Below are 121,896 nucleotides of genomic sequence, written 5' to 3'. Positions count from 1 at the left end.
GTGGCGGGTTTTCTTTATGCAGTGGATTTTCTAGGGCCCCCAAAACTCTTCCTGCATCCTGGGAATTACTAGCTCAGACCACCATATCATTTTTCCCGGTACCTATTGTTATATTCTTTTTTTTACTCCCTCATGAGGATGATTGATGCTAGCAGCTGAATTCAGAGGAGCGTTTGATTTGCCTGCCATCCTCTGGGAATACCCCTGCTAAATGCAGGAAAAGTCACTCAACATCAAAGATCATTCAGCCACGGATGTGAGAGCTACTGTCACCTTATAAAGCTTACAATAGCCAGCGTCCTCTTACAATTTTCCCCAGCGCAAGCTACAGAGGTGGGGAGGGTTGGAGGGAGCACGGGTTAATACAGTGGAATTTCCTTTGGCACCAGCTCCAAGCAGTCTTTTAACAGAGATGTTTAATTGATCTTTATTGAGCAGAACCTTCCCTTCTGCTTAGAAAAGAAATGATCACTTTTCCCTCGGGTTCTATCTGGAGAAGTTAATAGCCCCAGTTTTCTCTTACAGCAGAGATACTTAATGACTGGGAGACTATCGTAAGTAGAGTTTATTGTCCAAAATACAAACCCAGTTCTAATCAACCTGCACAGTGAGATTGCCTTGCTTGTATCTGTTGATACCTGGAGGAGCTTCTCCCAACTGACGAGCGCATTGTTCTTTCCACTCAGGCTCTGCTGTCCAGTTAACAAATTGGATAGCGAGGTAATCTATAGGCCTTTGCCAAAGACCGCTGAGGATGCCCTAATGTGTATCAATTTGATCCTCACATGCAGTAGCTCCCAGGTGAGGCCCGAGAGCGGAGCCATAATCATTGGCGTACACGGTGCAGGAATATTTCGCAGGTGTGAAGACGATCATTGCAATACTTCCAGGATACAGAGACACTTCCGGGATTCAGTACAAAGACAGCTGTTACTGCTTGGCAGCTTGTTAACATAGTTAAGTCTCTCTCTCTCAGAACTAGCCCATTTAGCTCCAGGGTCCTTAGCGCACCCGACGCACTTACACAGCATTTAAGAGCTTTACACAACTGGAAGGTCACATCTTTATTTCTTATCGCAGGAACACGACTTCTGTAAACTTTATTTCTGTCACAACCTTCCGCGTTGCCCCAGACCACCATGCCCGGGCACAGCCGCCGCCTCCGGCCTCGCTGGCCCCGCCGCCGCCGCCACACGGTGCCCTCGCCTGGGGCGGGGAGAAGGGCCGGGAAAAGAATCGCACCGCCGCGCCGCGGTCCACGCTCGCCCCACGCTCCCAGCGGCCAACCTCGAAGGTGCTATTATTAATTCCATGTGGTACCATGTTTGGATTGATGATACCACTAAGGAGTATGATTGCATTACTTTTCTATTGCTGTGTAACAAACTACCACAAATTTAGTAGCTTAAAACAACACACACATTTATTATCATCTCCCAATTGCTGTGTATCGAGAGTCTTGGCACAGATAAGCTGGGTTCTGTGCTTCAGAGTCTCGCCAGTCTGCACTACAGGTGCTGGGCTTCTTCAGACCCAGCAAGGGCAGTCTCTCTGACTCCAGTCTTCTAAGATGGGGTCATGTATAACGTAATGTCAACACAAGAGTGACAACCCATCCCCTTTGCCATGTCCTATTGGTTAGAAGCAAGATACAAGTTCTGTCTGCACGCATGCACGGACATCAGGAAGTGGGATTCTTTGGGGGTCATCCTAGGGTCTTATCTGCCAAAATGATTGAGTAAATCAATCCAACTCTGGGACCCAGAGAGCCAGAATTTAAAACAATTTTAAAGGATTTTAAAAATTGAAAATTTTTAAAGAAAAGAAAAATTCCCCAGAAGAGATCCATCTTCAACTTGGTGGCTGGAGGACTCTGTAGGCCTCTTGCTTCCTTAACCAGTTTTGACACTTGCTCTGGCTTTGGCTTTGCATTTCCTCCCAAGATGACCATACCAGGTAGTCCTTTAAGGACTTCACGACCTCTGTTCCACTTCTTCCTGGCAATTGTTAAGAGATTGTTTCAGACTGAGGCTCCTACTTCATTGCCTAAAAACCTCACAGTTGTTGTTTTTTGGGCTATCCAGTTTCATACTTTCCACTGTGTGTAGTCTAGGCAGGAGGGGAATTCCCAACACCTGCTTCCCACTGCTGGCTCCTATTACAAAAGCCAATGGGACCAGATCCTTTTTTTTACCTCCCCTCTGTTATAGACACTGTGTGGGCATTTGACCCAAATTTGGCTCTCTTTTAGGACTTTGAATCCTGAGTGAATGATGCAATGATGCAGGAAACTTAGGAAATGAGAGTGTTAGCTGCAATTCCAATGATGTCACAAATCTTTTTTTCTTCCTACTCTTCAGGATCAATAATCAAAGAAACTTGTGCTCTGCATACTAATGTGGGACTTATAGAACTGAGGGTTCCCTAGATATCAGTTTTGTTCCCCCGTGAGGGTGAGTATATTATACGAGACCCTCTACCTATGGTGTACTTCTGGTTATCAGAGAAAAGTCATAAATTAATTTATGCAACAAAAATTTCTTCAGCATCTGCTTCAGCATGGGCCAGCACTGCTCTAAATGCTGGCGATACAATGAAGTACAAGGCAGACATGGGCTTGGCTCTCATAAGCAAATCATAAATAAACAAGGTAAGTTCAGATAGTAAAAGTTATATAAAGAAAATAAAACAGGAAAATGTAATCAAGTGGGACCTGGGGTTGGAGTGGAGAGGTCTTTGTCAGATAAGCTCGTCAGGGAAAGCCTCTTTAAGGATATGACATTTGAACTGAGACCTGAAGGATGGGAAGTCAACGATATGGATAGCTGGACGAAAAGAATTCCAGGCAGAGGGAAAAGCAAGTACAAAGACCCTGAGATGAGATGGGTTTGGTATGTTTAAGAAACAGAAAGACATCTAGTGTGGCTAGGATAGAGTGGTTGATGGGGAGAGAGGTAAGAGTTAAGATTATAGGGGTATTGGGAAGCCAGATCATGCAGGGCCTTGTAGGCTACTACAAGGACTTTGGTTTTCACTCTGAGTGAAGTGAGAGCCATAGGAGGATTTTGAACAGAGGAGGGATGTCATTGACTTAGGTTTTCACAGGACCCTTTTGGCTGCTGCGAGGATATGGAGATGGAGGCAAGGATGGAAGCAAGAACAAGGTTGCTGTTTAGGTGTTATTTGCCTATCATTGTGTGACTTCAAAAAAAGTGCCTCCTCCAGGTGGACATAGCCCCATGGCACTTGGCTTGGAGAAAAGGGCCTTTATCTAAAGAGAAAGATGCCTCTTCCTGCACATGCAGCCCCACACCCGGGTGCAAGACTTAGCACCAGAATACAAACTGGACTTCAGCCCCTACTGGGCCCCTAGCCAGATATCCTTGTGCAGTGCACAAACCACACAACTGTCTATAGCCCTGATCAAAGAGACTGGTGGAGGCTGTTGCAGTAATCCAGAAGAGAGATGATGATGGCTTGGATCTAGGTGGCAACAGGGTGGAGGGAGGAAAATGCACAAGGCATATGCCGAGGAAGTCCTTTGTCCTGGGTCCAGCCCTAGCGCTGAGAAGAATGGACTGTTATTGCTTCTCTAAGAGCAGCTCTAATGTCCACCAAACCTGTCGGCTCAGACTCATTCCAGCCCTGAACAATTCCCTCAAGGGAGAAGTGGGGGTTGGTTACAAGGGAGGTGGAAGCAGTGGTGGCGGGGGAGGTTTCTCTCCCCATGGAGAGAATCCATAGTCCCCAGGAAGCTTTGGCCTCCCACAAAGGATGACAGCCAATAGGCTGCCCTCCCAAGGGAGTCCAGGAGCAGTTGTGCATCTATGCAAATTGTGAGAAATAAGGATATTAATCCCTATTTAATGTTACAAGGTAGTTGTGAGGATCTAATATATGTTCTAAGCAACTAGACTGGGCCTGGCACTTAGTAGGCATTCAGAAGACCTTGGTCCTAGTCCTAGTTCCTCCACAGACTCACTGAGGGATCTTAGACAAGTCGCTTTTCCTTTCTGAGGCTTAGCTTCTTCATTTTTACAATGGATATGATATTCCCTGCAAAGAAAAAGTTAATGGAGCAGATAGACTGAAACCCTGAATGTGAACATGACAGAAATGAGATTGCCCTAAGAAAGCTTAGTGGAATGGTACCCAGAAAATGGTGATAATTCCCCCAGAGGGGCTTAGAGGAGCCGGTCCACCACTTTTCTTTATGCTTTCTGGTCTTCCTGTATTTCTGTCTTTCTTTCCCTTTGTCTTTCTGAGAAATTTTCTGCTTCCTGGCCTCCCTCTGTGTTGCCCCTTTCTCTTTTCTGTGATTCAAATTCTGCTTTTCTGTTTTTCTGTCTCACTCTTCTCCTTCCCTTCAATGGTCTCCATGCCCCCTTCACCACTTACCCCAGCTCTCTCTGTCTCTTGTGTCTGCCCGACTCCCACCCTACCCTTCCTCCCTCCTCCCAGGTTTAAGGATGAGTAATGTCTGAGAGTCTGGAGCTACTGCAGCTGTTCTGAGCCACTGGGGCCTCTCACCTCCCAGACCTGAATAAGGCTGACCCTCGGGAGGGGCAGAGGGGAAAGGGTAGCAGGAAAAAAGGGGTGTTGTTACACTTGTAGTCCCCTTTTTTTGCCATTCATTTTGGAGGGAAAAAATGAAACAAATGAGGAATTTAAAACTTCCTCTTTTGGCTTGCTCCAGATGCAATCAATGATGCCCTAAGAGCTAGGTTTGACTTTCTAGGAAAGAAAACTCCTCTAAGAAACCACACTGTTTAAACACTAGGTTTGCCTGGACCACAGCATCTGATAAGACAATGAAAACAGAAAAGGCTTTTAAAACCAATTTAATCCACAAGCAAATGTAATTCTAATGAAGGATCAATAGTCTGGTGGATCATTTTTCCTGTGACTCCTTGGAGAAGCTTAAAGAGCCTTTCAATCAATGGAGTGGATAGTGAATAAAATGTTCTTTTTGAGATAAATTGAGTTGATTTAAAGATGAAGATTAAATAAATAATAGACAAGATGGTACTTGGTCTTGGCGAACTTTCTGAGGTGGTTCTCCAGTGGCTGCTGTTTAGGAAACAATGATCTAATGAAATCAATATATAATGGGAGGCGGCCAAATGCCTACACATATTAATCAGGGCTATGACCACATCTGAAGAAAGAACGGTTCCACAAACAAGTGTGCCCAGCCTTAAAAAGGAGAGATGCAGAATTGGAAGAGCGTGGCTAGTCCTGTCCAGGGGAGAGAGATTTGGGGATATTGCTTGTTGATTTATGGTTGCCTAGACCCACTTCTCCCCCTTCCTTTGTTGTCTGTGAAGAATTCTCTCTGACCCATTGTAACAGGACCTGTCAGTTGCCCCCTTCTTCCAGGCTGTCAGAGCCCTGCCTTGGTTCCAGGGCCCACTCTTCTCCTATATGATTCAGGACTAAAGTCCTGATTGATTTGAGCCAGTGGTTCTCAAAGTGTGGTCTAAGATTCTCAGGGGATCCCCAAGACCCCTTCAGACTACAAGATCAAAACTCTTTTTGTGATGTTATTTTCCTTTTTCACCCTCATTATTTCACAGGTATACGATGGAGTTTTCCAGAGATTACATGACATCATGATGTCATCACCCTGACAGTTAACAGAATGTGTTTGTGTATTCTTGTATTTTTTAGAATTTTCTAAGGTTTAGCATATAAATATATGTGTTTTTACAGATTAACTTAGTTTAATCTCAATGTGCTGTTATTAACTATCTTCAGTGGTACCTGCTATAATCTCTGTAACCATATTATCATTTCAATATATTATTACTTTTAAATCACAAAGTTTTCCTTGCATCTACATGGAAACACACAAGAAGTTAGTATATTTTGTTGTTCTGTCTTACAATCATGTTTTTAAAATTTCTCAGTCTTAATTTCTAATATTATATAAACTGGCAGCTATCACTCATATAAACCAAAGCTCTTTGAGATCCTCAATAATTTTTAAGAGTATAAAGATGTCCTCAGGCCAAGAAGTTTGAGAACTATTGGCTGAAGCCAATCATAAGGGGTCCCATTCCTTTTTCCAGCAATTGGTTAAAGAAGGAGACTGTGTCACTGTCCTTACTCATGAAACAGAAAAGGAGGTCTGCTGTGGGGTAGAACTGTGAAAAAGGTTTTCTTGACCTGAAAAGGAAACACACAAAGAAGCAACCATTCCTTGGCTTGTCTTTTGATATTGTCCTGTCTGGAAGTGATGCTGAGACTCAGCAGCCAGCAAGGCAAGGTTGCCTAAGAACAAAGTCAATGCACTGAAGGAAATCCAAAAAAGAGGGGATATATGTATACATATGGCTGATTCACTTCGCTGTACAGTAGAAACTAACACAACATTGTAAAACAGCTGTACCCCAATTTTTAAAGAAAGCATAAAAAACAAAACAAAACAAAAAAACAAAGTCAATGAACTGAGTTTCACAGAATGGCAAGGTAGGAAGGACTGGGTGCTAGAGGTACTGAAGTAACCAACCCAGAAGCCTCCCTACCTGAGGACTTCCTTTTTTGTGAAATAATACACTTTTTTGTTTTTTAACCCAGTCGAGTAGGGTTTGAAGTTACTTGCATCTTAATTAATTAATTGATATACTCATTGTATGTAATCTTGGTGGGATGGTAAAACCCACTGTGAAAACCTGAATAGGCTATATATTACCTCTTTGCTCCCTAGTGTGTTGAGGGAAGTGAGCCTATAACCTAAGCTTAGTCAGCTACATGCTCTTTTTGAATTATGAGCAAAGAATACAAGGATGGAGGGAAGAGGATGAAGTTGTTCACTCCCCAGAGCCCTCCTACAGCTCTCTTATTCCCTGCCCTGTTCTCAACCTGGTCCTCCAGTCATGTATAGATTCTACAAGCACAGAGTTGATTTATGTTGTTCATAACCAACAACCTTAACGGAGATGCAGGGAGGGTCAGAGACAGGAATATACTAATCACTAAGAGATGCTCTCTATTTCATTTTGTTTCATCGGACAAATAGTCACTCAAGACTCTCCATCTCTGGGGGAATTTCCTGTCAGTCCAGTGGTTAGGAGTCTGCGCTTCCACTGCAGGCGGCAGGAGTTCGATCCCTGGTCAGGGAACTAAGAAAAAAGGGGGGAGTTCGCTCAGGTTCCCGCCTGTGACCTAAGATCTCCTCTCCCTCCCCCGCTAAGTTCTGAGACCCCGGAGTCCCCTCCACCGGCCTCCAGGCGAAAGCCACACGCAAGTTCGGCTTCCAGACACTTGGCTGGGATCGGTCCAGGGACCCGGTCCCTCGGGGCAGCCTGAACCAAAAGGAAGCAAAGGGTCCTAGAGTGAGAGAGCGCGGCACTGTAACGACCCCCAGACGCACAGTTTGAATCTAGTCCTCAGTTGCATGGCGGGTCAGCTGTCCCCCTTCTCGTCCTCTCCCCGAAAGGGTGAGAATTATCTGGCACCCAGCCCCGGGTGCGGTTGCAGAGAGCTCCGGCAATCTGGGGTTTGGAGGCGACCCCACTCCAAGGAGATTCTCTGGGGCTGCACAGGGGAGTCAGCCCCACAGCCGGGAAGGCAGAAAGGGAGCCCGCAGCCGAGACAGGAAAGCGCCCGAGTCCTTCAGACACATCCCCGCCTCCATACTTCCATCAGCCCGGGCCAAGGGGACGCGGTTCCTAGTCCCGAATTTGGGCAGCCGCCCCCGCTCCACATCCCGGCAGATGTGGAGCGAGTCTTCTGGGTCAGGTAGGACCCCCAGCCGCCCCGCACTCGTGGCAACTTTGCCCCCGCCCCTCCGGGCGCTTACCTCCTGCTGGAGCTGCCGCGGGACTTCCCATCACAGACCCTCCTACTTTCCATTCTCTAGGGATTAATCCCTGGAGCTGAGAGGCTTTCTTTTTTAAGCCCCTGAAATTCCCTTTCTTGGGCAAAATAACTTCATTGCCTCCAAGGAGGGCCCAGATCTAATGAATACACAAAGTTTTGTTAACCCTTCCTAGGAGAAAACACCTTCCAAACCTCACCCTCCCAAAGAACAAGGGTGAAATGGATATTTAATTGGTTCTTAGCCACCCAGCATTCATTCCCCACTCCTTTGGTAACAGCACCCTGATTTGGGAGATTTGAATGATTACTCTTCTATTGGATATAGTCTGGCAGGACTGTCAACCACAGTATCATGCTTTCCTCTAGTCAAGGGAGTGGCACGGGACCCGAACCAGACCAGCTGGATCTTGAAGAGGTCAGCGCTTCTCTGAACTCTAGCGTGCATATGAGTCACCTGAGAGCCTTGTTACAATGCAGATTCTGAGTCAGTGGGGCCTGAAATCCTGAATTTCTAAAAAAACCCCAGATGATGCCAGTGCTGTTGGCCCACAGACCACCTTTTGAGTAGAAAGGGAGTGGAGTGAGCAAACAGTACTTTCATCCAGAACTGGGTGGAATAGCTTCATCCAGATGGAGCAACCTTGAAAGATCATCAGTCTAGAGTTGCTAGACTGGATCCAGATCCTGTCCCCTCTGACCTGAATCTTCAGCCTTTCCTTCCGTTTCTACAAGCTCCCTATATCCTTACAGTAAATTATATTTCATATTCAAGGTGACAGAATTTATTTCTGATATTTGCAGCCAGAGGAAGGAAGGAGGAGAGCGAGGAAGGGAGGGAGAGAGAGAGCAATTTCCCTCCAGCATGTAACTGGGTCAAAGTACCATTGTCTCTCTGTACAGCCAGCACCTAGTTTTCAGCCTTTATGTGCTGCTGATGTCATCAAAGACATTCTATTTTGTGAACCCCTTTGGGAGACTATTAAGGCTCTTGGGCATCATCAAAGTAGTAGAAAGTTTCTTTGTCCAGTAACAACTGGAGGAAAACTTTGGGGAACTATGTGCAGAGATGCTTGACTGTTCATCTAGTTTTCCTGCTTTGATAAAGAAAAAAGGTCTGCACATCACTGTGATTCTTTGCATCGACGTCAAAAATCTCCATTAATAATTGTTCTGGTTCATCAAGTTGCTGGAAGGCCATGTTTGAAGGAATTGGCATTACAAATGCTATAGCTTATTGAAGGCTATGTGGTGGGAAGGAGACATGGTTAAGGGGTGATCTGAGCTTGATATCCCAAACTCACTGTTCTCACAACTCAGGTACAAAGCTGCAAGACAAAATATGAGTTTCTCAGTGTGTACCTGAGAGATTGTTACCAGCTGATAAGAACAATTCAGAAAGTTCCTCCTTAAAAATAAAAATAAAACCAGACTTAACATCTCTGTGAGGGTTAATCTTTGAGTAAAGCCCTCATATGAAAGCCCTGGTTCCCAGAGATGGAATGAATGTCTGAGGACATAAGCATTATTGTGGATGAGGCCCAGCAGCTGGGAATTCCAGGAACTGTTCAGCTCTGGTTTCTCCCAGGCAAGTAATGGAACACTCTTATGGGATTTCCATCTAGGGCCATATTTGGAATGGAGCAGATTCCATAGTGGATGAAGCAAAAAAACGGATGAGTTTTGCTTCTCCACGCTGTTTTCACAATCAGTGGTTCCTGCCTGCCCAACATTTTGCCCAAATGACTCTGTTTCCAAGGCTCCAGAAATTTTCTGAGAGCAAATAATATGAGGTATTACATCCACTTGAACTTTTGTTTATAACAGGCTTATTATCCCATATCACATAGTAATTTATTAGAGTTCACTCATAGTGAGCAAAACTTGAATCTGTAAGACTTCATTCATTAGTATTCAGAATGATATATGTAAGGGTTTCCTCTCAAAATCATTCTTGTAAGGTTGGCAGAAGTCCAGCCCAACCTCATCTCCTCTCTTATAACTGTGAGTTTTGATCAGAAGTCTTTGCTTGCAAGTAACAGAAAGTGGCCCTGGCTACCTTAAGCAAAAAGGGAATTATTTCAAGGCTGGGGGAGAACTCACTGGATTGAAAGGAAGGCTAGATAGACAGAAGCCATTCAGCTACCAAGGGAACCTGATAATAGCAAAAAAATTATTAACAGTTTCCCCCAGATACCATTCCTAGAGTGAATGAATAAGCACCAATCATGTCTTCTTTCTTTGCATCACTGGGTACAAAACCCTGACATTCCAGTAGAAGAATAAGCAAGGGATATGAACAGACCATTTGCAGAAAAGGAAGTACAGTGGAGGAATGAGTGTTAGACTATATGAACAGAGGTGGTCCCTGCCCACAAGGGGTCATATACACTATTAAACTGAGTGCTCCCTAGGGCAGGGCCCAGGTCCCACAGCCCTCTCCAGGACTCCTCATCAGATGATTTGAATAAATTAGCTCCTTTAATCCTCACAACAACCCTGTAAAATAGGTATGATTGTGTCCCATTTGTCCAACAAGGAAACATGCTCAGACAATGGAGGTGGCTGGCCCTAGGTTGCCTAGCTAGGAGGTGGCAGAGCTGAGGTTGACCTTACACTGGTCATTTCCCCTACACATGCTGCCTTGGCTGCTGTATATTGTTGTGCATTTTATGCATTGTACAAAGGTGCCCAGTCCAGAGGATTGGGGCTGAGCTGAAATCTAGCCTGTGATCCACTCAACAAGCCTACTGCCCCTTTGTAAACCTGTGCCTATCTGGAAGAAGGGGCTCATGTTTCTAATTTGTCCACCCAGGGGAGTGTCTTTTTCACTCTATTCAGAGAACAGCACTGTATGGGCTAGTAGCAGCCTTATCTGCTGCATCTCCCTGGAGCAGGTGTGCAGAGGGGGTGAGTAGGGGTGGCTGGATAAGGATGAGACAGCATAGGATGAGAGGCTGTTAGCTTGACAGAGGTGGAGGGAAACAGATAAAACATTGCGTGAAACCTAGGCGGGTACTCAGGGCAGGAGCTTTTACATAGGGAAAAGGACAAACAAAGGGCATTGCCTCTCCCTGGGAATTTACTCAGGCCTATGTGAGCTTCTCAGTATAATCTGGGGGCTTTATCTGAGGGGCATGGAATCTGTGGGACTCTAGGATCTCAGTTTGAGGGCTCCATTTGTGGGACAGGGCTCAGTTTATAAGGCTCTTATGGCAGGCTAGGTCTTAGGTGTAGATGACCCATCCACCATCCTGGCCTCTCAGTGTTCTGACCTCCTCATTTCTAACCTTGTCCTTCAGCCACCTCAGCCTCATACTTCCATGGTCACAGCCTAGCCCTTGTCCTCAGTAAAAAAGGAAACTCCTCCCCAAATCTCATTTTCAAACATACCACTCTAATCATCATTTCCTGGTCCTCTAGCTGATTTACTCTTGTACCTGCCCTGCATAAGAATTCTTCAATCTCATTTCAACCTCTGATTCTTTCACTCCATCACCTTTTCACTGCCCCTCACTCTTCTCATGTCCTCGCTTACTTCCTTAACTAGTGTGATAGACAGAATTTTGAGATGACCCCCATGATCTCTACCCCCTGCTATTTTGCCCTATATAATCCCCTCCCTAAAGTATGAGCAGGACTTGTGACTTGCTTCTAACCAATAGAGTATGGCAAATGTGATGGGAGAATATCTATCTATCTATCTATCTATCTATCTATCTGTATGTATATTATGGCTCCATCTTGTTACCATGCAAGGAACTCAGCTGCTGGCCTTGAAGAGATAAGTTGCTAGGCTGTGAACTTCCTGTTGAGAGGGCTGCATGGCAGGTAATTTCAGGCAGACCCAAGGATCTGAGGTCCTCCGTTTTACAACCACAAAAAAACTAAATTCTAACAACAACCATGTGAGCTTGGAAGAGAATATGAAATAATACGTGGCCTCATATGAGACCATGGCCTTGGCCAATATCTTGAGTGCAACTTGTGAGACCCTGAACAAAGAATCCCGATAAGCTGTGTCTGGACTTCTAACACATGGAAACTGTGAGATAATAAACATGTGTTGTTTTAAGTTGCTAAGTTTGTGGCAATATGTTCTGTAGCAATAGAAAACGAATACACTCAGCTTAGGTTTCATTATCCATCATTATAATCACTCCCTTGCAAACATCCTTACTATTCTAGCCCTTGTGGCTGACAGACCCTAAAGTGACTCCTAGTAATCCCCACCACCTGGTGTTCATGCCGTGTGCAATTCCTTCCCTTTGAGCAGAACCTGTGACTTGCTTCTAGCCAATAGAGTATGACAAAAGTGATAGGATGTCACTCCCCTAAGACTCCATCTTATCAGACTGGAGTTAGAGAGACTCTCTCTTGCTAGCTTTGCAGGAGTAAGCTGTCATGTTGTGAGAGGGCCAATGGAAAGGACCAAATGGCGAGGAACTTGGCTTCTAGCAGCTGAGAGAGCCATCCCTGCCTGAAAGCTAGCAAGAAAATGAGGACCTCAAAAGCCAAAAAACAAACAAAAAATAATAAAAATAGAACAAACAAAAAACAAAAAAAGGAAAAGAGAAATTAAAAACAGAAAAAAATAGAAAAAAATTAAAAAGAAATAAAAAAAGAACAACAACAAAAAAAACAAAAAAAAAAGAAAAAGAAAATGAAGACTTCAGTCCTACAGCTTCAAGGAGATGAATTCTTCCAACAACCTGAGGGAGCATGGAAGTGGATATTTTACCTAGTCAAGCCTCTGATGGGACTGCAGCTCCAGTTGACATCTGTACTGGAGCCTAAGGAGACCCTGAAGGAGAAGACCCAGCTAATTTGTTCCCAGACTCCTGACACATAGAAACTGTGAGATGATAAATGCATGTTGTTTTAAGCCTCTAAGTTTGTGGTAATTTGTTATGCAGTGAAGAAAACTAATACAGCTCCCCTATCCCATCTTTATACTGACTTGGCCAAACATAACCCAGGTTAGTCACAATGCCCCACCTACTCTGCATCTGTATCAGAGCAGCTGAATGTTATTAGAGAAAACCAAAAACCACACAACAAGTCAATTGATTTCACTCTAAATTATTGTGGTTTTTTAAAATTTATTTATTTTAATTTATTTATTTTTGGCTGTGTTGGGTCTTCCTTGCTGTGTGCGGGCTTTCTTAGTTGCGGAGAGCGGGGGCTACTCTTTGTTGCTGTGCATGGGCTTCTCATTGCAGTGGCTTCTCTTGTTGCAGAGCACAGGCTCTAGGCACGTGGGCTTCAGTAGTTGTGGTGCATGGGCTCAGTAGTTGTGGCTCATGGACTCTAGAGCACAGGCTCAGTAGTTGTGGTGCACGGGCTTAGTTGCTCCGTGGCATGTGGGATCTTCTGTGGCAAGTGGGATCTTCCCAGAGCAGGGCTCGAACCTGTGTCCCCTGCATTAGCAGGCGGATTCTTAACAACTGTGCCACCAGGGAAGTCCTAAATTATTGGTTGTGGACCTCAAATGGGCATTAATAGCATAGCAATCCTGCTCTGCTCACTTCCCCACTCTCAGAACTATTTCATACTTTATCCTCTCCTCCCAAACCTCCCACATCCCAGCCTCTGTCCTCACCTTTAGCTGATGGCCTCACATCACCCTTCATTAAGAAGATAGATGTATTCAAATGGGAATTTCCTTATCTCACCACCAGATCTACAATCCTCTGGATATACAACTTCCTCTTCTGTCTTGTCACATGGAGAAACTGTCCCTCCTCAAGTCAAAGACCAGTCCCTCTACCTCTGCTTTAGACCCCTCCCACCCACTCAAGGACTTCACTCTTTCAGTCACTCCCATCTCTCTTGCATCACCAGTTTCTCCTCTTTTGGGCTATTCCCATCAGTGCATGCACATGCTCTATCATCTACCATTTTAAGAGTCCGCCTTGAATTCCACAAGCTCTTCCTGCTATGCATAGTTCTCTGTTTCTTTCACAGCAAAACTTCCCAAGACATGCATTACACACTGATTTCTCCACTTCACCTCCCTTTCACTCTTCAACCAACTCCAGTCTAGTTTTGTACCGCTCCGTGAAACCTGCTCTTGTCAAAGTCATGAAAGACTTTGTGTTGTCAAATCTGACAGATACTTTCCTTTTCTCATACTACTTGTCTCCCAGTGGCATCTGACACTGTCAACCAATTCCTCCTTCTTGAAACATGTCTATTTCTTCTCATTCTCCTTTGCTGGCTTCTAAATGTTGACATTCTCTGAGCTTGTAGACCCAATTGCCCCCTTATCATCTGCACTTGAATATCTCACAGGCAGCTCAAATTGACTGTGTCTAAAACAGAAATCTTGATATTTCCCCCAAGTCTGTTCTTCCTGCTTCCTTTCCCTATCTCAGTACAACTGAGACAGGACAGAAGGGGGGCAGAACACAACTTTTAAAGGAATGACATAGCCATTGAGGATATGATATAAACTGGTTAGAACTAACTAGGCTCAAGATGGTGGAAGATTTGACTTCCAGTGGACCTTGAGCCTCACTGCATTCTCATTGTAATACATCAGCATATGTTAAATGACACATCCAGTGGTGCCACGACAGTTATGAGGCCAACCATAAAAGGCCAAAAAGTGGGTGGTACCCTAACTCCTGGAAATCCCCACCCCTTCTCCAAGATAGTTAGAATATTCCTCCCACTTGTTAGCCTATGAAATTACCCAGCCCATAAAAACTAACCACCCCCCACACTTCAGGTCGCTCTTGTCTTCTGAGATGGCCCACACTCTCTAAATAGACCTGCTTTCACTTTGCTATGGCTTGCTCTTGTATTCTTTCCTACACGAAGCCAAGGACCCTCACTTGGCAGCCGGTCCCAGGGACTCACCAGAGACCTGGGACATGACCGTCCTCTTGTGCCCCATTTTCCCTACAACACAATAACCAGCTACTCAGAAAGCCGAGAATCAGGAATTCCCTGGTGGTCCAGTGGTTAGGACTTGTGCTTTCACTGCTGAGTGCGTGGGTTCAAAATCCTCCAAGCTGCAGGGCGTGGCCAAAAAAAAAAAAGCTGAGAATCATCCCTTTCCTTCACCTCCTCCACACTCAATAGTACTTATTATGGAGTACTATTGGTTTTATCTCTAAAATTTATCTTGAATTTGTCCACATCTCTCTGTCTCCACTATCACTAACCTACACCAAACCACCATTGTGTCTTGTCTGAATTATTATAATTCCCAATTATATATTTCCCATTATATATTTCCCAATCGTCTCTCTGCTTCCACTTTTGCCCCTTTATAATTCCTTCTCCACACAAGTAGGTAGAGTCGTCTTTCAAAAAAAGTAAATCACATCATTTTATCACCCTGCATAGAACATTTTCCACTGCATTTCAAATAAAATTCAAACTTCTTGCCATGACTAACAAGGCCCTTGCCGGTGTCACCCACCTCATCTCCTGTAGCTCTTTCCATCTCATACTAAGTTCTGTTTCCCTGGCCTTTATGCCTGTTGTTCCTTTTCTTGGAACCATTTTCCTTGTCCTCCATCTCCTCCTTAAGAGCACAGCTTAAGGGGCTTCCCTGGTGGTGCAGTGGTTGGGAATCTGCCCGCTGATGCGGGGGACACGGGTTCGAGCCCTGGTCTGGGAGGATCCCACATGCCACGGAGCGACTACGCCCGTGAGCCACAATTACTGAGCCTGCGCGTCTGGAGCCTGTGCTCCGCAACAAGAGAGGCCGCGATAGTAAGAGGCCCGCGCACCGCGATGAAGAGTGGCCCCCACTTGCCGCAACTAGGGAAAGCCCTCGCACACAAATGAAGACCCAACACAGCCATAAAATAAAATTTAAAAAAAACCAAAAAACATGTTTAAAAAAAAAAAAGAGCACAGCTTAAATGTTATATCCACAGAGGTGCTTTCCATGACCATCCTATTAAAAACTCTTCCTCCCTCCCCTGTTATCCTCATTCACATTGTAAGCCCTGTGAAAGCAGAACCTTTGTCTGTCACGTTAGCTCCCCAGTGCTTAGTGCAGTGCCTGGCACACATTCAGCACTCAATCAATATTTGGTTAATGAATGAATGAATGAGTGAGGCAGTTTCTCTGAGGATCTGAGTACCTCAATGTGGGGACTGAGATTGGTGTGAAGGACAAAATGCACTGGATAATTAAGGAGATGATTTTATTCAGGATAGTACAATAGAGAAACTGTACACTATGGAGAAATGTCTCAAAGAATATGAAGGGAGACTGGGATTCTATGGAGGTAAGTAGACAAGGGTAGATGGTCTGGGAGCCTTATGAAGTGATGAGGAATGAGAGAGACAGGTCTTATCTGAGTCACTGAAGAAAGGTGGAGCTGAGCCTTATCTTGGACTACACGGGAGCAGGGAAGTCCTTTGCCCTTTCTCAGAGCACAAAAGAGAGCGAGAATTTTTGGACCATGCTGCTTTCCAGGAACATAGGGCTCAGATAAGTTTCAATATTGTCACTGGTTATCTCAGTTTCAGTATAGGGGTTTCGTCTGAAGATTTCAATCTGAAAAAATCAGTTCAGGGGTCTAGTCCAGGCAGTCACTCTGCACACCTATATTTGGGTTCAATCTGAACAACCCGAGTGGGCCACCTAGGGCTATCATTGCAAATAAGTCAATCTGAAGTCTTAGCCAGAGGGACTCAAAGTTGGGACCTCAGTTTGGCAGATCAGTTTCGGGGAGCTCTATCTGGGAATTATACTCTGGAGAACTCAATTTGTATGCATCAACTGGGGTACTCTGGCTACCAGGCACAGTCAAGGGGCTCACTCTGGATGTGAGAGACTGGTGCTCCATCTAGCAGTTTATTCTGATGTTACTCTGATGTACTCTGAGATTCATTTTGGTGGGGGGCTCAGTGTGGCCTCAGTATGGGGATCTGAAACTTCATTCTGCAAACTAAATCTCTTGTACACAACCTGGGGAACTTCTTCAGGGAGCTCAGGCAGGGTATTTGTTCTGGGGACATCATTTTGGGGGTTTGACCTAGAAACTGTTTGGTCACCTACCTTATGGTTGCTGTCTAGGGGCTCAGGCACTACTAACTTAGTATCAGGGATCAGTCTCACGGTACTGGTCACTCAGGAGCTCTATCTGGATCATTCACTGTTGGGTGCTCAGCATGAGGATTTGGGTTTAGAGTGCTGACTCACTGTGGCTCAGACATCACCCTCCCACCCCCGCCCGGGAGGGCTCAGCATCTCATCAAAGATGTGATTGCAAGCAACAGAAAACCACCATATAAGGATGGCTTGAACAAGATAAAAGCCTTTATTTCTCTCAGGTAAAAACAGTCCCAAGGAACTGCCCCTCTATTCCATTTAAATCTCATTGGCCAAAGCGTGTATCACATGGCTGTACCCAGTTGCAAGGAAGACTAGGAAATGTAGTCTTTTAGCTGGACTTTTGCCCACTCAGCTAAAAACATGGATTCTGTTCCAAAGGAGGAAAGGGAGAATGTAAATTGGAGTGTTAAGCTAGCAGTCTTGCTACACAGGTGTCTCAACCTGGGTTTCTCAGTCTGAGCCCCTGGTTCTGTGGATACAGTTTTGGGTACTAATTCTGGGGGTATGAATTTAGAGTCTAAGAGACTGGAAGTTCATTCTGGGGAATCAGTTTCATGATCACAGTTGGGGGACCTTAGTCTAGAAACTTACTCTAAAGGCTTCAGTTTAATTTCTGAGTCTGTAGACAATATGGTAGATTCAGTCTATAGAATCCCATTCTTGGTTTTCATTTTATAAGGGGCTTAGTCTGGGGGTGCTCAGACTGGGGGTCATTCTAGTATTTCAATATGAGAGTTCAGGGTCTTCCCTGGTGGTCCAGTGGTTAAGATTCCATACTTCCACTGCAGTGGGCGCGGGTTTGATCCCTGGTTGGGGAACTAAGATCTTGCATGCCGCGCTGTGAGGACAAAAGAAAAAGAAAAAAGAAAAAAAAGAGTTCAGTCTAGGAGTCTGATTCTTGGGGTTCTACCTGGGAACTCAGTCCAGGGTCTGTCTGAGCTTCTGTATCACCAGTCTGATGCTTCATTCTGGGCTTTGGGTTTGTTTTGTGGGCCCAGAGGTTGGAGGTTCAAGCTAAGGAAACCAGCTCAGTTTTGGGGATTAGCCTTCAGTCATCACTTTTCAGATTCAGGGTAGGGTCCTCAGTCTGGATTGTTAGGACCCCCTCTCTGGTCACTTGTCTGAGGATTCATTTTTTGGCATATGTCTTGAAAGCTCAGACATTGGTAGCGCAGTCTGGGGGCTGTGTGGGAGCTTTCTCGGGGGTTCAGTTAAGAGGAGCTCATTCTGGGGCACTTAGACTGGGCGCTCAGTCTTGGCAGCTAATTCTGTGAACATAAGCCTAAAGTTTTCAGAGTGGGAGTTCCATCTGGCAGCCTTTGGGGTCCACCTGGGTTGCTCCCTCTTCCATACAAACCTGAGGACTCAGAGTGGGTTATTAGTTTGAGGCTGAGACCTTGGAAGCTCATCTGGGAGCATGCTGGCTTCTGATCTCAATCTGTAGACTTATTCTGAAAATGGGAGTTGTGGGTCTCAGACATTGGCAGCTCAGTCTGGAGCAATTAACCTCACAGTCTCATGCCTGGGAGCTTGTGTTAGTTCTGAGAAGCAGACACTAAGATGGGATTAGTGTCACAAAAGTGAGCAACAATTTTATCAGGGGAAATGCCAATGAGAGAAAATGGGGTGGGTGCCATGGAAGGCTGGGAGAGCCATTGGAACATAATGCAATCTGACCCAGACTAAGGAGAGAAAGAGGGAAGGTTGAGTGAAAGTGTCCTAGACTGCTGTGCAGTGCAAGGGAGGTTTGGCAAGACTGTGTGGGATTCCTTGAACCAAAGTCACCCAAGTATCCCTGCCACACTCAGTCATTGGCTGGGAGTAGCTCGTGGGAAGTATGGTCTCTGCACAAATGAGGGGAATTCAGAACACAGCAGCTGGGGCTCTTGATCAATTATGCATCCTGAAGTTTAAAGTCTATGAGATGCATTCTCATGGCTACCATGGGATGCATACTGGTTGTTCCCTCTGGGGATTCCCTCTAGGGCTCATTCTGGGTGTGTTATTTGGGACCTCAGACATTAGGTTTTCAGTCTGAGGGAATCTGTTTCAGAACGTGGGCTCAGTCTGTATTTTCAGTGGGGGCATATCTGTGGCCTCAGTGTGTGAGGGGTCCTTCTGGGAACTCAGTTTGGTCTCACTTCCAAGATGCCACCCCCATTCTCCTTCAAGGAGTTAAGCTTGAGGTCTTAGTCCTGTGGCTCTGCCTAGAGGTTCATTATGGGGAACCTGACTTTGAGGGTTTAAATGTTGACGGTTCACTCTTGAGACATCTGAGAATTCAATATGGGAGCCTGATTTTTGGTCTAAGATATGACTGAGTCTCTCACCAAGTGAGTGCTAGGCTCAAGGCTCCGTCTGGGTGGCGGGTCTGGCCAACTTCGGGAGGCTCAGATACTGGGGGCTCAGTCTGGGGTATTTTAGCCTGAGGAGTCATGCCTAGGGTATCTCAATGTGATGACCTTACATGGGGATTTCTGTCTGGTGGGCTCTGTCTTGCAATCCTAAGAGGGGTCCTAGTCTGAAAAGTTTCATCTGGAAGCACCCTCTGCATTTACACCCTAGCAGTTCAGTTTGGCAGTTCAACCTGCATTTCAATCTTGGAGCTCTGCCTGAGGTCTCATGCTGGGGATTGAATTTTGGTTTAGGTTTTGGGAGTTCAGTCTTCGACACATCAATCTGATCATCTTCATCTGAAGGCCTAAGCTAGCCTGAAATGTTCCCTCTAGAGTAGGGTCTAGGAGTATTTAACCTGGGATTCATGGGTTTATTAAGTGTCATGCATAGAATTTGGAGTGTCTGTGTATTTGGATGCTAGAAAAATACATCTTATTTTCACCAACCTCCACTGAAACTTGACATTTCTTTCAATAATGAAAGTAGGCAACCAACCACAGTAGTATTAGCAGTACATATGACTTTGTCACCAATACACAGATATTTCTCATAGCAGATCTCTTAAAGTATTGTTTACATTCATCATTAATTTGAAATCACAGTAGTCATTTAACCTGTTAGTGAAACTGTGCAACTCAGGTTGGGACTTGAACCCTCGTGCCAGGACTCGAACCCAGACAAAACCTACAGTTTTTTTGTTTTTTTTTAAAATACTAATTGTAAAGTCTGCAGTGGGTATATAGGTGTTCAACTTTTTTCCAGATTTTATGTTTTTGGTTTTGTTTTAAATTTTTTAATTTATTATTTATTTATTATTATTATTATTTTTATTTTTATTCTTGGCTGTGTTGGGTCTTCGTTTCTGTGTGAGGGCTTTCTCCAGTTGCGGCGAGTGGGGGCCACTCCTCATCGCGGTGCGCGGGCCTCTCACCATCGCGGCCTCTCCCGTTGCAGAGCAGAGGCTCCAGACGCTCAGGCTCAGCAGTTGTGGCTCACGGGCCCAGGTGCTCCACGGCATGTGGTTTCCTCCCAGACCAGGGCCCGAACCCGTGTCCCCTGCACCGGCAGGCAGATTCTCAACCACTGTGCCACCAGGGAAGCCCCTAGTTTTTTTAAAAAATTTATTTATTTATTTATTTATTTTTTTAATGCTATTCTTGTCTGCTTACATTCTTTTAATTTATGTATGTATGTATGTATGTATGGCTTTGTTGGGTCTTCATTTCTGTGCGAGGGCCTTCTCTAGTTGTGGCAAGCGGGGGCCACTCTTCATCGGGTGCGGGGTCCACTCTTCATCGCGGTGCGCGGGCCTCTCACTATCGCGGCCTCTCATTGCCGAGCACAGGCTACAGACGCGCAGGCTCAGTAATTGTGGCTCACGGGCCGAGTTGCTCCGCGGCATGTGGGATCTTCCCAGGCCAGGGCTCGAACCCGCATTCCTTGCATTGGCAGGCAGACTCTCAACCACTGCGCCACCAGGGAAGCCCCAGCCCCTAGTTTTTTAATTGAGATCACACACCTGGTCTCAGGACTTATTGAAGCTCAGGTTCTTTATGTCTCATTGCAGAAAGAATTCAGTGAGAGACAAAGTGATAGGTAAGAAGTAGATTTATTTAGAGAGGTACACATTCCATAGACAGAATGCAGTCTGTCTCAAAAGGGGGAATAGCCTTGGGAGAACCACACTCCACAGACAGAGTGTAGGCCATCTCAGAAGGCGAGAGGCCCTGAAATATGGAGTGGTTAGTTGTTTTTTCTTTTAATATTTATCTATTTATTGATTTATTTATTTTATTTTGGCTGCCCCAGGTCTTAGTTGCGGCACGTGGGATCTTTGCTGCAGAATGCGGGCTCTTAGTTGCAGCATGCGTGCGGGATCTAGTTCCCTGACCAGGGATCAAACCCAGGCCCCCTGCACTGGGAGCACAGAATCTTACCCACTGGACCACCGGGGAAGTCCCCTGCGTGGTTAGTTCTTATGGGCTGGGTAATTTCATAGGCTAATGAGCAGGAGGATTATTCTAACTATTTTGGGGGGAAGGGGGCACAGATTTCCAGGAATTGGGCCACCACCCACTTTTTGGCCTTTTATGGTTGGCCTCAGAACTGTCATGGCACTGTATTACAATGAGTGTATAATGAGGCTCAAGGTCTACTGGAAGTCGAATATTCTGCCATCTTGGACCTAATTGGTTATAACCAGTTTATGTTATGTCCTCAACTGCTGTCATTCTTTTAAAGGTTGTGCCCTTCCCTCTTCCCTCCTGTTTCATTAGTAGATCATGGTATTTAATGCATTAATAAAGAAATATGTATACTGGGAATTCCCTGACAGTCCAGTGGTTAGGACTCAGTGCTTTCAATGCCAGGTCCTGGGTTTGATCCCTAGTTGGGGAACTAGGATCCCACAAGACGCACGGCATGGCCAAAAAAAAATGTATATTACAATTAATTTTTATATTATTTTGCTATTTTAATATAATTGGTTTCCTTTGTAATTCTATATTTTAGTTTATGCACTTAAAAACATTATTCTGGCAAGAGGTATATTGTCTTCACCAGACTGCTAGATGGGTTCAAGGCACAGAAAAGGTGAAATCTTAGTACACTCAGCTTTGCACTTCAGTCTCAAGATGAAATCTCAGGGTTCATTCAGCGGCCTTGGATTGTTGGAGCCCAGAATTGGGCTCCCTGTGTGGGAATTTCCAGCAGGTCTACTGTGATATTGTGATTTATAATAAGAAATACAAATTGGGTCTTCAACCCGTTCCTGACACAGAGCTCCTACAACCTTTGGAATTTCCTCTGAGAGTGATAAAAAGTGTCTTTTGTTACATTAATGAAGAGACGTTTGGAAAGCCCCTAGGTAACTAAGGATGGGGGCTGGTTGTCTGTGGCACCAACCACAGGATTAGAGGGTTGACACTTTCAGTCCCTCCCCTCCACCTCTAGGAGGGGAGAGGTGCTGGAGTTTGAGTTCAATCACCAATGACCAATAATCTAATCAATCCTGCCTCTGTACCGAAGCCTCCATAAAACCCCAAAAGAACAGGTTCTGAGAGCTTCAGAGTTGATGAACACGCAGAGGTGCCAGGAGAGTGGCATGCTCAGAGAGCTTGGAAGCTCCTTGACCCTTCCCACATAGCTTGTCCTATGAATCTCTTCCATCTGGCTGTTCCTGAGTTATATCCTTTTATAATAAACTGATAATCTAGTAAGTAAAATGTTTCTTTGAGCTCTGTGACCCACTCTAGTGAGAGGGGGGGCGTTGGAACTCTGACCAGTGGGCCTGTGGGTCAGAAGCACAGGTGACAACCTGGACTTGGTGATTGGCGTCTGTGGTGGGGGCAGTCTTGTGTGACTGAGCCCTTAACCTGTGGAATCTGACACTATCTCCAGGTAGATAGTATCAGAACTGAGTTGAATTGTAGGACACCCAGCTGATATTGAAGAATCGCTTGGTGGTGTGGGAAAACTCAAGACACACACACTGCAACTGGTAACCGGAATCTTACCTACTCTCTCCACGTACGTAACTTTGAGGCTCTGGGAACTCACGTGCAAATGCTTAATCTCAGTTTCTTCGTCTGGGTTTCTTTGAACTCAATTTAAATTGCTGAGTCTGCAGGAATGAGTCTCTAGAGCCCCGTAGGAGTTTATGCCTCCTGAGATTATCAGTCTGGGAATGCTCATGATTATCATCACACACCATGTTGTTCCCTGCTTCTGTTTCTTTGTATAGATTGTTTCCTCAGCGTGAAAGGCTCTTTCTTTCTTTAGAAACACACCCTCACCCTCATCTACACAAACTCCCCATCACCTGGCAAAATTCCTTTCAAACTTTAAGTCTGAGGCATTATCTCTCAGAGGCTTGCCATAATCCCCAAGGCTGGATCAGGAACACCCTATGCTGGACTCCCATGGGCTCCTGTGGTCCTTTTTCCTCTAGCATTGCACAGAGATGGATTTATCATAGAACTAATAAAGTTTAAGCTTCCGCACCTCACACTTACACAGACCATTTCCAAGTCCCTGGTTGTTGAGCACTGTCAATTTGAGAAGTACTTAAGATTTGTCACTGCACAAGAACAGTCAAAATATCATGAAATTTTACAGCTCACATGTAAAAGAAACTAAATAGAAATTTTCCCAAATTTAACAACAGTCTTAAATTTTGTGTTACTAATAACAAGCTGTGAAGTTGAAATTTTTCTAAACTACCAATAACAAAATATTTTGATCAACCGAATGGAATTGAATTCAATTGAATTCTTTTTATTCTCTCTTGAAAATGTTATTATAAAATAATTGTCATTTACTTACAGGAGGACATCAAAGTGTTTGCAGCCAAAAAAAAAAAAAAGGAAAAATTAGTAGAGAGATTAGTCAGGCAATTAATAAAAATATTTTATTTCTCTATTTTTGAGGATGTTTGTGGCATTTGTCAGTTTTTTTTAAATTGGAATTTGTAAATTTTAAAATTTCTTTTATAATCTAAAGCAATACTCACTTTCATTCCTAAGTTTGTACTGTTTTTCTTAAAAACAGCTTGCAAAATTCTAGCTGCCTCAGGGCTTTCAAAAATCTGCATTCACCCTGAGCACTGATCATATTCTATGGTCCTTGGAAAATCTTGCATGCCAGACTGTAAGCTCCTTGAGCATCTGACCAAACCCCATGACCCAGCAGCACTAAGCACAGGGCCAGACACAGAAGTATCAGTACTGTTTGTTAACATGGACTTGTCCAAAGTTTGCAACCTTTGCTGTGAGAGGGAATCACCTATAATACTTTTCTAAAAACAGCTTTATTGAGATATTATTTATATACCATAAACTTCACCCATTTAAAATGTACAATTAAATGGTTTTTAGTATATTTTCAGAGTTGTGCAACTATATTAGTTTGCTAGGGCTGTCATAACTAAATACTACAGACTGGTGGCTTTAACAACAGAACTTTATTTTCTCAAAGCTCTAGAAGCTAGAAGTTTGAGATCAAGGTGTTGGCAGGTTTGGTTTCTTCTGAGGCCTTTTTCCTCGTCTTGCAGATGTGTGTTCACATGGTCATCTCTCTGTGGATGCGTCTGGTTTCTCTGTCCTACTCTCCTCTTTTTTTTTGGCCATGCCATGCGTCTTGTGGGATCTTAGTTCCCTGACCAGGGATTGAACCCCCTGTGTCCTCTGCAGTGGAAGCACGGAGTCCTAACCACTGGGCTGTAATCTCCTCTTCTTATAGGGACACCAATCATATTGGACTAGGGTGCACCCACATGGCCTCATTTTACCTTAATTACCTCTTTAAAGGCTCTGCCTCCAAATACAACCACATTCTGGGGGGTAGGGTTTCAACGTATGAATGGGGGTTGGGGGCAGGACACAACTCAGGCCCTAACAGCAGATGTCACCACATCTAATTTTAGAACATTTTCATTGCCCCTAAAAGAAACCCTATACTCATTAGGAGTCAGGCCACATTTTCCCCCTTCCTCTATCATTAGGCAACCATTAACCTATTTTCTGTCTCCATAGATTTACTTGTTCTGTACATTTCATATAAATGATACCATGCAATATATGGGCTTTTTTGACTAGTTGGTAGTGATGTCACCTCTTTCATTCCTGATTTCAGTAATTTGAATCTTCTCTATTTTTTACTTAGTTAATCTAGCAAAAAGTTTGTCAATTTTGTTGATCTTTCTTAAAAAGACTGATTTTTGGTTTTACTGATTTTCTCTGTTGTTTTTCTATTTTCTGTTACATTTATTTCCTCTCCAATTTTTATTATTTCCTTCCTTCTGCTTGCTTTAGGATTACTCTGTTCTTCTTTTTCTAGTTTCCTAAGGTGGAAGGTCAGGTTATTCATTTGAGATCTTTCTTCTTTTTTAATAGGGACGTTTACAACTATAAAATTCCATTTAAGCATTGCTTTGGCTGCAACTCATAAATTTTGGTGTTCTGTGCTTTAGCTTTCAAGTCATTTCAAGATGTTTTCTTATTTCTCTTGTGATTTTTTTCTTTGACCCATTTGTTATTTAGAAGTGTGTTAATATCCACATATTTGTGAATTTCACAAATGTCTTTCCGTTATTGACTTCTAATTTCATTCCATTGTGGTCAGAGAACGTACTTTGTACGATTTCAATCCTTTTAAATCTATTGAGGCCTGCTTTAGACTTAACATATGGTCTGTCCTGGAAAATGCTCCACGTGCACTTCAGAAAAATGTGTATTCTGCTGTTATTGGGTGGAGTGTTCTATAGATGTTAGGATGCATTATTAAATGCAGATTTTTAGGCAATGCTACGTGAGGTTGCTTCTTCTGTCCTAGGGCCCGAAATGTGCATCTTTAATAAGTTCCCCACATCTTTTCCGCGCAGTACCCATGGGTCCGGAACTCATGGCCTCAGCCGCCCTCCCCTCCTGGCTTCCTTAGATTTAATTATTACATGTGAGTGACGGCGGTGGTGTCATCGATTGCTCGACAGACTTTTCTATTGCTCTAGTCTTGCTGCCAGGTCTGCGGAAAGGCGAATCTGCGTTCTCAGGCTCGGCTTCCGACTCCTTCTGCCTGGGCGGTGCTGCGCAGGTATTGGCCCGCCTGGATGTCACGTGCTCCGCGGCCGGATGATGGCGGGCGCTGCTGAAGATTCGCGAGCGCTCTTCGGGGTTGCTGTCCGCGCGGCGCTGGAGGCCTGGCCCGCTTTGCAGGTGAGGGGGGCCGCGGCTGGGACAAAGGTTAAAGACCGGGGCAGAACAGGAGTTGGCCCGGCGAGCCGCCCGAGGCTTGGTTGGGCGGTGTAAGCAGCGGCCTCCTGCGCCCCTTAGGCCGGTTCCCGGGCTGACGTGGTGGGCTTGGGCCTGTGTTCGCAGATCGCTGTGGAGAACGGCTTCGGGGGTGTGCACAGCCAGGAGAAGGCTGAGTGGCTGGGGGGTGCAGTGGAGGAGTACTTCTTCCGCAATGGTGAGTGAATGTGAGGCGCTAGGATGTGTCTCTGTGGGGGCATGGGAAGGAGGAGGCCGATCCTAGTGAGTCCGCACTTCTTCTTGCGCAATTGTCGGTTGGTACCTGAGGGCGAGGTGGAATGAATGCAGGCTTTGGAGTTAGAATCCTGAGTTCGAATGCCTTACGGGCCGTGCCATTGACTCAGGATATCAGGCTGGACAAGTCGGTTTACTCCCCTGAGACTCAGTTTCATAATTTGTAAAATGGATATAAAAGTATCCACCAGCGCAGTCCAATAGAAATACAATGCTAGTCGCATCACGTAATTTAAAATTTTTCAGCAGCCACTTTAATAAAGTAAAAAGCAGATGAAATTAATATTATTCAACTCAACATATCCAAAATACTTCAACATGTAGTCAGTATAAAACACTATTAATGAGATGTTTTACATTTTTTTTTAGCATTACGTTTTCAAACTCTGGTGGGTGTTTTTCAGTTTTAGCACATCTCATTTTTTTGGCCTAGCCACACTTTAAGTGCTCAGTAACCACATTTGACTATTTGGACAGCAGAGATCTACATCTTTGGTGTGTCTTGAGGGTCGTATAAGAATAAGGGGCCCTGCAGGGAGTCTTTTGCGAAATATGATTTTTACAAAATTTTTCATATAGTTTTTTAGTCTTGGAGATGACATTAGGCAGTGTCTTTTTTCTCAAGGAAGTTTACCATCTAGTGAGGGATCCAGATAAGTAAATAGGCGTTTACACATAGGGTGATAGGTGTTCTAATAAAGAGGAGCTCGGTGCTTGGGTAATGTGAGACTGGGAAGGAGGCGTCTTTTGGAGATCGTTAGGGGGTGGTGGTGATTGGGCTGAATCTTAAGGGATGAGAAGGAGTTAACTAGCTGGGGGAGGCAGAGAGCAGCACTCAAAAATAAGTCCTGTGGTATGAGGAGATTATGCGTTATATTTGGAAAGTGGCGGGGAGCTCAGTGTTAGAGTAACGGTGTGTGTGTGCTTGTGGGTGTGTGGAAGGGAGGAGTGGTGGAGAATGGGGGTTGGAGGGGACCCTGGAAAGGGGTGAGACATGGAAGGCCTTTGATTTTTGTCCTTTAAGCTAGTGTTTGCCAAAATACATGCTTTGGAAGACTAGTTCTGTTAGATGTTCAGCGAAGAAAAAGCTGCTCCAGTCAAATTATATAAGAAAAGCTCTTTTTTTCAGTTCTTACTTAAGAGTCACAGTAATCATTAACATATTAGAGGCCTGGATAAGGTTAATCACCAAAAAGAAACCTGTTTACCTTTGGTTCCCATTAGTTTTCTATGAATAGCTTCCCTTAAAACCCAGCAGGACAGTTATTTCTCAGAAGCAGAACATGAAACACTGCAGTAGGTGATGAAAAATTCATGAGCAGGATCTAAAACGATGGGGTTTTCTGGCTAGAAAGTAGTCAGTGTGGAGCATGGACTGGAGAGGGAAAGACTGATGAGAAAGCTGTTTCTGTCTAGAAAATGATGAGGCCTGAACTAGGGCAGTGGCAATAGTCATGGAAAAGAAGGGGTGGTCCTAAGGAAATTGTTTGGCTGTAGAGGGGGAGGGGAAGGGAGACAGGTTTCAGGTTTGAGTCGCTGGGTGGCTTAGGTGCCTTTCATGGAATAGAAGAACGCTGGGGAATGAGAAGTAGGTTTGCAGGGTAAGGTGATGAATCTGGCTTTGGATATGGAGGGTCTGAGGCACCTGTGAAACAGGTGGAGAGTAGTCTGGGTTGGAGACAGATTTGGGGGATATTAGAGTGTTAGGGAAAGCCAAGGGGGTGAATGAGCTCTCCCAGAGGGAAGAGAGCAAGGAGCTTTGTGGAAGACTTTCTTGAGTTACTCTCTAATTCAGAAAAAGTAGAGCATGGGCCTATAAGGTAAGTGAAGCCAAGAGTCTTAGCCAAAGTAACACAATAGGATATTAGGTCAAGGCTGTGATGATTTCATCGTGGCAAGTACTTATATCCATTTCTTCTTACCTGTGCCATTGGTCTGTGGCCTCCTGTGTCGGTGGAACCACAGTTGGAAAGAGTCTACATTTCAAAAACTTCAGCCCTTGAGTGATGGAAGTGAACATGGATTATGGGTCTCCCCTATGCTAGGCATTGTTTGGGTGACTTCTCATAACAGACCTTCAAGGAGGTTACTATTAACATCACTTTGCAGATGAGAAAACTGAGGCTTGGAGGTGAGTTAAGTCACATGCTCAAGGTCACACAGAGAGGAGGCCGGTTAAAATAGGCCAGATGAAAGAGGTCGAGTGTGGATGGAATGCTGCAGGAATAGAGGGCTTAGTAGAATGCAGGAGATTGGAAAGTAGGTATTTTATTTAGTGTTTGGTTTTTTTCTTTTTAAAAATCATGTTAAAACCTGGAAAGTAGAGCACTTTAGCAAATAAAAGGCTCACTGAACCTTTACCCACCAACCAGATGTGGATCCACTAAGTAGGTATTGAAGAGTAGTGGGCAGGGGTGATAAAGTTGGCTGGTCTTTGATGAGAGGACCCTATCCTTTCCTACTCAGCTGACTTGGAGCTAGATGAGGTGGAGGACTTCCTCGGGGAGCTAATGACAAACGAGTTTGATACGGTTGTGGAGGATGGGAGTCTGCCCCAGGTGAGCATATCGTGGATACAACTGCTCTCTCCCTGCCTGCAGCCTTTCTTCTCCCTAGCTGTCTGTTTTAGACCAATACTTTTGGCTGTAACCATTCTTTTCTTGAGTCCTGTGCAAGAACTTTCTATGACTCCCTATTGCCTGAGTCTAGTCTTCCCAGGCTTTTCAAATCTTGCCTCTTTTATTTCTTTCTATACGTCATTCTCAGCTAGGTCTGTTCGTCACCCCCATCTCAAGAGCACATCAGGCCAGGTACATTTCCACCCCTGCTCTGGTTAACATTACTGCCCCCGCTGGGATTGCCTTCCCTTTTTACATCTTCCATCTTTCAAACCCAGTTCTAGTGCCTTCCCTGCTAGGAGGCCCTCCTTCAATGCTTCAGACCCTTACTGAGCCCTTCATATGTGATTGCTTCATTAGTGAACTCCTTGGGGAGGAAAGAGCCCCATTCTCTTCTGGAAAATTCCAGACCCCTTCCCACTCTTGCTGCAAACACGGGCTGGTTGTATTGTAGGTTCTCTAGAAAATCCAAGCTGGTTGAATGTTTTCTTGGTAGGTGAGCCAGCAGCTACAGACCATGTTCCACCACTTCGAGAGGGGTGATAGGGCTGCTCTGAAGGAGATGGCCTCTCTCATCACCCAAAGAAAGTGCAAGGTCAGAGCCACCGCACTGACGACAGCCAGAGAGACTGATGAGGATGATGATGCAAACAGCGTGGAGGAGATGGAGGTGAAGGGGGTGCCTCTTGGGTGTGGAGATGCAGATATTTTCAATCTTCTGGAAGATCACCTAGTTTCACAGGGAAGTGATGGGGGTGGTGGTGATGGTGGTGGTGGTTGTATTATCCAGAGAGGGCAGGAAACTTTCCTAAGGTCACACAGCCAGTCCTGGCAAAGCTGGGAGAGCCTGGGTCTCCACTGGCCACAGTTGGGAGGTGTTGTATTTAGCTCTCTCTTGTATTTCTCCTCCAGGTCGCAGCTACGAATGATGGGGCAGCTACAGATGGGGTCTGCCCCCAGCCTGGTCCAGACTCCCAGACTATTAAGGAAGAGGATATAGTGGAGGATGGCTGGACCATTGTCCGGAGAAAGAAATGAGTGGGGCTGGAAATAGTCTGGGTCCTTGTTTGCTAGTTGTTTGGGGCTTGTTTGTAGGGGTTTTTTGGAGGGTCATGGACCTCTGGACTGGTTACCCCATCTCCACCCTCTCCCATTCCCCTGTCCAGCTCCTTCCAGGGGAAGAAGAGCCCAAGGGTCTTTGGTCTTGGGGTGGTCTGAGTGATGAGGCCTGGTTTCCCAGCAAAGTGCCACTTGGGTGCAGTCAGCGTGAAGAGGGAGGGATGAGTGGGTATGGGAGTGACTAGAGGAAAAGCTAAACGCTGGCTGGTAGTAGGCAGGTGGATGTGTGAAGGGAGAGGACCAACAGGAGAACCAGTATTCCCGCTGGGTAAGGAATGTTGAGATGAGCTTGCTCATGGAAGAGAGGTTAGTTGATGATGTGAATGGAAGTAGCTGTGGTACCTCTCCCTCGCTTCCCCCCGCCCCCACACAGAGCAGCTCTATGCCCCTGCCCAGAAATTGGAACCTCCCAGGAACGCTTCCTTCCTGCAGCCCAGTTTCTAGCCCTGGGTTCCTTCAGGATGTCTAAGACCTTGTCTAGGCAGTGAGCTCGGGGGACCTGGGCTTTGTTTTCCGTCTCCTTCAACCTCTTTTCAAACTCGTCATCCCATTGAAGTCCAGGGATGAGGCTTAAGACCTCAATAAATAATACCTTATTGTTTAATTTGTGGCTTGACCTGTGAGTAGTCTTGGAATCAGCCTTCTGGGAGCTGAGCTTCAGAGCTCAGCAAGGGAGCAGTTTCTGGGCCCACCCCAGCAGCCTGGTACTTTGGACAAACAAACAGATGGACGAATGGAGCACAGCAGCGCTCTGAATGTTTCCGTAAGCCTGAAATAAACTGTATTTTTCTTTAAAAAACAAAACAAAGAGTATTCATTGTCCTCCCCCCCCCCCCCGTTCCCCTGTCCTGCCCGGTGGCCCTGCCATGGGTCTGGACGATAAAATACTGGGTAGCCTGGGGCCAGGTAGAAGCTGTAAGCCGTGGGAGAGGCAGGAGGTCACCACCCCATGTAGCATCATACATGTGAAGACACTGGTTGAGGGGGCAGGGGTGGGCCAGGACCATGGGGTCAGTGGCAGAGCTGGCACTTGAATCCAGATCTCCTGCCTCTGGTGCTTTGTGGGGAATTGGGTGGAGGCAGGATCTGTAGAGTATTGAGGGGTTGGGGGAAATGGCCTAATTCAGGCAGGTCTAGCAACAGCTCCCACCCTCCCTGGAGGACAGGGTTTAAAAAAAATTAACATCACTGTAGGAATATTTTTTTTAAAAGCCCAGGTTTTGTGAAAAGATGAATTAAAAAACCCAAGACCCAGCATTCAGGATTGAAAGTGCCCATGATGGGAGTTCAAGTATTGACTGAGCTGGGAGAGAGCGGGCTGGGGCCCTCAATTGGACATGGGCAGCTAGAGTGTGGGGCAGGGGGCCCCAGTTACCCACAAACCCTCTAGGTCTTGTCTCGGGTCTGGGGGGCTTCGGAGGGTTCCGCCGTGGCTCCTGAAGCTGCCACTGGTGCCTCCTCCATCTCTCTGTCCTCAGACAGTGTGGGCCCTGGGCAGAACGTGTCCCCACGGCCTGCCCGGCCGAGCACAGCCATCCAGCGCCGCTGCAGCTCCTCTGTCTCAGGGCTGAAGTACCAGCTCAGGTGGCTCTGGGTGATCTTGAAGACATGCCGTCTGTCAGGCCGTTCCCCAGCCTCAGGAGGCCCCACCTCAAAGCCAATGAGGGGCAGGCTGCGCTGGGCTTTCACATCCTGGGGAACAGGGACAAAGCCAGGGGTCACCTAGGGGTTGGGCTTCTCACTGGTTTTGTATCTGCTAAACCCCTCTTTTTCTTCCCCTGCTCAAGAACCTTACGTGACTTCACTGAGCAACAGGACAATGTCTGAACTGGGGCTAGAATGCAGGCTGGTTCAAATACCTCTTTCCTTCCACACCCCAAACCAGGTGGGCTAGTCTCTTTAGCATATAATGTTTTCTGGCCTTTGGGCTGTTGCCCCCCATCTGCATCTTCCCCACTCCAAATTGGATTAAGCAGTGCCTTGTCTCCACTACAGCTTCCTCCAAGAAGCTAGCCCCCTCACAAGTCACCGACTTTTCTCTACATAAGTTGACCCACAGTCACTCCTTGTCTCTAGCCAGTCTTTGTCTCACAAGGGTGGGGGCTTCTGATTTCTCCTTAGGTTCACCCTATCCTCCAAGGTCAAGGAGAGGTGAAGGACTCAGGTGAAAGGAGGGCAGCCTGGTTTTGCCAGGTGGCTGAAAGGACCCAAAGGAGTAGGATGCACACCTGAGGGGCTCCGTAGATGTACAGCACCAAGGGTTCGTTCTCAGGGACCACAAACCATGCCTTGTGCCAGCCTTTCCCGCCCTTCTCCATGTAGTGCAGGAAGCTGCAGATGACGCTGTTCTCCGCAGCCACTGAGGCCTGTTTCTGTGGCCAGAGACATGGGGGGCATCAATGTTGATAGGAGGCCTAGCCTGGCTCCTCTTGGCTTCAACACCCCCTCAGTATAGGGATTGCTATTTCCATGTCTCAGAGGAGGATGCTGAAGCTCAGGTGGCGGGAGTGATTTGCCCATTGTCACTCAGTGAGTCAGAGTTGAGATTCAAAGCCAGGCTTGTCTGCCGGATTTGGGCCATGGCTGCTGCCTCTAAGAGTTGGTGGGAGGGGTGTGTAGCTCTCAGTGGGGGCACCTAAATGCCAGTCAGGCATTCTTCCATCAGTCCATTTATTCCTCAAGTCATTTATGCATTTACACTTCATCTTTTTTTTCATCTTTCATCACGTGCATTCCCTACACTCAGCGAGAAGCAACCTAGCGTTGTGGTTAAGGGGTTGGGTTGGGTGGGTAAGGCAGTCAGTCCCAGAATCCCAGCCCTAGATGGAAATATATTGACTTGGAAGGAGAGCATATAGGGCTGTTGTAAGGATTAAATGAATTAATACATGCAAAGCGCTTAGAAGAGTGCCTGGCACAGATTAGCTTTCTTTAAGCGTTAAATAAAATAAATACCTCAATTTAAAAAACAAAAGCAAAAGTGTGTGTATGTGCATGCATCTAGAAAGATAGGAAGCATAAGCATTAATGGTGGTAATCTCTGGGTCAAAGGAATACGTTGTTTTTGTTTTTGTTTATATTGTCTAACTTTCTTCAGTGCATATATCCTACTTTGTAATAAGAAAGCTGTCACTCACTGTGTAACATGGGCAAATAACCTCCCAGGGCCTCAGTTTCCTCATTTGTAAAACAGGAATAGGAATAGCATTGATAGGTAAGCTACTGTGAAGAATAAAGCACTTAAATAAAAATTACTCTTTCATTCACTCATACTCATTTTACTCACTCCAAGCCTGGGTCACTTGTTCAGTGGATACACACGGTACTACGATTTCAGAGGTGCCCAGGCCTCAGCCACCACTGCGTCGGTGGCTGGGATCCATGTGGTCAGTGTGGGTGGGTTAGTTGGGAGGCTTGGCTCTTACCTCCAGGATGGACCTCCGGCGCTGGGGTGTATGCTGGCTGCAGGCTGGGCTGCTCCCGGGCACCCCATGCAAGGCCACGTAGCAGTCAGTGCACACACGGTTGGAGCGGTTGTTGTCATAGACAAGGCGGGCCCGGAACTCGGAGCACTTCCCACAAACCACCTGGGTGGCAAGTGGGTAAGAACAGCCTGATTCCAGCGGGCCTTCCCCTTCAATGTACCAACTCCCACAGCAGACTCACAGCCTCCCCCCACTTAGAGAGTGCCCATTTAGAAATGGGCCTTTGGGCTGCCAGCCTGTCCCCTCCCTAGCTCTGCCCCTGCCTCCCAACACTCACATGCCCGCAGGCCTTGCAGTGGTGCCTGCGTTTGGTGATGGAATTGAAGGGCTCCTGGCAGCGCATGCACATGGTGACTTCCTTTTCCCGGATGGGCGTAGGTGCCCGCTTCCCAAGATCCACATTCTGGAGAGAGGGCCAGGTCTCAGGTCAGAGACAGCTACTCCCCAGTCCAGTCCATCCAGCCCTTGCCCCTGCCCCTGCCCCAAGGCTTGGATCATCACTGGGAGGCAGCAGATACATTCAGAAGACCTGCCTTTGAGTCCTGGCTCTGCTCTACCTCACTGTGCAACTGACGACCAGTCACGTCTACTTTCTGAGCATTGTTTGCCCAATGATTTCTCTGTGGCCCTACCAAAAGAAGACTGTGCTTCTGAGGTCATGCACTGCCTCTCTGGTCTTTACCCTCTGGGAAGGGGAGAGGAGCATCACAAGGTAAGGTGGGCACCTGGAGGCCCGGAGGGGGTCCCGGTGCAGGAGGAGGGGGTGGGGACTCTTACCGGAGAGTTGGGGGGTGTATCTTCATCTTCCCTGTTTGTGGAGTTCAACAGTTTGAAGGTCTCCAGCGTCTGTTCATGCTTCAGGAGGGTAGAGTTGATGGCCTGGGAGGAGGTGTAAGAAATAAGAGGTCAGAACACCTCAAAACCCACCCATTTCCACCCTTACCTCACCTTCCTATAACCTAGGTTGGAGTCAAAAGTTGGGTTCTAGGCCCAGCTCTACCCCTTGCTAGGTGTATGACCTTGGGCAAGTCCCTTCCCGAATCCAGGTCTCAGTTCTTATATTTGTGAAGTGGGGGAGGGGGATCAGGGGCTGAAAAACCACAGAAGGCCTTCCTGGCTATTACTATCTGGGATTAAGGTTTTACAGGGCTTAACTCACTGGGGTTACAACCTCAGAGGAGCCAGCTTTCTAAAGGAAGAATTGGTTAGTTTCTGCTTAACCTCTGGACCTCAGTTTGCTTATCTGTAAAATGGGGATGGTAAAGTTTATTGGAAGGCAGGTGTCCAGGCCCATTCTGGTCAGATGTGAATTTTAGGGGAGAGCCCACCACCCCCTTGAAGACCTGTTAATACTCTTCCAGCCCCCTACCACAAAGCCTTCTTGGATGTTACCTGGACCCAGTCTTTCTTCTCCTCCTCAGTCCTTGGGTAGGGAAGGTGGTGGGGGCAGGGGGAAAGAAAGATGTTGGGTTAGGCAGGCCAACCAAAAGCAACTGTAGTGGTAAAGAGCAGGTGTTTTGGAGTTGGAAAGACCTGAGTTTGACCCTCTGCTCCTTCACTTATCACTTATGTGACCTTAGGCAAGTCATATAACCTATCTGAGTTTATTTATTCAACAGTTATTAATACTCTCCAGACCCTGTGCTAGGAACTTGGGCCTCAGAGAGGACCCTACCATCAAGGAAGGAGCTCACGGTCTAGAGGGGGAGACAGGGACAAAACAGGGGGATCAGTGCTGTGACAGAAGGAAAATGGGGCTGAGGAGCCCAGGAGACCTGTCCCATCCTAGAGTTTGGGTGGGGGCTGCTAAAGAAGGTTTCCTCAAAGAGGTGCTAGCCCTCAAGTACAGGGGTAAGAGTGAAGTGTGTGAGTGAGAGTATGGAACATACGGGAAACCATAAATAGTTCCCTATTTTTGCTGGAATGTCAAGTTTGAGAAAGGAGGGCAGTTTGTTTTTCTTCACCTGTAAAATGGATATGATAATTATCAGTCTGGGTTGTTCTAGGCAGTAACTGAGGTGATCTGTAAAGTGCCCAGCACAATCCTTGATACACTAGGTGCTCAATCAGTGTGAGTTGCTTTTTGTTTAAGCTTTAAATAGTATGTTATTATCCATCAAAGTTTATATGGCTGCTTCATATTGTTCCATAGAGATATCTAATTTCTCTACATAATTTCCCTCATGAACTGTATTTACTGCTTTTGTCTTAAAGTGCCCATATATGTATGCATCTATTTTTGGACTCTATTCTGTTCAGTCTGTCTAGTTTATATCCTGCCATAAAACACTTTTTAGTAGTTTTTTGCTAAGTCTTGAAATCTGGTAATGTAAATCTTCAGACTTTGTCATCAAGATTGGTCTGGCTGTGCTAGGTTCGTTGCATTTCCATATATATTTAGAATCAGTATGTCAACTTTTACACACAAAAAAATCTACTGAGATTTTGATTGGAACTGAATCTGTAGACCAATTTGAGATCATCGTAGTCCTAGCAATATTGAATATTTCAGTACATGAAATGATAAATCTCTCATTTATTTAGTTCCTCTTAAATATCTCTCAGCAAAATTTTATGGCTTTCAGGGTAGAGGTGTTGAAACTATTTCATTAAATTTGTTTCTAGGTATTTGATCCTTTTGATATGATTGTAAAGAACATTATTTTTCTAATTTTATTTTCTAATTGGTCCTAGTATGTAGAAATACAATTAATTTTTATATCAACCATATATCTGGTGATCTTGGTAAAGTCATTAGATATGGTACTTATTAAATTTGTTTGGATTTAAAAAAAGAAGGCAGGCTCCCACATGCCACGGAGCAACTAAAAATTAGAAGAGGCCAGGCAGGAGTCAGCCAAGAAGCTGGTCCTACTCCTAGTGAGCAGTTGATGGGCCTGCACCAGGGTGGAGGCCTTGGAGACTGCAGGGCAGACCAGAGAGTTGGGGACGGAAGGCAAAAATATATACTGATTCCTAAGTCAGTGGTTCTAAACCTTGGTGCACACATTAAAATCATCTGGGGAGCTTTTAAAACTCCCCATGTTCAGGCTATATCCCAGACAAATTAAACCAAAGTCTCCAGGGGTGGGTCCCAGACATCAGTATTTTTTAAAAGCTCCTCAGCTGATTCCTATGTCACCAAAGTTGAGAATCAGTTGTCTAAATGGTGGGCATATGGGTATTTGTTGTATTTCTACTTTTCTGGATATTTGAAATTTTTCATTAAAAACAACTTTTGAAAGGGCAGTAAAAGCAACTGCAAAGCAAATGCTCCATGCCTTCCCTCTGCCACTAGGAGGAAACCCTACACTGTTCAGTGCACCCTTCTGGGCCCAGCATCCCTCTGCAGCCCCCTTCTTCCCAGCCTCCCAGCAGACGACTCATCCCAGTCACGTGGCTTATCACTTAGGCTCTGCTGAGGCCTGACTGGGCCCCACACCTGCCCTCCCCTGGAAGTGCCTGTTGTCGCCTTTGTTCTCACTTTCCTGGCCACAGGCCTCTGAGATGCTCTCTCAGTCTCTCAGAGCATCAAACCTAACTCCCTTCTCTCATCTTCCAGGAGGACACCCTCTAGCCCACATTCATCTCTCTCTCCTACCTCCACACAGTTCCAGCAATGAGGGTTCTGACTCTCATTTCTTAATTCCTTGCAGCCTGTCAGAAGCAGATCATCTACCCATGTGCATCCACTCACTGGCCCTGACCATGGCCTCGATACCCTATCACCTGGGCCCTCAGAAGGCAGCATGAGCTCCAATTCCTGCTCTGCTTCTTTTTAGCTGTGGGATCTTGGGCAAGGTGCGTAACTCTTCTGTGCCTCAGTTTCCTCATCTGTAAAGTGAGGTTGATGGTAACAGTGGCTACTTCAAGGGTTGTTTTAAGAATTTGACTAGTCAATTTAAACTTAAATTGTTTAAGTTAAAATTAACTTAAAACTGTGCCTGGCAGGGACTTCCCTGGTGGCGCAGTGGTTAAGAATCCGCCAGCCAATGCAGAGGACATGGGTTCGAGCCCTGGTCCGGGAAGATCCCATATGCCGTGGAGCAACTAAGCCCGTGCACCACAACTACTGAGCCTGCTCTCTAGAGCCTGTGTGCCACAACTACTGAAGCCCGTGCACCTAGAGCCCATGCTCTGCAACAAGAGAAGCCACAGCAATGAGAAGCCCGTGCACTGCAACGAAGACCCAACACAGACATAAATAAATAAATAAATAAATAAATAAATAAATAAATAAAAATTAAAACAAAACAAAAACTGTGCCTGGCATAAGAGCAAGTCTTCATTAAATGTGAACTATTATTATAATCATTCAAGTAGAGAATGGATATGAAGGCCCCTTTGTTAAATAGCTAGGCATTATTTTAAAATTTGTTATTATGTAAAATTTTTTTATTATGAAAAGTTTCAAGCATACAGAAAAGTAGATAGGATAACACAAGTACATTAAATATATACCCACTATATAGATACAAATTTTAAAAATATTTTGCCATATTTATTTCATATATGTATATATTAATATATATTTATATATGTAGATATAATATGTGTGTATATGTATATATTTTTTGGTTGATAAATCATTTAAAAATAAGTTACAGGTATCATGATACTAAATCATCAGCATGCATCACCAAAAAACAAGGCCATTCTCCTATATCCTCCTATACCATTATCACACCTGAGAAAGTTAGCAATAATGCCCTGATAGCTGATGCCCAGTTCACAGTTAGGATTTTCCCTATTGCCTTGCAAATGTCTTTTAGGGCTGTTTTTCTCAAACCAGACTCCTATCATGGACGAAGCATTGCATTTGGTTGTTATTTCTCTTAAATCTCTGAATCTACAATAAACTATTTGTGCTGTTGTTATTTATGTTTGGTTTACTATCTCATTCTTCCCTCTGCTCTAACAAAACCCATCAGAAGAGCAAGCATCTTTGGGGAAAGGTACCCACCCTTTCTCTGGAACAATCTCTCCTCTAGGGAGGTAGCCTCTGCCCTGGCACTAGGCCTAGAATGCCTCAGCATATCTGAAGGGAAGAGGGGGCTGGAGGGAAGATACAGGCAAGGGCAAGTACCTGGCCTGGAGCTCCAGGGAGCGCTGCTTTCCTGACACCAGGAAGGTCCGAGGCAGATTGAGGTTGGAGCTTTCCTTTAGCTGAATGGAGAGAGAAAGGGGCTTGGTGAGGCCTACTGAGCTCTACAGGGCCCTCGCCCTCTGCACATATGCACACACTTGGGGTCAAAGTCAGAACGTCTTTGTTCCTCCCAGCACCAAGGCCCCACTCCAGGTCCCCATTTCCCACCTCCTGGTGCTCACCTCCATGCCATCTACATCGATGCGTGCCCGCACGCTAAACTTCTGGCCAAGGAGCCGCAGCCTGGGCACACAGTAAAGGAGGCGGTCGTTGAACTAGGAAGGAAAAGGTTTCAGATGTATGTGTGGAGGACCCACAAGGGGTGTGGCCCAGCTCCCTTCCGTTATTACTCCCGAAGCTTTACTGCTAGGGACTCAAGGTGGAGTCCTTGAGGTGGAGAAAACACAGTCCGGACTGGGCACAAAGGTTGCAAGGAAAGAGCCTAGGCATGGGAGTCCCTTCCTAGTTGGGAGGCCTTGGGCAAGTCACTTCTCTCTAAGTCTTAGTTACATTATCTGTAAAGTAGAGAAAAAAACTCCCAGTAAAGGTACTGAAAATACAGTGAGTTAGTAGAGGAAAGAATGGAGAGCAGGAAGTATAGCCTTGAGTGGGTACCAGGTCAATGTGGCGGGCGGGGGTGGGGGGCATGCATCCCTACCCGTGGCACTTACTAGTATGAGGTATCGGTCTTGAGTGGTCCCGTTCTTTGCTGACAGCTTAAGGATGTGGCCTTCTTTTATGAGCTCTTTAGTGGGGCTGACAATGTCTTCCTCACCCCCTAGCAGCTCATATACCTTCAGCAGCTTGTGCATTCGCTCCTGGCAGGAGATAGTGAATAAAAGGCAGGGTTTGGGGTGCTGGCCTCCCCTCATATGTCCACAAGTCGCAAGCCCCCCACCCCAGAACGGACATCGAGATAGGTGGCTTGGCCAAGGAAGGGCAGGGGTTAGAAGGACCACTCACCATTTTGCGGATGGCAGCATTAGAGTGCTCTGCTGCTGTGGCTATCAGCTCCAGAGACTCTGTGGGCAGAGTGGGAGGTCAGATGGGGGGACTAGCAGAGAAAAGGCTCTTGGGAGCTTCTCTGCTCCCTGAATACCTCCTCCTGGCCTGACCACACCCTTCCCATTCCAGAAAGTGCCAGCCTCAAAGATGTCCATAGCAACATCACTTAAAATCAGAAACTGACTCAATTAATGCCACAATAGCAGAATCATAGGACATGAAATAGCTGGCAGCCAATAAAACGCAAGCTTAAGATTATTATTACCATTTAAAAAACAACAATAATAGTTACACATGTAACTGGAAGGAAATATACCCATGTTTAACAAGTTGTCTCTGGATGATGGGACTATGGGTGATTTTTATTGTCTTCTTTTTCCATATTTTTGACAGAGAACACGTATTACTTTTATAATCAGAAAAAAGTCAGATAAAGAAGCAAAGAGATGCTCCTATTCTTTGTCTCAATAATTCTGATTATAGGAATCTATACTAAGAAAATACACGTTTTATGTACAAATACACTCTCATTGCAGTGGTGTTTACAACAGTGTCAAACCAGAAACAACCCAGTTAAATAAATGTGCATTCATATAATGCAATACTAAACAACCTTTGCAAATGATGCTTTTGTAGGGTTTTTCATAATCTGTGAAATGCTCAGGATATTTTAAGAAAAGGAAAGGATACAAACTTGTATATACCGAATGATCTCAATTTCACAAATATACGTGTATAAAAAACACCAGGAAGAAAATATGTCAAAATGTTCCTCACGCTTATTCTCTGGAGTCTCGTATCATAGGTGATTTTCTTCCCTGCCTCTTTCAGCTTTCCTGTATTTCCATATTTCCTATTGTGACCAGGTATCAGAAAAAAAACGAAATAAGTCCCTATGCATCTCCACACACTAACAAATCTTGCCCATGCTTGAGGCCCAGCTGCACTGCACCCCTCTCTTGTCTGCACGGTGCTGTATTTTCCCACTCAGAAAATATGCCTGTAATGGAGGAGCACAGGTGCTTCTGAAGAGGGTCCACATGGTTGGCAAACCAAGTGTTATTTTCCTAGGGGAAAATGACCAAGGAAAATGACCATGGAAAATGACCTCCATGACCAAGTCTTGGTGCTCAAGATCTGTGGCCCCTAACCCAGTTCAGGCCTTTCAGGTGCCAGTCTCCAAGCTCCCAGCCCTTTTCCATCCTAGCTGCCAGAGGGAGCATTCTCACACACAGCTTGCTGTCACTCCTCTGTTCAAATCTGTCAGTGGTTTCCCTCTGCCTGCAGGGTAAAGACCCAGTCCTTTAGCCTGGCATTCAAGGCCCTTGGTGATCTGGCTTCTGTTGACCTCTCCAGCTTTCTCCACTTGTACCTCTCTAAACATGTCCTATCTTCCTTCACCTGGCCAGCTCAGTCTTCTGAATTCAGCTCACTTCCTCCAATAAGCCTGCCCTGAGTTCCCAGGCTGGATTAGGATACTGTCTGGGTTTCCACCTTCCCCTTTGCTCCCCTCTGTCCCACCAGTCACACTACGTATTCATTGTGTATTTATATATCTGCATCCCTCAGCAGACTAGGAGCTCCCTAGGATGGGGCCAAGGTCCCACCATCCTCTCCTGGGCTCCTGAACAGATGCTTTGCATGCCATCATTCAATTGTCACAACAACCCTATGTGCCCTGTTTGTCCAATGAGGAAATTGAGACTCAGAGAGAAGAGGTGCCGGCCCTAGGCTATCTGCCTGGGAGGCAGCAGAGCTGACATCAGAGCTGCCCTTTCTCCCACACATTCTGCATCTCCCCCACCCCAGGGCAAGGGGCATGCTAGGTCGTGGAGGCAGGCAGTGCCCAGGGAAGGGGACAGGAAGAAGACTCTGGCAAGCTGTGGGCATATAAGTTCAGGCCTGTGGAGGCCGCTGGGCTCAGACCGCTTTGCTATCAAAGTGTATTGTGTGAGGTACAGACTGGCATTTCCAGGGGTCCAGTGTGTGTAGGCTCTGTCTGGGGATTCAGTGTGGGGATTTCAGTCCAGGATTTCATTTGGGGGTTCAGGCTAGGGAGTGCGCTTTGGGGAGCTTTGTGTAGGAGCTTGGTCTGGAAGCTCTGGTGGGCCTGGTCTGGGCTTGGCAGTCTGGGATCTTGGTTTGAGTTCAGTCTTGGGCTCAGGGTAGGCTGCTCAGGCCAGGAGTTCCAGCTGGCCTGGTTTGGGGAGTCTAGGGTCCAGGCTCCAGAGTTCAGTCTGGGAAGTAGAAAGTGGGGGAGTCAGTCTGGGGAACCAGGATTCAGTGGGGGCTCAGACCTGGAGGTACTTTCTGGGGCTCTACCTGGGGATTTTAGTCTTGAGTGGTAAAAAAAAAATAGGGAGGTCAGCTTAAGATCTTGGGCTGGGGAGCTTAGTGAGCACATCTCAGGCTGGCTCTCATTCAGAGATTTTCATTCTGAGCAGCTCAGAAAACTGGACTGGGAGGTTCTTTCTGGGGGGTTCAGCTTTGGGCTCAGTGTGGGGAGCTCAGCTGGCCAAGCTCAAGCTCTGAAGTTCATTCTAGGGACTCAGATAGGGCTGAGATTGGTATAAAACAGGAACCTAAGTTAGGTGAACTCAATCTGGGGGCTGATTTTAGGGGCATTCAGTATGGAGGGCATCAGTCAGGGTATTCAGTAATAAAAACAACTAACATTTATTGAGTCTTTACCATGTGCCAGGTACTGTGCTAATAGCTTCACCTGGATCATCTCATTTATCCTCAAAACAATTCTATGAGGTAGGTATCATCATCATCTGGAGAGTCATTCTTTTGGGGTCAAGCTAGAAGTCTCAGTCTGAGCGACAGTAAATGGGGGGGCGGGTAATCTAGGGTGCTCATTTTGGCAATACCTGTCTATAAAATGGTGGCTAAGGAGATGAGACTGGGAAGCTCTTTTGGGGGAATCTCCCTCTGGGACCTCAGGCCGAGGGCTGTGACTGGGAACCCACTCTCAGCGCCCTGGGTGGGGAGAGCATTTTGGAAACTCAGTCTGGGGATGTTAGTTTGGGAAAACCAGTGTGGGGGATCTATAACTGGGACCTCAAACTGGGTTCAGCCTAAGGGCTCAGGTTGGAGATGTCAGTCTATGGGGCTCATCCCAGGTAGTCAGTCTGGAAGGCTTTTTCTAGAGGTTTAGGTTTTATAGTTCATCCTGATACCTCAGTGGGGATTCTCATTCGGGGAAAGGACTAAGGCACTTAGTCTGCAGAGGTCTGTTTGTAGAGTTCAGCTATCAAATTTTCTAGTGTTCTAGCTCTTTCTAGAAGTCCAGGCTTGGTAGCAAAGTGCCCCATCTGGTGGGGTGGAAGGGGCTCAGTTTAGGAAGCGGACACAGCAGTGGACACAACTGTCTGCTCCCGACCCTTGTGGCTTCCAGGACCCCACATTTTCTTGGTTTTCCTCCTACCTTTAGGGCTATTCCTTCTAAGTCTCCTTTGCTGATTCCACTTCCCTCAACTTTGTCCTTGGCCCCCTTTTCTTCTCCATTTACACTCAGTCCCTTGGTGACTATGGCCAGCCTCATGGCTTTGCATACTATCCCTGTGCTAGTGACATCCAAATCTCTCTCCCTGGGATTCCAGGCTCATCTAACTCCAAATCAAAGTCCTAAACTCATCTCAGGAACCATCACCACCAGCCAAAAATATGCATGCAAGTCATTCTTGACTCTTTCTCCCAAGCCCCACACCCATTCACCCTAGTTCTTTCAGTGCTACTTTCAAATATAATATATTCTGAATCCAACCATTTCTCACTACTTCCACTGCTACCATTCTCATCAAGCCAACCTTTCCCACTTAGATTATTGCAAAAGGCTTCTAACTGGTCTCTCGGCTCCCCTTCTAGCTCCTCAAGTGATCCTAATCAAAACCTTGCCATGGCTACCCACTGCACTCAGAATAAAATCCATCTCCTCATCTTGGCCTTCAAAGTCTTGCTCTTGTCTCCAGCCCTGTTTCTTCCACCATTCTACCATCACTGGTCATGCTCAGGTCACACTGGTCCTCTTGTTGGTCCAGAGATATGCAAGCTGCCACCCCCTCCCCCACCCCCCCCTTAGGAACTCTGCACCTGCTGTTGCCTCTGCCTGGAACGTGCTCCTCCCTACTCAGCACGTGGCTCCCTTCTTCTTATTCATTTGACTCAAATATCCTCTATTCTGAGAGGCCACCCAATCTAAAGTTGACCCCCCAGTCACTGTCACATTACCCTCTTATTCTCTGAATCACACATAGCACCTATCTAATGTTCTCCAGTGTATTTATGACTTTTGTCTACTGTCTATCTCCCCGAGTAGAATACACACTCCCTGAGATCAAGGACCTTGTCTGTCTTGTTCACCTCCATGTCCCCTGTGCCTAGGACAATGCACAGAACACCAAGGTGCTCAGTAAATAGCTGTTATATTAATGAAGGAATGAATGGAAGTAACAGTCTGGGGAGAGAAAGTTGGGGAGACTCTGGGCAGCACTCTTTGGGGTGTGACCCTGAGGAGTGGGTCTCATACTGAAGGAATCAGAATGAAACACTTTTCTAGTGGTTCAATGTGTGAGTACTTGTCTAAGGAGGTGGTATCTCAGCCTAGAGATCCAAATCTGGGAGGCAGAAAATATGGAGTCCAGTCTGAGGTGCTCAGTTCTGGAGAGGTGATTCTGTGGGGTTCTGATCAGACATGGGGGTTCTTTTGGGAGGGTCATTCTGGGTAGTGGCTGGTGGATACGGAGTGAAGCTCTAATGTGGAGGATGAAAAGTCAGGGGCTTGATGAGACAAGCCTCTTTCTGGGGAGCTCAGCTGTGGAGATTCAGTAAAGAGGACTTGGCCTGAGAGGGTCAGTCTGGGCTCTTAGCCTGGTGGCTCAGTCCCTGGGGGTTTAGACTCAGTTTCATTTTGGACTTGGGACAACTTCGTTTGAGGACAAGTCAAGGGGTCAGCCTTGGGGTCTCAACCTAGGAAACAGATGGCTCCCTTTAGGGGATCTTTCTGGGTATGCCCCTCAAACTCTGGAGTTCCAGTTGGGAACTTCAGACTGGGGGGACTCCTGAATGTTCTGTCTGGGTGCTCAGGTAGAGATCTCAACCTGGAGGTTCATCCTGGGGTCTCATTCAAGACCCTCAAGGTGGGCCTTTCAGTTTGGAGGTCCTATTCTGAGATCTCAATTACGTGGCAATGGAAGGCTGACCCTGTGAGTTAAGTCTTGGGGTGGGGGGGCAGGGTCCGGTTGTGTGCACTCACTTTGGGCATCCTTGCTGTCCGGGGAGCCATGGGGCAGCTTTAACAGATAGTCCTTGAGAAGCAGCTCATAACGGGGGATGCGCTGCACGGGCTCCAGCATGTGGTGCTGCAAGGTCAGGTTGCCACAGGCTTCCTCCTTCTGTGACAGGCAGAAGCAGGAGGGTTCAGGTCTGGCCAAAGACCCCTGACTGGGTCCCTGCAGACCTGTCCACCCCAGTCGGCCCCATCCAGCTTCACTGCTTACCTGCACCTCATGGATGATCACTTTAAACTGGGTAGAGCGCTCTGTCCAGGTGTTGACCAGCTCCACGGCCCGGTCAAAGTTCTTCACATACTCGCCGTACATCTTGAGGAAGGGTGCCAGCTTCTGCAGGATGTCTCCAATGCGTGGGTAGCGGTCCCTAGGGGGAACCAGGGGCTGATGTGGTCCTGCTGATCCTTGTCCCCCACAATGCCCCCACCCTGTAGGCCGGTCTTATCTCAGTCCTGGAAATCTACCTCTCAGCCAGTCTGCTCCTTTGGAAATGCTGCTTATACTATACACAAAGTAGGCCAAAAGGCTCAGTTTGACCTGAGACCACGGCCTGGGCTGCCACCCACCCCAACTCTGCCCTGCCTTGAGCACAAGGGATGACACATCCTGGAATACCCGCTCTGACCTTACTGCAAGGGCCACTTCATACACTGCTTTTTGATTCTGTGCCCAGCCTTGTGCTGGGTGATTCTGGGGACACAAATGAGTCACACTTAGCTGAGCCCTGAGAGGGTCACTGTCAGGTAGGGGAGGGCAAAGTAACCAGGCCTGGTTGCACTCCTCAGGAGTCACAGTCTACTGGAGGACACAGAGGACCAAACCTGGTCCCAGCCTTCATTGGTCACAGTCTGCTGGGGGAGACACAAGAACCAGCCCTGGTTCAGCCCTCAGGGGTCATAGTAGTTGGGGAGATGTAGGAAGTGACTTCATGCCAGCCGTCTGTGGTCACACAGACACGCTTTATCCTGTGGGTGTGGGGAGCATGGAGATGATTTAATCAGGAAGTGACATGGTCTGACTGTTGTTCAGAAAAACCATTATGGCAGGTGGTATAGACGCTAAAGGATGAATTGGAAGAGGAGAGCTTGGAAGCCAGGAGACTGCCTATGAACCTTGCCCTTCTACCTCAGGACTCAGCTCAGATCTCACCTCCTCCCTGAATCCTTCTTTAACCCCCAGGCTAGTTTTGGTCCCTTTATCTGGATTCCCACAGCCTCCCATTCTCAGCTCTATCATAGCACTGATAAAAACAAACAAAAACAAACAAACAAAACAACAAAAAAAAATAGCTCACATTCATTTAGCACTTATTACATACCAGGTACTGTTTTAAGCTCTCTACATGTATCAACTCATTTAATCCTTAAAATAACCCTACAAGGTAGGCTATTACTATTACCCTCATTTCACAGCTGAGGAAACTGAAGCAGAGTAATTTAAGAAACTCACTTAACATCATAAAGCTAGCAAGAGGCAGAACTGGAATTTGACCCCAGCCAATTTGGCTCTTAACCTCATACTCTTTAGAGCTTTGCTATAATTCTGTTGTAATTTTCTGAGTCCTAATCTGTCTTTCATTATAGATTGGGAGGGCCTAGAAAGCAGAGCTTAGGCCTGATTCTTTCTGTGAAAGGTGGTGAGGGGAGAGGGCAGGCAGGAACGAACTCTCGTGCACACATCTGGCCTGGGCTCGGCAGGCAAGTGGACAGGAAGGCGGGCAGCTTAGGTCTGGGGCCCCTCACCATTCCTCCATGCGCTTCTCTAGCTCAGGCAGCAGGAACTGCTGGTGGAAGCAATAGATGGAGCAGATGTTAGAGAAGATGCCATGGACGACGTCAGCCGGGAAGGAACTGCGGTTCCGAGCTTCTTCCAGCAGCCGGGCGCAGAACACCTATGGGGCAGGGCAGGAGAGATCAGCCCAGTGGGGCCTGGGGCTTGGCTGGGGAAGGGGCAACTGGCAGGTGAGGGCAGTGTTTGTGGGCAGCTCTGTGGAGTTTTGGGATCAGCACTGATCTTGAGACTGAGGAGTGAAGGAATGGAGTTAGGCTTATAATGTGGGGTTGGATTTCAGGTTGTCAAGGTTAGGATCTGAAGGTAGGCATTGGAACAATGAGAACTCAGGATCAGGGTCAGGGTCAGAGAGAAGTTTGGAATTAGATCCATTCATTTAACAAATATTTTTGAGTGTCTACTGTGTGCCAGGCAGTGAACAAAGCAGACAAAAATTCCTACCCTTAGGGATTCTAGTGGGTTTGGGGGTCAGGAATAGGTCCAGGGTTAGAATGAGGTTCAGAGTGTGGTTCACAGCCAGGGGTTAATTCAGGATCTGGGTCAGAGTTGCAGTCAGGGCTGGTATACCTACCCAGGTTTAGGAATGAGGGTTGATACAAAGATCAAGCTTGGGGTCATGAATCAGAGTTGGCTTCAGGGATAGGATGGGGGTCAAGGTCAGAGGGGAGCCTTACCAAACTCTAGATTCTGGCCTCAATGGTAGGGTTGGGCTCAGGTCCTATCACTTCCTCCTTGGCACCCACCTACCAGGTCCTGGTGCCCTGGCACCCCTGAGGGACCATTCACCTGATCCAGGAGGTGGAGCCTGGAAACATAGGCTTTCTCGGTTTGCAGGAGCTCATTGGCAATGTGGAACACCTTCTGCTGCACAGTCAACTGGAGAGAGAAGAGGCAACTGGTGGTCCATCATCCTGTACCCTAATCTTCACCAAACCCCCAGAATTCTCAGATAGTGTAAATGCTACTCTAAGCCTAATGCCACCCCGAGATAACCCTACGTCCCATCCCTGAACCCATAAGCCCCACAGCTTCACCCCTAACTCCCTCGTGTTTCGTAAAGGTCACCCCTCAATTCTGAGGCCGTGCACTCCTCATTCGATCACTCATTCACCCAGCCATCTGCTCCCTCTATTCACTCAGCATAGTGTAGTGGTTAAGGTGTGGGCTGGAAAGTCAGACTTCCTGGGTTCAAATCCTAGCTCTGACATTTACTAGCCTGCGTAAGTTGTATAAATGCTCTGTATTTAAGTCTCTTCATCTACATATACAGATAATAATAGGACCTAAGTCCATTTGTAATTGAGACAACAAAATGATTTAATATATATAAGACATATTAGACTACAGATTAAGTAGACTATAAATGTTATTCATTCACCCACTCAGTTCACTGTCAGCAAAGGCTTGCTGAGTACCTGGGGTGTAAGGAAAACCCAAAAGTATAAAAATGTATAAAACTCATTGCCTGTTGGCCCACTTGCCTGTTCACTGGACACATATTTGCTGAGTCCCAGACCTCGGCCCCCACATTTGAGCCGGGTTCTGGCGGAGCAGGTATTCTGGCTGCGACCTAATTAAGTGCAAGGATGCCTTTGGAAGCAGAGTTAGGCTGCTGGGGCACAGAAAGGGATTCCTGCTGCCGAGAGCCTTTGTCCCACAGCCTCAGGTTCCTAGGGGGCTCTAAGCTCTTGTGGCCCTCCGGAGGCCAGCTGTCTGGAATTCTCTCTGGATGTGAGACTTTCCATTTTACAAATAAGGAAACTGAGGCTGTGGTGGGGCAGCAGAGACTTGCCCAATGTCACATAGCTACTGAATCTGGGGATTTTCCAGTTGGAACAGGACTTTAAAGATCCCCAACCATGATGCCCATCTTCAAGATGGAAAAACTGAGGTCCAGCTAGTGGTTCTTGGATGAGGGTAGAACAATTTTCCTAGTGGGCATTTGGAATTGTGCATGGTCATTTTGTATTTACAGTGATGGGGGGACAGCGTACAGGTCTGCTACTGATATTTAGTACCAGGAGACCAGGGAAGCCAAACATTCCAAGTGGAAACAATGCCCTGTTTCAAGAAATACTGAGCTGGGGGAAGAATCAAGTGTAAAAGCCAGGCTCCTGATTTCTCCACACAGTCCTGCCTCTCGGTGAACATGGGTCAGTACCTCCACAGACTCTTGTCTCTCCATCGGGGGCACTGGGATTTCTCTGTCCTTCTCATCCTCCTCCTCGTCATCCTCCTCCTCCAGGTCACTATCAACCTCCTGGGAGCTGGGTCGGTGGGGGTCGGCCAAAGCAACAGGGACACTGGCCAGGGCAGGGAGCCCGGGGCAGAGGCTGTGGCTGGGGGGCCCATCATCACTGATGAAGCAGGTCTCCTCGCTGTTGGATGGTGAGCTGATGCTGTCAATACCGCTGTCCCGATTGGGCACCTTCTCACCGTCCCGGGGCCCGGGAGCCAGCAGGAACAGGCAGCGGGAGGCCTCACCCTCGGGGAGCTGGGGCACTGGTGGCTGCAGGGGTGGCTGTGGCAACATGGCTGGCTCTGCGGGACCTGGGCTGGGGCCAGGGGCTGGCCTATCCGAGGCGACAATCACAGGCTCTCTGAGGTGGGTGGTGGACACACATGAAGACAGGGTATGAGCTTGACTGAGAGGCCTGTCTTACAACTGTCCTTTCTATCCCAGGCCCACCCTACCCCCACAGGGTCCCCCGGGGACCAGACTCACCTTTCAAATTTCTCAATCAATGAGGATACTGCTGCAGAACTGAGGCTGGCCTCTGCCCTGGAGGCCAGGCCCTTGGCTACTCGGGGGTCTGCAGGCAGTGGGCGTGATGGCGGGGGTGGGATGGGCTCAGGTGGTGGGGGCATCCGGGGCATCTGCAGGTAGCTGGGCTTTGGGGGGACTAGAGAGATGGATGGGAAAAAGAGGGGAGATCCCAATGGGCTGAGTTTGGAGTTGGCTGTCATAGCCAGACCACAGGCCCCTCCACAAACCCCCAGTCTGTACCTTTGCCTGAGATAGGCACAGAGCAGGCCTGAGGTGAGATGCCAGTATGCACATGTTAGCCCCAGGTCACAGCCCTTTGCCCCTAGACCACAGTGCTTCCTGTCCTTCTAACAAGCCCTCTCCTCTCCCACTGGCCAACCTTTCCCCTCCTCTGTCCCCTCTCATGGGCCATTCCTCTGCCCCTCTCTGGACCCACTTACCCTGTGGCTTTGGGCCCGGTGCCCGCTTCAGTGGTGAAGGACGCTGGCTGGGGGTTTCAGTGGGGGGACCTGGGTCTGAGCGAAGTCGCTGGGGACCTTCTGGATGAGGCTCAAGGCTCTGGCCAGGGTCAAGGGACAAACTTTTAACCAGGATACGGTTTCCCTGGTGCAGCCCTGCAGAAAGGGAGAAACTGGGTGTGAAGCAACTGATTACCCCAAAGGAGACTGGGAAGTTGTATGTCTTAGCAGGTACCTGTGGTATCGGGTTTTCCTGAGCCCCTTTCCTGGCCACACTGCCTTTCTGGGAAGCCTTCACCCCAGCCGTCAGACGGGGAGCCAGGCCCAGGGTTGTGGCTGGCTGTTTTCAGTAACAGACAAGAGTTCTTTGTGATTAGTACATTGATTTCTTGTATGTCAGCAGGCATTATTATTAGGCAGTTTAACCAGGCTGGGGGTGAGCACGAGCAGCCTATGGTTTGTGTACATGCTTGCACTCTTGTTTATTTAGCCACAGTGAGATGCTGAGCCTAAACCATTCTTCACCTTTTTTCTTAAGGTCCTGAGGATATCTGGACTTCCTTTTCTACGGTTCTATATAGCTGAAAATGATGAAATTATATTTCATGAACAAAAGTTTTGCTTCTTAAAATGCCAGCTTCTCACTAATCTGTACTATCCTCTATTTCCACACCTACACACACAAACACACAGCCAGCAGCCAGAGTTCAGGTCACAGGAACAGCTTTAAACAGGCAAAAAAATTCAGAAAAGGGAGGCCTTTTTGCACTGTCCCTCTTCTTTCACTGTGGGCTCCCTACCTACCTTTGTCTTTGGGCCTGGGGGAGATGATGGTCACACTGGGGAGAGAAGATTCAGTCTGGGAGGTATGAGGGACACCCCCCCACCAAGGGATGGCATGTCCTAAGGGAAGGAGTGTGGCCTGGATGGGCAGGGAGCTGTGGTGGGTCTCAGATGATAGAGAAGAAGGGGAGGGGGAAGAGTAGAGTAGAGAGGGCAAGCCCTGGATGGCAGTCTGAGGAGCTAGGTGACCATCCTGTGGGCAGAAGGGAGCCATGAAAAGCTGTTGTAGGGAAGGATGCAGGCAAACAGGTGTGAGGACGAGAGGGTGAGTGGCAGCCAAGAGCCCCCAGAGCTCCCAGCCACATATGGTGCCAGTTTTGCTGTGCCACAGACTCTCACGTGGCCTCTCACAGCCACAGAGAGTCTGTTAATCTGTGTCACACAGTCTCATACATGACCAGTCACAAGTGGGCCCACTCAGTCACAGAGACACATGGGGTTATTTACACTGTTTCACTTAACTTTGGGGCCGCACAAATTCAAACATCCAATCACGTGCCACCACGCTTCTGAAAGCCTGGTCACACATAGTCACAAAGACCCACAGTCACAACTTCACATGTTATCACACAGCCTCACGGTATCACATGCACCGGCAAACGTGGCCATGCACAGTCACAAAGATGCAAGTCACACGGTGGCAAATATACAATTTCACACACAGCCCCATACAACAATCACCCAACCACTTACCATCATATACCCACTTATATACTCTTCAAATATGGTTCCACTGAGTCACAAAGATATACAGTGCCATTTATGCTGTACCTCACAACTGCAGGGCCACAGGGTGTCATACACACCAGGATATGGTGTTGCAGGTTCACACACCTGCGAACGGTTCACACAGTGACAAGACTATAGCCACACAGGGTCATTATACCATGTCAGACACAACCTTACACAGTGGCAAAACAGCACAAAGTCACATGCCACCATGTACCCAGAAACACAGACACACAATCACAGACACATGGCATAATTTACTATGTCATACTCATGAAACAAACATGTCCATGGAGTTCCTGGGTCTTAGGGGCTCAGGTATACACACCCACATGACACTTGCCTCCTGGTCTAAATAGTCATGGTTTCACACGCGGCCTCTGTTGCAAAAACATACAGCTACAACACAAAGATACCCTACCGGGTCACAGGCAGAAAGAGCAGCAGGGAATTTTAGCTCTCCCAGTCCAGGAGGGAAGGGAGCAGCCCAACCCACAGGGTTCCAGCAGCTTCCCAGGGTCTCTGACTCCATCCAGGCCACAATCCAGTCGCAAAGGCCCCAGGGGCCTCAGGCCATGGTCCCCTCCCAGCCCTGAAGGAACAAGGTGCCCCAGGCCACAGGCTGAGGCCCCCACCCCCACTCTGTACCTGGCTTTGGGTGCAGTTTCCTTACTTCCTTTCCCACTTGAGCAGGCAGGGCCCTGGCTGGGAGGGAGAAGGTGCTCCTCTCAGCTCAGCTGGGCTGCTTACCCTGCCCTGCTCAGCACATCCTGGCCTGCTCCTGCCCTGCCCTCCCCCTGGGCGTGGGGTTGAGGGGGATGAATCACCTGGAGGGCGGCACATGCAGAGACATAGTTCGAGAGACAATACGGCTAGAGAAAGTGAGAGACACAGAGGGCAGCTGAAAGGACCAGAGATCCAGAGAGCAAAGCGAGGCACCCCACCATGCAGAGACCCCTCTCAGGGTTACACACATAGGTGCCAGGGTCCCAGGTGCCCCTTGTCTGCCTCCTTGGGTCTGGAGGCGCCCACCTGGCCCTGTCTCCACACCTCAAAGCAGGCAGGCCTCCCTGGGCAAGCCCTCCCACCCAGTCGGTACAGGGCAGTGGGGCCCCTAGTTGGGGCCTCTCCCTCTCTCCACTGCTTGTCCCAGGGATAGGGTGACCATGCCACCCTCTGTGGCCTTGCTCTGGCCCACTCTCTGCTCCCTCCTCACCCACCTCACCTGGGAGTGCACAGATGGGCCTGCCCCTCCTTTCTCTCTGCCTCCTTGCAGGCAGCCATGCAGAACGGGATTCAAATATTCGGGGACACCCTGGATTCCCAGTTGAGAGGGGCAGGGACTGTCAGCCCAGTTTCTAATGAAGAGATGAAGGCAGCGAGAGGGGCAGTGACTTGCCCGAGGTCACACAGCAAGTCAGTGACAGACTTGTAGCAGACTGATCTGAGACTGGACTTCTTAACCCTGCTCTCCAAGAGGAAGCTCAGAAAGAGGGGAATCTAGAGGGGCAGAGGTGCGTGTCAGTGCTTCCGAAAGTCATGAGCTAGTGCGGCTAGTAAGAGCAACACCCCCAAGCCTGCCCACAGATTATGACAACAGGGCTTCAGTTCAGGAGCCTAGGCCTGGCCAAGAACCAGGCAGGGCTCCACTGAGGGAAGAAGATTCAAGATCCATCTCTCTCCTATTGCAGTGCTCCCCCTCCCTGTCCCTCTGCCTACATTTCCCTGTTTCCTCCTACGTTTCCCCTTAGTGGCCCCCTTGGCCCCAGGTCTTGCTCCCTTCGGGTGGCTAGATGGACCTCCAGCTCAGGTCATGCCACTTATCTGTGCAAGAACGTTCCATGATTCCCCATTGCCCATCGGGAAAATAGAAGCTTCCCAGCTAGTTCTCTATGGCCCCTCAAGACCCTGCTGAACTCCCTGGCTTCCCTCAGCTTAGTTTAGTCGCCCCAATACTTCTGAGCTCTGCTCTGAGCCTGGTAGATTCTGTGCTGGGGGAGTTGAAAATCCTATCTCTGCCCTCAGGGAGCTCCGAAGGGAGGTCCTTCCCCTCCCCTAGATATCACAGCCCTTCCCACTTCCCCATTCCATCCCCACCCCCCCTTAAGTCCTGCATTGATTTTCTCCAGTCCATTTTTTTTACATTTAATTTAATTTTTTTGGCCAAGCTGCTCCGCATGTGGGATCTTAGTTCCCCGACCAGGGATGGAACCTGCGCCCCCGGCAGTGGAAGTGTGGAGTCTTAACCACTGGACCACCAGGGAAGTCCTCCAGCCCATTTTTTATGGTTGATAATCCACAACATTCTCTCTTACACATGCACGCACATCCACACTCACACCCACACACCTGACAAGGTCTTCCACCAGCACTGCCCCCTTGACCACTGGCATTAGAACAGAGGCCACAAAGGGCATCCCCCTCCCCCACCACGAAAGTCACACCACCAAATGCTTCCAATGCAGGGGGCATGGGTTTGATCCCTGGTCTGGTGGGGGGGGGTAGAGAAAACCGCAAAGACCTGGTGAGAACCACAAAGCTGCTCACACGTCCACATGCAACACGCTTGGCACAGGGTGTGCACACACAGCCATACTCAGGCGTCTCTTGTCACTGATGGGAAACACGCCCTGGGCACCCCAGGATGCCTGGGTGTGGCCCTGGCTCTGCTGTGGGTGTGGGGTGCGCCCTCCGACAGGCCCCTCAGCAGGCCGAAGGGCAATCTTGATCCTGACCCTGAGGGAGCTCCCAATCTCAAAGACAAGAAACTCTCATTCAGGAAAAGCTAAGTGCGGCTCAGGAAGTGCAAGGGGGTCAGCCTGTCGGGACTGGGGAAGCTCAGGGGAGGGAGAGGCCAGGGACAGGATGGCCAGATAAAATACAGGATGCTCAGTTATGTTTGACTTTCAGATAAGCAATGAATAATTTCTTAGTATAAGCATGCCTCATGCATACTAAAAATGTATTATGCTATACTAAAATTTTTTTGTTGTACATCTGAAATTCAAATCTAACTGTACTTTTTTGGGGGTGAACTCCAGAAGCCCTAGTCAAGAAGGGATTCTAGTGAATGAGGTGGAGCCAGGCCTCCGAGGTGGCACCAGGCAAGCTGTGGGCTCTACCCAATTTCCCTGCAATGGGCACCTGCATGCTTATGACAGTGACATTATCTCAGGGATCACCTTGAATCTGGTCTTATTTATTAAAAAAACAAAGTCAATAATTAAAAATCTGTGGTACTTGACCATTCCAAAGAAGGGTGGCATGATCACACTCGATGACCAGACTGCATGGGTTAAGGTGTTGTGAAGACTTCACTAGGAACATCTGGCTCAGGAGTAACACAGACCTCAGTTAAATCCCAACACCCTCACTTACTAGCTGTGTGGCCCTGGGCAAGCCTCTCCATCTATCCGAGCCTCAGTTTCCTTGTGTGGAAAATAGGATAATAATCACAGCTCCCTGGTTTTGAGGAGTCCATGACACAAAGAAGGGAAAGAGCATAGTGCTCCCCCACCCGCAGAGCAATGTGGCTTGAACTTGAAAGCCAACAGAACCGCACATCCACAAAGACACAAAACTACGCACACAGATACATAAACCCACAGGCCACAGGCTGCAACCCAACACAAAGCTATCAACACACTGAGAAACGTGTGCAAACCCAGCCAGAGATGGACACAGAATCCAGCACCACTCTCCTTGGCAGCTTCTCAGATCAGGGCGGGATTCCTACTAGAGGCGGAATGGCAGAGAAAAGACAATGGTACCCCATCCCCCATTCAAATTCAGTTCAAATATAGAAAGCAAACAAAACCATAAAATAAGTGTCAAGAAGTATAACAGAGTTTGGAATTTTCCCATGACAACTTACTGTTAGTGAAATAGCAAACTCATTCCAAAAATTGTTTCTGGTAGCTTCATGCCCCTGCTTGGCAGGTGCCCTGAGCATGTGCTTCTGGGCTTACTGGCAGAGTAGGTCTACCGTCTAGCTGAGTTTGAGGACAATGACTTTACCACTGGAACTGGACCCTTACCTCTTTCTGAGAATTTCAGCTCCCAGCTCTCCCCCTCCCTGGCCAGCAGCAACCCCTCTCCCTTCTCCCAGCTTTAGCCTTGGCTTAATCTCAAGACAGCTAATAGGACCCCAGACTGGACCTCAGCCATTAACTCCCTGGTGACGTGGGGAATCGCTTCACAACTCTGGACCCCGATTTCCCCATCTGCAAAATGGGGAGCATATGTGTGTGCTTCTCATTGTGAGGAACTGGTGACATGCTATTGTGGGCAGAAGCCAGCCCTAGCACTCAGGCCTGCTGACCCCCAGTGCATGGTTCTCCCAGCAGCCCTCAGCCTCCAGGCTGAGAGGTAGGCCCCTGGGACAGTTGAATTCCTGGGGGTGGGGTGGGGTGGGGAAAGGGAGCAGAGGGAGTGGAGAAGAAAGAACAGCAAATAAGAAAGTGTCCTTTGGGCAGCCAGCTCTGTGGGGGGGGGGCGGGGGGGGAGGGGAGTCCCTTAGCTTGAGAAAAAAGCAGAGGATAAAGGTGGAGTAGCTGCCCCACCTCTTCCCACCTGCCCCTTGAATGTGAGGTCCAGCCCAGCTGCCCTGCTCCACCTTTGCAGCCAAACTTGCTTGGCCTGGCAGATGTTCTTTCTGAAAATTTAAACACAAATCTTTGTCAAGTATGAGAAGTGCAGGGGGAGCTGTCTATAGGAACCCTGTGGCTAGCCCGAAGATCCCTTCCTTGAAGTGGACTGGTCTTGTGAACATAAGGACTCTGAAGAAAAATGGAGGCACCTTTTGCAGAGTGAAGGCATTTTTGGAAAGTGGGAGCCATTCTGGCAAGTAAGGAGCTTCCTAGAGTGTTCCCTCTTGAAAACTGGAGAAACTTTCTGTAAAATGAAGGTCTTTTTGTTAAAAAGAAGGCTCCTTCTGCGAAGGGAAGAAGTTTCTGCAATATGGAGGCGCTTTCTTCAAAGTGGAGGGACATTCTGTAAAGTGAGGAGAGTTCTATAAAGACCCTTTTGTAAAATGGATGATGTCTGTAAATGAAGGACTCTTTGACAAAATACAAGACTGTTCTGTAAAACGGAGGAACTCTTTTGTAAAATGAGGCTCCTCTGTAAAGTGAAGAACGTTTTTGTGAAGTGTGGACCCTTGTGTAAAGTGAGGACCTTTTTGTAAAATGGGACAATATAATGCAATAGGGGATGGTGAAGACGGGGGTAAACTGGAGAGCACATGCCTCACTTAAAGTAGGGATGGCAGCTTCTCCCCTCTATCTAATTGTCACCTTGCAGTAATGGGGGCCCTGCATTTTCAGGTCTTCCAATATTTCAAGAGAATCAGAAATCCAGGCTTTTATGTGAAATCCCCTAATTTTAAAAACAGTGAGTAGGCCAAATGAAACTTGTGAGTCAAATTAAACTTGTGGGCCACCAGTTTGCAATATCTGAGTTAGATGGTCCTTAAGGTCCCTTCCACCTCTGCCATTTACCTCCTGCTCTATCTGACGTGCTCTGGCCCTAGGGCAGCAGCTTTGGAGTCCCTCCTCTACCCCCTGGAAGGGCCCAGTCTCTTCTGGGCCTGAGCACCCTCAGGGAGCTGGCTCATGCAATACTTGTCAGCAGTTCCCTGAACTGGAATCTGCCTTTCGTTCTGTCTGGTCTTCTGCCTTGTGCAGGATGCCTGGTGAAAAAAGCAGGAGACTGCAAGAACTTTTAGAACTCTCTGGAACTCAAGGTGTTCAGTTTTTTGTGGAGGATATAAGGTATGAGGATTCAACTGTTTGTTGAGCTCCTACTCTGCACCAGGCATTTTGTTGATGCTTTCCTGTAGGGCATCCTCCTAACAACCCTGTATGCTATTAGCTCCATTTTACAGATGAGGAAACTGAGGCACAGAGAAACAAAATAACTTGCCTGAGGATACACAGCTAGAAGTGGTTGAACTGAGACTGGATCCCAAGTGTGTCTGTGTCCAGAGTCACAGAGCACATCCTCAGTCAATGTTTGCTGAATTGCGAAATAAATCACATTGGGGGCGGTCGGGGGGGAGGTCAGAGAACTTTCTAAAGGAAATGGTTTTTGAGTTCGCCCATCCAGGTTGTGTTTTTTCAGGTGTAGATAGACTGGACACAGTCCTGCAGGCAAGGGAAGAAAAGTGAGCAAAGGTGTGGATACTAGGGGTGGGGAGGTGAAGAGTGTGTTTGAAGGGCACAGTGACCAGAGTCTTGGGTTTGTAAGAACAGGAGGAAGGGGCAGAAAAAGCCAAAAGACAGGCAGGCACCCTCCTTCTCCACCAACCACTACCACCAAGATACAGACCCATAGGGGCCATGCAGAGGCAGGCACTGGCACAGAAACACACACACACAGAGTCTACATACAGAGACCCACATGCAGAAACATCTGGAAATGCCCCAGGGGCTTAGACAGAGCCAAGGTGTCATAACACAGGAACACATAACATATACAGACCCAAAGACACACATAGACACACATGGATATATAATGACATGCACTCAAACATACACATGGATATACAGAAACAAGAACATTAAGATATACACAAAACAGACCCATGGGGACAAAGACAGCTAGGCAGCCAGGCACATGTGCACGCATGCGCACGTACACACACACACACACACACACACACACACACACACACCACAGCCACATGGGAGCACAGACAGCCCATCTCTCTTCCAGTTGCTTGATTGCTGTGAGGGCCTGGCCACCTCCTCCCAGCATCTCTGGACCTGAGGCCAGAGAAGGCTGGGGGTGGTAGCTCCACCCCCAGGGAGGGGCTGGGGACTTCAGAGGACAGGAAGGGAAGGGAGTGGAGCTGCAGCTGGGAGCACTGGGGGCAGTAATTACCCAGTGCTGGGGCTGCCACGCTGGCTGTGATTTCCCTCCCCTTGAGGACAAAGCCGCTAGGGGATGGCCCCTCTGACCCCTGCTGTGTGTGACCCCAGAGCCCCCAACACCCACCCATCCCCCCCTCCCCACTCCCCTCCCCCCACCGAGGCCTGGTCAAAACTGAGAGTTGGCAACACAGAAAGATCATGACCGAAAAGGACCCAGAGAGACTGGGACAAAAACAAGGAGGAAGAAGACAGGGAAACTACAGAGACCCAGAAAATCGGACAGCTAGAGAAGGAGACAGGAAAAAATGGGCGGGGGCGAGTCAGAAGGGAGACAGAGACAGTGAGGGATGCAGGCCCAAAGAGGCAAAGGGGACAAAAAGAGCAGACCAGGGCCACTTGTTGAACATGGCTACAATGTGCCACGCCGAGTGCTCTGCTCTACCTGTGGCATTTAATCCTAACAACCCTAGGAGGTGGGGATGCTAACCGCATTTTGTAGATGAGAAAACCGAGGCTCAGAGGGGTGAGGTGATTCGCTCAGGATCACATGAAACTAGAAAGTGGCAGAGCTGGGTCTGGGGGGCTCTCACCACTGCCTGCCCCTGACAGGGACATGGGGCCCAAACTGAGATCCCTGAAGGAATTCTCCAGAGACAGAAGCTGTCGGGGAGATCTGGAGACTTGGAGCCCCTAAGAGATGCAGAGTGAAAGAGCCCAGCACCTTCCCTGCCCCCTCCCCTGTGCCCCGGGGTGGGGGAGGGGGCCGCAGCTACACCTGGAACGCATTAGGCTGGGAGGCCCCGCCTGGGGAGCAGGGAAGAAGCTGGAGGGGGGGCAGAGAAGGTGAAGGTGAAGTTGAAGGCAGCGGCGTGGGCGGCGGCGAGGGCCTAGCAGGCCCAGGCAGAAGGGCTTCTATGCCAGCTTCAGCTCCTTGGGGCCAGCGCTGCCAGTCCTGCCTTTCCCGCTTTCTACAGGCGCCTTCCCTCCCTGACTTAACCCCTTCTCTGCACGGGCCACGGGGAGGTGCTGCAGAGGGCTGAAAGCCTCCAGCAATGGGAAGAGGCCTTCAGTTCCCTCTCTGGGCCTCAGCCACACACCTGTGCCCCTCACCCTCCTGTCCTTAGTCTGGGGCCCAGATGAACACAGTTGATGCCTACTGGGCACTGCCCCTTTTTCAGGCTCCTCAGACTCAGTGCATCTTAAAACCCAGCTCTATCCCAGCCCCTAGTGGCTCTTCCTCCTGTTTCCCCACCCCAGGAATGGCACCTCCAGCCACCCAGTTCCCTAAGCCAGAGGCTGGGCTTTCTCCACGACTCCCCCTGCTCCCTTAACTCACACGTCCAGCCAGACCCCAAGTCCTACAGACTCAACTTCTTAGGAGGGCAGGAATCCATAGACTATTTTTCCCACTCCAGCCTCCTAACTGGTTTCCCTCCCATCCTCAGGGCCCTCTACAAGGTATTCTCCACACCACAACCAGGTTATGAAAACACAATCCCCTTCAATTTCTGTAGCCCGGTGAAGGGCTCCCCTTGCCTCTGGGGTGAACTCCAAACTCCTGAGCACAGGGACAAGTAAGGCCCAGCTTGAAAACACTTCCCCACCCCCACCCCCACCCCCACCCTGCAGCCACAAAGGCCTCTTGTCTGTTCCTCGAAAGTGCTCTCCTCTGCCTGGGGCTTTGGCACATGTCATTCTCGTGGGCCTGAACAGCTTTTCTGCTTCTCCTTACCTCTGGACTATTTATCCTTCAGATCTCAGCTCAAGTGTCCTCTTTTCCCTGCCTGCCCCCTCCTCATCTGTTCCTTCAGCATCTGTGCTTGGAATTACCTGTCATGTATGTCTTCCCTGCTAGAAAGGAGCTCCACGAGGACAGGGACTGAGTCTGCCTTTTGTTGCCCACCCAGCAATTCACACAGGGCCAAGCACAAAGTAGGTACTCAATAAACATTTGTTAAAGGAAGAAATGTCCTCCTTCCTCCCCTCTTTCACTCTCCCTTATCTGCTCACCAAGTACTTATGGATGCCCTACTATACGCCAGACAAATGCGATGAACAGGTCCTTGATGTTACACATGGGGAAACGAAGGCCTTGAGGTGGGAAGGGAAGCCTGAGGGCACAGTGAACCAAGGGAAGAGTCAGGAGTGCAGAGGTGCCTTCTGCTATTGCCCTCATCCTTGTCTCCAGCCCTCTGTGTTTTGAGGTACCTTTTGGAGGTGTGATGCCTTCCAGGTCCAAGGAACTGGGTACTGGAGCCTGGAGAGGCTGGACTCACTGCTCCAAGGATGTCTGCTTTCTCCAGATGAGGGCACTTAACACTTCCGGGCTGGGCAACGGCAGAGTGCACTTCCTGTCCTCATTCCAGACAGGTCCTAGCCCCACCCAGCCAGCGTCTGGCCAGCTCCACATCTGCCTAAGGCATTTAGCTAACTGGTCCCCAGAATGCCATGGTTGGCATCTGTCTGGGGCACTGGTAGCTGCCGCTCACCCTTGAAGGAGCAAGTAGCCCCAGCCAGGCTGTCCCCTAGGGGCAGAGGCACGTGAAAGGGCCGAGGAATGGGGGTGCCAACCATCTGCAACTGGAAACTTCAATTCTTTTAGTCCTGTCTGGAGAAGTCCTTTTTGCAGCTACCCAGTCTTTACACTTCGTTGTGTTTGTTTGGGAGGCCCCAGCTGACTAGAAACCAAATCTGGGTCTTTTCCCAGACACTCCCCTGGAATTTCAAACTGCTGCTCTCCAAAAATCACCAGCAGAGCCCACCACCCCCTCCTGTCATGAGTCCCCTCTTCTCCTTTCCGTGAGCAACCTCCCTCTATGGCCTCTCAGGATGCCCTCAACAGGGAAAACACGGAGGGAGCCACAGGAATTTACTTCACCAATGTTTGATTTGCTTTTCAGGAGTACTCCCTCCGTTCTTCGCAGCAGCCACTACCCTGGGTATATGTGAAATGGGTCTCAGCTTTATGCAAATATACTTTAAAAACTGCTCCTCCCCCTACCCCACCCCCAAATGACATTTCTAAGGCAAAGTTTGGGTGACTCTGCTGACCTCACTATCTATGTCTTCAAGGATGGGACTGGGGCTTCCCTGTTGGTGCAGTGGTTAAGAATCCACCTGCCAATGCAGGGGACACGGGTTCGAGCCCTGGTCCAGGAAGATCCCACATGCCGCAGAGCAACTGAGCCCGTGAGCCACAACTACTGAGCCTGCGCTCTAGAGCCTGCGAGCCACAACTACTGAGCTGGCGAGCCACAACTACTGAAGCCCATGCACCCTAGAGCCCGTGCTCTGCAACCAGAGAAGCCAGAGCAACGAGAAGCCCGCGCACCACAATGAAGAGTAGCCCCCGCTCGCCACCCGGATGTCCCCCCAGGCCTCTCAAATGCAACAGGTTTCAAATGTACATCAGTATCTCCCCCCAAACCTGCTCCTTCTCTTGCAAGTAGGTGGCCCCACCAGCATCCACCAGGTCACCGTAGTTGGTTTCAGAAAACAACCCAGACTCATCCTGGACTTTTCCTTCTTCCTCGGCCTCTACGTCCAAGCCACCACCAAGATCTGTCCATGTTAGCACCAAAATATCTCTCAGATCTTACCTTCCTCACCTGCCATCACTCTAACCCAAGCTACTATCACCTCTTGCTGGGATGACTGCGACCCCTACCTGCCGGTCTCTGACCCCACTCTTGTGCCCCTACCATCCACTCTCCACATACAGCCGTGGGGATTTCTCAAACACCCATATCTGAGCACATCATTCCCCTTCAAAGGTTCCCTTTTGCCCTCAGGATAAAGTCCCTTCGCCAGCCTTATCTCTCTACTTCTCCCCATACCAGCCCCTGTCCGAGGATGCCTCATGTCTCAGTGCCTTTGCTCCCACTGAACTTCCTACCTGAATTGCTCTCTATGTTCCTCCTAGCTCTGCAAACCTTGCTGGCACCCCTCTAGAGCCCTTCCTTTGGGCCAGGCCCTGTGCTGGGTGCTGCTGATGCCAGCGTTTCCTCTGCCTAGAGTCCCAAAACTGTAACTGCCTTCCAGCTTAAACTGCCAAATGGCAGCCATACATAAGAGCTAGGCATAAAGGGTAAACTGAGGCTGCCAGTGTTTGTGCGTATGTGGGTGAGAGGTTGACTCACTCCCTTTAGCTTAGATCCCATGCCTCCCTTCAGGGTTGAGAGTTATGGTGGGAGGCCCACACAAGGCCCTGGGGAGAGGGCCTCAGAGTGGAGGCTGATGTGGTATCCTAATGATGCTGACTCACTGTAGGACCCCAGCTAAACTCCCTCTCAGAGTCTCCACTGTCCCAGCTCAAGGATGGTTCCCACTATAGGCTATACATCAGAATCACCTGAGGAGCTTTCAAAATAGATTCCCGGGTTGCAACCCTAAGATCCTGGAGCTTTGAGGTAGAGTCTGGGAATCACATTTATTTTTTCAAAGTCAACAAGGGGGATTCTGATGTTCATCCAGTTTAGGAAGCCCAGGACCAGACGGTGACTAGGGGCCTTTCCAGCTCCAATTCTTACTCTTAGAGTGTCAGATGATGGCCCAGGCTCCAAATCAGGAGCCAGCCCCTCATGCTGCCCCCCTCAACAGGCTGAGTCCTTCCACTACCCACGAAAAGGCTTTAACACCAGGTGCAACTCCTTTGACTGAGCTAGGGTCAAGTCCCAAGCTATCCCCCAATCAGCATCTGGAAAGATATTCCCAAAGCTGAGGAAGAGGGCAGGGCTCCCCCCAAATCTCTATGAGCAAACCTACACCTGGGAACTCCTTTCTGACTCTCTCAAAGCCCTCTCTGGTATCTCAGAGAAGTTTAGTTATCTCAGTAACCCAATAAGGCCTTAGGTTTTATCAAACTGGGAAATGGGCATAAAAACAATCAACCAACCCCCCACTAGGAATCAGGGTAACTAAAAGAGAAAGCACTTTGAAGCAATTCAAAGCTTTCACATGGATAAGATATATTATTTTAAAAACCATCCCGCCCACCAGGATGGGCCACTGCCCCTAAGGATGGTGATTCTATAAAGGCCTCAGCAGTCTGTGGGAGGAAGCGGGGAGGCACACGGAAATCTTAACATGTGGACGAAAATGTTTCAACCCTTTAATTGACGCTCTCCCTCTATCTCTCTCTCTCTCACTCACACACACACACACACACACACACACACACCCTACAACTACCAACCCTGCCCTCTTTGGGCCAATTATAGGCAAGTCCTGTGGAGAGAGAAGCAAGTCACTTGTGCCTACCCCTGGGCTGGAAGGGCAGTGGGGGAGGCGGGATCTCACGCCCCATGCTGCTGTGAATCACATGGCCCAGCGCTTGTCTTGCCAGGGCCTGAGTAATTCCTCCGCCTCTTCTTCAGAAGGTTTTTCTCTTATTTTTTTTTAAATTTTATTTCATTCTGCAGGCTTTGCAACCAGTATCTCATAGACTTCTCATGGCATTCTCTAGATGAGGAAATTGAGGCTCAGAGAAGGGAAGTCACTCACCCGGGGTTCCACAGTGAGTCAGTTAAGAATGGTTGGATGGGAGGCCAGGTCCTTCCCTGACACCCTTCTTATTCCCACTCCTCAACTTGAAGTGAAAGAAAGAAAAAGACACCCATCAATTAGAGAGGCAGGGACTTCATTGGGAAAAAGGATCGTAGGAACTTTGTGCTGCTTTTTGGGGGGAGGAGGGGAGTGGTTCAGGATGGGTATTTTGATTGTAATTTGGAAGGACTGATGGGGTGGGAAGAATCACTGCTGTGTATTGATCAGAGGCCAGAGACCAGAAGCCTAGATGCTGCCCAGCTACTGACTCCCATACCAAGAGTATCTGGAGGGCAGGAGCTCAGTTGTCCTTCTCTTAGACAATGGTTACTGAGGGCCTACTATGTGGTCCCTTTGTATCTGTTCAGGCATTTGTTCAAGGATTTATTGAGCACCTACTGTGTGCTAGGCACTATGCTAGTTGCTGGGGATACAACGGTGAACAAAACAGATATAATCCCCTTGCCCTCAAGGAGCTCACATTCTAGTTGAGGGAGACAGGCAATAAATAAGTAGACACATAGAATAAGATAACTGCATATGTACTAAGTGCAAAGATGGAAGTGCACTGGCAATTTCGATGGAGACCCACAAGGGCCCCTACCTAAAGTGATCAGGGAAGGTCTCTCAGAGGAGGTGACATCTGAGCTGAGACCTGAAAGATAAGAAACAAGCCAGGTAGAGAGCAGGGGGAAGAGCTGCCAGGCAGAGGGAAAAGCAGATGCAAAAGCCCTGAGGTGGGAGTGCTTGTGGCATGTTTTGGGATCTGAAAGAAGGTGCTGCAGTAAAGTGGGTGAGTAACCTTCTCCACACAGTGTCTGTCAAGGGGAGTTTGGAAAGTCAGCAGGAGCAACATGCAGGGCAGGGTGTTAAAGGCCTGTTGTCAGCTGGTTATCTCCAGCCCACACCGAGGGAGCCCCTGAGAACTCCCAGAGGTTCCACAACTAGCCCAAGGTCACAAGAGCAGCAAGGGGCACATGTTACCCATACTTTTATGCTTTACTAATGCTACCTGGTGCTGGGCCACAGTCCCCCCAAACCTGAGAAGCCTGGGATGTGGACCCTGGGAGGTCCCAGAGGCTCAACAGCTACTTCAAGTGTTGCCCAGTGGAAGATACTGCTCTTCCTCCATGGCTCCTGGGCTCAGGTCCACATGGGATGTCCCCAGACGGGGGAGGCCCTGCTGGACTCCTCAGGCACTCAGTTCTGTGCAGTGCAAAGGTCTCTCCAGGCAGTGGTCTGTGGCCCCAGCCTGACCTAGAGCTGCTCCACCTCTGCAAATCCAAGTTCAAGCATCCTGACTTCGCCTCACAAACAACCTTATAGCCCTGCACCTCTGCAGCTCTGCTACAACTGGCTTCTGCCTCCCCCCATCACCACCTTTCTGCTGTCTCCCTACCTACCAGCCCCTCCAGCCCTTCCCTCCAACTTGACCCCCAAGGCCCACCTCTTCCACCTTTCTCTCTCATCAGCACCTTCTACTCCCTCCTTCCCTTGTCCTCCTGCCACATACACCTGGCAAAACCCCAACCTTGGATCAATCCACCATCCCTCTTTTTTTTTTTCCACTCATACTCTAGAGCTGCTGAACAGTACAGGAGAAAATCACATAAGCAGAAGGCTTGGCTTTACTTTCATGGTCTCCAGCCTCAGTTTGGGAAGCAGAAAGATCATAGACTTTGGACTCAAATAGATCTGGTTTGGAATCCTGTCTCTATACTAGCTGTGTGACCTTGGGCAACTTACTTAATTTCTTTGAGCCTCAGTTTCCTCCCCTACAAAGTGGGGCTAATGATACTTACTTCACAGGAGGCTCCTGAAGATGAAATGAAAACCCATGTAAAGCACCCAGTGCCTGGCACAATGTAGGCGCTTGGCAAATGGGAGACTCCTTTTCTCCCATTCCCCCAAACAAACCCCCCTTACTGCCTTGCAATCCAGCCCCTTTTTCTTAGAGTGCTCCCTCTCCCATTAGCCTCAGCAGATGGAAGAGAAGAGGGTCGGAAGGGTTGAGGGGGGGGACAGGGGTTGAAAGAATTAGACGAAGGCCGAGGAGCGAGGGAAGGGGTTGCGGGTTGAGAAGAGACGAAGGGCTGGGGTGAGCGGGCCGGCCCAGAGGTGGGGCTTAAAGGGCCCGAGAACAAGAACCCGCTCCCAGGCCCATGGCTCGGGCTCCCATGCTTTCTCGGTCACTCACCAGGCCGGGGTTGCGAGCCCTCCAGGTGGTAGGAGAAGCGCAGGGCCCGGTGGTGCTGTGGACTGGGGCCGCAGGGCAAGACCCGGGGGCCTGGAGCGACGCCCAGACTGGCGTCCGAGGGTCCGGCAAACTGGGGATCCAAGAGGCTTCCGAGAGCCGAGCCTGATCCCCTGGGCACCGGCAGTCCAGGCTCCGAGGCTCCAGGGTCCGAGTCGGCATAGGCCGGTGGCGCGGCGCTGGGGGAGTTCGCGGTTGGGTGTTCGGGCTCGGAAGGCCCGGCGCCCCCCGGGGCTCGGTGGCCGTGCATGGTCCGGGCCTGGGCGCGGGGCCCAGGCTCCCCGCTTGGCTCCAGCTCCTGGGGCGTAGGCGCGGGCGGAGGAGGCCCGGCGCCCGGCGGAGCAGCGGCCTCAGGCTCGGGGGGCGGGGCTGCGGGCTCAGCCCCACTGCGGAGACTCGAGCCCCCGGCCCGGGCCCGGGCCAGCAGCCGTGGCAGCGGTGGCAGTACCAGCAGCAGCCGCGGCCACCGCCGCTGCGGTGCCAGGCATCGCCGGCCCGGGCCCCGCGCGGGGAGTGGGCTCGGCGGGGCCGGGGGCCCGCTGGGGAGCGCTGTCTATGCGGCAGCGGCTGGGTGAGGGTCGGGGGGTAGCGCTCGGCGCGGGCTCTCTCGTGAGCGGCGAACCACTTCCGTGGCCCCGGGGCGAGCGGCCGGTCTGTTCCGAGTGCGTGTTCTCTTCTTTCTCCCCAGATGGGAATCGATCTGGGCTCTCCTGGCTGGTCGGAAAAGGTTCTTCCTCCCGCCGCAGCGGAGGCTGGGGGGCGGAGGGGAGGAGAGGAGAGGGAAGGGGAGGGAGGGAGGGAGGAGAGGATGGCGGTGGCGGGGGGCGCGCGTGTACGCCGCGCGCTCGGGCTGGGGGTTTCCCCCTCAGCCAATGCCTCCTGACGATGCTCCAGCGGCGGGGGCAGGGGAACAGCCTGGGCCCGGCTTCGCCGTCCTCCCCAGCCTCGGCCTGGGTCTCCGCGGCGGCGGGCGGGAAGGAGCCCGGGGAAGGGGGGTGGGGAGGCGGGAGCAGTCGCTGAGGCAGCCGCAGCCACAGCGGCGCTGGGACCCAGTTGCCCGGGCCCCGCCCCCTCGCCCGGGATTTGCGCCTGGCCACGCCTCCTCATTTCGGCCGGCCTCAATTCTCGCTGCGACCGCCTTCAAGGCCCTCCTTCTTAAAAATTCCCCCTCAGCCTGTCCTCCCCATCTCCCCCTGGTCCCGCACAGTCAAGTCTACGGGCTCAAACCCCCAAATCTGCCTTTCTGTTCCATCTCAGTTCTGCCTCCCTCTGCTCATCGTTCAATCTCTTTTCCAGCAACCTTTCCACATGTTCCAAAGTTTCCCTAGAGCTTGGCTCATAGGGGACTTGCCTTTGATACTCTTCACGCAGCTCAGACCAGACCTCATGGTTCTTTACTTCGCCACTCTTTGGCCAATAGCCTCAGTTCCCAGGATTGTCGCATCTGCCTGGCAACATTCCAACCTTGAATCAGTCCAACTGTCCGCCTTTTCCATGCCTGTGCCCAGGCAGCTTAACACTGCTGGAGAAAACTATTCAACCTCACAGATTTGTGCCACTATAAACTCATGGTCCCCAGCTTCTACCAGGCCCTTGGTGCTGACCCACAACCCTACTATGCATTCCCGGGCAGCCTTCTCTCTCATGCTCTGCAACAGCCATTTTCTAACCTCCCTTTTCCTCAAACCCCCAACTTCTCCATCTGTCCCCTGACCCTCAGCAGATGACCCCACCTCGTACTTCACAGAGTAAACAGAAGTCATCAAAAAGGAAGTTCTTTCCTTCTTGCCACCAAACCTACAGAATCTGTCCCTTGTTCCTTCCCAACAGCATTTAAACATACTCAGGTCTCTTCCATCTAAAAATTACCAAAAAATCTCCCTCTCCAACCACCTCCCTCTCTTCCCTCTATAAACGTCTCAAGAGTCGCCTACACTTAACTGTCTTAATTTTCCCACTTCCCACTTATCTTTCAACCCACTCCAATCTGCCTCTACTATTTGCCTGATACTGCTCTCTTATCAAGGTCTGCCATGGCCCATGTCACTAAATCCAATAGAATCTATTCAGAGGTTATCTTACCTGACTTCTTGGTAGCATTTGGCACTAGTGACCACTCCCTCCTCCTTAAACCACTTCCATGACACCACACTCTCAGTTTTCTCCTGCTTCCTTGGTAACTCCTTTTTACTTTCCAGACTCCTTGTCCAACTCTTAAATGCTGGTGCTCTTTAGGTTTTGGCCTGAGCTCTCTTCTCTCTCTCTGCTCTTTCCTATGATTATTACATTCATTCTCATGGTTTCAACTATCATTTCTTTGCTGATGACTCCCAAATTGATACAAGTCCAGGTACTTCTCCTGACCTATGCATTCAATGGGTTAATAGACAGATAGCTCTGCCTGAATACCCTGGAGACACCTAAAGCCTCAGCTTCTCTCCAACTCAAGGTATCCTCCTCCCAGCCTTTTTGTCCTTCTTTGTGCCTTACCTTAGCGAATGACCCCAGTCAAGGCAGAAACCTGAGCTATACCCCTCTTCTTTCTCCTCCACTCCCATGCAATCACCAAGTCCCGTCATTTTTTATCTCCTGAATATCTCCCAAATTTATTTACGTAGTCTCTTTTATTTCTGCTGCTACTACCCTAATCTAGGCCAGCACCATTTCTAACCTGAATACTGTCACAACCTCCCTGTTTCAGTCGTATTCCCTGGAATCTAGTCTCTTCACTGTAGGCAGTATGATCTTTTGAAAAGGTAAACCAAAATCATATCACTCTCACGTTTAGAACCCTTCAATGAGTCCCCCACTTGCTCAAAAGGAAAACTACCTTCCTCAACAGGCAAAGTTAAGCTGGGCTCTTCATGATTTGACTGCCACCAGCCTTTCCAGACTCCATGCTTGAGTCAAAGCTGAAATTATTAGACTGTTCCTTAGTCTGTCTAGCTTTGGAGTCTTTGCATATGCTGTTGCATCTGCAAGAAATTCTGTCCACATCTCCCCAGTTCCATTTCATTTGTTCTTCAGATCTCTGCTCATTTGATGAATGCCTTTTGAGCACACACTTTGGGCCAGGCACCATATGAGGCACTACTTATGCAGTGGTGAATAAGACAGACATGAACAAGATCATGGAAAACAAACTCAGCCCTCAGAATTTCAGTCTGGTGCTGGAGAGGACTTGAGGTAAACAAATACATAATTACAACATATAAACACACAAAATTACAAATTGTGATAAGGCTATAAAGAGTTGGAACAGGGTGATAGGAAAGAGAATAACAGGTGGGGGCAATTTAGCCTGAGATTCAGGCAAGGCCAATATTTAAGGTGAGTAAAGGAATGGGAGTTAGCTGATGAAGAGTGGAGGCAAAAGTGTCTCAGGCAGAGGCCACGGCAAGTGAGAAGGCCCTGGGAAGAAAGGGAAAGGGTATACTTAGGTACTGCAGGAAGGCCAGTGTGGCTGGAGCACAGTAAGCTGAGGGCAAGAGGTATGGGATGTGAGGTTGAGGAGGTAGGCAGGCAGAAGCTAGCTTATGTTGGGCTTTATAGGCCATGGTAAGGAGAATAGATCTTATTCTATGAGCAATAAAAAGGTACTGAAGCAGTGGTTTTTTTAAAAATTATTTATTTATTTACTTTTGGCTGCGTTGGGTCCCCCCTGCTGCGCGTGGCCCCTCTGTAGTTGCGGCGAGCGGGGGCCACCCTCCGCCGCGGTGCACGGGCCTCTCATTGCAGTGGCCTCTCCCGTTGAGGAGCACGGGCTCCTCATTGCAGTGGCTTCTCTTGTTGAGGAGCACGGGCTCCAGGTGTACGAGCCCCAGCAGTTATGGCACGCAGGCTCAGTAGTTGTGGCATGCAGGCCCAGCCGCTCCATGGCTTGTGGGATCCTCCCGGACCAGGGCTTGAACCCGTGTCCCCTGCACTGGCAGGCAGATTCCCAACCACTGCGCCACCAGGGAAGCCCTGAAGCAGTGCTTTTAAATGTGGGTCAAACTGCAGAAGGTACTGAAATCAATTTGAGAAAAGAATAGAAAATATCAGAACGTATCATAGGATTATGTAGGAGGGGTAAGCATGTCTCAGTTTGCATCATATATGATCATGATGAAATAGTATCTCTTTTGTAGATACTTCCTATCCCCCAAATGCTGAAATACACTACATTGAAAGGTTTTAAGCTTGGAATTGACATGGTATAGTTAATGTTTAAAGAGATTACTTTGGCTGTTGTGGATTGGATTGGAGGTGGACAAGATTAGGAGTCTACTGCAATCAGAAATGACGGTGAGTGGACTAAGGTGGCAGAGGTGGAGATGAAGAGAGGTGGATTTGAAAGATATTTAGAATTGAAAGGGCTTGGTGTGGTGGCTTTCGGGTGGGAGAGGGAGGAATCAAGGATACCTCCCAGGGACCTGGTGATGTGAGGCCAGGTCATTCATCGAGATGAGGAAGACAGAAAAGAGGAACAGGTTTTCAGGGGAAGATCAAGAGTTCAGTTTTACATGCCCTTGAAATAGCCAAATGAAGAAGTCAAGCAGATAGTGGTATATATTGTACATCTCAGAGAGGTCTGGTTTCAGATATAAATGAGAGTTGGCAGTATAGAAATAGCATTAAAAAACCACGAGAGAAGAAGTCAGTCTGAGACAGAAGAAAGAGAAAGGAAGAGGATCCATGACTGAGCTCTGAGAAATTTCAAGTTTAGAGGTTGGATGAAGGAGTAGGAGGTGGCAAAGAGACTGAAAAGAGGTAAAGAGCTAGGGACATAACTAGCGATGTGTCAGGGATGTTTTAAGAGTGCTGAGAAGTCAACTAAAATGAGGATTGAAAAGGGTCCATTGGATACGGCAATATGGGTGTTGGTAGTGACCTTGATATAAGTAGTTTTGGAGGAGTGGTGGGGTGAAAACCAGAGTGGATGAAGAGTGAATGGATACACCATTGGTAGGAGTGTAAACTGATACAACCACTCTAGAAAATGTTGGCCATTTTCTAGTAAAGCTGAACTATGCACATACTCTAGGTCCAGCAATTTTAGGTGTCTATCCCAAAGCGGTAGTTCCCACAATGTGGTCTGGGGATCCTGAGGGCAGGGATGGGGGTTGGGGGAGCCAAAACCATAATACTAGAAAGATGTTATTTGCTTCTTTTACTCTCATTCTCTCAAGTATGTAGAGTGGAGTTTTCCAGAGGCTACATGACATGTAATATCACAACAGATTAAATGCAGAAGCAGATATGAGAATCCAGCTGTCTTCTATTAAGCCATACAGTAAAGAGATTTGCAAAAATGTAAAACAATGCCACTCTTCTCACTATATTTTGTTTTGGAAAATATAGTTTTTTTCATAAAAATGTTACTTTTGTTAAATGTAACTAGCTTATTATTTTAAAATTAATATATTTAAGCTTTCTCAGTTTTAATTTCTAATACAGCAAGTATCAGTTGGTATAACCCACATACGCCAAAGCTTTTTAGGGTCTGCAGTGATTTTTAAGAATGTAAAGGAAGTCCTGAGACCAGAAAGTTTGAGAATCGCTCCCCTAGAGAAATCCTCATGTGTGTACTGGGAGACACTACAAGAGTGTTCACCAAAGCCTGTTTGAAACAGCAAGAAACAGAAACAAGAAAATAAGATGAATAAATTGAGACATATTTATACAATGGAATATTATAATTAAATAAATGAATGAACTCCAGCTACATGTATCAACATGGATAAAACTCAGGAAACCTAATACTGATTCAAAAAAGTCATGAAAGAATATGTTTATATAAAGTTGAACATTCAAAATTATACAATATATGGATGCAGTAATATGTTGTAAAACCATACAAAAAAGCAAGGCATGAAAAATGACACTGGTTACCTCAGGGAGGGGAAGGAGATGTGACTGGGGAGGGCTACATGGCGGGTTTTGTCATTCAGAAATGATTTGTTTTTGAAGCTGGGTGATGGGTACAGGTACATAGGTATTTGTTTTATAATTTATTCAAACTGTACAGATATGTATATTATAAAATTTATAATGTATTATCATGAAAAATAAATAAAATTTGAAAAGCAGGAATAATTGGATAGAGTGCTGGTGGGAGGGTAGATTGTTACAGGACCCTCCCTGAGGTCAGAGGGAATAAAACACTGCCCCCTATCCTGCTAAAGTGGAGCTAGGTGTGTAGGCAATTTCCTTGTGAAACATGGCTGTGAATGGGAACAGAGCCCAGAGAGTTAAGGTGATGGTAGGAGGAGGGGCAAAGAATGATTTTTCTAAGATGGGAGATACTAGACTATACTTGTTTGCTGCTGGGAAAGACCCAGAGACCATAGAGAGGGACCGGACGGGAACACAGAAGAGAAAGGGAATAATGGAAGGGAAAGGAGGGGCTGGGGTCTGGGGCACTGGGCCTCAGAGAGAAGGAGAGGTCCTCAGGCCCTTCATTGTAACAGGAAGGAATGAAACAAAAGATGAACACAGATACTGGGAGGTTTAGGGATTCAGTGGTGGGAAGATGAAGGTCCTGGAACAATTCTCCCATGTCTGATGGCTTTTATTTTGTCACTGAAGCATGAGATAAGATCATTTTTCTGTAGAGAGAATAGAAATATTAGTCAGTCTTTCTTAATAGCATGGTTGATAGAAATTTTTTACTATTGATAGTTTAGAAAAGTTTCAGCTTTACAATAATGTACATTTTTAGGACTATTGTCAAATTTGGGAAAACCTGTTTAGTTTCTTTCATATATGAGCTGTAAGATGTCAGGGCATTTCAATTTTCTTATAGAGTGAAGAATACACATCTTCAGTACTCTTTGATTTTTCGCTGATTGTTAAGCAGGGCCTTGCAAGAGACAAATGAGGGACCCTGAAGCTTCACTGACCTCTCTGTAAATCTGTCTTTGGCCTCTTTGAACTACTTTCTCCTCCAGGAAGCATTCTCTGATTTTCCCTGGCCGAGGTTCTCCCACAGGGCTTTATTCCTGTCACTCACAGGACTTTTCTCACTCTCTCTGAGGTAGCCAGGTCATCCTCCTTCGCTAGATAGAGGGAGCTCCAGAGTGTAAGGAGTCAGGACACACTTACCTTGGTTCAGCAGTCTTCCATCAGTCTGTGAGTGAGTCTTCACTGGAGCAGTGTGGCATGGTGGTCAGACATGTAGGCCTTGGAGGCAGGCAGACTGGAATTTGATTTTTTGCACCTTGGGTGTACAGAAAGAACAGGGTTCATCCTAATCCTTGGTTCATGACATACTCTCACCATTGGTCCAGGCTGGGGCTTCACTCCTAGCTCCTCTGTGTGACCCTGGGTAAGTTACTCATTGCTCTAAGTCTGTTTCCCCATCTGTAAACAGGGGATGATAATAATACCTACTACATCAGAGTTGTGAGGATTCAATAACATAATCCATGAAACGCATGCACAGTCCCCAGTACCTAATGTTTAATAAATGGTAGCCCTCCACATGATTGGGAGTATACTGTAGGTGGAGGATACAGTATTGCATAACAAAGGGCCAGTCCCTGCCTTCCTGAGCTCACAGCCTATTGGGTACCACACAGCCCAGTGCCAGCCCTGATATATCCGAGACTTGTGAGTGGTTGTTGAATCAAAATTACTTCATACTGTGCCTCTATTTCTTTTATTTTTTACTGTCAACCCAGTTCACCATCACTGTCACCACCTTTCAGATGTCTCCCATTTCTCTTATTTTGCTCTCTCGTCTTTCTGTTTACATCTCTCTGGTGGTTTCTCTTTCCTATCTCTCCTATTCTCTCTCAATCTCTCCCCTTCTTGCTCTTGCTCTCACTCTCTCTCCATTGCCTCTGTTGGGGGTTGCCTTGTCTCCATCCTGTCCCCATCTAACTTATGGTTCTCCTCTTGGTCTGTGTCTCCATCCTCACATATATAATACCATATTACCCTACCTCATCTGTTTCTGAATTTGTGTTCCAAAATTTCTGTCTTTTCTGTTTCTCTTTCAATTTCCTTTGGCTCCTTGGCCTCTTTTCTGTCCACCCCTCTGTCTCCATCACTCTGTACTTATTTATCTTATCTCTGGCTGTCTCCCAGTTCTCATCTTTCTATTTATGTTGCTGCATTCATCTGTCTCTGTTCCCCACCTATCTTTCTCTATTTCTATTCTCACCTTTCTGTTCCAGTCTCTGTCTTCACCCCAGCCTCACACCCCCTCACAACTAACATTTACATTCTCTTTGTTTCTCTCTCACACACATACCCCTATGTTGGTCTTCTTGCCCTTGTTTCCCTCTTTGAGTCTCTCCTCATCTATCACCCCTTTTCTACCTCTGTTACCATCTCTCTTGCTGGGTGGCTCTCCTCATGTGCCTGCCTCTTGTTTCCATCTTTCTGTCCCTATGTGTGTTTCATCTGTTTGCTGTCTTGTCCCCAGATCCCTGTCTGTCTCTATCTCTCTGTCACTGACAGAGTAGTCAAGAGTATGGCCTCTGGTGTTAGACTGTTTGGATTCCAATCCTAGTTGTGCTGCTGACTTGCTGTGCCTCAGTGTCCTCATCTGTAAAACAGGGCTGATAACAGTACCTGCTGCAGTGTTACCAAGAGCATTAAATGAACTAACACATGTACAGCTTGTAGAACCATGCCTCAAATATAACAAATGCTCAAAAATATTAGCTCCTAAAAATAAATAACAAGGACCTACTATAGCACAGGGAATTGTATTCAATATCTTGTAATAACCTATAATGGAAAAGAATATGAAAAGACTATATATACCTATATATTTACATATATATATATAATTGAATCACTTTGCTGTACACCTGAAACATTGTAAATCAACTATACTTCAATTAAAAAAATATTAGCTTCTATATCATCAACCTCTTCCTCCTCCTCCTCAACACCAACTCCATTTCTATCTTTGTCTATCTAATCCCAGTCACTCTCTTTATCTACCTGGCTGTTATCATCTCTGTGTCTCTCTCTATCCACCTGGCTGTTATCAACTCTGTGTCTCTATCCTCATGTTTTATGTAACTGCCTTTCTGACCCCAATCTCTGTGTCTCTGTCCCCATCTCTCTCTCTCCCTACATTCCAGCCTCATTTCTGTCAGTCCCTCTTTTTCTACCCTGCCCATTCCATCTGTCTGTACATCTCTCTGTCCCCAACCTTCTTTGCTTCTTTATCACCATTTCTGACTATCTGTTCCTACCATTCAGGACCTATTTCTTGGTCTCTGTCTCTTTATCTCCTTGTTCTCATTTCTCTATCCCCCTGTTCCCATATCTATCTTTGTTTATCTATTTCTTTATAAAAATCTTATTCTGTTTCTTTCTCATCTCCCTGTGTCTTCTTCTGGCCTCTCTGGACAATTTAGATTGGAATTGGTCTGGTAGATAATGTGGAGCTATAAAAGGGTTTAGGAGGAAGCAGTAGGCCTGGCAAGAGGCAAGTGGCAGGGTGTGGAATTTCATGGCTCTGCCAAATCCTCCTGAAAGACGTGGCCTCTGAGGTCAAGGTTAGCATAAACCCCCTCAACTCAGCCTCTTCAAGAAAGACAAAGAATGCTGCAGTTATTGGGAGGACCAGGAAGGGGTATTTTTCTGAGTGAAATTCCATCCGGAAGCTGGAATCCAGAGCATTTCCTGTTGTAATGTTTCTTCCAGACTTGGAGAGTCTGAACTTGCCACGTAGCATGTGCACTGCATGCATATATTTCTACAGTAAAACACAGAGATGCATACATAATCCCCCACCCTCAGAGATGAAGACATGTGCAGAGACATAAAGATACACATAGAATCAAGAACCCTCACAGTTGCAGACACTCCAAGACATGGAAAAGCACACAGAATGAATTACCAGCTGGCAGAGATGCTGATGTACACAGGGACATTGACAGAACCATGGAAATACCCCCATCACAGCTCACGGACCCATGCAAACAGATACAGAAAAATAACTACACAGAAAAATTGTTCTTTTTCAGCCTGACATTTTCATATAAACAGAAACACACCAGAGCATCATGTATAAAAACACACCTTTATAGAAGTGTGCACATTCATACATAATCACAAATATCCAAAGCAACTGAGAATCACATATAGCCATTGATTTGCTGAAAGTGTAGAGGTAGCCAAACTTCCTCTGGCCCCCAAATGACAGACATGCTGCTCCTCTTGTGCCCCCCCTCTCTGTGAAGGCACCACCAAGTACTCAAGCCAGAAACCTGACTGCTAGGAACTATACAGAAATAATTGGAAAGATCTAGGTAAAGTTTTTTTCCTAGAAAAATATAAAATGATAAAAATGGCATAGGAAGTAGAGAACTTGAATAGACCACTAGGCATTAATGAAACTGAAATGGTAGGTAAGGACATCCCTTCCCCCCAAATCCAGGCCCAGATGGATTTACAGGTATAGTGTGCGGGACTCTCAGGAGTTACTTCTCTTCTTATATAAGTTATTCTAGAAAATAGAAAAGGAGAGAAAGCTGCCTAGCTCATTTTATTTGTCTAGTAAAATCCTGAAGTCTTGATTTTAAAAACAGATAAGGACAATTAAAGAAAATTATAGGCTCATTTCACTTATGAATATAGATGCATAAATCTTAAATAAAATATTAGCTAATGGAATCCAACAGTATTTTAAAAATACATCACAATCAAATGGAGTTAATTCCAAGAATGCAAGGAGAATGCATTCAAACTCAGAAAAATCTATCAATGTAATTTACCACATGAATAGACTAAGGGAGAATAATCGTATGAGTATCTCAATTAATGTAGAAAAAGTATGTTACATGCCTACTTATGATGAAAACTCTTTAAAAAATACGAATAGAAGGCAAATTTCTTAACTTGGTGAAGGTTACATACCAAAATTATACAGCATATTTTGCAGTAAATGGAGAAACTTAAGATGCATCTCCTTGAAGATTAAGAACAAGACTAGATACTTACTCTCACCAACTACTGTTTAACATAGAACTGGAAGTCTTGTTTAATACTATAAAGGGAGAAAAAGAAATGAGACGTGTAAGGACTGGAAGAGAAGAGATAAAACCAACAGATTCAACTGACATACTATTAGAATTAAAAACAGTTCAGCAAGGTTGCCAGGTACAAAATCAACTTATAAAAATCAATAACATTTCTATACATTAGCAATAAACAACTAGAAAAAATAAGATACCTAAAATTAATCACTAGACCAAAGTATAAACTTTTCTAAATGTCAGGACAACTAAAAAGAAAGGAGAAAAAAAACCACATTCACAGAAAGATAGACAAGATGAAAAGGCAGAGGGCTATGCACCAGATGAAGGAACAAGATAAAACCTCAGAAAAACAACTAAATGAAGTGGAGGTAGGAAACCTTCCAGAAAAAGAATTCAGAATAATGATAGTGAAGATGATCGAGGAACTCGGAAAAAGAACAGAGGCAAAGATCGAGAAGATGCAAGAAATGTTTAACAAAGACCTAGAAGAATTAAAGAACAAACACCTAGAAGAATTAAAGAACAAACAGAGATGAACAATACAATAACTGAAATGAAAACTACACTAGAAGGAATCAATAGCAGAATAACTGAGGCAGAAGAATGCATAAGTGACCTGGAAGACAGAATGGTGGAATTCACTGCTGTGGAACAGAATAAAGAAAAAAGAATGAAAAGAAATGAAGACAGCCTAAGAGACCTCTGGGACAACATTAAACGCAACAACATTCGCATTATAGGGGTCCTCAGAAGGAGAAGAGAGAGAGAAAGGACCCGAGAAAATATTTGAAGGGATAATAGTCAAAAACTTCCCTAACACGGGAAAGGAAAGAGCCACCCAAGTCCAGGAAGCGCAAAGAGTCCAATACAGGATAAACCCAAGGAGAAACACGCCAAGACACAGAGTAATCAAATTGGCAAAAATCAAAGACAAAGAAAAATTATTGAAAGCAGCAAGGGAAAAGTGACAAATAACATACAAGGGAACTCCCATAAGGTTAACAGCTGATTTCTCAGCAGAAACTCTACAAGCCAGAAGGGAGTGGCATGATATACTTAAAGTGATGAAAGGGAAGAACCTACAACCAAGATTACTCTACCCGGCAAGGATCTCATTTAGATTTGATGGAGACATCAAAAGCTTTACAGACAAGCAAAACCTAAGAGAATTCAGCACCACCAAACCAGCTCTACAACAAATGCTAAAGGAACTTCTCTTAGTGGGAAACACAAGAGAAGAAAAGGACCTACAAAAACAAACCCAAAACAATTAAGAAAATGGTCATAGGAACATACGTATCGATAATTACCTTAAACGTGAATGGATTAAATGCTCCAACCAAAAGACACAGGCTTGCTGAATGGATACAAAAACAAGACCCATATATATGCTGTCTACAAGAGACCCACTTTAGACCTAGGGACACATACAGACTGAAAGTGAGGGGATGGAAAAAGATATTCCATGCAAATGGAAATGAAAAGAAAGCTGGAGTAGCTATACTCATATCAGATAAAATAGACTTTAAAATAAAGAATGTTACAAGAGACAAGGAAGGACACTACATAATGATCAAGGGATCAATCCAAGAAGAAGATATAACAATTATAAATATATATGCACCCAACATAGGAGCACCTCAATACATAAGGCAATTGCTAACAGCTCTAAAAGAGGAAATTGACAGTAACACAATAATAGTGGGGGACTTTAACACCTCACTTACACCAATGGACAGATCATCCAAAGTGAAAATAAATAAGGAAACAGAAGCTTTAAATGACACAATAGACCAGATAGATTTAATTGATATTTATAGGACATTCCATCCAAAAACAGCAGATTACACTTTCTTTTCAAGTGCACACGGAACATTCTCCAGGATAGATCACATCTTGGGTCACAAATCAAGCCACAGTAAATATAAGAAAATTGAAATCATATCAAGCATCTTTTCTGACCACAACGCTATGAGATTAGAAATCAATTAGAGGGAAAAAAAACGTAAAAAACACAAACACATGGAGGCTAAACACTACGTTACTAAATAACCAAGAGATCACTGAAGAAATCAAAGAGGAAATCAAAAAATAGCTAGAGACAAATTACAATGAAAACATGACGATCCAACACCTATGGGATGCAGCAAAAGCAGTTCTAAGAGGGAAGTTTATAACAATACAAGCCTACCTCAGGAAACAAGAAAAATCTCAAATAAACAACCTAACCTTACAGCTAAAGGAACTAGAGAAAGAAGAACAAACAAAACCCAAAGTTAGTAGAAGGAAAGAAATCATAAAGAACAGAGCAGAAATAAATGAAATAGAAACAAACAAAACAATAGCAAAGATCAATAAAACTAAAAGCTGGTTCTTTGAGAAGATAAACAAAACTGATACACCATTAGCCAGACTCATCAAGAAAAAAAGGGAGAGGACTCAAATCAATAAAATTAGAAATGAAAAAGAAGTTACAACAGACACCGCAGAAATACAAAGCATCCTAAGAGACTACTACAAGCAACTCTATGCCAATAAAATGGACAACCTGGAAGAAATGGAGAAATTCATAGAAAGGTATAACCTTCCAAGACTGAACCAGGAAGAAATAGAAAATATGAACACACCAATCACAAGTAATGAAATTGAAACTGTGATTAACAATCTTCCAACAAACAAAAGTCTAGGACCAGATGGCTTCACAGGTGAAGTCTATCAAACATTTAGAGAAGAGCTAATACCCCTCCTTCTCAAACTCTTCCAAAAAAACTGCAGAGGAAGGAACACTCCCAAACTCATTCTACGAGGCCACCATCACCCTGATACCAAAACCAGACAAAGACACTACAAAAAAAGAAAATTACAGACCAATATCACTGATGAATATAGATGCAAAAATCCTCCACAAAATACTAGCAAACAGAATCCAACAACACATTAAAAGGATTATACACCATGATCAAGTGGGATTTATCCCAGGGATGCAAGGATTCTTCAATATATGCAAATCAATCTATGTGATACACCATGTTAAGAAATCGAAGAATAAAAACCATATGATCATCTCAATATATGCAGAAAAAGCTTTTGACAAAATTCAACACTCATTTATGGTAAAAACTCTCCAGAAAGTGAGCATAGTGGGAACCTACCTCAACATAATAAAGGCCATATATGACAAACCCACAGCAAACATCATTCTCAATGGTGAAAAAGTGAAAGCATTTCCTCTAAGATCAGGAATGAGACAAGGATGTCCACTCTCACCACTATTATTCAACACAGTTCTGGAAGTCCTAGCCACGGCAATCAGAGAAGACAAAGAAATAAAAGGAATACAAATTGGAAAAGAAGAAGTAAAACTGTCACTGTTTGCAGATGACATGATAGTATACATAGAGGATCATAAAGATGCCACCAGAAAACTACTAGAGTTAATCAATGAATTTGGTAAAGTTGTAGGATACAAAATTAATGCACAGAAATCTTTTGCATTCCTATACACTAATGATGAAAAATCTGAAAGAGAAATTAAGGAAACACTCCCATTTACCATTGCAACAAAAAGAATAAAATACCTAGGAATAAACCTACCTAGGGAGACAAAAGACCTGTATGCAGAAAACTATAAGACACTGATGAAAGAAATTAAAGATGATACCAACAGATGGAGAGATATACCATGTTCTTGGATTGGAAGAATTAATACTGTGAAAATGACTCTACTACCCAAAGCAATCTACAGATTCAATGCAATCCCTATCAAATTACCAATGGCAGTTTTTACAGAACTAGAACAAAAATCTTAAAATTTGTATGGAGACACAAAAGATCCCGAATAGCCAAAGCAGTCTGTTTTTTTTTTTAATTTATGTATTTTATTTATTTTATTTTTGGCTGCATTGGGTCTTTGTTGCTGCGCGCGGGCTTTTCTGTAGTTGCAGCAAGCGGGGGTTACTCTTCCTTGCGGTGCACAGGGTTCTCATTGTGGTGGTGTATCTTGTTGTGGAGCACGGGCTCTAGGTGCGTGGGCTTTAGTAGTTGCAGCACGCGGGCTCAGTAGTTGTGGCTCGTGGCTCTAGGGCACAGGCTCAGTAGTTGTGGTGCACGGGCTTAGTTGCTCTGCGGCATGTGGGATCTTCCCGGACCAGGGCTTGAACCTGTGTCCCCTGCATTGGCAGGTGGATTCTTAACCACTGCGCCACCAGGGAAGCCCTAGCCAAAGCAGTCTTGAGGGAAAAAAATGGAGCTGGAGGAATCAGACTCCCTGACTTCAGACTATACTACAAAGCTACAGTAATCAAGACAATATGGTACTGGCACAAAAACAGAAATATAGATCAATGGAACAGGATAGAAAGCCCAAAGATAAACCCATGCACCTATGGTCAACTAATCTATGACAAAGGAGGCAAGGATATACAATGTTGAAAAGACAGTCTCTTCAATAAGTGGTGCTGGGAAAACTGGACAGCTACATGTAAAAGAATGAAATTAGAACACTCCCTAACATCATACACAAAAATAAACTCAAAATGGATTAGAGACCTAAATGTAAGACTGGACACTATAAAACTGTTAGAGGAAAACATAAGAAGAACACTCTTTGACATAAATCACAGCATGATCTTTTTTGATCCACCTCCTAGAGTAATGGAAATAAAAACAAAAATAAACAAATGGGACCTATGAAACTTAAAAGCTTTTGCAAAGCAAAGGACACTACAAACAAGACGAAAAGACAACCCTCAGAATGGGAGAAAATATTTCCAAACGAATCAACTGACAAAGGATTAATCTCCAAAATATATAAACAGCTCATGCAGCTCAATATTAAAAAAACAAACAACCTAATCCAAAACTGGGCAGAAGAACTAAATAGACATTTCTCCAAAGAACACATACAGATGGCCAAGAATCACATGAAAAGCTGCTCAACATCACTAATTATTAGAGAAATGCAAATCAAAACTACCATGAGGTATCATCTCACACCAGTTAGAATGGGCATCATCAGAAAATCTACAAACAACAAATGCTGGAGAGGGTGTGGAGAAAAGGGAACCCTCTTGCACTGTTGGTGGGAATGTAAATTGATATAGCCAGTATGGAGAACAGTATGGAGGTTCCTTAAAAAACTAAAAATAGAATTACCATATGACCCAGAAATCCCACTACTAGGCATATACCCAGAGAAAACCATAATTCAAAAAGACACATGCACCCCGATGTTCATTGCAGCACTATTTACAATAGCCAGGTCATGGAAGCAACCTAAATGCCCATTGACATACGAATGGATAAAGAAGATGTGGTACATATATATAAGGGAATATTACTCAGCCATAAAAAGGAACGAAATTGGGTTATTTGTAGAGACGTGGATGGATCTAGAGACTGTCATACAGAGTGAAGTAAGTCAGAAAGAGAAAAACAAATATCATATATTAACACATATGTGTGGAACGTAGAAAAATGGTACAGATGAACCGGTTTGCAGGGCAGAAACAGAGACACAGATGTAGAGAACAAACATATGGACACCAAGGGGGGAAAGTGCCGGGGGTGTGGTGTTGTTGTGATGAATAGGGAGATGGGGATTGACATATATACACTAGTATGTATAAAATGGATAACTAATAAGAACCTGCTGTATAAAAAAAATAAATAAAATTCATAAATTCAAAAAATAAAACAAAAAAAAATTGAGTGTTAACTGATAAAAAATCAAACAAAATAGACTATATAGTAACATGATTTTAATATATAAAAATATAGCTAAAAAAGAAAATGAAACTTAAAATAATGTGACAATATTAACACCAAACATCTTTTGTATCAATAAATATAAATGGTCTTAGCTCATCTATTGAAAGAAAAACATTTTTTATTGGATCCCTGAGCAAAACCCAACTACTGTATTCAAGAGTCAACTAAAACAAATAGATTCAGAGAGGTTAAAAATACAAGAAGGGCAAAGGTGTACCAGTCAAATGCAAATAAAGAAAGCAGAGGTTGTAATCTTAATTATCAGCCAAGTTAGAAAGTCAGAATGAAAGGCATTAATTGACTGTCAATGTCATGAAAAGGAAAGACTAAGGAACTGTCCACAGGTTGGAGGAGATATGATGACTAAATGCAATGTGGGATTCTGGTTTGGAGCCTGGAACAGAAAAAGGATATTAGTGGAAAAACTGGTGAAATCTGAATAAAGTCAGGAGTTTAGTTAATAGCAATGTACTAATGCTAATCTCTTAGTTTTCACAGATGTAGTCATATAATATATTAACATGAGGGGCAACTAGATGAAGGGTTCTATAAAACTAAAATTATTCTGAAATAGAAAGCTTATTACAAAAAAGCATTGAGACAAAAAAGGCCACAATTCACAATGAAAATATAAAGTTATGAGTATTTTTGTATCAAATAACATAGCAACTTTCACAAAGCTGAAATATTAAGAGATACAAGGAGAAATCGATAATAGATTGAAACACACTAAAAACAGGAGAAATTTAACTCACCTTTCTCATTCCAGGACAGATCAAATGAACAACAACAGAAACAAAAACCCAGTAAGAATACAGAAAACCTAAACAACAAAATCAATATTAGGCCAAGAAGAAAATCTCAATAAATTCCAAAATGTAGAACTAATACTGACAATGTTCTCTGATCACAACTGGATAAAAGTAGAAATCAATGTAAAAAAGATCTTCCATCTGAATATATAAAAACTCTCTGTCAAACAATTCTTGGGTCAAAGGGCAAACTCAAACCAAAATTGCTGAATTTCTAGACAATAATAATAATGAAAACATTACATATCAGAATCTATGGGTACAGATAAAGCAGCAGTCAGAGAAAAGTTCATTGCCTCAAAATACTTATACTAAAAACAAGGGAAAAAATTAAATGAACCCAACTCAGAAAGTTAGTGAAAGAGAAACAGAATAAACTTAAGGGGAACAGAAGGAAAGAATTAACAAAGAGAAAAGTTCAAATAAAGGAGTTAGAAAACAGGTAACAGAACTAATAAATAAATAGATTAACCAATTCTGTGAAAAAGAAATATATAAGCCATTAAATAATAATCAAGAAAAGGAGAAAGCACAAAGACAGAAACCAGGAAATGAAAAGTTGGACATAACCATAGTAAGAGGACATTTTAAACATTATAAAGGACTTCCTCATGCAACTCTATGCAAATCGTTTTAAAGACCTTGAAGAAATGGAAAACATCCTAGGAAAATGTAATTTACCAAAACTCTAAAAGAGAAAAGTCCATTTGGACCAATTTCCATGGAAGAAATAGAAAAAGTTATAAAGAGCTACTTTCCACCAAAAGCACTGGGCCATGATGATTTCACAGGGGAAGTCTGCTAACACTGAAAAGCAGATCATTTGAATGCTATTTTTATTTTCCTGATCCTAGATAAAGAAGGAACACCTTCATATTCTTTTTATGAAGTGAGTATAACATTGATATCAAGATCTAACAAAGATTTCACAAGAAAAAGAAAATGATATAAACCAATCTTCACTTATGAATATCGATGCAAAATCCTAAATAAAATATTAGCAAACAGAATCCATGACTATGTGGAGTTTATTTCCAAGAATGCAAAAATCATTCAATACCCATCCTTTGCAAAAAATTCTTTATAAAAACTTCTTCCTTAATATAATTATGTCTGCCTATCTATCTATCTATCCATCCATCCATCCCCAAATCCAGCAATCCAGCACTTCACTTAACCAGGAAACACTAGCAGCATTTATATGCTAAACTCACAAGCGTATCTACTCTCTCCACTACAATTTAACATTATATTGGAGGTAGTAAAAGCATTGTGATTAGAAAAGAAAAAGAAATTAGAAATTACAATTGGAATGGAGGAGGTAAAGCTATCATTACTTATAGATAAGACTGTAGAGCCAGAAAACCCAAGCAAACCAATAGAAAACTATTACAAACAAGAGAACTCAGCAAGGTAGCAGTATATAAAATTAATATATAGAAATCATTCAGTTAGAAGATATATGGAAGAGAAGGCTCCATTTATCACAGCAACAAAAAAGATAAAATACTGTCTTAGTCTGTTGGGTCTGCTATAACAGAATACCACAGACTGGTTGGCTTATAAACAACCGAAATTTATTATTCACAGTTCTAGAGGCTGGGAAGTCCAAGATCAAGACACTCAAAGATTTTATGTCTGGGGAGGGCCCACGTCCTGGTTCATAGCCAGCCATCTTCTCACTGTGTTCTCACGTGGCAGGAGTGGCAAGGGAGCTCTCTTGGGTCTCTTTTATAAGGGCACTAATCCCAGTCATGAGGGCTCCAATCTCATGATCTAATCACCTGCCAAAGGTTCTACCTCCAAACACTATCACATTGGGGGTTAGGTTTCAACGTAAAATTCGGGGGGTGCGGGCAGACACAAACATTCAGTCTACAGCAAACACCTAGAAACAAACTTAACAACAAACGTCTAAATCCTTCAAGAGAAAACATCTGTAACACTATGAAGAAACAAATAGAAAGGCATCCCATTTTCTTAAATAGGAAGACTCAAAATCATAAAGATGTAAAATTAATTTATAAATTTAGTATAAGCTAATTAAAAATACCATATTTTTTCTTTTTCTGAAACTAGACAAGCTGAATTAAAGATCAAATGGAAAAATAACAAACAAGCACAGCCAGAATATCTCTGAAAAGGAAGAACAATGATGGGGGACTACTGCTACAATAATTCTCTATAAAAAACCAAAATGAATATTTAGATACCCAAACTTAGACAGAGTCTATGGTCAGCTGAGAGGCTCTACACGCTGGATCAGGCTCTGTTGATCTCAGCTCTGCCAGCTCATGTGTCTGCACTAAGTTGGTGGCTTGGCTGGAGGTTGGCTGCTACAGGATGCCTTGGCTGGGAGGACCAGGCTCATTTCTATATGTCTCTCACATCCCTCCAGCAGACTAGCCTGGGTATGTTCTCATAGCAGTGGCAGGGGTCCAAGAGAGGAAGCAGAATATGCAAGAGCTTTCTCAGGTCTCTGCTTAAATCAAATTTGCTACTATCCTGTTGGTTGAAGTAAATTATATGGCCAAACTCAGTCAGTATGGGAGGGCACTACCAAAGGGTGTGGAGACACATAAAAAATTGGGGTCATTAATGCAATCTATCACAAAAGTACAAATCAAAATCTAGAATCCATAAAAGAAAACATAGATAAATTTGTTTACATAAAAATAAAGTAAAATTTGCTTGGAAAAAAAAATCCATTAGCAAAGTCAAAAGAACAACAAACTGGGAAAAAAATATTGACAACTGATATCATTTACAGAGGTCTAATTTCTCTAATTATATAACAAGCTTGTAGAAATCGAGAAAATAAACAGAGCATATAAATAGACAACTCACAGGAAAAGACAAAAATGACCCTTAAACATATGAAAAGATGCTCAACCTCACTCATCATAAGAGAAATGTCAATTAAAACTACAGTGAGATACTGTTTCTCACCTATCACATTGTCAAAAATCCAAAAGTCTTTAACGATACACTTTCTGAGTGAGGTGGTGGTGAAACACATGAACTCATACATGGGTGGTAAGTGCAAAATGGTACACCTACGGAGGGAAATTTTGGCAATATCTACCAAAGTTACAAATGTGATTCTTAGAATTTATCCTATAGAAATATCTATTCATTATGGCACCATTTGTAATACCAAAGGGCTGAAAATACCCTGAACATCCATCAGTAGGGTATTGCGGTCATTAAATAAACTATTACACATCCACATAATGTAACACTTTCTCAGCTTTCAACAGTTTCAAGTCATACTACATGACTTTCTAATGCTCTGATATGTAAGGACCTGCAGGATGTATCACGTGAAAAAAGCAACATGTATAACTGTATGTATAGTATGTTACCTTTTGTGTAAGAAAGAGGGAGATGGAATAGGATATACATTTATACTTGTTTGTATCTGCATGAAGAATAAAAAAATAAATGAATAAAACTGGTAACTGTGGGCGGGGTGTATGGTGGCAACTGGGTAGAATGGACAAAGATGAGTGACTATTCTCAAAGTATAATTTTTATATAGTTTTGCTATTCAAAATGCGTGTATATTATCTATTCAAAAAATAAAAATATTCAGAATAGTAACAAAAACTGTAAAGCCACTAGGAATTAAATTAGTAAAAACACACAAAAATTCTAAAGAGAAAACTTTAAACTCTTAATAAAGAGCACAGATAGAAGGTGAACTGAACAAATGAGGAGATATTCCATGATCTTGGATGGGACAAGTTAATATTTTGATGGTGTCAACTCCCCCAAATTAATCTATAAATTCAGTGCAATCCTAATCAAAATTACAGTTGGTTTTTTGAAGAGCTTGATAAAATCTTTTTAAAATTTATGCAGAGATATAGTTAAGACAACCCAAAAGAAGACTAAAGAGGAGGGGACTTGCCCTATCAGATTTAAGATACGTTACAAAATATTAAAAACAAGGTGGTATTAGTACAAGAACAGAAACAGACCTATGTGTGTATGTTTCATAATATATGACAAAGGTGGCATGGTAAATCAATGAAAAAGGAAGGATTGTTTAGTATTTGGTGGTGGGAAATGTGGCTCACTATGTGGAAAAAATAAAATTGCATACTTACCTATCACCACATATGAGCATGGATTCTAAATGGATTAAAACCTAAAGGTGAAAGGTAAAACTATAAAGTTAATAGAAAAAAAATAGAAGAATATCTTTTTTTTACTACTTTTTAAGTAAAACCCCCCAAACCAAAAACCATAAAGCAAAAATGTGATGCATTTGATTACATTAAAATTAACAGTTTCTGTTCAAAGATGGCTATCATGGGCAAAGTTAAAACAGGGGGAGAATCCTGTTGGTTTCAGGGGACTGAAACCAACAGGGGACTAATAGCTAGACTATATAAGGAACTCTAGCAAATCAACAGGAAAGATAGGAACCCTAATAGAAAAAATGGCCCAACTATACAAGCAGGCAATTTACAGAAGAGGTGTTTGACACACATCTAAAGAGATGCTCAAAAATTAATTAGTGGGAATTCCCTGGTGGTCCGGTGGTTAGGACTCTGTGCTTTCACTGCTGAGGGCACAGGTTCAATCCCTGGTCGGGGGACTAAGATCCCACAAGCCGCGAGACATGGCCAAAAATAAAAATTAATTAATAATCAGAGAAATGTAAACTAAAGCAAGGTAAGATATAGTAATACCTATTAAACCTATTAGACCAGTAAAAACTAGAAAGCTGGAAAATGTCAAGTGTCAGTGAGGATGTAGGGATCCAGGAATCTTTGTACACTGGTGGTAAAACTGGACTGGTGTAGCCATCCCAGAGAACCATTTAGCAGTATTAGTATTCTTAGTCAAACTAAGTATATGCACACTTTATGATACAATCATTCTGTTCCTGGGTATATGTTTCAAAAGAAATTCTCATACAGGCCAATAAGGAGACATGCACAAGGATGTTCATCACAGTATTACTTGTGGTGTCATGGAGCTGGAGGCAATCTTGCTGTCCATTATCGGGGGAATATTCAGGGAAAATGTGGTGAAGGCACACTGGTTAGCATGAGCAGTTAGAAGCAATGGATTAGATGTATACACAGCAATATGGATAGACTTTAAAAACAAAAGGCTGAATGAAAAAAGTAAGAAACAGATTGAGATACCATTTATATAAAACAAAAATGCACAGACACAAAACATTCTCCACAGTGGGACAACCTGGTGTTATGTGCCTCCTGAGGAGATACAATATGAAGTAAGCGGTATCCTCTATGTACCGTTATTGCTGAAATTATTTAACCTGAATCTAATCATGTGGAAAGAGCAGATGAATACAGATCTTCTGTGGGACATTCTACAAGAAACTGGCCTGGACTCTTGAAAAGTATCAGTGTAATATCAAACACACACAAAATCTAGGGGTACTATTTTAGACTAAAAGAGGTTAAAGTGCTACAACAACCAAACGTAATACACAAACCTTAATTAGATACTGGGATCAAAAAATCAGAGCAGGTCTAAGAACATTTTGGGCTCAACTGGAAAATTTGAATATAGGGTATCTTTGATGGTATTATTGAATTAGTAAGTTTTCTTAGGTGTGATAATGGTATTGTGGTTATGCAGGAGAATGTCCTTATTCTAGTAGATGTGTGCTGAAGTTTTTAGAGGTGAGCTGTTATACTGCCTGCAAGATGTATACATATACATATAAAGAGAAGTAGAACAAATTTGGCAAACTATTAAGAGTATATGGGCTTTCATTGTACTATTTTTTCAACTGTTCTGAATTTTGAAAAATGGAAAAATGAAAATTTTGGGGAAATACATGCATGTAAAACAACAATACATGTTTTGCAAGAACACATATAAACAAAAAGATATGCATAAAACACTTTAAAATGCTTGCCTACATGAAGGAAATGAGAGTGGGAAGTAGAGATGAAAGAGAATTTAAAAAACAACAAAAACCTCTCCCTAAGGTAACACTCACTCATTGAATACATGGAAAACAAAGAAAAGCACGATGAAGAAAACTAAATTCATTGATAATTTCATTTTCTCTGTCAGCAGTTCTCAAAATGTGGTACCTGGACTAGCAGCAGCAGCAGCTTCATCATCATCATCATCATCATCACCACCACCACCTGGGAACTTGTTAGAAATGCAAATTCCTGGGCTCTACTACAGACTTAACTAAAACACATTTCTGGGTGTGGGGCCCAGCATCTGGTATTTTAACAAGCTCTCTCAAGTGATTCTGCTGCAGCCCAAGTTTGAGAACCACTGATCTAGATTTAGACACCATTAATTTTGTTATAGATCCTCATAGTCTTTCTAAAAAAATATGAAATACTTCAGGCATACAAATAAGTATGAAGAATAATATAGCACACACCCATGTACCTATTACCCAGATAAAATATCAGACAAACAGTCAAAGTCCCCTGTGTATTTCTCTCTCATTTTGTTCCCCAGCGGTAATCACCATTCTGCATTTGGTGTTTAATTCCTTGTTTAAAAAATATTGTTTACATATCTATGTAATTGATAAACAACATAGTGCATTGTTTTCTAGTTTAAAAAAAACTATATAAATGGTCTCACACATCATGTATCCTTCCACAACTTGCATTTTATCACAGCATTATGTTTCTGAAATTTATCTGGATTGATATACCCAATTCTGTCTGGTTCATTTTTTTCACTGTTGTATATAGTATTCTGTTGTGTGGCTATACCACTATTTATTTATTCTCCTTTTGGTGAACTTTTAGATTGTTTAGATTTTTTTCTCTATTACTAACAGTTCTGCAATGAATATTCTTTTCTTGATTGTTTTCATTTTATCTTTATTTTGCAATGAATATTCTTGCACATGCCTCCTTGTGCATATGTTTAAGAATTTCTCTAGGACTTAACATACATATATATATATATATATGTATATATATATATATATATATATATATATATATATATATATATATGCACATCTCTAACAGAATTGCTGGGTCCCAGGGCCATCTTTAACTATTCTGATTACTTCTTAATTGTTTTCCAAAGTAGTAATACCAATTTTCATTCCTATCAAAGACTTCATCACAAATTTTTTCCTCATGGTTTGTGCATTTGTGACTTTGTTTAAAAAGTCCTTCCACAGTCCTAGGTCACAAAGATATTCTCCACCCTCTCATGTGGAAAAAAATAGGGATCCAGTTTTATTTTTCTCATTATGGTGAGCCAAATTTCCCAGCGCTATCTACTAAAATGTCCATTTCCCATTGATTTGTGGTGTAGGCCTGTAAACTTACCCATTTAACAAACATTTGCTGAAGCGTGCCTTGTACCAGTCTTGTGCTGGGTCCTGCTGAGGACACGAAGATATATGGCCCCTAGTCTCAGGGAGTTCACTCTCCTGTGGAGATACAGCCACATAAATGATTACAGTACTAAGTGATAAATGCAACAAGGTGCTCTGAGTTTCTCACTCAGCTGGGAAAGTTCATAGAAGCGACAAGAGTTAGGTCTTAAAGAAAAAGGAAGAATTTGCTAATGCAGGAGGGAAGGTGAAGGTGGCCAGGGCTGGTTTGGGGTCCAGAGGAGTTGTGTTTCTCTAGGGTAAGAGTTTAGAAGCCTTCCATGGATGTAGGGGCAGTGAGTCCTTCATATGTAAGACGTAGGAGTAGGCAGAGGGAGTCATTTTCTGCCTGGATATACTAGAGGTTGATATCCTTGGGGTAGCGGGGCTCGGCCTCACCCCAAAGTTTAGGCTAGAGAAAGAGGAGTGGCTGGAACTAAATTATCAGGAAGAAGACATTTTCAGACTAATAATTACTCTTTTAAGGGGGAGACCTCATTCTCCAGCTAGGTCAGGAGCTCCCTGAGATGGCTTCTGAAGAAACCCTTACTTGCCCCCACTCCAGAGGTAAATCCATTCCCTCCAGCAGAGGCTGCTCTGGGGCCTGAGGGAGGGAGGGAGGAGGAGGGGAAGAAGGCAAATGGGTGGGAGAGGCTTCCAGTTGTTCGGTTTGTAGGCCTGGCCGTGGATCTGCGCTGCTGCAGAAAGAGCTCTGAGCGGCTCCCTCAGGGTTTCTCTGGGACCCCGCAAGCCGGGACGGTTGCTGGGAGCAGCTAACCTAGTCATTTCAGGTGGGTATACTCAGGAAAACATGTGACCCTGGCGGCCATTTTCTCACACCCTGCCCGTCGCCATCTTCCGTTGTAGACAAAGGCACCGACACCCCACCCTTGTCTGATGCGGCCTTGGCGATCACTTGGTCACTAAGATTCGAGAACACATATTTAGGGCCAGGCAGGGGCCCGCAGACAAGAACTTGACTTACAAGTAGGTTATATGGCCACACCAGCCAACGAACCGCTGCTGCCTCCCCGCCTCCCCGCCTCCCCGCCTCCCCGCCTCCCCGCCTCCCCGCCTCCCCGCCTCCCCGCCTCCCCGCCTCCCCGCCTCCCCGCCTCCCCGCCTCCCCGCCTCCCCGCCTCCCCGCCTCTGCTATTTCCTTACCTTACGGAGCGGCCGGGAGGCGGGGCCAGCGCGGCCCGGGGGAAGGGACGGGAGGGCGCGAGCCGTCAATCCTAAGCCCCGCCCCCGGGTACGCTCCCAGCGAGGCTGGGATTCGGAAGTCAAACCCTAACTCCGCGAGCGCAGCCTGTGGGCCGATAGTGTTCTGCCATCTTCTCTTCTCAGATCTCCGCCGGAAGTGGAGGTAAGACACGACTCTCTTTTTTCGTGGTGAGGGCTCACCCAGCCGGCCGCGCGGAAAGGATCAACTATTTCAGGTGAAACCCGAGGCGCCTTCTGCCCTGGAATAGAGAGGTGAAGAGTCGGGTTCCTTCCAGGGTAGAAGGGCCCGGATGAGAGGCAGGGATTGCTCGGCCTGTGGACATGCGCCCAAACACATTCTTGCGGGGTAGAGGGGCACGGACGCACCTCATCTGGACAGGTGTAGACCCCTGGACACACTGTATGGAGAGTTACAGATCCCACTTGTGTGGAGAAGCGTCGAGTGCCCTCCTCCTTTTAGGGTAGTGAGGTTCCATTCCGTATTTTCCCGGTGTAGACAGGCGTGGACACTCCGAAGGTGTGGCGACATCGACCCCACCCGTAAAGAGACACATCTCCCTCACGAGGCTGAACGGCGCAGATTTCTACCGCGCTAAGGCACACAGATTCGCCTCGGCGTGCACCTTTTCCCTTAGGACAGAGGCTTTGATGTATTTACCCCCACCCCCGCCCGACCACCAGAATAGAGGAGCTCCGAAATTTTAATATACAGAGGAGTGAGCCTCCTTCCCTTAGCGCCAAGACCTAGAGACCTCCCTACCTCGCCCCCGTGTAACTAATTGACCGATGCCCCGCCCCCGCTCCTGCAGAGGTGGTAGACTACCCCTCTCTAAGTGTTTGGAGGCACAAGTCTCATCCCACAGAGAAGCATGCAGATTTACCCCTTCTAGGCTAGAGTGAGTCCCCATTATGGAAAATCAGATCTCACCACCTCCTCCCCAGGCGCTGGCTTACTGAATTTGTAAGGGCTTGACCCACCAAAAATGCCCCGCAGCAAACAACAGCAGACCTTAACCCACGAAGAGACAGTCAGAACTGCCTCTCCTGGGGCCCCGGGGGAAGAAGGGCTCAGATTTATTCTCTTTTTTAGGTAGACACAGATCATCCTTCTTCTCCCCCCTTCTCCAAGGATTTAGAATCACCAACTGTAGGAAAGGAGAGACCCCAAGGGAGCAGAGAGGTGCCCTCCAACGTTGAGAAGCAGTGACATCACTGATCACCCCATAGTGCGTGCATATGGGCTCCCCCCTTATCCGAGGTAGAGGAGCTCAGATCTTTTTCTCCCTATCCAGGAAAAAAAACCACAGGAACCCCACCACCACCACCTACTGTAAGGGCCGTTCCATTGAATGTATAGCTGCATTCCCCCCTCCCCCGTGCAGAGAACCAGAGGTCCTTTTCCTTCAATATTAACACACTGCTGACTTCAACCCGTACACAGGATAAACAGATCGTGCCCCATCCCATCTCCCATGGAAGGGGCTAGAGTAACCCACTGCAGGCAAGGTGCAGACCCCATTCACGCAAAGCTGCATAATTCCCCCCTTTGTTAGCATGGCACTAATGTCACCTTGTAGTGGAGATCGGTATATCAGTCCCATCTCATGGCCCTCCCTAGGGTAAAGCGACTCAGAGTACCCCCCAACCCCTGGTCCCTGCCCAACTTACAGATGTACAGACTTGTGCTCCTCTCCCATGCAGCGGAGATGCACACAGCCACTGTGCCGGTTTATCTAGTTCCTCTGTATCCTGGAGTAGAGTGACAAAAGGCATCCTGCCCTCCTCCCCCCTGTCACCAAGGAACAGACCCCAGCCACACATACAGGTGCACATTTTTCCCCCGTCCCCCAAGATTTTGCACTGACCTTAGTCCACATAGACATACAGATAAAAAGCCCTATTCTGAGGTCCCTTTTCCCCAGGGTAGACTCCTGGGATATGTCTTTCCCTCCCACTTCCAGGGTAAATGAGACATAGAACCCTCTATTTGGGGAAAAGAGGTGCAGTTAATACCCTATGTAGAAACAGATTGTCCTTGCATACCCCTCTCCACTTAGGTTTAGTGCTAGTCCCTTACCTAGGGTATCCTATCTGATGCATTGAGGCACTAACTCCACCCAGGAAGAGAGGTTTAGACCTAATTTTCCTTTGGGTAGTGTGACACTACCTTCTCTGTAATATTATTATTATAATTAACTATACTCAGCCATACCAGGCGCCAGCTCCAGTATAACGCCTTCTCTCAGATTCCTCTAATTTTTAGGGCTTCCTTATCATGTTCTTTAACATTTTATTTTGCCTTCAGGGGGCTCAGAAGGGGCTTATAGCATTGTAGTTCCTCTCTCTGTCTTCAAATTGGTTCTTCTCCCATTCCAACAGGAAAAAAAAAGCCTGCAGATTTGAATCTACCTGCTTTCAAGCTAGTCATCATGATGAAACTTAGACACAGTGAGTTTCTTTTACCACTCCTTCCCAATCCTAAGCTTTAATGAATATTCATAGTATTTTTAAAAATTGCCCAGTATGAACCAGATCATTCAGTCTGTCTTTTACGTATGGTATTATTGTTGTCTTCCCAACTTCCTTCTGAGGTACAGCTCCCCTTATCCCCCATACCCATTTTACAGATAAGGAAACTGAAGCTCAGCAAGGTTAAGTGACTTGACAAAGAGACTGCAGGTGAATAGCAGTAAATACCATATACTGCCTATAACCCCAACACAGCCTAGCATTTTTCTTTATAAGTTGTACCTTTAAGTTGGTATCATAGATAGTACTAGTGGTTAAGAGCATGGACTCTGGAGCCAGACTGAGTTTGAATCTCAGCTCTTCCACTTATTACTTGTGTGGCCTTGGGCAAGTTACTTACCTTCAGTCTAGTGGGGGAAGAGGAGGGTAAAAATAGTTCCTACTTAATAACGTAATAGTATTTGCCTAACAGTGTTGTTGTGAGGATTTAATGAATTAAAATAGGTAGAACACTTAGAACAGTGCCTGGCACATAATAAGCACTCTGTAAGTATTAGCTTTAAAGATTCAGCCTTCATTTCTCTTTGGAGTTTAGCCCCTCAGAGGATGCATACACTGTCTGCCACTGAATTATTGTCTGACCTGTCTTGAGCTTTGGATTTTTCTTACCTATAAAACAGACAGTGTGGATAAATTGCTGTTCTTTCTGCCTTCAGGACTCTTTCCCTTTCCTTCTCATCCTTTAACGGGATAACTCTTGCTTGTTTTTCAGATTTCAACTTATACATCATTTCCTCTGGGAATCCCTCCTGTTTACCTCCTCCCTTGGTTTCCACTTGTCTGTGTACCCACAGGAACCAGGGCTGTTGACTCTATGATTGGGTCTGTCTCTTTCACAGCACTGTTAACTTCTCAGTGACATCTGGTTCATCTTTGTGTCCCAAGGGCCCAGCATGACCAGGCATAGCTATTTGGCACTTACTGTATGCCAGGCAATAGAATGTCTCAATTAGTAGTGCTAACTCAATCCCCCCCTCCTCCCACCAGGATGCTTACAGCCTAGAGGGAGAAGACAAATGTGATACATAGACTCTTCCTTATAAGAGGGAAGGCAAAGGCAGTAGGACAGGTCTGGTTCTGTGCTTCCCTGCCTTTATCCTGCTATAGCCCAAGCAGAAAATGATAACATTTGGATAGCACACTGGATAGACTGGATGAGAATTGTGCAACCCAGTGGCCTTGTATTCTGTGTGAATTGTGGGCCTGCCTATGTAGGGCTTGGTGAAAAAAAAAATCACTTACTTTATATAATCATAAAAATTTCATCAAGAATCAGACTTTGGTTATGTTAATACCAAAAGCAAATAATCATTTTTTCATGCAACACGAGAAAAGTGAACAAAATTAGTTATACTCTATTTAAGAATATCAAATACAAGATAATAATAGAATTATTTTTTAATTAATTTTTATTGGTAATAGAATTACTAATAGTGATGAAAAACACAATAATTACCTGGTGAAATAGAGTATATGCATACAAAGGAACCCTGGCAGTTTAAAAAAATGAGGAAGTAGTATATGGAAAGACTATTATATGGAAAAACTGTTAGATGGAAGGATCTCCAGGATTTGTTAAGTGAAAAAAGCAAGTTGCTGACAGGAGTACATAGTATGTTACCTTCCCTGGGAGAAAATGGAGGGAAATAAGAATATATGTTTGTATTTGCATAAAGAAACTGAATGATGCATGACAAACTAATGAAGTGGTTTCTTGTGGTGAGGGGACTGCAGTGGCTAGGGACAAGTGTGGGAGGGAGACCTCTCAGAATACATGGTTTTATTTTTATTTATTTATTTTTCATAATTTTTATTGGAGTATAGTTGATTTACAATGTTGTGTTAGTTTCAGGTGTACAGCAAAGTAAATAAGTTATACATATATCCACTCTTTTTTAGATGCTTTTCCGACATAGGCCATTACAGAGTATTGAGTAGAGTTCTCTATGCTATACGGTAGGTTGTTATTAGTTATCTATTTTATATATAGTAGTGTGTATATGTCAGTCCCAATCTCCCAGTTTATCTCCCCCCCTTCCCACACTGGTGACCATAAGTTTGTTTTCTACATCTGACATGGTTTTACTTTGGAACTATATGACTGTATTACCTGTTAAAGAACAATCATACATATCTGCATTAGTGGGAAAATGGTGAACATTAAATTAAATAGAAAAACTTTACATGTGCACACAAAACAAAGACTTTCACTGTTAAATTGCAACTGAAGTCTTGATCAGACTAACTAGGATGATTGCAGTGGAAGATGGGGGAGGTGCTTCATGGTGCAGCTCCCTACACCCTGGGCTAGAGATACCTTGGACCCAAATGGTAATGATAATGATTAAATCTGGGAAGGTTATTGAGAAGCCCTAGAAAGAGTGTTCAGATACAGTTTCAACTGTTGTACATTTTTGAATGGCTATTAAAAAGGAGGGTATGTTTTATCATTTAAAAGATTTACAACCATCAATGACTGGTGGCACAGGTATGTAATCCATCGTAATGACAGACTGGAATGTAAACTGCACAGGGAGGGAAATGGGGTGGCCGTTGAATAAAGAATCGAGTGGCGCCAGTGTTTTGGAAGTCTCTAGGAGGTTGAACAAATGTGCTTGAAGATAGTTGAGAGAGGTGTCTGAGATTGCTTTCTGAAGTACAAGCAGTTATAGATGATGATCATAGATGTCACCATAGCAATGGGTGGGCAGGTGGCTACATGGAATGGGGATGTCAAGGAAGTGGGAAACCTGAGCGTTGGAAGGGACCCAGTGATCACCAAAGTTGCCCAGGTTGATGATGGCAGGAGTTCAGTTGAAAGTAAAGCTATGGACTTCCCTGGTGGCGCAGTGGTTAAGAATCCGCCTGCCAGTGCAGGGGACACGGGTTCAATCCCTGGTCCGGGGAGATCCCACATGCCACGGAGCAACTAAGCCCGTGGGCCACAACTACTGAGTCTGCACTCTAGAGCCCCCGTGCCACAACTACCGAAGCCTGTGCGCTCTAAGGCCCGTGTGCCCCAACTGCTGAGCCCACATGCTGCAACTACTGAAGCCCGTGCACCTAGAGCCCGTGCTCTGCAACAAGAGGAGCCACTGCAATGAGAAGCCTGTGCACCACAGCGAAGAGTAGCCTCTGCTAGAGAAAGCCCACGTGCAGCAACGAAGACCCAATGCAGCCAAAAATTAAAAAAAAATAATTAAGAAAAAAAAAAGTAAAGCTATGAGCTAGGTGCTTCAATAAAAGAGGAAAAGTGACTCATAGGTGACAGGCATAGCAGCAGTCTCAAAAAAAGCAGGATTCCCCCCCTCCCCCCTCTTTTTTAACAAGAGGGAGAAATTGGTTTGGCAGTGGTGAGTCTGCAAGATGCCTCCTGTACCTACTGGCTCCAAGGTATTCATGTTCATGTAAACTAATAGCCACCTTTCAGGCCTGCAGGTGAAGCAGTGTCCTCAGGGGAGAGCTGAGTCTCTATTAAGGCAGGAGGTTGAGGAATTGTTCCCAAGAAAAGATGGAAGAATTAGGGGAGTGCTGATCTCCCAAGTGGGAGTTTCAGAGGGCATAGTGGGAAGTCGGATGCAGGGGTAGATGGAGGATGGGGGCAGAGTCACTGCCAGGCTGGGGATACAGGGGTGTAGTGGGGTGAGAGTATGGGAGATGATGGATGAATGGAGAGATCCACCTTTGAGTATTGATATGAGAGTTGGTGGATGGAGATATTGGTGGTCAGAGAGATTTAAGGAAATTCTTCAAGGTCATATAGCTAGGTAGTTATTGAGCCAGAACAGGAACCTAGGTATGGCTGGCTAAAAAATGGTAGCTGTTTTCTCTCTGAAGCTATTAAAAAACAGTAACAGCGGCTCCTGGGTGTTGCAGTGTTGTGAGTGGTGACTGCACCCCTACCCTCTTCCTCGCTTCTCCTCCCCCCTCCTTCTCCTCTCTGAAGCAGGTGTTTTTCCCCACTTTAAGTGATGTATTTTCTTTCATCGTGTGCCTGTATCCAGTGCAGGCCCTCATTTTCCAGGGAAGTTAGGCCGATGCAAATTGTTGAGTAAAATGGCCAGACCTGGTTCCTTCCAAACCTCACATTCTTTTCATTGCAACATGAGTACTTTGGAAGAAAAGGAGACTTGGGATCTGATTTTTTTTTGTTACGGGGAAATTCAGTCCATTCACATTCATTATGATAACTAATATGTTTGGTCTGATTTTTACCATCTTATTTTATATTTTTTGTTTGTTTCTTCTTATTCCCTTATTTTAAAAAGTTTAACAAGTTAAAAAAATCCTCCACCAGGACTTAAAATTATGTTGGTAATTGCATTCATATTTATATCAAGCATAACTAAATTTTTCTATCACTTTACCAAAGTTAAATAACTATTTTTGCTCTACTCTTCCAAAGTGAGACCTTTAGCATGATTTTATGCTTATTTTTGCTGGTATACTTCCTCAAGTAGTTTTACCAGAAAGGGAACACAGGTGGTAATCTTTGCACGTCTGTCTTTTACCTTCACGTAAGAGTGATATATTGATCAGTTATAAGAATTTAGCTTGGAACACGGTCCCTTGTCTCAGTACTTTGTAATGGTTATTCTTCTGTCTTAAGTGTTCAGAATTGTGGATTTGAGAAGGCTGTCTGCTTCTCTCACCTTTGTTGGGAATGCCTTCTGTTTGGAAGTTTACAAGATTTTCTCTTTATCCTTGGAGTTCAGAAATTTCATCAGTGTATGCCCAGGGCATATGTCTTTTTTGTTAATCTTGATGCTCTATGCGCCTTTCTAGTCTGAAGCCTCAATCCTGTTTTCAACTTGGGAAACTTTCATCTATTATTTTAAAAAATAATTGCTTCTCCATTTGTATCTTTTCTCTTTCCGGAACTCCTTTTAATTTAGATACTAGCTCTCCTGAGTCCATTCTCCTTTTTCTGTTTTTACTTTTTTTTTTTTAAGTTGTGGCGCGCGGGCCCAGCAGTTGTGGCTCGCGGGCTCAGCCGCTCCGGGCCATGTGGGATCCTCCCGGACCAGGGCCTGAACCCGAGTGCCCCGCACCGGCAGGAGGACTCCCAACCACTGCGCCACCAGGGAAGCCCCTGTTTTTACTTTTCTTTGGATTTTTGCCCTGTTTTAAGCAAGCTCTTCCCTTGACCTTCTAGCTCATTAATTTGGTTATTAGTGATGTCTCTTCAGTTTTTCACTACATCAATTGAATTTTTATTCAATATCAAATTTTGGGAATCTTTTTCTCACATAGTTCATTTGAAGTATCTTCTTGAATCTCTTTAAGAACTTGCAGTAGTATTTATTTATTTATTTAATTTATTAAAAAAATTTTTTTTTGGCTGTGTTGGGTCTTTGTTGCCTCGCACGGGCTTTTCTCTGGTTGCAGCAAGTGGGGACTACTCTTCGTTGTGGTGCGCGGGCTTCTCATTGCGGTGGCTTCTCTTGTTGCAGAGCATGGGGTCTAGGCACGTGGGCTTCAGTAGTTGTGGCGCATGGGCTCAGTAGTTGTGGCTCACGGGCTCTAGGGCACAGGCTCAGTAGTTGTGGCGCACGGCCTCAGTTGCTCCGCAGCATGTGGGATCTTCCCAGACCAGGGCTCGAACCCGTGTCCCCTGCGTTGGCAGGCAGAGTGTCAACCACTGCGCCACCAGGGAAGCCCTGCAGTAGTATTTAAATCCTCTGTTTCCTACATTAACTCTGCTTTGGTGTGAACCACCTAGTGTGATTGGGGAGCCTGCTCTCTGATAATCTCAAGCTGCTCCTATATTTGTTTGTAGCATATATCCTGACCTTCCAGAACCTCCCCCTGTAAGAATTCCTTTAGCCCCCTTGCAAATGGTGAGAATTAAGGGAAGCCATTCTTTCTGAGAGGCCAGCTGTGAAGGAGATGACAGACGGGACTCCTCATTGAAGTGGGAAGAGGCCCCTTAAGTTCCTGGGCTTTGTTAAGGTGTGATTGTAGAAGGTGAACTCTCTCCTCCTTAAATCAAAGGGAGGTTGCAGTTTAGCTGTGTAGTGCAATTCCCTTTGGAGGCAATGACATGAGCAGGGTTAGCAGGAAGGGACAGTTCTCTCCCCATGTGCTGAGGGCATCTACTCTGGCTTAGCTGGCTGGGACTCCTCAGAGTCCCAAACCAGGGACTAACCAGGGTCCCTAACCCTAACCCTAACCCTCAGACCACTTTCCCATGCTACCAGCCCCCCACCTCAGCCTGGTGCCAAAATTGTTGAGCTGCCCCAGCTAGAAGTTGGGAGAGAGAAAGAGGAGTCAGAAGCGCACATTCAAGTTGCTCTCTTCACAGGATTCCCTTAAGAATTGTTTCAGTTTGCACTGAATACCCCAAACATTTATATCCAGTACCTCCTCTGACACTGTTGCTGCCAGCTCCGTGTCTGTCTTGTGCGCCTAGACAGACATGGTGTCTGAGGCTTCCTTAGGTTCCCAGTGTGGCCTGACCTCCATTAAGGTTCAACAAATGTTGGGTAGGTGGATGATGGCTTTTTTTTTTTTCTTTAGAAAATAAAAAGCCAGGTAAAAGTTCCAAAGGCCGCAAGAAGATAAGTTGGTTCCACACTCAGGTAACGTATACCCGTTGTTGGCGACAAGGTCAGGAACAGGTTGCCCACCCTAGAAGAGGCCCACAAAACCAGGTAGATATTGGGTGACTCCAAACAGAGCACTGCATTGGAATCAGTAGATCTGGCTTTCCCTCCCTCTCTGGGTGGCTTCAGCAGAAAAGTAGCAGTATTTATTAAGTTCCCACCACAAGCCATACACTGCTTTGTGCTTGGTTTACCTTGGTTAGGGATTGTCATCATCCTATTTTTTAGATGAAGAAACTGAGCCTCAGTGAGAAAGTTCTTAGGTTCAAGGTAGCACAGCTAGGACTTGAGTCTGTCTAATTCCCAAGTCCCTATTGCTCATGGAGAGGAGGGAGGTTCAAACAGTCTTTGGCCCCAGCTCCTGGATCTCCTGGTCCTGCTGGGAAAGTTGTGGACAAGTAGGACTTGGGTCAGAGCAGCAGTTCTCAAACTTTAACTAGCCCTCCAGAATCACCTGGAGGGCTGGTTAAAACACAGATTGCTGGGCTCTACCCTTGCGTTTCTGATTTGGTAGGTCTGTCTTGGGATCTGATAATTGGTATTTCTAACAAGTGCCTAGGTGATGCTGGTACTGTTGTTCCAAGGGCTGCACGTCCCTGCCTGGCTAGGGGAAGAAGGGTCTCTCTCTAGTCAGATGGGCAGACCTCTGGGGACAGAGCCCTTTTTGTTTGCTTCTCTCCTCTTTCCCCCAACAACTACACTTCTGAGCAGCTTTAACACCCCCTGGGAAGGGTAATTTCCATGGGTTCATTAGGTCTGTTCATTTTTTCCCTGTTGTGTGGTGACCAGCCTGCAAAGCAGAATGGGAAGAAAGCAGCCACCAAAGTGGCCTCCGCTCCCCAGTTTGTTCACTCCAATGATCATGCCAGTCGGGAGGCTGAATTAAAGAAGAAGAGGGTAAGCCCTTTCCCTTGGAGAGAGAGGGCCTGGCTTGACTGCCAGGTCCACAGAAATGTTGAAAGGCAAAGGCCAGAACTGTTAGGGTTGTCGAGGCTGTTTGTGGAAAGGGGAAGAGAGGGCGGTTGCCTTGATACTTGATTTAGTGTCTCCATTTGCTCACCTCCCAGTCCATGGCTGTCTGGTTTATGTTCTCATTGCTCCACTGGAATGACCCCTGCCAGCCTCACCAGCATGTTCTCTGATATCAGACTCATGGATAGCTTTCTTCCCTCATCTTATTCAAATTCTCAGCATTTGAGACCATGATTTTTTTTTTGAAACACCCTCACTTTGGCTTTCCTGTCATCTCACTCTCCTGGATGTCCTTCTTTCTTTTCTACAGTCTCTTTTGCTGCTCTGTAAATGATGGAGCATCCCAGGACCTTGTTTTCTTTTCCTGTCTGGTCTTAAGTGCTTCCCGCTGCCTAGAACACATTCTCTCTCAGCTTCACATACCTTCCTTGTATTAGTGTCTGCCATGCTTTCCCTTTCTTCATCTCTTTGTCTTTTTCTTTCTCTCAAACCCCTTATCTCTTGCTGTCATATCTTCTCCCTTCCTGTATCCCTGCTCCTTCCACCTGTGCCATGTCACACTGTTTTCTCCCTCTGTCACCTGCTCCCTGTTACTCTTGGTCTTCCATCCCTCCCTTAGACTGCAAACCTAGTCAGCTACAGCCCTGGTGTGCGTTCACTTGTTAGGTTGAGGACATGCGGGAGAAGCAGCAGGCTGCCCGGGAGCAAGAGAGACACCGACGCAGGACCATTGAAAGCTATTGTCAGGATGTCCTGCGACGCCAGAAGGAGTTTGAGCGCAAGGTAAGAGAGCAGTCTTTGCCCCTGGGTAGGACTGGTGTGGGTTCGCTCAAAAGCATCTTTTGCCATTGATCTGTGAAAAGGAAAGAGGAAGGGTGTGAGATTGTTGGAGGGGGAGTAGGGAATCAGTTCAGAGAGGATGGGAGACAGTAGGGACATGGAGGGAGGTGAAGAGCCTTATCTGTGACTGGACAACCCTGGTTAGGTCCTTTCTCCCAAGCTGGAACCCAAAGACTGGGGTTTGGGAGTGGGGAGGCGCTGGACTAGGGGACAGGGGGAGAGAAGGAGTGAGAACGTGAGGGGAAGGTTAAGAGAAGAGTCATCTTCTTTCTAGGACTTCTTACTGCCTTTCTAGAATATATTCTCATCTCACAGAATATATACTTCCCAACTCAAAGTTCCTTTTCTAATATAAAGTACACATTTTGCTTCCTCCATCCCACATTCCCCATAGATTGTTTTTCTCACTTATACCTCCCTCTTACATTCCTCCCTTATACACTCAGGTGCAATCCCAGGCCTCTAGCTGGTGCTCGAACACACACTTACAAATAGGCACACACATGGACCATGTGGGTCTATCCTTTCTTCTTCTAGTTCCTGGCTTTGTTGGCTGATACAAGCTGCTCTTTGGTGGTCTGGGACTCACATGGCTCTCCCAGCCTCCCATGGTTGCCAAAGACAGCTCTCACTCTCTTTCCTGCCCTGGACCATTGTCTTTTTTTCCCTTTAGGAGGACGTTTTGGAGGAATTAAATATGTTTCCTCAGTTGGATGATGAGGCCACAAGGAAGGCTTATTACAAGGAGTTCCGTAAGGTATGGAGGCCCATTTCTTTTTAAAAAAAAATTTTTATTCATTTATTTATTTTTTGGCTGCATTGGGTCTTTGTTGCTGTGCACGGGCTTTCTCTAGTTGTAGCGAGCGGGGGCTGCTCATTGTGGTGGCTTCTCTTATTGTGGAGCACAGGCTCTAGGCATGCGGGCTTCAGTAGTTGTGGCACACGGGCTCGGTAGTTGTGGCTTGTGGGCTCTAGAGCGCAGGCTCAGTAGTTGTGGCATTCGGGCTTAGTTGCTCTGCGGCATGTGGGATCTTCCCGGACCAGGGCTTGAACCCGTGTCCCCTGCACTGGCAGGCGGATTCTTAACCACTGCGCCACCAGGGAAGTCCCGAGGGCGCATTTCTTAAGGTCCTTTAGGGAGGGCATCAATCCAGTCCTGTCTCCTCTCTGCTTCTGTTTTTCCTAAGATGGAGACCTCTTCTTTCATGGGCCTGTTGATTGCTACCCAGTTCTTTCCCTGCCTTCATCCCTCATTCCCTGCCCTACAGGTGGTGGAATACTCTGATGTGATTCTAGAAGTCCTGGATGCCAGGGACCCATTGGGCTGCCGCTGCTTCCAAATGGAGGAGACTGTCCTGCAGGCAGAAGGCAACAAGAAGCTGGTCCTGATCTTGAACAAGATTGGTGGGTGTTGGGCAATATTGGGTAGGGCAAGGCAGGGGCCAGGCCTTGTTGAAAAACTAGCTTGGACCAGACCCTGACACCCAGCAACTCAGTGGTATCCATAACAGTTGTGTGAGGTAGGAATTCTTGTTCGAGTTTTTAAAGCCAGGGATTTGAGAGGTGAAGTCACTTGTCTAAACACACACACAGTACAGCAGAAGTTGGGAGTGGAGTTAAAGCCTGTCTGCCTTTCAGTCCCCTGTTTTTGCCATTTTGAGCTTTATCTGACTGGCCAACCATGGAGAGTTCCTCTTCTCTCCCAAGCTGGAACCCAGACACTGGGGCAGAAGAGCACATCGGCTCACGAGTCACTCAGGTCTGGATCTTATCCCAGTTTTGCTGTCTGTTTTCTCTGGGATCTTGGACAAGTCATGTCACCTGAGAGCTTCTGTTTCTCTAGGTGTAAAATGGGCTGTGATTGTCCCAATCTCACAGGATTGTTGGAGAATTAATAATAAAGTGCTTGGTACATACATGTTCAGTTCTTCATAAATGGTAGCCATTTTTGTCAAGGTTATTCTTGACATTTGGCCCAACCTAGAATGATCCAGGGAGGGGATGGGAAGCACAGTCTTTGGGAGGCCTCTGGTACCCTGGGCCCCCTGGTCTGGAAGGAAGGCATCTAGGACGATACAGCTGGTTACCCATTCTCCTTGAGGAAACAGAGGTCTCCTCAGGGAGGGCCAACTGGTCCCCTAGACTAGACTGTCCTTTCTAACTCTAACCTGGGGACTGGACAGGGACTGTCAGTGCTAGGGAGATATCTGTTGGCGGGAGGTGGGCCAAGTCTTGGATGTGGGTGGCTGCATCTTTGGAGTGAGCCATCGAGGTGATGTTCTCCTTTCCAGTCCTCTCTGTTCCTATTTTCCCCAGACCTGGTCCCCAAGGAGGTTGTGGAGAAGTGGCTGGAATACCTTCGGAATGAGCTGCCAGTCGTAGCTTTCAAGGCCAGCACCCAGCATCAGGTCAAAAACCTGGTAAGCTGGGGCCAGGGACATCTAGCCTCTTTCAGGGTAGCCTGGGGCTACACTGTTTTCTAATTATATCATTAACATGGAAATGCGTTTTCAATGTAAGATATTAAAGTATACAGAAACATTTGTTGCTGTGATGGAGAGAAACTGGGTCCTGGGGGACTTTTTTTAAAAAATTAATTAATTTATTTTTTTTGGCTGTGTTGGGTCTTTGTTTCTGTGCAAGGGCTTTCTCTAGTTGTGGCAAGCGGGGGCCACTCTTCATCGCAGTGCGCGGGCCTCTCACTATCGTGGCCTCTCTTGTCGCGGAGCGCAAGCTCCAGACGCGCAGGCTCAGTAGTTGTGGCTCACGGGCCCAGCTGCTCCGCGGCATGTGGGATCTTCCCAGCCCAGGGCTCGAACCCGTGTCCCCTGCATTGGCAGGTGGATTCTCAACCATTGCGCCACCAGGGAAGCCCCCTGGGGGACATATTTTTTTCAGTTTTGCACCAGGTATAAAACTTATTTATTTAAAAAAATAAAGTAGAAAAAATAAAAACAATTACAGTTGACCCTTGAACTAAACAGGGGTTAGGGACATCCACCTTCTGCACAATGGAAAATCCGTGTATAACTTATAGTTGGCCCTTCATATCTGCAGTTCTGTATCTGCAGATGCAACCAACTGCGAATCATGTAGTACTGTAGTATTTACTAGTGAAAAAAATTTGCGTATAAATGGACCTGTGCTGTTCAAACCCGTGTTGCTCAAGGGCCAACTGTATAGATGAAGCTTGAATATCCTTATGCTGGTACCTCTAATTCCAATCTCTTTTATCCATACCCAGAAGTAACCACCATTGTTAGTTTGGTGTGTATCCTTCCAGATGTTTTTCTGTGCTTTATATTATATGTGGATGTGTTTATAAAGAGAAAATAGTGTTTGCGGGTATCATATATGTCATCCTGTGTGTTTTTTTTCCCTTGAAGATCTTTCTATAGAGTTCTACCTTTTTGATGCTAAATAAAATTAGTTTCCAATTTTTTTTATCATTATAACCGGTACTACAACATGTACCCTTACAAGTCTTGGCTAGTGGGCAAGTGTTTGTGTAGGTTGGGCACTGAGAGGTAGAGTGGCTGGGTCATAGGCTTTTTGCATTTTACATTTTCCTAGTCACTGACAAATTGCTCCCCAGCACCCCACGTCCTCCACCCCCACCCCTCAGTGGCTGTACCAATTTATCTTCCCACTAATGGGATAGATGACTGTGTGAGAGGGCTTTTTTCCCTACACCCTTGCCAACATTTGATATCATTAAACATTTAAATCTTTGTTCATCTGGGAGAAACATGATATCTCCTTTATAATTTTTTGGCCTTTTTCATGGCAAAAATGTGATAAGCATCCTTTTTTAACAGCTTTCTTTCATTTGTGTTCCACTTCAAGGATATAGCTCCTTAATCTGTTTCTTATTAATAGATATTTAAGTCAGTTCCTATTTTGAAGTATTGTGGTGGGTAAATAAGGACAGAAGAAGAGCTGAAAGGGCATTCTAGGCAGAGGAGGTAGCATCAGGAGTAGGGAGACGGAGGCCGAAATGGCCTTGTCCTGTGTGAGGAATCAAGGGAAGGTAGACTTTATGTGGGCCAGGCACTATCTCTTCTCTCCACAGACAGGGAGGTAAACGTCCCCATTGTGTAGGCAAGGTTAACTGAGGCCCAGAGAATGGAATCAGAATTTGCCAGGCACACGCCTGTGAGAGGCAGAGCTGAACTTAAACCTGGCCTGCCTAGAGGCAAGGATGCTATCCTGCCCCTGCTGAGGGAGGCAAGAGACAGGCAGGGACAGAGAAGACTGGAGATGCAAAGACAGTGGAAAAATAGGCCTTGTGGAAGCAGGGAAATGGCAGGTATTCAGGGCCTGTGTGAGAAGCCCTCTGCTTCAGGCTGGGGGTCTCAGTGATCACAGGGAGGCGGCCCTGAAAGTTGGAAATCTGAGCTGAGACTACATCTCCCACCTGATGCCTCTTCTATAATACCCCTCATTTTCCAGAATCGCTGCAGTGTGCCAGTGGATCAAGCCTCTGAGTCACTGCTGAAAAGCAAAGCCTGCTTTGGAGCTGAAAATCTCATGAGGGTTCTGGGGAACTATTGCCGCCTGGGTGAAGTACGCACCCATATCCGTGTGGGTGTTGTGGGTAAGGCCTTGGGGGAGGTCATGGGACCCAGGCTTCTTCCTTGTGCAGGGGCTTCATTGGGACAAAGGATTCTGGGAACTTCATGTTACTTTTGTGGGGGGAGGAGAGGAGCTGTTCAGGAAGGGTCTTGTGATGTGTACTTTGGATAGGTGGACGTGGGAAGGCATACTCAGGATCACCACCGTGGTTTGAGTGTTAGAACCATGGACCAAATGTGCGGGGCCAGGCTTGGAGTTGGCCCCATCTCATTCTACCAGAGCTGTGGGAGGGAGGGGTGAACATCTCCCTTTCATAGATAAGAACTCTGGGGCTCAGAGGCGGGAAAGGGACTTGTAGGGCTCAGCCCTGGGTGAGACAAGGCAGAGCTGAGGCTCAAACCTGGAACCCAGGGTACTGAGGGAAGGCTGGTGGGAAGGGAACAGGGAAATTGAGAGAGGCAGAGATAGACCCGCAGGGAGAGGAAGTGAGGCTGGACACTGAGAAAAAGGTGTAGATTTGCATACCTGAATAGACACAGAAGATTTGGGAAGCCAAATGGTGGGATTGGTGGGGAGTGGAAAGGGAAGACATGTGAATGACAGAGGCATGCAGAGAGAGGGAGATATGATCACAAAGACGTGTGCACAGAGACTTGCAGAGAAACATAAGAGGGCTAGAGACCCTCCCATGTAAGTAGAGAGGCAGACATGCATACCCAAGGAAAGAATGAGTGAGTCAAACACAGGGATAGAGAGAGATTCAGAGGGAGATGCACATAGAGGCAGGAACAAAGATGCAGACACAGAGGAATGTACCCCAGACCTATGCACACATACAGTTCCACATGTATGGAGACATGTACAGACCCAGACGCAAAATACATGCAGACCAAGCTCTTCCCATACACTCACCCAACTCCGCTTCCCCTCCCCAATCAAATAGAGCCACGGAGAGACACGTGCCTGGATACACTCGACCCTCAGACATAGTCACGCCCCAGAGTCACAGAGACAGATACACGTCTGTGATGAGACGGATATATATATATAGAGAGAGAGAAATAGAGACAGAGCATTAGGGAGGCACAGAGAAAAAGAGACACAGTGGAACACGTATGGAAGGACATACATGTAGAGAGACAAGCCCATGGAGAGAAGGAACATGTACAGAAAGAGCTGAGAGGAGTTGGCATAGAGGGAATTACAAAGAGGCAGAATTGGTGGGGTGGGGAGAATTAGAGAGAAAGGACAATGGCCAGAATGAGATACAGTGAGACAAACCAGCAGAGAAAGAGGTGCTTAGATACACAGACAAAGAAAGATATGATAGAGAAAAAGATGGAGTGGGAAAGACAGAAATGGGAAAAGCAGCGGTATTTAGAATGAGAACAACCAAGAGACAGAAGATATACAGAGACTTCTATACACGAGGGATATATATACACAGGCACATCTGTGAGGGAGCAGTACATGTGTAAGTTCTAGCACACAGAGAAAGAGAATGGTGGGAATGAGAGACCCAGTGAGGAAGAAATGGACAAGGACATCCATAGGCTGAGAGGTGCTCACAGATGCCCAAACAAAAAAACACGCACCACAGGCAGAAAGCTGCTCAGAGACTGACATCTGGAGATGAGCTCCCCCCACCCCCTGCCAGGTGAATTATACACCAGGATGGATGGTTCTGTCTTACAACATTTCCCAGTGTCCACCCTCCACTGGATTTTGTCACAGAGGCCTTGCATTGAGCGTCTTTCCCAGGCTGTTTGTACGTAGGAGGTGGGTGTCACATCTAGAGAGAGGGACACGTCTAGCCAGGGTGCTCACATATGGAGGAGAGGGTTAGAAAGGCCATGGAGGGGGTTGGTCAGGGCCTTGGATGGGAAGGCAGGAGGCCAGGCTCTGTTTTTGGCTTCCCCATGGCCTGGTCACACTGCCCCTGCCTGAGCCTCCCACACACAGGCTGTCCCAGATATTCCTGAGGACCCTTCCTGCCCTGAGCCATCTGCTGCTCCTTTGTAGGCCTTCCCAATGTTGGGAAGAGCAGCCTGATCAATAGCCTGAAGCGCAGCCGTGCGTGCAGTGTGGGAGCCGTTCCTGGGGTCACCAAGTAAGCACCTGCCTGCTCCCCCACTTCACAGATCCTTCACCCTACCATTCCCCCAACTCCCACGCCTTCAGCCCCTGTCCCTTATCTTGGACTAGCCTTTGATTCTTCCCTGGGCATGGGAGTCTCACTAATAGCCCTCATTTACCTGGCACACCCTGGCTGTGGGCCAGGCACCCAGCTGGGTGTCTCCCCCACTTAGCTCCTTGAAGCCTCCCCGACACCATGCAAGATTGGGCTCTGAATAAGCAGCTCCACTTCCTCGGTGAAGCAACAGGCTCAGAGAGTCAGAAGCTTGCCTGTGGTCCTGCAGCTCAGTCCCTGGTGGTGGAGGTTAGACTAGAATCAGACCCCCATCTCTCCACCTTCATCTGTGTGCCATCTGTCCCACCCCTTCTCTCAACTGGGTGCTTGGAGCCTAGAGGATGCCAGGCACATCTGGGCTTATCACCATCCTGTGTCCTCCTATCTCCCCTCTCCCGCCCCAGGTTCATGCAGGAGGTCTACCTGGACAAATTCATCAGGCTGCTGGATGCCCCGGGCATTGTCCCAGGACCCAACTCGGAGGTGGGCACCATCCTGTGCAACTGCATTCGTGTGCAGAAGCTGGCGGATCCTGTGACCCCAGTGGAGACCATTCTGCAGCGCTGCAACCTGGAGGAGGTACGCGGGCCTCATGCTTATGTCCTACCCTGCTCCAAGGGCCCTTCATTCTTCCTCATGATTTCTCTTCTTCCTCTCTTCACCAGATTTCCAGCTATTACGGTGTCTCTGGGTTCCAGACCACTGAGCACTTTCTGACTGCAGTGGCCCACCGCTTGGGGAAGAAGAAGAAGGGGGGCATATACAGTCAGGAGCAGGCAGCCAAAGCTGTCCTGGCTGACTGGGTGAGGTGAGGAGGGGGCTAGGCGTAAGGGTGAAGCCTGCTGGGAGTCAGACTCCACAAAGGGGATCATCTGTGTTCACTGCAGCGGCGGGGCAGCCTAACTTCTTGGGTAAGGAAGTCCAAGGCACCAGGTCACATCCTGCTTGGCAACTTATGCCCAGTGATTATCCAGCAGCTCAACCTCTTGTTCAGAAGCAACTGTCTGGGTTTTCTAGTTGTCCCTCACTGTTTCTGACCTGAGAACTCATTCTCTCTTTGATTGGTCATTTGTTGTCTTAATGAGATCACCAATTTCTTCCCACCTCCCAATTCAGCGGGAAGATCAGCTTCTATACACTCCCACCCTCCACTCACACTCTGCCTGCCCATCTCAGTGCTGAGATTGTTAAGGAGATGACTGAGGTCTTCGACATTGAGGATACCGAGCAGGCCAATGAGGACACCATGGAATGTAAGTAAGGGCGAGTAGGTTGGCCTGCCTGGCACGTGGTCCTGCCCTAGTGGAGCCACACAGACCTGACAACAGGTCCCACATTTGACCACCCCCTGCTCTGGCTCTACTCTGGTTTGGGGAAACCTGTTTAACTAGCTTTAACCTTAATGTCTTTTCCCACAAGGTGGAGAATTGGAATCTGGGTCACGGGAATATGGGGGTGGGGTGGGGTAGGGAGGCAGCTGATTGTGGGCTCTTGGTAGATAGGAAAAAAATCAGCAAAGTACCTGGAACATGGTGAGGTATTTACGAAGTGTGAGGTTACTTTCCCCATCTCTTGAGGCCTGGAGTGGACTGAGATACTCCTCTCAAAAACCCCTTCTCTCATTTTGCTCCAGGTTTTGTCACAGCCATTGCATGTCCATTTCTAGATTTTTACTTTTATCCGCATTGGCAGGTGAGGCATCTGAGACACAGAAAGGTGATATTTGCTAAATGGTGCATGGTCATTGACAGGCAGACGTGGCATTCAAACTAGCTCTCTTGCCTTGTTTTGAAGATTCTCCCAACTCAGTATCTAAGTGGTTAAAAGAATGGACTGCCTGGATTAAAATCTGAGTTTTGTTAGTTGTGTGGTGCTGTACAAGTTCTTAAGCTCTCCATGTCCAATGATGTCATCTGTAAAATGGGGACAGTAGCACCCACCTGATAAGATAGTTGTGAAGACTTATTTGTTATGTAAAAACACAGTGCCTGGCATATAGTACATGCTTGGTAAATATTAGCTGTTATTAAGATGGTTATTTGTTGAGGTACAGAGGTATGACTTTCAGAAACGCCTGTAGGAAGTTTGTTCTCTTCAGATACTCTACCATCTGCAGCTCTGGTTGATGGCTCCTTTCTTCTCTACCCCACCCAAGAAAGGTGCCTGGTGCTCTCTGGGCCTGTCTGTGGACACTCTGGGGTAGTGGAGAAAGCCTTGGCTGGCCTGGCTTCTAGTTACCCTGTTTCTCTTGAGGGCCAATAGCTTTCCTTCTCTGGGCCTTTTAGTGTGCTTGGATTACAAATGAGGACAAGAGGCTTACCTACCCCCATGTGGCTTTAGGCAAGTCAGCCCTCTTTCTGAACTTTGCTTTTCTATCAAGTGGGTAGTTGGGAGGAATTAGTGCTCACATTTTTATGATGATGCTTGACTGTGGCTGTGTGTGAGGGCAAGCGGGGCTCTGGCAGTGAGAATGTACTTCGGCAAAAGATTGAGGTCCCGGAAATTGAGAAGAGGGAGTGGTTAATAGTGAGAATTTCCTAGTTGCCCTAGTGTTGAATCTTGAAGAGTGATTAGGGATTAGAGGCCCAGGGAAGGGGATGGGGCAAAGTTTAGAAGAGGTGGGAAGGTAGTGTGGGCCCAGGACAATGGACACATTTGTGGTTTGCAGTGGAGGCCAGCTCTAGGCAAGGCACCAGAGAGAGAGGGAGAGAGGCCCGGTCCTGGGGAGGGAATCCCAGTAGCTGCCATTTTTAAAAAATTAATTAATTAATTAATTAATTTATGTATGTATGTATATGTATGTATGTATGTATGTATGTATGTATGTATGGCTGTGTTGGGTCTTCGTTTCTGTGCGAGGGCTTTCTCTAGTTGCGGCGAGCGGGGGCCACTCTTCATCGCAGTGCACAGGCCTCTCACTGTCGCGGCCTCTCCCGTTGCGGAGCACAGGCTCCAGACGTGCAGGCTCAGTAACTGTGGCTCACGGGCCCAGTTGCTCCGCGGCATGTGGGATCCTCCCAGACCAGGGCTCGAACCCGTGTCCCCTGCATTGGCAGGCGGATTCTCAACCACTGCGCCACCAGGGAAGCCCTGAAATCACTTTTATTGGGCTAAACTCGGGTATCGACAGGGCCACACTCCCTCCAGAGGCTTGACTGTGGTATTTATTGTGTTAAAGGCTTGGCCACTGGAGAATCTGATGAGCTGTTGGGTGACATGGACCCGCTCGAAATGGAGATCAAGTGGCTCCATTCTCCGATGGTGAAAATAGCAGATGCCATGGAAAATAAAACCACGGTGTATAAGGTACCTGTTCTCTTTCTTCATGGCAACACTCTCCTCTACCCCGGGCTCTGGGAAATGGTCAGTCCCTTCCACCTGGCTCCCACAAGGTCCGCCTATAATACTGGGGAGATGCGGGTTGTTCATTCACACCCTGTGGGCTCCCTGGGTGCTAGGCAGGGTGCATCCTTTGCCAACCAATGGCAGGTCCAAGGAGGAGGCATGCTCTCTCAAGCAGCTTTCCCAGCCCAGCTCTAGCCTAGAGAACAGGATCCCCATCTATCCACCCGCTTGTTCAAGTTACAAACCTGGGCAGCCCTAATTTTTCCTTCCTTCTAACTAGTATCCTGGATCCTATATACAGTCAGTCACCAAGTCTGGCTTCTCTCTCCTAAATCTTAAGAGATGCTCTTGGCCTCTTTCTATTCCTACCATTCCTGTAACCCTAGCCTAAGCTTCCAGTTGTCTCCCACCTGGATATTTGTTCCATATGGCAGGTCCCAAAGGTCACCTGCCCTTTCATGTCTCCCCAGCACCTACAGGATCAAGTTGATATGCTGTGCTATGATCTCTGGAGGCTTTTTCAGCCTCTACGTCTGCCAGTCCCCTATCGCTGCCCTTCGAGAGGTCACAGTTTAGTGGTTTCAACCACAGATATCTACACTGTGATGGAAGACACACAGGCTGGGGTTGGGGGCAGAGGTTGGGAAAGCACGGATCTAAGGGCCCTAACCTATACTACTTGTGGGTCAGGGAAGTATTCCAGGGGGCCTTGATGCTTGTGCCATGCCTTGAAGGTTGAGGAATTCTCTGGGCAAGGGGGGCAGCAGCCTGTGGTCAGGGGCTCAGCCTGTGTGCGTGCCAAGACCCAAAAGGGTGAGAGCATGTTATTTTGCAGAAATCACTAGTGGTCTGAGGTGGCTAGAGTGAGGGTAGAGGCGGGGAAAGATGAATCTGGTGTCAGATCATTGAAGGCCTTGAGTATGACTTTAAACCATGGGTAATAGGTAAACACTGAAAGTTGGTTATGTTTTGTGGGGGAGGGGAGGCAAAGGGTTTAAATTTTTTTCCCATTTTGTTTATTTAAGATATTTTTTTGACTAGGTACATGGTATAAAATTGAAAAGGTAGGATATTCCCTGGCGGTCCAGTGGTTAGGACTCCACGCTTTCACTGCTGAGGGCCTGGGTTCAATCTCTGGTCGGGGAACTAAGATCCCACAAGCCATGCGGCGTGGCCAAAAAAAAAAAAATATGAAAAGGTAAAGGTTATACAGTAAAAGTAAATCTCCTGCTTCTCTCTCCCAGCCACCCTGCCCACTCCTGAGTGTCCTTTCAGAGCTATTCCATCTTTATACACACATATACATAAAAGCAGATAACAGATCTATTTCAATGCTTTTTTAAAAAAATTTTATTTATTAATTAATTTATTTATGTCTGTGTTGGGTCTTCATTGCTGTGCGCGGGCTTTCTCTAGTTGTGGTGAGTGGGGGCTACTCTTTGTTGCGGTACATGGGCTTCTCATTGTAGTGGCTTCTCTTGTTGTGGAGCACGGGCTCTTAAGTGTGCAGGCTTCAGTAGTTGTGGCTTGTGGGCTGTAGAGCGCAGGCTCAGTAGTTGTGGCACACAGGCTTAGTTGCTCCACGGCATGTGGGATCTTCCCGGACCAGGGCTTGAACCCGTGCCCCCTGCATTGGCAGGCGGATTCTTAACCACTGAGCCACGAGGGAAGTCCCAACAGATCTATTTCAATTCAAATAGTCGTATGCTGTTTTTATTGTTCTGCACATTGCTTATTTCACTTACAAATTCATCTTGTAGATTGTTCCATGTGATTACTTAAAGAACAGTCCTTCATTTTTAAAAAAGAAAATTATTTATTTGGCTGCATCGGGCCTTAGTTGTGGCACATGGGATCCTCACCTGCGGTATGCGGGCTCTTTTTTGCAGCGCGAGGGCTTCTCTCTAGTTGTGGCATGAGGGGGCTCAGTAGTTGTGGCGCGTGGGCTTAGTTGCCCCGCGGCATGTGAGATCTCAGTTCCCTGACCAGGGATCGAACCCACGTCCCCTGCATTGGAAGGCGGATTCTCAAACACTGGACCACCAGGGAAATCCTCTGTCCTTCATTTTTGATGGCTATATAATATCTGGAAGGGTTTCTTAAGCAGGGAAGCAACATGGTTAAGTTTATGTATTAGAACTATCACTCCAGTGGCTGGGGTAAAAATCCAGTTGGAAAGAAAGGAGCCAGAGTGGAGGTAAGAAGTCCAGGAAGGAAACTGTTGCCTGAGCTCTGTAAGAGATGATGAGGCCTGCATTAGGGCAGTGGTAGGAATCACGCCATTCCCATCTTCACATAGTTTCGAAAGTCCCCTCGGTGCTTATAGGAAAAGCAGTTTAAAGTTGTGAGTTTAAGGCCATCCCCTGATATTTCTCACTGAGCCCATAAGCCCCAGAACATACCATTTTTCCTCAAGGACCAGCAGTAGTTCCCTACTCCATACTGCAAATTCCAGGCTCAGGTTCAGGGCCCTGAGTAGGGCCACTCCATTGCACAACTCCATTTAGGTGTGCTATATTGTAAATGGTGCCCCCTCCCACCCCCGCAACCCCATAGTTGTACAGTGTGGTAGCCTTGCCTTTTACCCACCGTAGTGTAGCAGGTAGTCATACATACAGAATCCTGACTGCTTGGGTTCTAATTTATTCTACTGCTTACTAACTGTGTGACCTTACGTGCCTTGTTTGTCAAAGACATTGTTGCAAGGATTAAATGAGTTAATACACAGATGTGTGTGAGTACATGTATACATATACGTATGTATGTATATGTATAACACACACATATATGTATATGCTTAGAAAGGTACCTGGCACATAGTGAGCTTCCTGTCAATATTACCTTTTGCTGACCACATGTACCTTCTATTACAGCCGAATAGACACCCTTTTGGGTGCCCAGGTATGCTCTCTGCTTTTCCAGTGTTCAGTCAGGAATGACCCTCCCATCAGCAGAAGTATGTTGACCACCACCATCCCCTCAGCCTCTGTCACTTATGCTGCATTTCTTTGGTGGGCACTTACCACATTCTTTTTTTTTTTTTGGCTATTATTTATTTATTTATGGCTGTGTTGGGTCTTCGTTTCTGTGCGAGGGCTTTCTCTAGTTGCGGCGAGTGGGGGCCACTCTTAATCGCGGTGCGTGGGCCTCTCACTATCGCGGCCTCTCTTGCTGCGGAGCCCAAGCTCCAGACGCGCAGGCTCAGTAATTGTGGCTCACGGGCCTAGTTGCTTCGCGGCATGTGGGATCTTCCCAGACCAGGGCTCGAACCCGTGTGCCCTGCATTAGCAGGCAGACTCTCAACCACTGCACCACCAGGGAAGCCCCCTCTTACCACATTCTAACTTGTGGTGTGGTTGGGTTTTTTCCTCTTTAGCCTGGTTGCTTCCCGAAGGTGGGACTGCATCTGAGTCATTTCTCCAACATTTCCCCATACAGAGCTAGGCATAAAATAGGTGTCAGAACATATTTGTTAAATTGAGTAAGACCTTGAAGGGTCACTTGAACAAAGAATCATTGTAATACCAATTGTCATTGACAAGTAATTCTGCTTTTTCATTTTATTCTTTTTTTTTTTTTTTTTTTTTAAAGGATTTTCTTATTTATTTATTTATTTATTTATTTTTGGCTGTGTTGGGTCTTCGGTTCGTGCGAGGGCTTTCTCCAGTTGCGGCAAGCGGGGGCCACTCTTCATCGCGGTGCGGGGACCGCTCTTCATCGCAGTGCGCGGGCCTTTCTCTATCGCGGCCCCTCCCGTCGCGGGGCACAGGCTCCAGACGCGCAGGCTCAGCAATTGTGGCTCACGGGCCCAGCTGCTCCGTGGCATGTGGGATCTTCCCAGACCAGGGCTCGAACCCGTGTCCCCTGCATTAGCAGGCAGATTCTCAACCACTGCGCCACCAGGGAAGCCCCTCATTTTATTCTTTTTTTTGAACAATTTTTTTTTTTAAATCTTTTTTTTTTTTTTTTTTTTTTAATTTTATTTATTTATTTATTTATTTATTTTTGGCTGTGCTGGGTCTTCGGTTCGTGCGAGGGCTTTCTCCAGTTGCGGCAAGTGGGGGCCACTCTTCATCGCGGTGCGGGGACCGCTCTTCATCGCGGTGCGCGGGCCTCTCACTATCGCGGCCCCTCCCGTTGCGGGGCACAGGCTCCAGACGCGCAGGCTCAGCAGCTGTGGCTCACGGGCCCAGCTGCTCCGCGGCATGTGGGATCTTCCCAGACCAGGGCTCGAACCCGTGTCTCCTGCATTAGCAGGCAGATTCTCAACCACTGCGCCACCAGGGAAGCCCTTCATTTTATTCTTGTAAAAGCCATGCAAGCTACCCACTGTCCACCCTTATTTGACAGATGAGCAAATTGTGGCTGAAGGGATAACTAAGCACCTGCTAGTCTGTGGTGGGGCCAGACTTGAAGCTTATTAGTTCTGTGTGGCTCCAAGGTTCCTGTTCTTAATGCAAGCCTGTCCCTGCCTCCTCTGCAGAAGTCTTTGTAGGTACTCTGGGGCCCAGACCTCACTGTTGTCCTCTCTTTCCCCAGATTGGAGATCTCACTGGGTATTGCACCAATCCAAACCGTCATCAGATGGGGTGGGCTAAGCGCAACGTGGACCTTCACCCCAGGAACAATAGCTCAGTGGATGTCTGCCCAGTGGACCGCCGCCCGATGCTACAGAGGATCATGGAGACAGACCCCCTGCAGCAGGGCCAGGCTCTGGCATCTGCCCTGAAGAATAAGAAGAAGCTCCAGAAGCGTACAGGTGGGGGCACCTGACCACCCCCCTGTACTCCAAAAAGAACCCACCTGAGGCTTTAATTAGGGGCTCCTGAATGAGCATCTCCATGTGTCTAGCCCCAGGCCAGGGTTAGGGGGCAGGGATGGGTTAGGAGGCTTACCTGCTAGCACAGTGGTTCTCAAACTTTAGCTTGTATTAGAATTGCCTGGAGGGCTTATTAAAGCACAGGTTTCTGGGACCCACCCCCAGAGTTTCTAATTAAGTAGTTGGACCTTGGGTGGGTGGGTGGCAGGGCGCTGAGAATTTGTGTTTCTAACTGGTTGCCAGTTAGTGGTGATGTTGCTCCTCTGGGGACCACACTTGGAGAACCACTGGCCTAGTTTCATGTATCAAATACCCACCATTTATTTATCACCTGCTTTCTATGTGTTAAGAAGCTTTCAGGCTATATATGTTTACTTTATCAATAGGCGATATACTCAAAATCCAAAGGTTACAAAAGAATATACAATAAAATGTCTCCTTCCAATCCCCCAGTCTTCCAGGCGTCCCTCCAGAGGCAACCAGTTAATTTCTTGTATCTCATTCCTGAGATAGGTACACAGGCAAATATCTATATATTCTTTGTTCTCTTTTTGTAGACAGAGGCTAGTCTCCTGAACATATAGTTTTGCCACATCATTTTTCCACTCAATATATATTATAGATATTTCCCCATCAATTCACAAAAGAACTTCTCCCTTCATTTTAATGGTGGTCTGTTGTATGGCTGGTCCATTTAGGTCTTCATGCTATGCTAATTCTCACTAACTCATTGCAAGAGTCTTATTCTCAGTTGGTAAGTGAGGAAACTGGGGCCCAGAGACATTAAGTGACACACTCAAAGTATTTGATGGGGCCAAAATCCAAACCTAGATTTGACTGATCCCATGAGCCCTGTTCTTTGAACTAGACTGTGTTCATAACCATTCGCTCTTGGCCTGGTTCCACGCTGAGTCCTGGGAATACAGAGATGAATTGCCCTTGAACTGCTGGTCTTTTTGGGGAGTGGGGAGGAGACAAGCAAACAGACATTGGCAACACAAAGTGATCACTGTGAAGACATAGAAAGCACAGTGAGGGAACCTAACCCAGCCTGGAGGTCGTGGTGGGGTAGGGGTGATCAGAGAAGGCTTCCGGAAGGAGGTGATGTCTGAGGGGAATCCTGAGGAACAATAGGGTGTGGCTGGAGGATGGAGGTGAGCATGCAGGCCCAAAGCCCCTACTGCCATCCTGTCCCTTTGCTGTGAGAGCTTTGAGGGTCATGGCAGAGTGCTAATAAGTTCAACACACAAAAAGAAAACAGCTGTTTTGATAGTAGGAAGAGATAAAAATACTTGATGCTCAGTAGTCTGACACTCTGAGATAAAAGCTATTTTGGGGTGATCATTTCATAGGTAGACAAATGGGTCTTCCTGTGAGGCTGAGCAGTGGCTGCCAGTAGCTCACCAGTTGTTTTGTTTAGTGTTGGATGGGGAGGGGGCGGTTAGGGAGCCAGTTTGGAAGTTTGGTGCAGACCAAGGTAAATGTAGGCTAGCTCCTGCAGGCCTCCTGTTGGCACGCCAGCCACCAAGTGACGCCTGTTTTTCTCCATCTGCAGATAAGCTCGCCAGCAAGCTGTCTGATTCCATGATGTCCGCCCTTGACCTCTCTGGCAACGCTGATGACAGTGCTGGTGACTGATCCACTGATCTCATCTCCTTCCCCCACTCCAAGCATCAGTTCCAGTGGAAATAACAGATAAAATGGTTTGCTTCTCCCTGAAGCACCTACATATTAAAAGAGCCCCTTCCCCCAACCCCCCTTCCCTCCATTCTCCAGGAAAAAAAAAGTCCCAAGTGTCTGAAACTGACAAACCCAATACCCTTATTTAATCCGTACTCTGTTTTCAAGAGAAATAAAAAAAAATTATCAGCAGATCCCTTATGCTAACAATTTATCCCCCACCTTATAGGTTGGGCTGGTTGGAGGGCTGACCCCTCACAAAACCCTCTTGGAGAGCTAAACATGCAACTGGAGGCTAGGCTGCTCGTGGATCTGGGGCTTCCTCGGTGGTGGTGGGGATGATGATTTCTTTACCAGTCCACAACAGAGCTCAGCAGCAAGACATCCCTGCAGTGGGCTGCAGGTCACACATCTTCCTCCCACCCAAGCCCACAGATCCTCGCTTGGGTGGCAGCAGGAGTAGGGGGAACAGTGATGAGCCTTCTGAGTCTCTGGAAGGGTCTAGGGATAGAATAGAGGAAAGAAGACAACACACAAGCCTGGCTGGTGCTGAGGTGTGGTAAGCACTGCCTGTTCACACAAAGGGAAAGTAAGGTACCTCTTGGTAGGTTGCTGCTGTGGGGCATTTCTGGGCAGACTGTGAGTTGGAATCCCTTGAACTGAAGCACTCTGGCTGGGACCCGTCATTGTGTGACCATGTCTCACCCAGCACCAGCATTTGAACTCCATGATTCAAAAGAGTTCTGGTATCATTTATTCATAGCCTGCATCCTCAAGAGCTGCTATATCAGGGGTATACCAGCAAACTCCTTTTCTGCTGTCTAGAAGACATTATACCCCATAAAAATATTAGCCACCTCTTCTGGGGGAGCATACTCCATCAGACAAAGGCCCAGGCAGTGTCAGGGCCCCTCAGAAAGGGACTAGGGTAAATGATGGCAACAGAAACACAGTATCTTACTTTACCAGGGGTTGTTTGGGTTATGCATAGGACCTCAGTTCCAAGCAGCCTGCCTGAGACTGGACATGTTTGAAGGGAATGGGTGTTAGATTGCAGGCTTTGCCCCCCACCCCAAACTTCCACATCATCTATGGATCCACAGCCACATCTTAGCCTTGCCTCTCTTGCTGTCACCCTATTCAAATCCTGAGACTGGAACCGTGTGATGGCCTGATAGGCCCTTGGTTGCAGGATGGTTGGCAGGGAAGTGCAGACCACTTCTGCATTCTGTGGCAGCCAGAGGAGAGAATTACATACTGCTTGAGCACAAACTGTACCAGACCCTGGAAACCTGTTACCTCCTTTAGCCTTCAATACAGCTCTGCCAGTAAGAGGTTAGTCTCCCCATATGAAAGATAAGTAGGCTCAAAGTTGTCAGGAAGTACCCAAGACAACATATTAAGTGGTGGTGCCAGGATTGGAACCCAGGTGTGATAAAAACATTATGCAGGCCCTTTCCTCTGCATTGTACTGCCTCCTTAACATTAAGCACCTACGGTGTGCCAGCCTCTGTTATCAAGTCTTTTAAATACATTCTCTTTTTTTGGCTTTAAAAAATAGGGCCTTGATAAAATTCCACTCCAAATACTTTTTAATGGGGTCCAACTTACTTCAGACTATCCTATCAAAGTCTCCTGATAGATAATAGTGCTACAATGAAAAATTGCATACCAGGACAGCTACTGCCATTTTATAACCATATGGCAATTCATAATTTAACTTTAAAAATATTTTCTAGTACTCCTAAGAGGTACTGGTAACTACTAGGAATAAGAGGTATCTCGTTGAGTAAGAAACATCATGGGAACAAAATTTGGCCCAAGTCAAACATAAGAACTAAAGTAGTCATGTCAGGATAAGAATTTGGGATTCCAGATTTCTACAGCATATCACAAGTTTTTTTTTTTAAAATCATTTATTT

At 46.3% G+C, this 121,896-nt stretch overlaps 3 protein-coding genes and 2 long non-coding RNA genes across 14 annotated transcripts; 2 read left to right on the top strand and 3 right to left on the bottom strand.

Moving 5' to 3' along the window:
• Positions 1-411: 411 nt before the first annotated feature.
• LOC103003838 (uncharacterized) lies at positions 412-1,283 on the bottom strand. Its single transcript, XR_009006583.1, has 2 exons — positions 1,117-1,283; positions 412-944 (listed from the first exon to the last, which is right to left on the bottom strand). It is a non-coding gene; the product is annotated as an uncharacterized LOC103003838 (long non-coding RNA).
• Positions 1,284-25,908: 24,625 nt separating this feature from the next.
• On the top strand, positions 25,909-30,888 carry TSR2 (TSR2 ribosome maturation factor). The gene is made up of 5 exons (XM_007186188.3): positions 25,909-26,013; positions 26,176-26,266; positions 28,810-28,901; positions 29,458-29,631; positions 29,874-30,888. The coding sequence occupies exons 1-5, from the start codon at positions 25,930-25,932 to the stop codon at positions 29,997-29,999; spliced, it is 567 nt and encodes a 188-aa protein (XP_007186250.2). The 5' UTR covers positions 25,909-25,929; the 3' UTR covers positions 30,000-30,888.
• Positions 30,889-30,926: 38 nt separating this feature from the next.
• On the bottom strand, positions 30,927-66,518 carry FGD1 (FYVE, RhoGEF and PH domain containing 1). The gene is made up of 18 exons (XM_057538298.1): positions 66,209-66,518; positions 50,006-50,179; positions 49,524-49,701; positions 48,960-49,398; positions 47,585-47,674; positions 46,750-46,898; positions 45,218-45,374; positions 44,974-45,112; positions 39,675-39,733; positions 39,383-39,529; positions 38,894-38,986; positions 38,652-38,731; positions 34,958-34,988; positions 34,343-34,444; positions 33,843-33,968; positions 33,506-33,667; positions 32,309-32,452; positions 30,927-31,772 (listed from the first exon to the last, which is right to left on the bottom strand). The coding sequence occupies exons 1-18, from the start codon at positions 66,513-66,515 to the stop codon at positions 31,467-31,469; spliced, it is 2,883 nt and encodes a 960-aa protein (XP_057394281.1). The 5' UTR covers positions 66,516-66,518; the 3' UTR covers positions 30,927-31,466.
• Positions 66,519-71,982: 5,464 nt separating this feature from the next.
• On the bottom strand, positions 71,983-92,470 carry LOC103017869 (uncharacterized). 3 transcript variants are annotated; one of them, XR_451338.3, is made up of 4 exons: positions 92,359-92,470; positions 91,148-91,251; positions 73,352-73,466; positions 71,983-72,855 (listed from the first exon to the last, which is right to left on the bottom strand). It is a non-coding gene; the product is annotated as an uncharacterized LOC103017869 (long non-coding RNA). The 3 variants fall into 3 exon arrangements; XR_009006665.1 differs by lacking the exon at positions 92,359-92,470 and adding an exon at positions 92,180-92,230; XR_009006666.1 differs by lacking the exon at positions 92,359-92,470 and adding an exon at positions 91,973-92,075.
• Positions 92,437-120,184, top strand: GNL3L (G protein nucleolar 3 like). 8 transcript variants are annotated; one of them, XM_057538142.1, is made up of 17 exons: positions 92,491-92,560; positions 94,798-94,866; positions 96,847-96,903; positions 101,467-101,528; positions 102,342-102,449; positions 103,191-103,307; positions 104,038-104,121; positions 104,633-104,768; positions 105,681-105,784; positions 107,817-107,961; positions 109,962-110,049; positions 110,535-110,709; positions 110,796-110,938; positions 111,247-111,383; positions 113,309-113,436; positions 118,015-118,234; positions 119,850-120,184. In XM_057538142.1, exons 3-17 carry the CDS (start codon positions 96,894-96,896, stop codon positions 119,930-119,932), a joined length of 1,740 nt encoding a protein of 579 aa, XP_057394125.1. In that variant the 5' UTR covers positions 92,491-92,560; positions 94,798-94,866; positions 96,847-96,893; the 3' UTR covers positions 119,933-120,184. The 8 variants fall into 8 exon arrangements, with proteins under 8 accessions (XP_057394124.1, XP_057394121.1, XP_057394125.1 ...); XM_057538140.1 differs by having other exon boundaries at positions 101,467-101,600; XM_057538141.1 differs by lacking the exon at positions 96,847-96,903 and having other exon boundaries at positions 92,437-92,560.
• The last annotated feature ends 1,712 nt before the right edge of the window (positions 120,185-121,896 follow it).

This window comes from Balaenoptera acutorostrata, chromosome X (assembly GCF_949987535.1).
Source record: "Balaenoptera acutorostrata chromosome X, mBalAcu1.1, whole genome shotgun sequence".
Lineage (NCBI taxonomy): Eukaryota > Metazoa > Chordata > Mammalia > Artiodactyla > Balaenopteridae > Balaenoptera > Balaenoptera acutorostrata.
The sequence above is the reverse complement of the archived record's forward strand: the minus strand, read 5'-3'. Positions and strand labels throughout refer to the sequence as shown.

Excerpts from the sequence above, each read along its gene's own strand:
- FGD1 (XM_057538298.1), bottom strand. The coding sequence starts at position 66,515 with ATGCACGGCCACCGAGCCCCGGGGGGCGCCGGGCCTTCCGAGCCCGAA. Across the intron at positions 39,734-44,973 it reads GGACAGCAAGGATGCCCAAA|AGTCTCTGGAGCTGATAGCC; the intron begins GTGAGTGCACAC and ends CTCTGCCCACAG. Across the intron at positions 34,989-38,651 it reads TCCCTGGAGCTCCAGGCCAG|GACTGAGGAGGAGAAGAAAG; the intron begins GTACTTGCCCTT and ends TCCCTACCCAAG.
- TSR2 (XM_007186188.3), top strand. The coding sequence starts at position 25,930 with ATGATGGCGGGCGCTGCTGAAGATTCGCGAGCGCTCTTCGGGGTTGCT. Across the intron at positions 28,902-29,457 it reads AGGATGGGAGTCTGCCCCAG|GTGAGCCAGCAGCTACAGAC; the intron begins GTGAGCATATCG and ends TTTTCTTGGTAG. Across the intron at positions 29,632-29,873 it reads ACAGCGTGGAGGAGATGGAG|GTCGCAGCTACGAATGATGG; the intron begins GTGAAGGGGGTG and ends TTTCTCCTCCAG.
- GNL3L (XM_057538138.1), top strand. Across the intron at positions 107,962-109,961 it reads TATCCGTGTGGGTGTTGTGG|GCCTTCCCAATGTTGGGAAG; the intron begins GTAAGGCCTTGG and ends GCTCCTTTGTAG. Across the intron at positions 113,437-118,014 it reads ATAAAACCACGGTGTATAAG|ATTGGAGATCTCACTGGGTA; the intron begins GTACCTGTTCTC and ends CTCTTTCCCCAG.